Below are 144,179 nucleotides of genomic sequence, written 5' to 3'. Positions count from 1 at the left end.
TGATTTTCCCACAGTCGGCCATCAAAAATATGCTGGACCTAATTGACAGACTAGATCAATCGGTAAGACTGTCCAAGTGCGACGAATTCAGTGGATTATATTTCTTGTTTTTTGTGGATCGTTGTCAATTGTCACACTGATATGAGAGGTACAATAAAGTAAATTCAAAATAAGACGTTTTAGCTATCATATTTATCACATTCCGAAATGTGTCTTTCTAAACTGACGAATCAAAACGTGAGACGCGTGCCTGCTCACAGCAACTACATGCAATGGTCCCAGACACCGTTCTATTCCGAATGGACAACAACGTGATATTTGTGATATTGCGCATTTAAAATTGTGATGGGCATTGACACAAAGAAGGACATGAGGTTGAGCACCGTCTTCCTCAAGAGGATAACTATCTATTCCGAATCAAGACGAGTCCTCGGAACTTCTCTGGACTCCTCACAGAAACTTTTCAAATTTACGAGAAAAAAAAGCAAGAAAATATAAATAAATTCTAATATATTCAAAATTAATTAATGAATTAATAAAAACAAGTACACAACCCTTTAAATAGGGATACTAAGCCATGGGAGAGAAATCAGAATCAATCAAACTATGTCTAAAACTCTTAGAATTCGCAACTTACTATAAATAGTAAACTTACTGTTTATAGACAATCGTGATGTCTACTAGTGTGTAAGGTTTTAGGCCAAAAATAGTAAGTGTCATATATGGCTTCAACGAGCTGTTCTTCTAATTTTTCTAAGCACTTTTCACACTCACTATTTATAGTAAAAACGGAATTAAAATAGGAAAATGACCATTGATCTGTTAGTATTTCATAAACCTGGCTTGCGCAACCGGCGTAGCAACGTTGGTTGGCTAAAATAGCTCGTTCTACCCTAAAATTATATATTTTACGTCCGATAATTCATTTCAAATTGTGAGATACGCCTGATTTAAGGTCCACGGTCCAGATCACTTTTGTCATCGACCGGGCCTTTTCTGATCCATCTTAGCCATGTAACTGTCCCCAACCCTCTCTACATCAGGCATCAATTGTACATGTGGCATACACGTAAGGAAATCTGGACCTTCCGAATTTTTGAGGGCCCGATGATGGAGGAAGAATCGTATCTCAAAGATCACAAAGGTCTAACTATCCATTGTAGCACTTACAATACAGTGGTCAGACAGTTAATGCTGTTGTACCACAAAAATCCGGCGGTCAGGATGGTCTAGATGTCATATGCGCATGTATGGTGGATGAGTGGCCAACTTATTATAAATGGTGGTGAGTGGCTGAATCCTGATAAGTGGAGCCATGTTTAAATAATCCAGACGATTGATGTTTTGGCCCCACCATCAATGGATTGATGCCATGAAAATCTCCTCGATAGGATTGTTATAGCCATGGAGATTGTAGGCTACAGTCCACATTCAACTGAAAATATGACCATGATTAGTAGACAGGATCTTTCGATCTGTGAGAATTCTGGGACAGACAAAATACGGTAGGATGCAACATACCAATGGTCTGGATTACTGAAAGATGGACCCCACTTACCAAAGCTGAAAGCCCAGGTAGACTGCACAAAGCCCAATGAAGGAGCGGGATTGTAATTAGTGATGTGGAGCGAATGGCCACAGGAAATCATTCCCAGAGATTTGGAAATACAGTGAGACAGGAGAAGAACTTTGATACTATGGGAGTGTGTGATTGATGATATGCAGGCGCTTGGAAACTACTCAGACGGTGCATACGTGGCACAAAAATAAGTGAAATTAAACCGTTGTGCATACGTGGCACAAAAATACGGAGTGAAATATGATTGTTGTTGAAATCTTTTTAAGGTAAACCAAAATGTTCTCTAGATTCTCTACTTGCCACTGGTAAAAATTTCTTACTTGTTGCAAAATGATTGCGCCACATCATCACTTGCTGAATTTGGGACCAATCACATTACAACAAGTAGAACATATCTGCCTGTGACAAGCTGAAGGTCTGGATTCAATGTTTATATGCCATCCAATTCACTCCTGATATCATTCTAATAACGGTGAACTGAAAATACAGAATTATTAGTATCATCCAAAGCTTTGATAACCCCGCAAATGTTTGAAGAATAGCCATCCAATCACTCCCGTTTCCTCTTAGCGGTCCACTTGAATTTTTAATCCACTTAACATGAGCTGACAAAATAGACGGAGGACAGGATTTCTCACAAACATCAGGTGGCCCACTTAGCTTCCGACCGCAGTAAGTTTCTGCGATCGGTGTCGAAGATAATCTCCAATCCCGTTCATCCAAGCCTCCTGCACAGACGTGGTTTGGCTTGTGACGCTGCCACTAGGCCTTCTATAGGGCACACCATGATGTATATCTACACCATCTATCCATTTTTTTCGAATAATTTTAGGGCATCATCAGAAAAATAATGAGTAAGATCTTAATCTCAGGTTGACCACATCACGGGAAAATATTAGTGATTAAGTCTCCACAATTAAAAATACCATTAGAGCTAGTGTAATGTTTATTTGACATCCAACTTTTGATTAAGTCATACAATTATGGATGAAGGGAAAAACAAATATCAGTTTGATCGGAAACTTTAGTGGGTGTAAGAAAGTTTTAATGGTTGGCGTAACACTACTTGAGATTTAGATTCACTTCATTTTTGTACTCGTATCGTAAAAAAATTCTGGAAAAATGGATGGATGGGGGGGTGGATGAAACACATATATCATGGTGAGACCCACGGAGCACCGACCACTAGCCATTGGCTAGTGGCAGGGTCGCCACCCAATCACCATCCCTCGCGCACCGCGTTAAATGGACGATTGCTTGTGCCAGGCGACAGAAATGTCGGGCCCACAGAAATGCTAGTGGGACGCGACTCCAAAAATCAAACAGATACAAAGCTTACGTGTGATACACGACAGGAAACAACGTCGGTTGAACGCCTACCATAGAAAACTAAATAGGGGACACCAAAATTTTGAATCAGATGATATTCTTGCCTACGGTTTATCTCAATGTTAATAACATTATCAAGGGTTTGGATGGCATATAAGCATCATGGTGGGCTCCTGAAAGCTTTTAATGGTTGACATTTCCATTCTCACTATTTCCTTTCATGTGGCCAATATGAGTTTTGAATCCTCCTGGGGTTTTGTAATCTTTATAATTGTAATATTTAGAACTAAATGGACGGAGTGGATTTCTCATGGGCATCTCAAAGGGCCCCACATAGTTTCCGACAAAAGGAACTTCAGGCAATCCGCGTCCTACGCCGCCTGCTGCCAGAGTATCGCATACCTCCCCACGAGACTGGACGAGGCTTCGAGTCAAGCGTCCTACGCTGCCTGCTGGACGCGAGTTTCCTGTGCAAGGATGCTGTGTGGGGCCCACCTCCATGTTTGTAGGAAATCTACTCTGTCCATCCGTTTTGAGAGATCATTTTAGGAAAAATTAGAAAAATTAAGCGGATCCAAAATTCAAGTAGGCCACACGAGAGAGAAAATTAGGGAAAGAAATACCTACCGTTGAAACCTTCTTGGGCTCTATCTTGATGTTTATATGCCATCCAAACCGTTTATAAGGTCATTACCCATGGGATGAAGTGTAAATATAAGAAATATTATCCTGAAATAGAGATTTTATGGCCACAAGAATGTTTCAACGGTTCTTACTGAATCTCCACTCTTTCCTCTCGTGTGGCCCAATTAAGTTTGGATCCACTTTTATTTTGGTAGAATAACCTAAAATGATATTGCAAAACGGATTAACAGGATAGATTTCCCACAAACATGGAGGTGGGCCCCACGCAGCATCCTTGCGAAGAAACTTCCTACGAAAGGCTTTCCCAGGAAATCAGCGTCCTTGCCTGCTGACGTGCTGCGTTACTATCGCATACCACCCCGAGGAAACGGACGGGACGCGGGCCCGCGGCTTCGAGTCAAGCGTCCTACGCTGCCTGCTGGCTGCTGCCTGAGTATTGTATAACTCCCCGTGAAACGGGACGCGCGATCCACCGATCTCCGACTGTTGGGCCCACTTTCAATGCATATGGCTTACATCCACGCTGTACATCCGTTTTAATAGATCATTTTAGAAGATGATACCAAAAATGAACCAGATCCAGCTCTTAGTTGTACCACACCAGAGGAAACAGTGGTTATTGACCATTAAAAACTTCTTATGGCCCCAAAAGTTTTGTATCAGGCTGATATTTATGTGGTTCCTTCCTTGTGACCTAATTGATAGCTTGAATGGAAAATAAACGTTCAGTTAGCCACCATGAAGTTTTTAATGGTGGGTATTCAGTCTCCATTGTTTCCTCTTTCGTAGTCCAACTTAGATTTGGATCTGCTTCGTTTTTTGCATCACGTCCTAAATTGATCTTCCAAGACGGATGCACGGCGTGGATGTAAGGAACATACATCACAGTGGACCCCACGGTCTGGATCCTCCGACCTCCGCTGTCCCATGAGATAAGCTGCATGTGAAACATCAGATCGAATCGTGCCAGCGGAACTGGAATCCTCCATCAAGTTCTGTCTTCGATTCTATGTTCTATAGATAAAAATTAGCCAGATCTGCCACTCGCTTGGGTCACAACAATAGGATCGGTGGGGATATGATGCCAACCATAGGAATGTGTGTAGGTCACCATGGCGTATCTTTCATCAAACCTATTAATAAGTTGGTCCTCACGCCAGGATGAAGTGAAGATGAAAAAAGTCCGCTGATACAATACTCAGGTGGGCCACACCTCGTGAAGATAGAAGTTGTAAGAGTTATTTTACGTTGTCCAGGTAGTTCCGCTCCGTGGAAGTTGTCAATCAGGATGATCCTTTGTATCTACGGTTATAATAAGGTTTCCCGCCTGATGAACGGAGAGGATTGACCGGTCCATAGAGCTTGAGTGATTTAAGCAGCTCCGTGAATCAGGTGTATAGACGATTCCGGTCCCCCTTCAAGCTACGGACTATTTCGGCCGGAAACGGATTGGCTACTCCCCCTGAGACCAGCCCCGTGGCTGATGGTCAGTGTTCTGTGGGCCCTACCATGATGTATGTGTTTCATCCATTCCGTTCATCCACTTTTACAGATCATTTTAGGGCATTAAACCAAAAAAGAGAGGGACATAAATCTCAAGTGGACCACACCACATGAAAACAATAGTGATTGAATATCCACCATTAAAATCCTCCTAAGGCCCACTGTACTTTTTATTTGACATCCCATCTGTTGATTAGGTCATACAGGCCTAGATGAACGGAAAAAACAAAAATCAGCTTGATCCAAAACTTTTATAACCCCCAAAAATGTTTTAAATGTTCGATGCTCATTCAACACGGTTTCCTGTAATATTGTCCATTTGAGACTGGGATATACCTAATTTTTGGTCTCATGCTGTAAAAGTAGATGGACGGCATGGATGAAACACATACATCATGTTGGGGCCCACAGAGCACCGATCACCAGCCATTGGCTGGTGGCAGGGGAGTAGCCAATCTGTTTCCATTTCGGCTGGGGCCCACAATTCAATTAAGGGCGCGGTTTAGGTGTTACCAGGTAACAGCTTAGTGGGTGGAATCGGATTGCGTACTGAGTTACTCAGTACGCTCTTATCGTACTGAGTAAACTCAGTTGGGCCCACCGCGAATGCGTGTGGTTTATCCACGCCGTCCATTCGTTTTTCCAGATCATTTTATGGGTTCAACCAAAATTGATACATATACAAAGCTCAAATGGACCATACCACTGGAAAAAATGGAAATATTGATTTCAACCGTTGAAAACTTTCTAAGGCCCCCAGTGATGTTTATTTCTCATCTAACCTGTTCATAAGATAAGAAAGACATGAATGAAGGGAAAACATAAATATCAGCTTGATCTAAAAGTTCTGTTGTCCCCATGAAATTTTCAACGGTAGATGTTCAATTCACACTGTTTCCGGTGGTGTGGTCCATTTGAGGTTTGTATATTCCATTTTTTTGATAAAGCCCTAAAATTATGTGTTAAAAGAGAGGGACGGAGTGGATATAATGTATGAATGACACTGGGGCCCACGGAGTTTACTCAGTACGCTTACCGTACTGAGTTACTCAGTACACAATCCGCTTCCTTAGTGGGTGTTACCCTTACCGTAAGGCCCATCCTGATGATATATTGTATATCCACTCCGTCCATCCGTTTTTCTGCCTATTTTAGGACATGGTCCCAAACATTAAGAATATCTAAATCTCAAGTGGACCACACTACAAGAAACAGTGAAAATTGAACGCTCACCGTTAAAAATTTACTAAGACCAACTGTAAGCAAATATTTAATGTTTATTTGCCATCCAACCCGTTGATAAGGTCAAACAAAACTGGATGAAGGAAAAAAAGGCTTGATCCGAAACTTTTTTTTAGCCTGCAAAAAACTTTTAATGATTATTGGCTACTTTTTTCATTGGTGTGGTCCACCAGATAATTGGAACTTATTAGTTTTTATAATAAAGTCCTTAAATGAGATTCAAAAACGGATGGACGGCGTGGATATAAAACATATTAATCAAGTCAGGCCCCACATGGTCAGATAATACCCACTAAGCTGTTACCTGGGTGACACCGTAACAGCTAATTCGCATCCACCAAAGTGGTGGGATCCCTAAATACTGATGTATTTGCCTTAAATCCACACCATCCAACCATTTTGAAAGTTTTATAGCCGTGTTATCAAAAATGAAGTTGACTCAAATCTTAGGTAGACCACACCGCAGGAAACAGACTTGATTGAATCCTCACCATTAAAAACTTCATGGATTGCACAAGAATGTTTATTTGCCATCCAACCTGTTGATAAGGTACAAAAACTTAGATGAAGAGACCAAAAAAATATCATATTGATCCAAAGCCTTTGTGGCCCACAAGAAGTTTTTAATGATCAATCACCACTGTTTCCTATACTATGGCTCATCTGAAGTTTGGAACTGCTCCAATTTTTGGATCATGCCCTAAAATGAGCTTTCAATACGTATGGACGGCGTGGATGTAGTCATATACATTACAGTGGGCCCCACAGTAAGGGTATCACCCACCGTGGTGGATCTGCGGTCCCAGTTACTTCGCTCCCCCTTCATTTCCGCCATTCCCTGTCCTATTTAAATAATGTATCCAAAATATCACGAGATATTAGCTTCTCATCGCGTATAGAGATCCCTTTGCCTCACGTAAGCGGGAGTATTACAAGGGCGAAATGGGGTTTGCACGCAAGTCAGTGAGATGCGGCCACTCATCCACTGATAACGGCGACAGGCGTGTCAATCCAGGCCGTCTGAATCGTAGTGCCCATAGTGTATAGAACATAGAGTAGAAGCGATCTTTAGGTCGACCAGGTGGACGGTTTCGATTTCAGACCACCACGCGTGTAATTAGAAAATGTGGTCTACATAATAACAGAAGGGTTTATTAGCAAAGTAGACTTTAAGGCATCGATCGCTAGCGGCGGTGGCTAACATGGAGTGTGTGTACTGACTTGGGTGTATACTGTTGGGAACAAAAGATATAAGTCCGTAGATTCGGACTTAATGCCTCGGCCGCCTAAGAATGTGCCAAACCCGAGGCATGATTCGCAAAACCGAGACAAAGGTTGAGTCGGTTCCGACGACAAAGGTTGAGTCGGTTCGGACGACTCATCCGCACTCCGGGCATGCGTCGGGCGGACCACCTTACCAGATCGGCCATCGCAAGATCAAGCCTCATCCCGGATATCTTGGGATAAGATCTCCAACCCCGAAGCTCACGGGATCGGATGAAGGCTCCAGATGGGCACGACCCAATCTCCGGGATACTAGGAGAAGATCCCGCGCACAATATCAGGAAGAGAATCCTCGTGCGATTAAATGCCCCAGCAGCTATAAAAGAGGGACCCCGATCACCCTGAAAGCCAGGGTCTCCTTTGTCCCCTTTTTGTGCAGGTACACGAAGGTCCAAGAGGAGGAACCGGACATTTGCATCAACAGCTTGGCGCCGTCTGTGGGAACGTACAAAAAGCCATCTCGTATCTCAATACTGATTTCAATGGTGATGACTAGAAGGACGGTCCCAGAAGAAGATTTGAATGAGAATGCGATTACAGGGCCAGCGGGTCCAATCGCGGTTCCCGCAGCCCAGAACCCACCTAACAACCGCCGACGAGGGGCGACCGGAACAAGCAACAATCAGCGGGGTCGCGACGATGGACGGTTGGACAAGGAGGTTCAAGAAATCCGCTCCGATATGAATATGATGAAGCAGATGCTGGAACGAATGTATCAGCAGCAAATGCAGCCACTCCCGCATCCTCAAGGGGAGACAGCGCACGTACCGACGGCGGCGGTTGATCCTCAACCTTCCGCGCCGCAGTCTTTCCGGCCGAGCCAACCCCAAGGCGGATCAGAACCATCTCCAGCGCAGTCAGCCAACGCTTCCCTCCCCCCGACTGATCTTCGGCACGAGATAGAGCGAAGAAGGCGCAATCGCCCATCCATGGAAGGCACGGCAGAGAGCAGTGAACCTTGGAAAGCCGATATTCAAAAATTTAAAAGAGAAGTGCGGGAAGAAATGGCGAAAGAGATGGCGGACATGAAGCATGGCCGGAATATGTATTCGACCAGATCCGAAGCAAAGCGTCCCCCTTTGTGGACTCGGTACTGAAGGCCCGGTTGCCCGAGAGGTTTCGATTACCTCAAATCACTCCTTTCACCGGCAAGACCGACCCGACCGAGCATATTGAATGCTTCAGAACCTATATGGAGCTCCACGATGCCTCGGATGCGGTAATGTGTCGGGCCTTTTCTCTTACATTGACCGATGTAGCTCGACTGTGGTTCAAACAGTTGAAACCAAAGTCCGTCAGTTCATTCGCTGAGCTGAGCGACGCCTTCCTCACCAACTTCATCGGCGGAAAGAAGAAATTGAAGCCCCCTGCACATCTGAACAACGTAGTTCAAAAGCAGGGAGAGCTACTGAAAGATTATATCAAGCGTTTTAATTTCGAATCCCTCAAGGTTCGAAAACATTCAGAAGAAACGGCTCTCAATGCGCTCATGCAAGGAGTTAGAGATAAGCCATTCCTGGCCTCTCTAGACAAAACTCCGCCCGACACTCTGGCAGAATTTATGGCACGGTCGGATAAGTATGCGAATGCCGAGGAAGCGCGAATCCTGCGTGAAACTAAAACTTTGGCAAAAGAGTCGGCCAAAAAGGAAGCCGACTCGGCCGGAGGAAGGAAGCGCAAGGATGATCAGGCGCGTGATGAGCGAAGGTCAGGCAAACGGCCGGATCGAAAATTTTCCACATATACTCCCCTAAACAAGACTCGGGAAGAAGTATTGATGGAAATAAAAAACGAAGGCTTTGTTAACTGGCCCAGTAAGCTCAGGAGTAATCCTAATCGGCGGGACAAGGATAAATACTGCCATTATCACCGTGATCACGGACATAACACAAGTGATTGCCGTCACCTAAAAGAAGAGATCGAACGACTCATAAAAGACGGCCGGCTCAGAGAACATATGGTTAAAGCTGGGGCAGCCGACCGAGAGCCAGCCTATGGAAGAAATCCGGACGATTATCGGCGGTCCACAAGGTGGGGGCGACTCAAACAATGCACGAAGGAATCATGCAAGAAAACTTACTCAGCCTCAGTCCGAGCTCATGATCATAAATCGGCCACCAAAGGAGAAGAAAAGAGAAAGATATTGCATCTCTTTCACAGAGAAAGATGCCCGAGGCATCTATCACCCCCACGATGACGCATTGATTGTCACCCTGGCTATCGCTAACCGAAAGGTGTTTCGGATACTCGTCGATACGGGGTCATCTGCAGACGTGTTATTTACCCAGGCGTTCGACAAAATGGGGATCGAACGGTCCACACTACGCCCAGTTCGGACCCCGTTGATCGGTTTTTCCGAAGGACCTCCCTGAAGGGATTGTCTCGTTGCCGCTCACCGCTGGTAGTCCATGTCAGACGACGATGATGGTTGACTTCTTGGTCGTCGATCAACCCTCGGTATACAACCAATACTCGGCCGACCTTCATTGAGTCTCCTCCGGCCGTGGTATCCACATACCATCTTTCATTGAAATTCCCGACCGAGTCGTGAGTCGGAATTGTCAAAGGAGACCAAGCAGGATGCGAGGCGATGTTACATGATAGCCGTAAAGGAGCCGCCGACAAAAGTCCGACCAACATATTAACGATCGAATCATTAGACCCTGAGCGAGAATTATGAACGAGGACAACCGGTCGAGGATCTTGTCTCGGTCCCCTTGGTCGAGACAGATGGATCCAAGACGGCACGAATTGGCTCGTCTCTGCAGTCCCCTTTGAAAGAAAAACTGACAGCCCTGCTCCGTAGGTACGCCGACGTCTTTGCCTGGAGTCATGAAGATATGCCCGGGATCGACCCCTCTGTGGTAACTCACCGACTCAACATCGATCCGTCGTATCGACCGATCCGACAGAAGCGGCGACCGCTCGGCCCTGAACGATACGCTATCATTGAGGAAGAAGTCGACAAACTCCTCCAGGCTAATTTCATAGAAGAAGTATACTATCCAGAGTGGGTCGCGAATGTCGTGCTCGTAAAGAAATCCAACGGGAAGTGGCGGGTCTGTATTGACTATACTGACTTAAATAAAGCCTGCCCAAAGGATAGCTTTCCGCTTCCAAAGATAGACCAGCTAGTAGATAGCACCGCCGGACATGAGCTCCTTAGCTTCATGGATGCTTATTCAGGATATAATCAAATTGCAATGCATAAGACAGATAAATCAAAAACTACCTTTGTCACCGACAAAGGCCTTTATTGTTACCGAGTGATGCCATTTGGTCTGAAGAATGCCGGCGCAACCTATCAAAGATTAGTTAATAAAATCTTTGCTCGGCTTATAGGCCGAACCATGGAAGTATATATTGATGACATGCTCGTCAAAAGTATACACGCGGCAGATCATGTGAATGATTTGGAAGAAATGTTTCTCACCCTACGAAAGTTTCGGATGAAGCTGAATCCGAATAAATGCGCTTTTGGGGTGCGCTCTGAAAAGTTCCTCGGTTTCTTGGTTAGTCAGCGAGGAATAGAGGCAAACCCTGAGAAGATAAAGGCTCTGATTGATATGGAATCCCCTAAAACCATAAAGGACATACAAAGGTTGACTCGACGAGTCGCAGCACTTAATCGGTTCCTGTCCAGAGCCACGGATAAATGTCTCCCTTTCTTCAGACAGTTGAAAGGAAGACAAACAATGGACTGGACGGAAGAATGTGAAGCGGCATTTCAACAATTAAAATCATGTCTCGGTTCTGCACCTCTCTTATCAAAGCCCGAATCGGGGGAGTCTCTGCTCCTTTACCTAGCGGTGTCCGAGGCAGCGGTTAGCTCGGCCTTGATACGAAGTCCGAAGGAAAGCAACTGCCGGTTTACTACGTCAGCAAAGCATTACTGCCGGCAGAAACAAGATACCCAAGCCTGGAAAAAATGGCCTTGGCTTTAATTACTTCCTCTCGCCGACTCAGGCCATACTTTCATGCCCATACCATCATCGTAATGACCGATCTTCCGCTTCGCCAGGTATTGCAGAAACCAGAAGCTTCCGGCCGACTCACGAAATGGGCCATCGAATTGAGTGAATTTGACATTCAATACAGACCGAAGGCAGCAATCAAAGGGCAAGCAGTAGCCGATTTTATCGCCGAAGGAACACCACCATCCAAGCTCCAGGTCAACGATATGCCAAAGGATGTTGCGGTTCCAACAACAACCGCTCCCCCGACCCTTACCTGCCCTATTCCCTGGAAACTGTTTGTCGACGGTTCTTCCAACTCGAAGGCAAGTGGGGCTGGGGTTGTGCTGGAAACCCCCGATCATACCTATATACAGTATGCCTTACGACTTGGATTCCAAGCGTCGAACAATACGGCGGAATATGAAGCGTTGTTACTCGGCCTCCGTCTCGCCGCTAGCTTGGAGGTCACGCACCTCAGTGTTTTCAGCGACTCTCAGTTGGTTGTTAATCAAGTTACCGGTGTATACCAGACACGGAAAGACCAGTTAAGGGCATACATGCAGAAAGCGAAAGAACTTATCAACGGATTTCAACTCTGTCGTGTCACTCGGATCCCTCGTACGGAAAATAGCAAAGCCGATTTGTTAGCAAAGCTCGCCTCAGCCGATGAAGATGAAATACCCAGGTCCGTCCCTGTCGAATACGTCGATAAGCCGAGTATAGATGAACCAATTAGCGAGGCCGTCAATACAATCAACTCGGAACCATCCTGGATCGATCCAATCCGCCAATACCTTGACGAAGGAAAGTTGCCTGAGGATCGCGCCGAGGCTCGACGAATTAAGATCCGAGCCTCCCGTTACACCATACTCAACGGAACCCTCTATAAGAAAGGTTACTACGCCCCGTTGCTGCGGTGCCTCGAACCCTGCGAGGCAAACTATGTATTACGGGAAATCCATGAAGGAATCTGCGGAAACCACTCTGGAGGGCGATCTCTCGCCCATAAGGTCCTACGACAGGGATATTACTGGCCCACTATCCAACACGACGCTCGCATGGTCCAAAAATGCGACAAATGTCAACGATTCGCGGCAATTCCGAGGCAAGCCCCCGAGGCACTGACGCCGATGACTGGTCCCTTGCCCTTCGCACAGTGGGGTGTCGACATCATAGGCCCGCTCCCTATGGAAAAAGGTCAGACCAAGTTTGCTGTGGTAGCAGTGGACTATTTCACGAAGTGGGCCGAGGCAGAGCCATTAGCTAAAATAACCGAGCAGAAGATCACCGAGTTTGTGTGGAAAAATATCATCTGCCGATTCGGAGTGCCCCGTACCATTGTCACAGATAATGGAAGGCAATTTGATAATAGGAGCTTTCGCGAGATGTACGACAACCTCGGAATCAGAAACGTTTATTCTTCACCTCATCACCCTCAAACCAACGGACAAGTTGAGGCGGTTAACAAGATTATCAAGCAACATCTTCGGACCAAGCTTGGCCGAGCCAAAGGAGCATAGGCCGAAGAGCTCCCGAAAATTCTTTGGGCTTACCGAACTACAGCTCGAACGGCCACAGGAGAGACTCCGTTTTCACTGGCTTATGGCTCGGAAGCCGTCACCCCCGTTGAAGTCGGATTACCTTCGGCTCGAATCACCTCATTCAATGCAGAAGAGAATGAAGAACTCCTTGCACTCGGACTCGACCTTTTGGACGAACAAAGGGAAATGGCGCGGCTGCGCACGGAGGCGCGGCAACGACAAGTGGCTCGGTTCTACAATACCCGAGTTAAGATTAGAAGGTTTCGAATGAGAGATATGGTTCTCCGAAAATTTTTTCCCAACTCCAAGGAATTTGGGTCGGGTACGCTGGGACCCAATTGGGAAGGACCCTATATCGTCTCGGGCACCATCCGACCAGGAACGTATCGGCTAGAGGACCTAAACGGACAACCATTGCCTCACCCTTGGAACGCTGAACACCTCAAGGTCTACTATCCTTAGCTCGGTACTCAATGTTTAAAGACTCTGAACTAAGAAAGATTAAAGCCAAGTCAGATGAATAAAGCTAAGCATTTTTTTCTTCATTCATCAAAACACATACAAATACAATGTGTGAATACATCAAAGTGAATAGAAAGAAAAAATCAAAGGGCCCTGGTAACTGTCCTCATGCACCGGCCTCGTCCCCAGCAGCAGTGTCTTCAGCAGCGGCGTCCGGGTTCTCGAATTCCGAGGCTGCTCCACCCTCGATTTCTGAAAGGTCAAGGTCAGGAAAAGATTTCTTTATATCCTTGACGCATTCCAGATATCCGCTTTGGAACAAGCGGTCCCTCTCGTCCTCGAACTCCGCCGACTCAAGGAAAGCTTGGACGGCTTGGTCCTTGGCTTTCTCAGCCTCCCGAGTCTTCTCGTCGGCCTGCCGAATATGCTCTGCCGCTTCAAGCTTAGCCCGAGCTAATTCATCTGCGCACGAAGCATGAACTGCGAGAACTCGCCGGTTCTCTTCTTCAGCTTCGGAGAGAAGAGCCAGTACCCGAGCAACCTCTGCTTGCGCATCCTCCAAGGCTCTTCTGGAGGAAGCCGCCTCTGCTTTCGCATCTTCGGCAGCCTTCCGGGCAAGGGACGCCGACCTGGATTTCGGCCTCCTCGCGTCGCCCTTCGGCTTCCGACAGAAGAGTCTGCAGCCGATGAGTCGAGGATAGCTCCTTGCCGGCCTTAATCAAGCAGGGAGCGAGTTCAAGAAGCACCCTTGCTGCATGGCTGACGGTTTGCGATGACGGGGCGTTGTAGAGCCTCACGAACTCTCTTTCGCCCCCGTGGGCTAGGGCCCAGGGAACCATCCCCGATATCACTTGCTGCAGGACAGACGGCCCTTCCTGGTTCGTCTCCTCCCCTCTGGAGGATGCGGTCCTCGTCTCACCTTCCCCTCTGGAAGACGCGGCCCTGGTCTCTTCCTCCCGTCTCGGAACGTCCGTCTCAACGTTTGCCGAGTCGGGTGCCGCCTGAGGTTCCGAGGCAGCAACCGCCGTTTCTTCAGCCCTTTCTTCTGGGTCGGGAATTACGACGACGGGAGGGGCAGAAGAACTCGCCGGCTCTTTCTCCTTCCGCACCGCCCTTTGCCTCTTAGGCGGCCGAGGCTCCGACAGAAGAGCTGACCGCGGAGGAGCCTTCAACTTCGTGACTGCCCTAAGGGGAGGACGAGCTCCAGTCATTTCTGAGGGAGCCGGCTCGGGAACAATCCTGAGGTTAGGACGGGCTTCGGGCAGATCTATAAAAAAAAAAAAACGAAGTAAGTCAGGGGAAATTCGGAAAATTCAGAAGATACATTTTCAGTTACCTGTGACTTCCGAATCTAGACCTGCAAGATGAAGGCGCTCCGGCTGTAAAAGCTCCTTCCAAGATCTAGCTGCCGGGTCCAACGTCCTCAACTCTTTGATCCGAGCCGAGGCACTGGAGCCGAGCTTCGGCCGCTTCTTCGGGATATCTGCTAGACACAAGTCCTTCAGACTCAGAATATTACAAAAAATGAAAAGGGGCGAGAGAGAGAAAACCCAAGTCACCTGCCCTCTGGAATGTCCGAGGAACACGAGCCTCGCAGGGCCCGGACTCATCCATCTCCCAGCGACCACATGCCCAAAACCAACGCTCTCTCCAATGTTTGTTGGAAGTGGGAGGGTCAGTGATCAGGGAACCGCCTCCGCCTCGCCAAGCAGCGAAGACGTAGAAGCCAGGGTAGTTCGGATTCACCCGCACTTGGTACAGGTGGAGAAATTCGTCGACTGTAAGCGGTGGCTGTTCCATCTCGGCCCACAACACCGCACACCCGAATAAGTTCCTCCACCCATTCGGGACTATCTGCCCCGGGGCAATCCGAATGCGAGACAGTACTCCCCGGACGATGGCCTGAAGGGGCAGACGCAAGCCGCATTGCATTGACACTTGGTAAATGGCGACCGCCCCAGCAGGAGGGTGATCCGGCAAGTCATTTGGACGGGGGAGATAGGTGATGACCGACTCGGGGATGTGATACCCGATTCGGATTCTGTCTAAGTCCGCCTCAGTTAAAACTGAGGGAACCGGACCACTTAAATCTTCCCCCTCTCCTTCAGACTCGGCATGCGCCGATTCATCGACAGGAACTGGATCGGAGGTTCCCTCGGCAATCAACATTTCATCTTCTTCCTCCTCATCTTCCTCCATGCCCCTCGGGAAGTTAGGCCTTCCCGGGCGGGTTAATAAAGACGACCCACCACGAGAAGGAACAACAGAAGCAGGGCGCTCCGCCGGAACTTCAGTGACTCTCTCAGATAGAAAAGCAGCGTTGGCATCCACTCCGTCAGTAAGGAAGGCGATTCCGCAACATTCCAAAAACGTTGCGCTTCGCCTTCGTCTCCGGAAGCTCCCCCCTGGGGACTTCGAGAACCCCTATCCGCCATTATTATCTAATAAAGAGGAAGGAGAAACTCACCGGAGGGAGAAAGAAAAACGGAAATGGCGGAAGGAAGCGCTGACGGTTAAGAGAGAGGAAAGGAAGAAGATGAAAGACTGAGAAGGCTCTAAAGGGAATGGAAAGTAGGAATGGCAATAGAAGTTCAAAATGCGGGACCCCCACCAATTTATAAGATTGCCATACGGCGGGAGTAATTAATGAGGAAATGATTCGACGCCTGCATCGATTCCCCCACTCGACACGTGGCGCTCGTCGACTGACGACAATAATGCCCTTGCTACGTGTCCAACCCTCATTGGCGGGATAAGCGATTTGACGGCTGACGGCGCATGCGATGTCAGGAACCGAACCGCCTCCCGTCAAAGGCGACATGGAACGCATTAAATGACCACCTACTGTCTCGGACTGGGTTGTGAACCGACTCAAAACTCGCTACTCCTAAGTGTCATATGAAACACACGGAGTAGGGGGGCTTACTGTTGGGAACAAAAGATATAAGTCCGTAGATTCGGACTTAATGCCTCGGCCGCCTAAGAATGTGCCAAACCCGAGGCATGATTCGCAAAACCGAGACAAAGGTTGAGTCGGTTCCGACGACAAAGGTTGAGTCGGTTCGGACGACTCATCCGCACTCCGGGCATGCGTCGGGCGGACCACCTTACCAGATCGGCCATCGCAAGATCAAGCCTCATCCCGGATATCTTGGGATAAGATCTCCAACCCCGAAGCTCACGGGATCGGATGAAGGCTCCAGATGGGCACGACCCAATCTCCGGGATACTAGGAGAAGATCCCGCGCACAATATCAGGAAGAGAATCCTCGTGCGATTAAATGCCCCAGCAGCTATAAAAGAGGGACCCCGATCACCCTGAAAGCCATCGATCGCTAGCGGCGGTGGCTAACATGGAGTGTGTGTACTGACTTGGGTGTATACTAACAAGCTAACCCAAAAAAAAAAAAAAAAAAGTAGACTTTAAGGTCTAATTTAATTAGACAATTGAACAGACTTTTTTTTAAAATAAATTTAGAGATCTAGCTTTCGAAAAAAGTACACCCACATCCATAGCTCAATTAGCTAACTGAGTGGAGATGCTTGTTTCAACACTTGAAGTCTTGGTATCGATCCCCAACGGGGTGGCTAACATGGAGTGTGTGTACACACATGGGTGTGTACTGACAAGCTAACCCAAAAAAGGAAAAAAAAAAAGCTTTTGAAAAAAGTTACAGACGAAAATGACTTTGCTTTTTCCTACGGTTCTTCTTTTTCTTCTTTATATATATATATATATATATATATCAGAAAAAGATATTGATAATTAGCTTCAATATTTTCTCCTCCTTTTTCCTCTTTAGAAAATTTTTTTAAAAAAAGAATGAAAATAAAAATATCAAATAGATAAAAAACAACTTATATTCTCTTCTCGTGCTTCTTCATTTTTTTTTCTCTCTGTTTTTTTTTTTTTTTTGAAAAAAAAAAAAGTAAAGTGACTAGTAAATAGGAAAAAAAAATCTTAATCTTCTTAAATAAAATAAAATGAAACGAAAATAAAAATATCAAATAAATAAATCACCGTATTTTCTTCTTTTCCTTATTTCTTCTTTTTTCTAAGAAAATGATAAATTAATTAAAAAATTAACTAATAAATAGAAAAAAGCATGCTTAATCTTCTTAAATAAAATTTAAAAAGAGAATAGAAATAAAATTTTCGAATAAAAAACTTTCCTTCTTCTTTACATTATTTTTCTTTTTCTTTCTTTTTCCAGGTCAGAATACATGGGAACCTCAAGAATCAAACCAATGTGATCTTCAGATGGACCGTACATATCAATGGTGATACGACGGTTTTTTCTTTTATTATTTGGTAACTTAGCTTATTCAAATCAGATCAATGTAATGAATAGTTCAAATTAGTTGTAAGTTCATTGCAGTGATATGTTCAGTATATTTTGTGGTAAGACACAAGTCTTTGCGCAATTGTTTTTTATTTTTATTTTTTTGAATTGGCATGGACGATTGTGTTGAGTTGATGTGTGGGATTATATCCACACAGGTCATTTGATTTTCGAGGTCATTATATGTTGGGACCCTAATATTAGATTGATCCAATTATTAGATGTGCCACATATCGATAAGATGGGCATTCTAGATAAATCATGTATTATGTACCATGTTGGACGTGTGAGATCCAATATATACAGCCTATCCGATGTTTGGGATCAAACTACATTGGGATCTTGAATATCATATCAATATGACCGTCTAGTGGGCTGCAATGATCAGATGTCAATTATTATCAGATCATAAAGTTTTGAATAATGTGGACCATGGAGGTTTCGGATCAAGTTGATCAATGGACTTATTTCGTAATTGATCGTGAGAGGATCAATGGTTGGTTTGGATCTAACCAACATGAACAATTAAGAAAAAAATGAAAAAAATCTCAACTCTAAAAATGAAATTAAGAAAAAAAAATTCCAAATTCTCAACTCAGTTCATTAAAATCGAATCAAGTCAAGAGACTTTCGATTCGAGTAGATTCAATCGGCATATCATCGTTTCAATCGACAGTGTGATCGATCCAATCGACGGACAATTAAATAGATCCATTCAATTCTGAAACTGAAAATTTGGATTCATAAACCTATTATAATTATATATTTGAATAAATTATGCATGTCCAAACCATTTAAATGTCATTGGATGGTGGTCAACCACTATGATTTGATCTAGTAGATCCTACATTAAGTTGTGGTGATCATAAACCATGTGTTAAGGGTTGGATTCGAAGTAACCCAATTGGACAACGTGGAATCCTTCATATGGACCCTAATTTGAAAAGTACTGATCAATCAAAAGTGGACTCCACCCTATGAATTAAGATAACCAATGAAATGATTTTATTTATATGTTGTATTAATGATTCCTGATTTGTTCTAATTCGGTTAATATAATTGAATTTATCTCACCGAGTTATAGGTGAGTGATCCCGACATGTTTCATCTCCAATAAAGTTAAAATAACTTTGATGTATCTGTTATATTCGATTTAATGTTTGTTTGTTTAATTCATTTTATTGGAAACTACCTAATTTAATGTTTGTTGATTTCAACTATCATGTTGTTGATTTCAACAATTTACATGTAATTTACATTGCCTCTGTTGTTGATGTCTTAAATCTGTAAGCAACAGGGTTCGTCGATGTCATTGACAGGCCACTTGATGCCATCAAGTAGTGGTTGATGCTATTGACAAATGCTCAATGCCATTAGAAAATTTTGAAAAATGCATGTTGGTTGCTTGAACATTTTTCGTGTTTCTACTCGATGTCATCGAAGATGTTTGATGTCATCGATAGATCCTCGATGCTTTCAAAGTCCCATCAAGCACGCATGTAAAATTGCGTAAGTGCAGAATTTGTTTCTTATTCCGATTATAATACTATATGATACTATATATATTGGGTGTAATCGGGATTTGGGAAGGAGTAGATGAGTTTTAGTTTTTAATTCATTCCTAAGAGTTTCAAGGGCATAGCTGGGGGTTGTGAGGTAGATTCGAGACTTGTTCAAATCGGTAACTCCCTATCTCTTATAATTTCTATTTTTATAGTGCATACTCATCACTTTGTGCCATGGTTTTTTCCCTAAAGGGTTTTTTCATATAAATTTTGAATTGTTTGTGTTTAGACTTAGTTGTACAATTAGTAGTACTTTGCTTGATTCGTCTCTGTGTGCTTCTGCGGTTTCTCAACAGCCCCTATTTTGGAATATCGTGTGTGTGTGTGTGTGTGATGAATTTGTTTACCATTGTGTAATTGCAATCGAACATTAATTTCTTACATACACACTACGTGCCGAGTTTATCCTAAAAGAACTCTCTAGATGCAAGTCATGCCCATGCCTACCAAATTATTGGAAGCATATTCAAGCAGCAGATGCAGGCCTTGCCCATGCCTGCCAAAGCGGCGGATGCGGACTGACGGTTATCTAACTCAAGCAATTATCCCAGTTGATGGATTCATACATTTTATCCGTTTATACGACATTGATGTCTTCATTCATTTCATGCATTTACATGACTTTATAGTTATTAGTGATAGACTGAGTGAAAGATACCTCGTTTCAACACTGAGGTCTTGGTATCGATTCCCTAGTAAGGGTGGCTAACAGTGAAGTGTGAGCTAACAGTGGGGTGTACTAACGAGCTAACCAAAAAAAAATGACTTCATAGTTATTTTATACATCTCATATTTATTGTACTATTTTAATTTTAATATGAATGAAGTATGTTAAGAATTCTCACTAGGCCTAATCTACTTACCCTTTATTAATGAAAAATTATAATGTGTAACTGAGGCCTAACCTTTGGCATAAGGACAGAATAATGTGGTCAACCTAACGAACGATCCACGAGACACACGGCTCTATCTAACAGAAAAAGAAATCTCTACATTGGATTGATTATCCAATTTTATTTTATTTTTTAGTATTTAGGACAAGTGTGTCATTTTTTAGGAATGGTTTTAATTTTAGGTGTTGTCTGCATTTATTGTTGATACAAAAATTCGGTCCACCCTCTTTAAACCTTCGAGTATCTGCACAGGAAGAAGACAAAGGAGACCCTTGCTAGAGAAGGGGACCCTCTGATGCCAAAGTCAGGCTAGAAATTTGGGTCTTATAGTATTGAGGAATTTTGAGAGAAAGTTTTTGCGTACCTTTCACCCTTGGAGTCTCTCCTATAAGAGAGAGAGGATCCCGCCGTACGGGGATTCTTTCCCAATATTTTGGAGATTTGTTGTGATCTTGGATCTTCTCGAGATTATAAGATCCTGTGATCGTCAAGATCTAGCGCTATCTTCCGGAGATTCTGAGCAAGATCTCTGATTTTTAGGAAGATCTTTCGGATCCGTAGCTCGGCTCTAGGTCGGGTCAACCTCTGTTTGACATCTGGCCAACCTCTAGCCGATCTATAGCCGACCTCTATTTGACCTCTGGCCAACTTATGGGTTAGGTTGATATCTAGCCGACCTCTAGCCGATCTATGGCTCGTAGTCTCATTCTTTGAGTGTTCTTGCATTTGCATGACCCTTCTTAAAGGTTAGCCTGCTTTTGGACATACAAGCCTTATCAGGCTCGGGTTTCACCGGGTCCGCGTTGGTTTAGTAGAGTTGGTTCATTCCATAAGCTGACTTATCCACTTGTCCATTTTTTCCCACAACATTTATGATTGGATTTCTATTGGACATGAAATTACAATTATTTAATTTTACTTAAATAAGACTTCAAATAGGTGAGTCCTATAATACTTTATTGCTATTGAAAATGAATGGAAGTTAATTATAAGATAATGTACGTGAATAATAATGGAAGTAACTTGGGATCTATACTTATAATTCCTGATTAATGCCTCTCCATGGACTTATTAGATAAATTAAGTACACCTTCTGTACAAGTCATGACATGCAACTCGTTTGGATGAAAGGTTGCTATCTAAATTTTGAATTGACAAAACATACAAGGACATTTACGTTCAAAAAGAGCTTTTAAGTTTTACATGTCTAAACAATTTTTTTAATTTAATTAAGGCAGACTTCAAGTCTACTTACTTTGTTGAAAAACCCTACCGTGATTCATATTTTGTAAGGACGCTGTGGAACAAAAAGCTGTGTAGCCCCCCGTCAGGTGTTCGACATCTGTTAGTCCATTTGCGCAGGTTGATGTTAGGATGTCTGCGGGTCCAAAACTCAAGCGAGCCAAACCATGGGTAACGCCGGGGGTGGCTGAAACTCCTTTTTGGCCCACTTAAGTTTTGGATCGGTCTGATTTTTTATTTTTCCCCTCATCGTGGTTGGCCTCAAATTGTCAACTGGTTGGAGGGCATATAAACATCATGGTAGCCCAGGAATGGCAACTGTGGGCTTCCCATCACCGTCGTTGATCAACCTGACTTTTGGGAAAACGTCCGGAAATGAGCTAACCAAAATGATGGACGGAGTGGATGTCACACCATCATACCACGGTGGGCCTCGCAGAGCTTTTCCTTTTTTCGCATGGAGATAACTCCAGGAGGTCCAGCACTTCCGCTAGAAGAAATAAAGAAACGCCAAGATCTAACCGATATTTTATTCGCTCTCGATATTTTGTGGCTGCGGCCATCAGTCGACACGTAGGCCGACACCTGTACTAACTCCCACACGGACGCTTCACCACCTTTGATGTTGACTTCATCCGTGTCGCCTATCCATCCATCCATTTGCCCAACTTCCACGCGTTCGAACTTCAACGACCAGCTGATTGCCACGTAGCACACCCAAAGCCAAAAGCCCAAAGGAAAAGGAGATGGGAATGTTTGACTCAGGACAGATGGCTTGATATGGGTGGCCATTTCTACAGCAGCTTTGTCCGACGCAACCTCTCTCATTGGCTCCGACCCTTTTTCTTTTATTTTTTTTTAATATATTTCTTTCGTAATAATCTTCTACTGTAAATACTAAGTACGCACGCCCCCCATCTCCAAGCGCAAAGCTAATGGCGCCACACATGCCAAACTGCGGAGCGTGTTTCGTATCCATGACGTTCATCAAAAGTTCTCTTCAATGCATGGGTCTTGTCCTAAACTTCAGGCCAGATCGCTCATTAAGTGAGCGACACATGCACGGTTGAATGTAGATCCTTGTTTACAACTTTTCTAATCATTTACTTCTTCATTCATGTGTGGCCCACCTGATAGGTTATGAGCCTAGTGACCACGTTATCGACTTCGTGAATCCTACGTAAGCTCCATGCTGGCACGTGTATGGCTTTTCCTTGGCGCTTGGACACAGCGCGTCTGAGATAGCATTCTTCTTGTCCTTTCCCCGTTTGTCGCCATTAGCGAGCAATAACCGTGCACGTTCGTCCCTCCAAACAGGCGGCTACCTGAAGGTATCCTAATTCAATAAGCGTGTGGAGTCCAGCACATTCACCCTTGCCAATATGGTATACGTGTGAGAAAGCTGAGCTTTACATCAGATGGGCTGCCCTTTTTAGTTCTTCTCTGAAAATAAGTCCATTTCACAGCTCAGGTGGGACACATCATACAAACAAATTTACGGCTTGGCCCACCTGAAGAATGAAACTTCCTGATATTTGAAGCAAATGGAAACCTTAGATCTTTCACATATGTTCCATAATAGCATGTGTACATGCGTGTGTGGAATTAGCAAACCTCCTTTCATATATACAAAAAGCTGGAACATCGGGTCATGCGGAGTGAGAGAATACATACGAATCCTGCTGGGATCTTTAAAGTTTAAACACGTGTACGGTGATCAGAAGAGGTCAAGTTATGGACAGTTCAGAGGGCAGAAAAGAGCACGGCCGATTTGGAGGATCCTAACCATTCAAGGAGACAATCAGAACGAGAACCAACAGTCCACATTCGCAGGAAAATGCTAAAATGTTAAATAGACTTATTACACCCACATCCATAGCTCAAGTGGTAGAATGAGTGAAAGATACCTCCTCTCAACTATGAGGTCTTGGCATCGATTCCCTAGTGGGGGTGGCTAACAGTAAAGTGTGATCTCATGGGTGTACTAACAAGCTAACAAAAAAAAAAAAAATGCTAAATATATTGAATGGTTATGATCATCCAAAAAGGTAATTTTTAAGACGGTAGTGTATTATCGAAGCAGGACCTAGCTTGAGACGGACGAACATTCAGGGGCTCTGTGGGGCCGACCGTGATGTATATATTTTATCCACACCGTCCATCCATTTTGACATATTTTATAGTATGAGCCAAAAAAAAAGAGGCTACAGAAGTTTTAGATCAAGCTGATATTTATGTTGTTCCTTCATCTAGGTCTATGTAACCTTATGAATAGGTTGGATAGCAAATAAACATCACGATGGTCCCTAGTAAGTTTTCAACTGTAGGAGTTCAATCCCCACACTGCTTCTTGTGATGTTGTCCACTTGAGCCTTAGATCTGCTTCCTTTTCGGGCTCAGGACCTAAAATGATCCGTCAAAATAGATGGACGGCGTAGATAAAATATATACATCAGGGTGGACCCCACATAGCCCCTGACATGGTGGGGGTTGTACCCAATCCACGTGCAATTCCAATCACCATAAGCACGGAAGACAATTTCAGGTGCTCCCACAATGTATCTGCATTTTTCCCCCAACAGAGATATATGTACATATGCCACAGGAAAAGCGGCAAACGATATCTAATTCCATTGGCTTGGTTCGGCCATCCATCTAATCAGGACTCTACCACAACAAGCATTATATATAATCTACACAAGCAAAACCATCTTAAAGAGCCGAGGAAAGAAGCTGAGCTGAGTGCTGAGTTGCCAGTCATGAAAATGGAGAGGATGGACTACTCTCCATCAGCAGCAAAATCTGAAGGTCCTTCTATTGGGAGGAAGAAGAAGATGAAGAACGGCAAGAGGAGATTCAGCAACGAGCAGATCAAGTCCTTGGAATCCATGTTCGAGGAGGAAACCAAGCTTGAACCTCAGAGGAAGCTGCAGCTTGCGAGAGAGCTCGGACTGCAGCCGCGCCAGGTTGCTATATGGTTCCAGAACAGAAGAGCCCGGTGGAAATCAAAGCAGCTCGAGCGAGAGTACGGCATACTGAAGGCCAGTTACGATGCTCTGGCTTTGAGTTTCGAGTCTCTGAAGAAAGAGAAACAGTGCCTTCTGAAGCAGGTATGCTGTTGTTTCTAGATGTTCCTCTTGCTCGACTGCACCAACTGAGCTTAAATAACAAGCTTGATCTGTATTTGATGAACCCCAATGGCCATTTTGTCTGGACCACTGTTATGCCATTTCAAAGTGTAGTCATTTGCGATTCTCTTTTTCTAGTGAAAGATAAAAAAAAATACGAAGGATTTCTCGCACAAATTGCGAGTAGAACAACTTCAGACCTTAACGTAAAGCCTCACTGCCCAAAATTGGCAGACGCCCAAACACGCCCTTGCCCCACTTTCATATGCACAGAATGCCTTCATAATTTTAGGAGAAAAAAAAAATTTACTAAAATTTTCTTCTATTGCTGTAGCTGCAGAAGCTGGGTGATCTGCTGGAAAAGCATCCGAGAGAGACAAGGTGGCATGAGTTGGGTTTGACTGGAAACGGCAATGATGCCGACTCCGATGGCGGAGAACCTAAGTGTAGCGAGTATGAGGAGAAGCCCCACCCGTTAGTGGAGGAGAGATCGGATCTTAGAGTGATTGTGTATTCAGATGGTGAGAATAGCAAGAACTTGAAGGGACCTGAGACAGAAGAACCACGCCTTCTGGACATGGCGGAACCTGCCGATGGCTCCTTAATGATGCCCGAGTGGTGTGATTTTGATTCGGGGTGTTTTTCAGATCAATCCTGCAGCAGTTTGGATTGGTGGGAACTTTGGCCTTAACTGTATAAAACCCGCGATTGGGTTTGGTTTGGTCTAATTAGGACACTTTGATGAGCTGTATAAATGGGAGGGAGCAACGTTAGAAGTGAGGGAAGCAGAACCTCTTTTGATATGTTCAAATGCGCCAAGCATTCCGAATGCCCGTGAATGAAATGCACAGAATCGGCTATCCTTTCTCCTAATGCAACTGCATTTGGAAAAGGTAAATAAATAAGTCTAAAATCCATAATCCAGAGCATGCAGCATCAACAGCTTCGTTGCAGAACCTTCTAGTAAGGTGCCGCTCACACTCCTGCTCTCACTTCCTGGGTTGTGAGAATGCTTGTTACATTTGTTCTGTCGATGCAAAGCAGCTTCTTATAACAGGATGAGGAAAGGAGCTGGAATGCAAAAAGAAAATGGAGAAACTGGAGATTCCAAGTAAAGAGGCAGAAAATGGAGTTGGGAAAAATGGCAAAGGAGAAAAGGAAGGGAGCATATGCATGAACCTAATCGATCTTGCATGCAACAAACCCAACTTCACAAAGACGTTCGAGAAAGTAAAACCATCTTGCCTGATAATTTAGGATTCGCTTCTGCTGTTTTCTCGACTGTAATGGTTGTAAAAAGACATGAATAAATTCAGGAGACAACATTAGATAATGCATGCAGTACTTTTAGGTGGTATAACTGCAATTGAAATTCTATGCGCATGGAAATAGATATAGGATGCCCAGATTACTGGCAAGAAAGCAAGACTTGTTTGTAATCAAAGGCCTGAAATTACTCATGACCAGCTCGAAAGAAGGTAACAAAACTCATTATCATGGACCTGCAGTTCATCAAGCCATATTTGCAAGAAAGTCATATCAATCCTACACAAACTGCAAGCAGGCCAAGCCTTGCATAAAAAATGTCTTCACCCCATTTTTCTGCTGCTTGTCTTCCAATTTCTCCTCACTGTTCTTTGTTGAATCCATGAACTCTTAAGCCAGAACTCAAGCTGGATCCTTGCTCTTGCTCGGGTGGTAGACCCTCAGGAGTTTCAACACCCGGTCAAGTGTTCGAGTATCCATAGGTGGTGAAATCCCACCAAGGCATGAGTGTGTGGGGGTGTGCGTGCGTGTGTAAAGAGAGAGAGAGAGAGAGAGAGAGAGGCAGAACTCAAGCTGTCATCCTCCACTCATTTCCACCATGATCAAAACCAAGATCGATCTGCACCCTTAAAAAGGTTTCTGGTCCCTGAAGAGCTATAGCCAATTGAAAATTCAGTTACAACAGGTTCTCTATAACACATTATCTGGTGGTCCGTTTGGGAAGAACGGAATGGAAGATGTTTTAGGGACTCTTCCAATTCTGCTCAGGTTGTTTGTTTCGTCCAGGGCCAGGCGCAGCTTATTCGAATGGGCCTCCAATGATGACAAACTGAAAGATTGCAATCTACGTTTTCTCGAGATTTAGTTGTTTCCCCTTTCTTTCTTTTGTTTTTTTCTTGTTCGGTGACTTCTCTGTGTTTCGCTTCTTTTTTAGTTCTTAATGAAATTGCGATATCTTTCAAAAAAAAAAACACATTATCTCAAGCACTTCTACTAAGCTACCTGCAGGTAATGCTATCCTAGTTTAACCAACTTTCATAGGTCACCTTGCCTACTTTCCGACAGCCATTCCAGCAGTTGAATTCTCTTGGGTACCTTACACAAACAGCCAGTGGCTAGAGAACAGAATCTTCCAACTTAGTAATTATCTCTTAGTTAAGATCTCAAGAATCCACAAATGCCTACACGAATTAATATTCTAAAACTAGAGTGCAACTACCAACAATGTTCTTCAATTTGTCAATGTGCAATCATGAGGCTTTCCAGCCCCATATGCAACATCTCCACCACTTTTCTGCTGCTTGTCTTCCGATTTCTCCTCACTGTTCTTTGTTGAATCCATTAACTCTTAAGCCAGAACTCAAGCTGGATCCTTACTCTTGCTTGGGTGGTAGACTCTCAGGAGTTTCAACACCCGGTCAAGGGTTCGAGTATCCATAGGTGGTGAAATCCCACCACAGCATGAGTGTGTGGGGGGGTGTGTGCATGTGTAAAAAAAAAAAAAAAAAAAGAGGCAGAATTCAAGCTGTCATCCTCCACTCATTTCCACCATGATCAAAACCAAGATCCATCTGCACCCTTCAAAAGGTTTCTGGTCCCTGAAGAGCTACAGCCAATTGAAAATTCAGTTACAACAGGTTCTCTATAACACTTTTTTTTTAAAGGCAACAAACGAAAATGCATTAAATGAAAAGAAGATACAAAAGAAGAGAGAGAAAAAAAGATAGCAAAAACAAACCAAAGACCTAAGGACCGACTGCTGAGGTAGCTGAAGAACCTAAGGGCCCAAAAAGCTAAAATCCACTACTTTCATAAGATTAACATTAGCAGCCCATTCAATTAACAAACGCTTAGCCCTAGACCCAACACAGAAGAAGAAGAAGAGTTGTTGAAGCATCTGTTGTTCCTTTCTTCCCACACGGCCCACCAGATGGCAAGAATGGCCATTCGCCAAAGAGAGGACTTCAACTTCCCTAACTTAAGACCATTCCAAGCAACTAACAGCTCTGCGGCTGTGAGAGGAGAACACCAGCTGACTGAAAAAGCATGGCAGAAATCTTCAATAATGGATGATATAAACTGACAGTGAACCAACAGGTGATTTACCAACTCCACCTGGCACATACAATTTATACAAATATTGGTGATCAGCATTCCTCTCTTGGCCAAGTTATCGATGGTTAGAATTCTATTGCGCCCCACCAACCACCCGAAACAAATAACTTTAGGTGGAACTTGAACCTTCCAAATACACGACGTGGCGACATATTGATCCTGGTTTGGAGGATAAATCTTCCTATATAAAGATTTAACAGAGAAAGCACCAGATTTCTCGAGGGGCCAAGTAATGCTATCGGACATGTCAGGATAGATGGCAGAGTGCTGGACATACTCCAGGAGAGTCACATACTCAATAGCTTCATTTTCAGAAAGATTACGAATGCATCTGATATCCCAGACCGAGATTCCTGACAAGACAGAGCAGCAGCTATTTATGAAAACACCCTTGTCAGGGGAGATTCGGTATATCAGGGGAAAGAGAATTCTGAGAGGGGAATCCCCGAGCCAGATATCCTTCCAAAAACGAATGGAGGAACCATTGCCCAGCACATAGGAAACAGAATTAATGACTGAAGGACTGATCTTGAGGATGTCACGCCAGATGTGAGAAGCCTTAAAGTACAAGGACTTCCTCCGCCACCAACAGCCCTGAGAAGCACCATATTTCCCTGTGATTATCGTGGCCCATAGTGCATCCTTAGCAGTTGCAAATCTCCAAACCCATTTCCCCAAGAGAGCCGAATTCATGAGATGGAGATTCTTGACATTAGCCCCCCCTCCCTAAAAACTTTGCACACCTCTTTCCAATCCAGCAAGTGAAATTTATGCTGGTTTTCCTTCCTAAACCAAAGGAAGTCTCTTCTAATTTTCTCCATACGCTTGAGGACCGAGCCGGGACATCTGAACAGCGTCATGAAATATAGGGGGAGGCTGGACAGGGCAGATTTGATCAACGTCAGGCGGCCGCCCTAGGAAAGATACCTGCATTTCCATGAGGCCAGAAATTTGTGAAATTTAGAAATAACCCTTTTCCCACATCTGCATCGGCGGGGCACCCACAGAAAGCGGAAGACCAACAAAAACAGTTGGGAACGAGTCAACCCGGCAACCCAAAGAATCGACGAACTTTTGAATCAAGGGAAGAGGGGTATTAATCCGAAGAAGCTTCGACTTTTTCATATTAATCCGAAGACCCGAAACTGCTTCAAAGCAATGAAGAGTAGTTAAAAAGCTGTCGATTTTTTCTTGTGACGCCTCAGAGAATATGAGGGTGCCATCTGCAAACTGAATGTGGGTGAGCGGGTCAGACAGACCTAGCATCCGAATGCCACGCAGAATATTATTCTGTTGTCCTGTCTTCAGCATAAGAGACAGAGCTTCGGCAACGATAAGGAACAAGAAGGGGGAGAGGGGGTCACCCTGTCTGATACCGCGGGAGCTTTTAAAAAAGCCTTTGGTGGACCCATTCAGAATAATCGAGAAGTGGGCAGAACCAACACAGGCAGCAATCCATTGCTTCCATTTAAACCCGAATCCCATCCGGCCTAAAATATAGAGAAGGAACTCCCAATCAATATGATCATAGGCCTTAGCTAAATCCAGTTTACAAAAAATTCCTTGAGATTTTGACCTGTGGTACGAGTGGAGAACCTCGTTGGCAATAAGGGCACCATCCGTGATTTGTCTACCTTGGATGAAAGCCGATTGGTTAGGCGAGATAAGATTATCAATGACCCTGGATAGCCGCATCGAGAGCACTTTAGAGAGGATTTTGTAGGGGCCACCGATCAGATTGATTGGTCTGTATTCAGAGAAAGACGCAGCACCCGAAACCTTGGGGATTAGGGAGATAAAAGTGGCGCCCAAACCCTTTGATAATCTGCCTCGTAGATAAAATTCATGAAAGAACCGAAGAATGTCATGACGGATAGTATCCCAAAATTGCTGATAAAATGAAAGCGGAAACCTATCCAGCCCCGGAGATTTGTCACCACCCAGCGCATCTATGGCTACCTTGATCTCTTCTTCCGACAAAGGCGATTCGAGAATGGAATCTTCTCCTTCTTTCAATCTGTTGAAATCGAGATAGTCCAGCCGAGGGCAAGTCCAACTGTCTGACGATAGGAGGGCTGAAAAGTGTGATATGGCAAGCTCCTCGATCTCCTTCCTATCCTCGATTCTTTTCCCGTTCTTAGAAATACTGAAGATGGTCTTCACCCTTGTGTGCATATTTGCCATGAAGTGGAAATACTTTGTATTTTTATCCCCCTCCGCAATCCATTTCTCACGAGATTTAATCCTCCAGGAAGTTTCTTCTTCTAGGGCTTTGTTCGACAGGATCTGGATGATGTCAATGTGTTTGGATAAAAATTGTTTGGGCCACGGGATTCCTTCGAAGTCAGAGTCCAATTTCTGAAGTTTGGCAAGGAGCATATCAGTTTCAAATTCCCGTTTAGTAGCTTCCTCCTGTCGCCATTGCTTGATCTTATATTTGAGGAGGCGAAGTTTACCAAGAAGAATATGACCCGTAAAACCATCCACTTGAAAAGAGGCCCACCAGTCAGTAACCTTCTGCCGAAAGCCCTTGATCTGCAGCCAAGCGGAGTTGAACTTGAAAGGCTTCGGACCCCAGTTTTGAGCGTCCATACTGAGGAGAATGGGGCAATGGTCAGACGTAGTGCGGGGAAGGGCCAATTGATAGGAGACCGGAAAGATATCGAGCCAGTCCGGGGAGACAATAAATCTATCCAGTCTCGATTGGATAGGAGCAGCACGACCATTGATCCAGGTAAATCTGGCTCCCATCAACAGCAGATCAATCAACTGCTCAGTCTGAATCCATTCGAAGAATCGATGCATTGTAGAGGATGGTCTTCTTCTGGAGTAGTCCTCCGCAAAGCGAGTGATGCTGAAATCTCCCACAACACAAACCGAACCTGGAAATATCCGCCTAGCCTGAGATAACTCATCCCCGAAAAGAGACCTAAGAGAGTTACAGTTAGGTCCATAAATAATGGAAAGGAGACATTGAATATTAAAAGACTTATCTTGTAAAACAATGGAGAGCGAGAAGACCCCCCCTATTGGACGAGATAAGAGTCCACTTGGACGATTTCCAAGCCACTAGAATGCCGCCTGAACTCCCCACCGCATCCAACGATAGCCATTTAGCGTCGAGAGGTTTCCACAAGGATTGCAGCAACTTGTCCGAGAATGAGTGGACTTTTCTACTTAGGGAGGCTTTGATAAGACTTCTTTTATGCTTGGACCCCACCCCTCTGACATTCCAAGAAATAATCTTCATGGAGTCGCAATGCTTCCCCGGATACCCTGTCCTCCTGGTTTGAACATCGACGCGGAAATGAATCCTGGACTAGCTTCCAGACGTTGAAGCTCCCGGGAGGAAGACCGTTTAACTAGCTGCTTACCTGGCGTTCTACTCATAGGGATTGGTCTACCTCTATTTTCAATGCATTGAAACAGGGTAATGTAGTCCTCCAACCTGTCTCCAAAAGGCAGACCGAGGGACCGCCCTACCTTACCCATGGCTTCTCTGATCCAACGATTCTTCTGAATCTTAGCTAACAATTCAAGCCGAGAAGATTCCGAACGGGGAGGAAGGGTCTGAGAGTTTGCTATCATCTGAAGAGGTTTGGTCATAAGAATGTCAGCCGGCTGATTTTCTTGAAAGAGGATCAGCGGACCAATGTCGAGAGCATCGATCGGAGTGTTGATGGAGGATTGCGATAGATAATCCGAAAGATTGTAGTCAGAGTTGGCCTGATCTGAAGAGACCACCTGAGAATCCGATTCCAACGATTAAAGAGAAGAGAACATAGCTGATGGGACGATAGGAGATAGTGGAGGGCTTTGATGATTCTGAACCGGACCCAACCCGGATCCGCTTACCCGATCGCACAGAGAGAGCGGAGATGACGTTGCCAACTGTCTAGACAAGTGACCAACGGCCGAGCGAGAGGGACCCTCCCCATCTACACGAATCGCCACACATCCTAAGTGACGTGTCGAAGACGGGATGGCAAGTAGAGCCCTAGAACAAGACATCAAAGTCTTCTGACGAGAGCCAGTTGGTGACCGGTTAATAGGAGGATTAGTCGAGATATCCCCCGGATAAAGAGCAGCATCTGTAGTTGACTGACTGATCGAGTCAGCAGGAAGGCCACGCGTCATAGTCTCCGAAGTCGTCATCAAGGCACGCGAGATACGATGGGGAGAGCGATTTGCAGAGGGTGGCGGAGATGGCAAAGACTCACCACGTGGCATGCTCAGGCTAGAACTTCGTCTGCTTCGTCTGCTGGACTTGTCAGAGAAGTGATTCGGTACTCTTCTGAAGTTTAGACCTTGTACTCCCATCTTCCTTGTTCGGCTGGTTCGACAATGGCGACGAGGTTGGCTCTTCCCTAACTCGCCAGAGGTCGCCCCACTGCGAACACTGAGATTCCGGACCTTCCATCACAACTGGAAATTCCAGAGTACGATCTTCTATTACCACCTTCACCAACGCAGGGGGAGCTATACCTTTCGGTCAACAAACCCGAACTCTGAGGACCCTAACCTCTTCTTTGAGCTTAGTCTTCTCGTCCAATTAGAGAAAGGATACGAAGAAATTAGCAACAACTATAAAAAATAACTCGTCATACCATAATTCCAGAGGGATTCCCCAAACCGGATACCATATATTTTCCTTTCCAAAAATCGAAAATTCCTCCCATCTCATAACTCTGGCAACTGGTCCTCCCGAATGGAGGTGACCCGCCATTAACAGCATATCAAGATTGACTCTTGGACAAACCTGAACCCATAACTCTTGATAGCCAAGAGGTTTCATCTTATAATTACTAGGACGAAAGCCCGTGGTTTCAAAAATCCAATCCCTCACTTGAGATAGGGAGGCGCCTTCTTTACAAATGATTGCCAGAGAATCTTTTATGTTATCTTGAGCCTTCCGAAACTGGTCCATGTTAACCGAGATAGGCCTACCCATCCTATCCAAGGGGGGAGCACGAGAAGGGGACGGGTATGGGGGGGGGGGGATCCGAGGGGGCAGGTAGACAGTAAGGGTTGTCCTGAGGATGATGATGAAGCAGGACCTCCTTGAAGGAGGTGGCGGTCGACATGGGGAGGGTTGCAGGCAAAGGAGGAAGATGGGGGGGGGGGGGGGGGAGGGGAGGTTGCGGGATGAGGGGGAGGGTTGGGTTTGTAAATCTGAGGGTTCGAGGAGGAAGAGATAGGAATGGGACCAAATCTAGCCCTCTGAACTAGAAGCGGGCAACCTGCATATTTTACGCTATGTAACATATCAACCGCACGGGCAAGCTCCTCTTCGGAAGACATTCGGACAAGAGCTAAACCTCTATATTTGCCGGTCTGATGATCTCTGGGCATAACTACGTCCATGACAGCACCAGCCCACCCGAAGACTCTTTCAATATTGAGAGGGAACCAACCCGATGGATATCCTTTCACGAACAGAGTAGGATAAGCCCGTCGGTTCCTTGCCGTTGCTGCAACTGACCCCTTTTTCCGATGAGTGACCTCCTCTCATTCCTTCTCCCGCTCATCCTCGCGCAAGAGGAGAGGAGGAGCATCCACATTTTTAGGATGGTGGGTCCTCGACTCCAACGCAGCACCCTGAGATTTCCTGGGTTCATCCGAAACTGAATCTCCCCACCGTTTACTCAAAAGACCCTTCCGCATCATCTTGAAGGACTACTGTAGACAAGCAGCCAGTGTCGTCGTCGCCATCCTCGTTTAGTGTGATTTACAACAAAAACATGGAACAAATCATCTCCTGTAGTTAATGGTATCCTAGTTTAACTAACTTTCATAGGTCACCTTGCCTACTTTCCGACAGCCATTCCAGCAGATGAATTCTCTTGGGTACCTTACACAAACAGTCAGTGGCTAGAGAATCTTCCAACTTAGTAATTATCTCTTAGATGAGATCTCAAGAATCCACAAATGCCTACACGAATGAATATTCTAAAACTAGAGTGCAACTAACAACAATGTTCTTCAATTTGTCAATGTGCAATCATGAGGCTTTCCAGCCCCATATGCAACATCTCCACAAAATCCACACAGCAGATGTGCCAACCTTTTTCTTTTCCTCATCAATGGCAGAACTTTTTTATTAAAAAGATTGATCAGGTTGGCTCAAATATCAACCTAAACATGTGCTTTGCAATAAGTGGGCCCCAGCACGCAGCTGACCTGGTAAAAATCAGGACGACCCAACCATTGGACAGGTCACTAGCATCATCGGATTTGGACCCTTCTGCAGGTTCTAGCAAATGTCCATTGCACTTGATGTGGATGCTTCTGCAAGTTCGACATACCCTTTTGCAAGCCTGATAGTTCTAGCAAATCCATTCTCCTCTTTTTATTAAAAACCATCAGGTTTGCTCTTGTGCCAGTCTAAATGTGCCAACCAAAAAGGGATCAGTCCTCGTGACCCTTCTACAAGTCTGCAACTTACCCCTTCTGCAAGTTCTAGCAATCTCCTCCCTTCTTCTATGAGTTTCTTCTGTGAGTTCAGCAAATGTGGACCCTTTAGCAACAAAAGACCGAGACACTCCTCCTCTTCCTCCTCTTCTTCTCATCCTTCTTCTCCTCCTGCTCCTAGTTAGGTAAGCTAGGTTGGAACCCGAGACCTCAATGATGAAGCCAAGACTGCCTAGTATATAAGCTCAGCCTGAAACCCTAGGGTTTCTTGTTTGTCATCTTCGAGTAAACAGCATTTGTATCAGCCTCATCAATTTGAGTGACAATATACAAGAGGAACTACGGGGTCCTGCTCATCAGTAGGCATAACTTTATTGACACACGATTAGTGGCCTAAAGGGTTGCGATCTTCTGATGGAATATGGAGAATTAATGCAGCACCCCATCCACAATGAGCCTATCAGATCCAGGTTCCAATATCCACAGGTATGTAATCCTGCAAGTACACAAAAATACATTTGATGATGAGCAGGACCATGCTATTTTTCATCGTACGGTGCCAAATTAGTCCTGATTCGAGAGAGTAAAACACTTCCAGAGAGGTGGTAATATACATTGAGATCTATTAAAGATACATGTTTGGTAACCTCCAGAGGCTTCTAAGAAGCTTCAGTAATTTTATTATAACCATCAAATGAAGAATTCAAGCTTAATTATATTTCTACAAACAAGCCATAAGAGCATGCCTAAAAGATAATTCATTTTTTTTTTAAGGGTAATAGTACCAGGGGCCTAAAACATGAATTCTACATAGATCCAACTAAATATAACATGAAAACCTAAGCTCGTGAGCATTATCAGTAACTCGAACTTTTAATGCTCAGTCTTGACTTTTACATCTCCATTGGGTAAAATACTCTGTGCTTGTGCTAGACGCTTTGATTCCTGCACAATTTAACACGAAATGAGATCAAGGTGATAGGAAATGCTCCTAAGAAAGATAAATACACGTATCAAGAACAGAATGTATTTCACTCAAAGAATTAGAAGCATAACACCTCAGGTTCTGAGATTCAACTAATAACTTGAATAAAGAGAATGAGTTTGAGAAGTCATAACTGCCCAACCAGTACTTTAGTGCTGGGTACTCAATGTGGGTAAACTACTAGCTATGACATCTGAATTGTGATATTAACTCATCTACAGTTTTGAACCATGAGAAACAGTGCTTGCATATTCCAAGGATGATTTAGAGCCTACAAAAGGATTCTCTACCATGTTCATTAAAATGATTGTTGTGATATCTTGAGATGGATTTCACAGATTGTCTATTCTGAACTTGTCACTGTACCTTTTAGGGCATGTTCAGATTCATAGAATTTTTTTTGAGGAAAGGTGTTTCCCATCTCTAGTCAACAGTGGGAAAGGAAAAGTCATTTCTTTTTTAAGGGACGTCTGGCAACACTAAGTTGGGTGTATTTGAGTGCATTAGGAATTCAAAAGTCGTTTGGCAGCGTGGATTCAAAGGTAAACGGAAGCATGGATTCAAAGGTAAATGGAATTAGAGGTAATAGAAATACATAGTTTTGCTGTGTTTAGAAATTACACCTTTTGCTGTGATGCGGAGTGCAATGCCTTTTTGGCTCCTTTTAAAAGGCAAAAGAGTTGCATGTGTAACAAAGGTGTCAGTAGACCACTACACATAGGACACTGATGATACCCAAAACAATCTAACTATCGGTCGCACCACCAAAATCGCATCAATAGAATGATCCTAACAGTCAAACATTGGCCACGTACATGGACGGTTAAAAAATGTTGGCGAGTCACTCATTTGCCATCATTATGCCTGTGGCCCACCCAAGGCTCGGAATTTCATCATTTTTAGCTAAAGTATATATTTCAATGGGCTTATTACAGTCCCTCTGTTGAATATCGCATAGTACACTAATTTTGGATGTTAAAGTTGATTTAGTATTCAAATTCAAATTCCTGTAAATATACTATAGAATTTCAATGCATTCATATTTCTGGATTCCAATGCATCAAGTTGGCAAACACAACTGAGGAATCGAAATCAAGTGTAATTGTGATTTGGATTCCAATGCATTCCAAATACAAGCTCCAAAATGAGCCCTTATTGTTTCTCAACAAGATTTTCTTCAAAAAAATTTACTCCATTTTCGAATCTATTGTTTGGAAGAGAGAGAGAGAGAGAGAGAGAGAGAGAGAGAGTAATTTTTCACGAAAATTTTACTCAAAGGCTGAAGGTGACACAATTGTGCATTGAAGATGGATTGTGGCACGTGCCACAAGCTTCTCTTCTTTCTTCCCTATTTTCTGTTAAATCCTTCCCCTTCACAGGTTTTCACATGGTATCAAAGCTGGGAGTGATTTGAGCCCCAAATCTCCTATTTTCAAATCCATAATTTTTATATCAAGATTGGAGGCCCCCCCTAGTGTGATGATCAGACCTTAAGGAAAGAGTGTTCCTTGTCGTCTTCGTGTAGAAAACATGTTTTCTGTGTTTTTCAGAAAGTAAATAGAATCTCGCAAAATGGAGCTTAGGAACCTCAACTTGAAGATGAAGGCTTGCTGATTTTTCTGATAAGGTGATGCTTTGTTTTCCTTTCGTTACTTTGTGTTGGAAGCAGTTTTTTAGCAGTTTCGTCCATCCGTTACATCGTGAAAGATGTATGAATGATGTCGAAGTGGGTTCTAGTTATAGATGAGTTTCTATGTGATATTGTTGTGAGGTATAGTTGTGCATGAATCTGATTATAAATCAATGTTTTTCCATATAAGTTGAAGTAAATCAGTTCCAAGGTGGCTATAAAGCAGAAAGGTATAATCAATGGTCCCTCATCGCTGGGAGAAGTGCCTGAACCTTCGTTTAATGCATCCATACCATCCGTGAAATTGGATGGGAAGAATTATCTTCACTGGACTAAATCTGTTTTTCTCTTAGCCCGAGAAAAAGATCAATTCCTCACGGAATCTAAACTGGAGGAATTTGATCCTGGATGTAGACAGTGGATATGTAATAATGCTCATACTAGATCTTGCTTACGGAATAACATTGAACTCAAGGTGAGTTCTAATTTAGTATTCTTGAACACTGCAAAAGATGTTTGGGGATACCGTGAAAAAGATGTACTCCTCTGAGCAAAATCTCCCTCGGGTCTATCAATTGTACAAGGATATTTTCTCATTGCAAAGGGGATAAGTTCCTTGGTGAGTATTTTGCCAAACTAATTGGCATGTGGGAAGAGCTCTCAATATATCATCCTATTACTTCAAATGTACTCTTATGAACAGTGTTCCTAATCCCCTTACCGCGGACACAATCACATGGAGAACGGATGAGTCCTCCCGGCATCACGTATGGTCTTACACAGCTCCACCCAAAATTTTAGCATTTGCTTGGCTAGTTGCAAACAAGAGGATTCTAACTGTCGACAACCTAAGGAAAAGAGGGATGGTTCTGCCCAACATTTGCTTATGCTGCATGAAGGATGCGGAGTCGATCGACTACCTTCTAATCCACTGCCCTTTCATCTCTTTCATATGGACAGTGTTCGCCAGAAGGTTCAACATCCAATGGTGCATCTTAGGGTCAGCTGATCTACTGCTCAAAGCTTGGCACGGCATCAGGATAGGGAAGACAAAAACGCAGATTTGGAGAATGGTCATCCTAGCTATCTGGTGGTCAGTTTGGCTTGAAAGAAATGATAGATGTTTTCGCAACTCCTCCTCCGTGGAGAAAGTTTCCTTTAAAGCTCTTAATCTGGTGATTGAATGGGCCACGTACGACGCCTCCTTAATGGAAGTGGATTTTGCTTTCTTGTTGCTTAATGGTTAACGCTATCTCAGCATAGCCTTTTCCTTTGGTTTCCATTTTTTTCATTTTTCTCCTCCCGTAGTTTGCTTCTTTTTTAATGCAATATCGTTAATTCTCCCAAAAAAAAAAAGTTACTCTTATGAAGAAATGGTTGAAGGATATGAAAGCGGTGACACTTTTGTCTGTTTTGCTAAAAGAATATCAATCAACTAAAGATTAGATTTTGAGTCGTATATGAATCCCTTCAGTTGCAGAAGTCTATGTTAGGCTTCAGAGAATCTCTCTTGCAAATGACTCTGACAGTGCTCATGTTAATGCGTCTAATAAAGTTGCATTGGCCACTTTATCTGATTTCCCTGGTATGCGTGGGGATCATGGTGGTCGAACAAGTTGTGGTGGATATCGTAGTGGCAAAGGCGGTAGGTAGCGAGGGAAAGTAGAGATGGTCATGGTGGTAAAGGAAACCACATGCACTCATTTGTGGTCTTACATATCACATTATGGATTTTTGTTGGGATCTCCATGAAAAGGCTCCAAGAGCTCTAATCAAGCTCTTATAATGGACGATGTTTCTGCTGATGGTAGACCCACCACTTTTACTTCATTGAATGTTGATGATGATCATATTGGTATCACACTATCACAGGAAGAATATACGCGGTTCCTCTCTTCTAGTAACTCTATGTCCAACAATGTTCCTTCTACTTCTACAACCATTTTGGCACAGTCAAGTAAAGTGAGCCTCTTGTTATCTCATCCCTCTCCATAGACATCAATTTTGGGACATCAAATCATATCTCCGATAATCACAACTCCAATTCTTCTTTTGATTGTGTCTTGTCAAATATGTCTATTACTTTAGTTAATGGCACCCCATGCACTATTGTTGGACTTAATATTGCTCGGCCTAATGCGTCTGTATTCATATCTTTTTTATTGTACACCCTCAAATTTCATTTTAGTCTTTTACCCACAAGTAATTTAACAAAATCTCTAAATTGTTCTATCTCCTTCTTTCCCTCTTACTATGTTTTGCAGGAGCTCAAGACGGGCAAGACGATTGGAGTCATGAGAGGAATTGTCTATATTATTTGGAGAGGGAATCTATAAGTGTCGCAATGTTTCATGGGAGTCCAATAATTATGTGGTATCGTCGTTTGGATCATCCATCTCTCTAGAAACTGCATACTCTCGTTCCATCCCTTCTGAAGATATCGAATTTAGAGTGTGAATCGTTCCATCTCTTCTGAAGATGTCGAATATAGAGTGTGAAACGTAACAACTAAGTGAACATCATAAAACTCATTTTCCATCTAGGGTTGATACAAGGAGTGAGGTTCCATTTAAATTAATTCATTGTAATGTGTGGGGACCAACTCGAGTCCCTAGTTTTTTAGGTTTTTAAGTACTTTGTTCTCTTTATTGATGATTTTCTACGATGACATAGTTATATTTCTTGAAACATGGGACAATAGTCTTTCATATATTTCAGAATTTTCATAATGAAAAAAAAAAAAAACCTTAATTTGGTGTAAATTTGTGTATGTTTAGATCTTATAATGCTTTGAAATTTTCATAATGAAACAAAAACTTAGTTTTGTGTAAATTTGTGTATATTTTGATCTTATAATGCTTTGAAATTTTCAGACCCTATTTCTCAGGATTTTCAAACCTATGTACAAAGTTAGGGTGTCCTATCCATTGTGGCCTCTTATGCTTATATACCTCAACAAAATGGCGTGGCTAAGCACAAGAACATATATCTGATTGAGGTTACTCACGCTTTGTTATTAGAAATTAATGTTCCACAATCTTATTGAGGTGATGGAGTTCTTACTACATGTCATTTGATAAACAAGCTGTCATCGTCGATTTTAAAAGTCAAAATAATGCTCTTATTGTTTTTCCTAATCAACCAGTATTTTTTGTTCCTCCCAAGTGTTTGGTTGTACTTGTTTTGTTCATCCGATAGCTGCAAATTATGATTGACCCCTCTCTGGATGTAAAGAATACATTTCTGCGTGGAGAATTACACAAAGAGGTTTATATGGAGCAACTGCCTCCTTATGTTGCTCTGGGTGAATCCTCTAAAGTAAATTAAATAAGTCTATATATGAATTGAAGTAGTCGTCACGAGACTAGTTTGAGAAGTTCAATGGTATGGTGATAGCGTATGGGTTAAGAAGGAGTAACATAGATCACTTCATTTTCTCAGAGCAAACTACATTTGGCTATATTATACTTGTTATGCATATGGATGACATTAGAATGGTAGGTGATGACTTAGACGGCACTGAGAAGCTGAAGTCGTATGTTCAGTATCAACTTCAAATCAAAGATCTCGATCTTCTTCGATATTTTCTACGCATTGAAGTGGCAAGATCCAAAATTGGAATAAATCTATGTCAAAAAAATATGCTTGTAACTTATTGGAAGAAACAAGTATGCTAGGTGTCAAGCCTATAGATACGTCAATGGATCATTATCTTAAACTTGAGCCTAAAGAATAAGAGTTATTGGCAAATCCTAGCATGTACAGAAGACTTGTTGGTAAGCTCTATCTATTTGACTATTACAAAACCATACATTGGTTTTTTCTGTCAGCATGGTTCGTTTTTGCAAAGTCCAAGAACCTCACATGTAGCTGCAATTATGAAAATTCTCATGTACTTAAAGGATACACCTAGGAATGATATCCTAAATAGATCTCACGGTCATCTCTAGATAGTCAGTTATTCCGAAGCAAATTATGCAGGGTCGAGATATGACAAATGGTTGACTACAAGTTACTATACCTTGGTGGCAACGTGGTTATCTGGAAAAGTAAGAAGCAGAATGTGGTTGTCAGGTCAAGTGTTGTGGTAGAATATAGATCAATGGCACATACAACTTGTGAACTTGTTTGGCTTAAATTCCTCCTTGAAAAATTGGGATTCATTGTTCAAGGTCCAATGCCTTTACATTGTGACAATCAAGCTACCATACATATTGCCAACAATCAAGTATTCCATGAAAGAGCAAAAGCATATAGAGGCTAATTGCCACATTCATTCAAGAAAAGGTCTCTCAGAAGGAAATCTACACTCCATATATCTCATCCTATGAACATGTTGCAGATTTATTCACCAAAGCTCTTCAGAAGTCTCAATTAAAAAAAAACTTATATCCAAGCTAGGCATCTATGATATTTATGCTCCTCCAACTTAGTGTTAAAAGTGTTGAATGTCATACAACTAGCCTATTTGGGCTTTTGGGGCTTTATTGTACATGTTGGATAGGATTAGACCCATATAAATAGTCTTTTTTTTTCTTTGAAAGATAACTTATATTAAAAACAAGAAAAAAACAAAAGAAGGGGCCTGCTGAGGCGGCAGACCCTTAAGACAGAAAGAAAAAAGAGAGATCTGCATTGGTCCCTTCCTTATAGGACACCCATTCAGCAATAAGGCATTTGACAAAGGAAGAAACTATGTGGGAAGGCTTTGAAACATTCTGAAAGCATCTGTTGTTCCGTTCTAACCAGATAGCCCACCAAATCGCCAAAATAACTAACCGCCAGATCCTGGTTTTGTAGTTGCCTAGTCTGACCCCATGCCAAGCTTTAAGGAGCGTATCCACGTCCTTAGGGAAACACCAACTAACTTTAAAACAGGAGAGAAAAGCAGACCAAACAGCATAGGCGAAGGAACAGTGGATCAACAGGTGATTCACCGATTCTTCAGCAAACATGCAGCATAAGCAGATGTTCGGCAGGATCGTTCCTTTTCTTCTAAGGTTATCTAGAGTGAGAATTCTATTTTTCCCTACCAGCCAACCGAAAACCTGCATTTTAGGAGGGGCAGCATATTTCCAAATGAAATGGGGATGATGATGGGGACCAGTGCCATTGTTGACTGATAAGATCTTGAAGAAAGACCTCACAGTGAAGACGGAAGATTTATCAGCTTTCCACGTGATGCTGTCATTACGGGCTTGATTAGGGGAAGCGGTTTGGATGAGCTGCATCATTCTCACGTAATGTTCTATTTCCCAATCTTGGAGATTCCTTCTGCATTGAATATTTGAAATGATCTTGTCAGCTACCAGAGAATAATTATCAGCTATGAAACTATTCTTCTTGCTCGCCAACCGATAAATGGAAGGGAATATGAGCTTTAGAGGCCTGTCCCCTAACCAATCGTCGTGCCAAAACCAAATACTATCTCCCCTGCCAACGTCAAACCCAATCATACTGGTAACCTCCTCTTTCAACCGACTGATATCTCCCCTTATAAACAGTCTTTACTTACATAAGCAAGGAGAGCATTAATATAATTTTGAAATATTGTTTAGCACAGCCCTAATAAAACTAGAAAGGGAGAGGGGGGGGAGCTTGCAAAATGCAATTGTCCCCCCTCTTTTTCTCTCCCTTCTTTTCTTTCCTCCCTATTTTCAAATCCTTCCCCCTCACACATTTTCGCAGGTAGCATTTGTTGCAAATCGCACATTGAGGTGTGTGGCATATTGGCGCATGTGTGGTACCTTAAGATGGATGGTGGCACATGTGGTGCACTTAAATATGGACAGTTGCATATGTGGGACACTTAAAAGATGAGCAGCAGCACATGTGATTACCACGTGGGGCACTTCGTAAACAGATTGGTCATGTCCTCTCATTTCCTTTAATTTCTTGGAGATGACTTTTAGGGTATTTTTCAGGAAATTAGATGGAAAGGAATGGCATTTCCAGGAAATTTACTGAAACAAATAACAGAAAAAATCCCCTCCCTGCGAAAAGCCCCATATGTTGAAGTATGGGGTACTCATGCTCCTCAGGTTGGTGCATTTACTGGATGGCTGCCTGTTGCAAACAAAATCATCACTACTTTAAAAAAGCATTCCATGACAACTAGGTCCATCACTAGTCTAGAGTGAATTCCTCTCCGTCACCCCAGTATAAACCAAGAAAATGCTCTTCCAAATGGTAACCATCTTCCACAACATGGTAGGGTTCCAATTGCCCTATTACCATATCAACATCATATCAGCTCATCTTAAGATGGGAGACAAATATCTCAACCTCAATAAAGGTCTGCAGCTTCTCTCTGGTTGGGGATCCCAACTGCCACCTATATCGCCCGTCCTTGAGAGGACAACAATGAGTTTTGTTCATCTACTTCATAAGGTTCCATGAGCCCCAAATTCCGAAGAATGTGAATTTGGTAGAACAGGGCACAGTGCCGATGGAGATTGGTTACTAACCACCCACATACTTCCTAAAACACATGCTTGCTCAGAAAATAAACCCTCATGTGCATGTTAAAGCAACCATCTACACAGAAGCGCACTCTTGGGGAACTATGTACAAAAATGTGTGTGTGTGTGTAGAGAGAGAGAGAGAGAGAGAGAGAGAGAGAGAGAGAGAGTTTCCACTAGGAACCGGTTCTCATGAGAAATCATTTCACATTGTGTGTATATGTGTATATGGGCCATATGGGCCCCTCCTCTGGCTTCAATGAAGGGTTGGACCAAAAACCACGCTGTTGTGCAACTCAGGTGGCTCCAGTGAAAATCAAAGGTGGGCATCCCCTCCTACTTTGCTACGGCCTACCCAAGGTATTAAAAAAACAGTCGCATAACAGTCATAACAGCTGTTAGGCCCGTTACATAAAGGTAACATTGGGAACCATTACACATTACGGGGCCGTAAAGGCCGTTACGGTAAAAAATGGCCCGTAATAGCCATTACAGCCCTGTAAGCCGTTATGGTCGATACAGGTAAAAAAATGGTCGAAATGTCCGTTACAGGGGGGTGTAATGGCTGTTATGGCCTGTATCGTAGCAGTAATTACAGTGGGCGTTACAGCCACCATTACCATTATTGAATACCTTGGGTCCACCCGATTTACAGATCAGGCTGATTTCAGGGCCATATGGGTTTCATAAGGTGACTCATCTAGTGGACAGATTGGATTTTGTGCACACATCACGTGGGATGTATACATATAAAAAGAGGGATAAGTCAGTGCACTAGTCACTAGCTTGCACCAATATCAGTGAAGCTTGAATCAGAGTGCTCTGCACCATCATATCAGAAGTAAGAACCATGGAAGTTCCCTGTTACTTACAGCAGCAGAAGTTGCACGTATCTCCCTATAAGCTTCCACTTCATCAGGAAATGCTTGCTCAAGTTCCTCCAAAAGGTGCTTCCGTAAACTCTGAAACCACAAAAAGGGTAGAAATTGTTGTAATGATAATTTCAATTAACCATGTGACATCTACATTGACAAAAAAAAAATACATGAAAACAAAAGCTCTGTCCAGAGACAGATTGAATCAGTTTTCAGACTGTTCATCACAAATGTCAAGGGTATCCAGTAGGATTGTTTTTTGTGACCTAAAATAGTAGATAGTTCTATTACTTCAAGTATTATTCAGGAGCATTTCATTGCATCAACCAGGCATATTTCGGAAAGGTTGTAAAACAAATCATTTATCAGCAAACCAAGCCCCTGAGGCATGAAACACCCCTGCCCACATGATGAACCTAAAGATCAATGGCAGCCACATTCCTCCCCTAGAGAGGCCATCTTCATCAATGATCATATGATTAGACGGTTCATAATGGGAAAGGGGTGCAAGACTATATTCATTGATTCCTAGGAAAAAGGTGCTAGTTATGGATAGTTCAAGTCCTTGAAAATGTTGTGTGAAAGGCATGTTTAGAAGGCTTTTATGGGATTTCAAAATTCCCACGTTTGAGGAGCTTACATCAGACCTTTTTAAAAAAAAAAGGACCTTACATCAGTGTTGGGAAAAGCACATCAAGGATCCATAATAAGTTTTCTTCCAAAGCTTTCTTTCGAGCAATAATCCAGATGAAACTTGAGAAGTGTACATGCACAGAAATATGGCGATGCTGTGCTTCACCTGGACCCAAGGTAAAATATTTTTGCTGGACAACAGGATCAAAAAAAAATCTCGACTCCAGATCACCTCCAGAACTGAATTTTCGATTTCGCTGACATTTCCTGAATTTGAAGAATTTGGGTATGATTTGTTGGATTTGTTTTACCATTTGAGGTTGTTACAAACTAATAATATGGCTAAAGCTTTGTAGAAACAGTTTTTGCTATTTAGTATCTTATCATATTGACTTCTAATCGATCTAAATGATGGAAATTGGTAACTAAGATTCATAGGGATTCTAGGGTGCCTTTTAGGGCCTATAAAAATGGATGTTCTAGGACTAGGAGGTAGATCGCACTGCATTTCTGAAAATTTGTGGAGTTTTACTTGTAAGCATGAAAAGTTTCAGTTCTAATAACTTGTTTTTCCCTCTATTCAAATACTCTTTTGTGGTGTTGAGTTCTTCATCCATTCTAGAAATTCAGGTATGAAAACCTAATAGATTCGGACACCGGATTGCATCAGCCTTCAATCCTAAAAGGAGCTTGATGGAAAGGATGCAACTGGTTCTGAGGGCCTACGATTACTTGAAGTTCATTCTTGATGTTTGCTAGGAGTGCCTCCCAGCTGCTCTTTTCTAGTCCTTCAGTGCAACCTTCCTTCTATCCACACTTATGCATGCAGGCACCGCATGTAGGTATATAAAACTTTTTTTCCATTGCTGATAAAAAAGAAAAAGATTGACTGAAGAGAAGTGAGCGTCACTCAATCCTGCCACCCCTCAAACTTCCGTCCTAGTAAGACCATTTCACAAGATTGTGACAGGACTCACCCGTAGTGAGCTCCACGCTTGGTGTTTCCCACTGTGTCATTTCCTTTATCAAAGGTACAATTACTACTACCAGAAAAGTTTACACCAGCTCACCATCAATGCTTAAAATGACTCTTGTTACGAGTCTGATTAAATAAGCTTTCCCTCAAATTCCTAAGATGAAATAACAAGCCAACATAGAATTACCAAAATACCATCATAAGGCTGCATTGTATCGCCCTAAAAGCCAAGTGTTTTGAATATTTTCACAGAATGCATGCTTATTCATTATGTCAGGCATTTGGAGCGGTGTTGAAATAGAAAACTGCATTAGAGAGGATACCATATTTTCAACACCTTCGCGCAAATTAGTATCGGCAATTAGCACTGACACAGAATTGTTGAGGAGAAATAGAGAAGAAAAAAGTATAAAACCTAATACGGTTTTTTATTTCTATCGCGCCCCAAACTCATAATGGGATGAATCACCATCTGTTCTACCACAGTAGTCAAATTGCTTGAGATCTGGGTATGTCCAAACACACCCTGAATCCTCTAAATTTCAAATGCAAGGATCAAGAATGAAAATTCAAACTCAGAAAGCAATGCAACTAATCGCAGGAATCTGAAAGTGAACATATAACTGCGCACACTCCAAGCAAGTTTTACTGCTACCAAAATAAAATATCATCCCAGAACCTTTTCTTCACTCACAAAAAATTCATGTAATCCATTTCATGAGCAGGACATGTGATTTCTTTATAGGCTGAAGTACATAGGAATTCATGTTGGATTCAAACTAATTTTAATATGCTTAAACACCTCACTAGCTAACTGACCTCATTGCATTCAAACTCTACTTAAATCTCTACCTAATTGAAGACTTCAAATAAATTCGGTAGGTTCTATGCACGCTGCATATGCGACTGCAACAGGCAGTGCAGTTGGTATCTTTCAAATGGATATCCACATGCAGGGTGTATTTTTAGGAAATTAACTGATATCGAAGAGCTCGATGTCACCAATGCAATCAAGTGGGGCCCACTTTGGTCCCCTTGGATACGCTTGTCTGACGTGTGGCTCAGTTGCATCAGTAAGTGAAAAGAGACCCACCTTGAAAGCATCGGTTTTGCCCTTGGTGATCTGATTTCTGGAAATGCAGCTATTGATGACATCCCGCGTGAATTCATCTGGATTCTTCCCATCATCAATCAAGCTGAAAAATCCAAAAAGAAAGCAAGAAAAAAAAAAAACCACAGAGATTGAAATAAGCAAGAGAAGAACAAACTCAGCACCGAAAGCCACAACACAATACAAAACTCACTTGACGACCTCCATGGGAACCTGGATATTACAATTCTCTGCCAATCTCTGCATCGCATCGAGCTCCGACACCACGGCGTTCCTGCAGCATCGAAACCCTAGAATTAGAAAACCCTAGAAATTCTCAAAAGGAAGAGAAGACGAGAGATTGGGAGTCGGTGGGGATTAAATAGTAAGGAAGTGAGGAAGAAGAGAAGGGGAGAGCGGGAAATGGGGAAGGGCAATGTGGTAAATACAGGCGCTGAAGGAGGGGAAGTTGGGAAGAGGCGTTGAAGGAGGAGACGGTGAGGTAGAGCTGGTGGAGAAGACCGAGGGTCTTTTGTATAGAGTTGAGGACATTGTTGAGGTTCTGTTTCGGTTCGTCCGCGTCGGATCCGGAAACGGTACCACCGTTTCCAGCGATCGGTGGTGTTGCAGAGGACGAGTTCTGAGAGGAATCCATCTTCCTCACTTGGAAATTCACAATCAGTTTGGGACTGGATTCCGTTGGGAGTTATGATTAGGGAGCGACGCAAGAGTTCGTTGTGCATTAATCGCGTCTGAGAATATGCTAAGATACGTCACCTTTCAAGGCACACATGTAGGGTTGGACGGGTAATCTGAACCTTCCATCTTTTGTTTTTTTATTTTCAGTTGCTATATTTCAAAAAATTTAACTGAAAGTATAATTACAACTATCTATTGAGGTTTTGATATAGACCCTTCAAAAATTAACTTTCGATGTTTCACCTTCAACTTATAAAATATTTGTGAGGATCTTTCTGGCATGGTTATTGGATCGTGGCCCATCTAACATTGAAACCACAAGGGTAAAGTTTCAGATCACCTGACCATCAATGGACAAGCCTTTCTAACTTTCTCTTTTTTCTCATGATATAATTAAATTAAAACTAAGATAACATCACTGGACAGTTTGGCCGAGTGGTCTAAGGCGCCAGATTTAGGCTCTGGTCCGAAAGGGCGTGGGTTCAAATCCCACAGCTGTCAATTAATTTATTTATTTTTTTCCTTTTTCTTTTATTTTCTTTTCCAATCTACACCATCAAAATTATGATTTTTGTTTCAAGTGATCATTTGATGACCCACGCTTTGACTGCTGAATTTGGAGAACCGATTGCTTTCTCTTCGTCGGATGGTGAGGCATTAAATAGTTAAGGACTGTTTGATTGGTGAGTAAAAAATATCTATTAAATATGCAATGATGATTTCAATGACCGCTATTAAAATATGATTTTCATGATTTCTAATGATAGAAGGGGTCTTATTTAATAGGAATGCAACTTGGGTCCGGGTCAATCTTAACTTGATTAGCTCAACTTGAGTTTGGGTGGTGTGGTATTCAAGTAGAAAAGTTTGTTTTGAGTTCGGGTGGAAACGTCAGGTTGAAATTTGAGGAGGGTGAGGTTATAAGTTGGATCCTCTTGAGGTCAGGCCGAGTTGGTGGTAGGGTTGGTGTTGGCCTTCAACTTATCTCCATCCACCTAACTTTTACTATTATTTTCATTGTTAAAAATATCCTCAATATTATCAAAATATCCATGATATTATCTCTCTCTAGCTTAGTAATATTGGTAAATACTTATAGTGCTGCCCATAACACTGATCGTGTAGAAATTGTAGATATCAGCAATATATCCATATCATCACCTTTTTAAACAGTGTAAATTCCATATCTTATGTTGCTAATGTATCAATATCACAAATAATTTTTATTGTGTAAATTCAAGGTATCCCTTATATCGCCAGTTAACCGGTACGTAATATTTCAATAATATCATTAATAAATCAATATTGCTAAAAAAAAAAAATTTATTATGAGAGCATGGTTATATGCGGTGTTTAATTTGTCGATGATAGTATCATAATATTATTGTTATCGCATCATAAATGATATCGAGATCAAGATCTTTCGTTTCCTTTTTTAATTGTTGATAATTTCTAGACAAAATATTGTATATTGTCAATATTCTAAGATAGTGATAGATGATTGGATAGAAAGTTGGATGGATGGTTAGATGAATGAGATGGTTGGGCTGATTTTTTACGACAACACATGCTTTTAAACTTTATAAATGAAAATTTATAATGTATGCATTTTATATATAATTTTTTATTCCTAAATATACAAATATGTGTATTTTAGTATCTTTTGAAGTTTCATTAAAAAATTCTATCATTTTCCTTATGTTTTTTTGCAATATTGATATTATCAATGGCATCGATATTATTTCTATAACTCTAACTAGCGAACTTTACAATGATATTGAAAGTTCAAACATTACTTATTTATATGACAATATTCATTTTAGTGAGATAATATTCTCTTAAATATCTTGCACGTGAAAAGGATCATGTTTATTATGAGAAGTTGATTATTTTATTAATATTTGCTCACATACATCCTGAGGTATTATAATAAAATATATTAGAATTTTAGCCATCGGTATATAATACCTATTTTGGTAAGATAATACTCTCCTTAGTATCTTGTGTTAGAGGATTTGATTGTAAAAAGAATAATGATTACATGTAGAATTTACTATTTTTGTGTGGTTTGCTCAAATATACACTGACGTATTGTATAATATGGTGCATCCGGATTTTATCCATTGGTATTGGCTCTTTTCAACAACCTGGGCTATTTATGTGATAAGGACGTACGCTCTTGGATGAGGAATGCCTGATTATTATTTTTTTCAAAGTGAATGAATGCTTTAACCCTTGTGACTACACAAAAATTATTGCAACAACCTTTTAGAGCAAAGGAGCCACATTGCAAAGGGTTGAAAAAACAAAAAAAAATCATATTCGAAGATTTTACTAGCTGTCTATCTGTCATAACAAAAATGTAAGACTACTCACAAACAGTTTGGATCATTAGAAGATAACCCATGTTCAATTGCTAAATTCCCGTCTATTGTATTGCAATTGTCGGGAAGCAAGTAAGTAAACCCTTATCATCTTTGTTAACTAAATATTGTATAACATCTCATATATGAAAATTACTTCATTTTCTTTCTTTTACCCATTTTCAATCGCTAAATTTTCATCTATTGTATTGCAATTGTCTGGAAGCAAATGAGTAAAACATTATCATCTTTGTTAACTAAATATTGTATAACATCTCATATATGAAAATTACTTCATTTTCTTTCTTTTTCCTATTTTCAATCGCTAAATTCTCATCTATTGTATTGCAATTGTCCGAAAGCAAATGAGTAAAACATTATCATCTTTGTTAACTAAATATTATATAACATCTCATTATATGAAAATTACTTAATTTTCTTTCTTTTTCCTACCTATCAAACAGGCCCTCGTGATTGTCCCCCATCCTTCATATATAGAAATTGCAGACCATTGGAAACCGCTGTGATAATCACACTACTACGACAATAACATTATGATTTCGCCTTTCCATGTCCCGCTTAGAATATTTTCCTTTCAAGCACCCATTTGTAGGAGAATAAGTTTCTCATTGGATTTTGATGGTCGCCACTTTCCCAACTGTTCATTTGGTGGCTATTCATGTTACCCATTTAACTAGGATCAGCCATTTTCTTTTTTTGTGTCCATTTGAAGGTTATGAGCTAATGCATATCCTCCATTAAAATGATGGACCAAACTATTGATAGTGGCATTTAACCACTAACCATGAGATTTTACTCAAGGGGCCATGAACTCCACTTGGTTGTCTGGCCTTTGTCCAGGGTACGTAGTGGACCCCATCTAATCTCTTGCGTCCAAAATTGGGTGGTGGATATCAGACAGTATCTGGACTGATTAGGGGTGGTGGACCTGATTTGGCATCTGGTTTTCAGACTGACGGTTGACAGCATCCACTAAGTCAGAGGTCCTGTCCATCACCTTTTGGCAGCCAGTATCTGGACTTCTGTCATTTTGTAGGGCACTAATTGGGATGGCTGGGCCATCTAATCTCTATATATTTTGAACCATTTTCCATCCACTTGGATGTGCTATGTTGGGGTTCCATTGAGGTCAATGATTCAGATTCTTTAGGCAGAAGTCCCAACCGATTGGGAAGGATTATTACATATTTTGTTTTGTGGGGTCCATCTTGTTAGTGTCTTTCCCATTGCAATGGCCCAAACACACAAAATATGAAATCCTTTGGAAAACTTGGAATCTAATTTTCAAAACCCAGTTATTAAAGGAAACCTCATGTTAAAGAAAAGCAAATATATGTGATAAAAGAGAGTTTGCATACTACTGAGTTTTTATAATTGAAAAAGTTCATAGGCAAGAGAGATTTATAGCCCTCTCCATCTGTCAAACAACCACTTCATCTAAAAGCTCGGGCTGTTAGAGAATAGTTTATCAATGTATGTTGAGGGACTTTAACACTACTACGCGCACAAGACTTTCTGTTCTAATACTATGTCAAACAACCATTTTCTCTTAAAAGTTCAAGCAGTTAGAGAATAGTGTGTCAATGAACATCGAGGGACTTTAACACCTTTCGAGTTTTTTTAAAAAATCTACTGAGAGATAATTTAAAAGAAGGTAAGCCAATGATGTCTACAAACGAGATTTGTGGAGTGTAAATTAAGGTTGTTCATCATTAAGTCCAACTGTTAAAAGGAGTGTTGTGCATCATTAGATTAATATGATTCAAAGTATGTGGGAAGTAGATATTTCTACTTCTAGATGTGATTTTCTAGTTAATATCATTGTATGTATATATAAGTTTCACCCTTGTAGCTGTGGAATCATATATTGATTCAATGTAACAAAAATTAAAACATTCATAATGATAATCACCATATGAATGATTTAGGTCACCAGTGGGATCCATCTATAGGGGTAGTCTACCTATTAATATCTTGGGTGGACCTTCAAGCTAGCAAATAGGAGCACTTTTTTTCTTTTTTTCTTTTTTTTTTTAAATGTTGGAGAAAGTGATCTAAGTACATTTTTTAAGTATTTGTTAAATATGACACATTATATGGGTTAAAATGCAATTATCACACTGACCAGAGGAGCCACTCTTCCCCTAATTTATCCTTATTTTTGTAGCCCTTCTTAACAAAATTGAGTCTTTAGAATCAAGAGAAATCTATGGTGGTCCCCACCAAATAGATTGGTTAAATTATTAATTGGACCTATTTTCTGTAAATAATCTTGACCATCTATATCAAAAGGCTAATGATCAGATTGTTATTATAGTAAGATTGGTGTGATATATGCATGGTATCCTATGAAATTTGCAAGGGACGCAATGGACAGTCCAAATCAATCGAGTCGATTGTCTAAGGGCCTGTTTGGACGGACGGATTGGATGGTTGTAAGTGGGACGGGATCACGCGATCCCATCGAGTAATCCCGCGCGCGCGTTTGGGATGACGGATATAGCTGAACCATCATCACTCATGGGTTAAAGAGGGTTTTAATGGGGAGAGACTGGGATGAGAACTGCATCCCATCCCAGACCTCGATCCCATCCCTGCAATCCAAGGAGGGAATTGAGGCGATTCTCATATCCCGTCGTTCAGGTCCCGCAGTCGGCGCCATCCGTACCTGATGAAGGCATAGTTCGTTCGGTCCCGTCATCTACAGGCGCTGCAAAATCTCCAAGTATGTGCGGATGCTCGCCTATATAGAGCTAGGCCACATCTCCTTCTTGCGGGTGTGTCTATGTATTGAAGTAGGTAAGGGGTTCGTTGTATATTCAGAGTGATTGACTAGTCCAAGTATGTGCGTCCTTCTGTGTTGATTTAATGATTTTTGCCGAATCTTTGGGATCTCCTTATACTTGTAGATCTCCCTGTGACACAATCGATACCCCCGTGCTGGCTCCCTGGAGATTCATGGGACTTTGCCGGCACGGGGATTTGAGTGTTAGGGTAGCTTATTGGGGGTATCGAAACAGGGGTTATCGTATTCATACCCCTTTTTATTGAAGATTCATCAATGATGGCAACCATCAGGTTGATCATAACTACATGTAGAGCTTGGCAACTGATTTGCCATGTTGGGATCTTTTTCTTACCATCGGATTAAAAAAGTGTTGTAGATTCGATGGTTAAAATAGGATGGCAAAAGTGTCATCTCTCCTAAAGGTCGTTTTGAAGCCAACACACCTCAAGTGAGAAGTGGCTATAGCAGTAGTGACTGTAGCAGCTTATGGTGCGTATTAGGTGCGTAGTGACTATTAATGGATCCAACTTATTATGTGCGTGGTGACTGTAGCAGCTCATGGTGCACTCATCAAAGCACATGAGCCTTTGTGGTTCATTGGCTGGGTTTGTTTTGTGGTATTGAAGTTCTTCTTACTTTTCGTTTATGGGTTTTGGCCTCATCATAATCCCAAAATCAGTGGCATATTATGATGGGAATTTGGAAATGGACATTTTCTATTATTCTGTTTTTTTTTAGAACTAAATTTCTTTTCTTTTGGATCCATGTGTGGGTGGGATTTGATGAAGCATTTTGTTACTACTGTCGATTTTTATTTTCTTTCCGCATGAGATTATTAGTAATTCTGTTTTCGGTTGTATTATTGAAACTAAGATAATTGCCAACTTCCAACATTTTTCCTCCATCCATTCGACCACTTTCCTTTTGGTGGGTTCTTTGCGGGCCATCCGAAAAACACCCCTTATTTTGTCTATTCATTTTGTTGATGATCATGGTGACAAGGGACTTTTAATTGAACGTCCTAATTTGCATCAAGAAATGTGATTGATTTAAATTAAAAAATATTTAGAATTTATTGGAGATGTATCAACAAGGACTAAGGACCCCCAACATGGTGAAGATTATTTTGTAAGATCTTTGGTTACTAGAAGCACTGTTAATAGGAGGATGAATGCTCTACTTACAGATGTTATGACAATGAGCAACAGGTAACAGTTGGTAAATGAGAAGATTGAAAATTAGTAAATAACTCACAGCTAGTAAAAGAGAATGAAAACTGGTTCTGTTGGTATTAGAAATTTGTCCAAGCTCATTGTCTTAAGCACCTCTCGCCCAATGGGCTTCTTGGGTCTCCTTATTTTCCAACAAAGAGACTCAAAATGGCTAGAACTGTTGCTCCTGCTGCTTGTTTGTTTGGGGTTTAGGGTTATGTTCCTGGGCATTCTCAAGAACATGAAGATTGCTAGTGCAACCACATAGGAAGTAGGAAATAATAGATGTATTGTCACGATCTGCTGGACAAGGAATTTGAGGATGGACATCTTATAGTTTTCAACTACAGACCATAGCAAGTGCTACTTAGGTCCATGATCTAATATACAAGCACTGATATCATCGTTATAGGGTTATAATGCCTTCTGTGCAAAATTATGAGATGAAGCAAGATTTTTGTTTTATAACCTTTAGGTAGTTTGCTACCATTTTTTGTGGTAGATTGTTGAGTATGCCTTAAAAACAAGCCTTATATGTGAGAATTTTTCTAATGATTATTTGTATTATAGTTGTTGGAAATGTGTTTGTGTGTGTGTGTGTGTGTGTGTAAAATATATATTTTTTGTAATGGTTATTTGTATTACTAACCAACTATAAGCCCTATAGATGTATGGTTCTGTTGCTTTCTGCTCCATCTAATTCATATATGGTTATATCCAGCAGTTAAAAAACTGAGGTTAGCTCTAACTATCATATTCTACGTTAGTAGGGAATATAGGTGCATGTTGTTACAAATAAGATGTTATGCAGGTAACAAGGTCCGAATGATCAAAATGTCATATTCTCTCTTTTTTATATTTTGATTTTTGTAGCTATGTTGATTCCCCATAGACAATCTCCACCAGAATTCTGATCTTCTATATATTTGCAAGTCCTTTCCAGGTATATTCTGAATATGTCAATTTCTTAGAGGAACCACGTGAAGCACAATTATGTATGGAAGTTGGAATATCTAGTTCCTTGTTGGAAGAAATCCTCTCTATGAAACATTTAAGATGTGAGTTTCCATAATTGTGCCACATAATCTAATGTGGTAACAACATCCTACCACAGGTAGATGTTGAGATCACAAGACATTATGGTTAGTCCCAGCTGGGGTGTACATCGAGTCGAACCGAGTCGAGTTGGCCTCAGCTTGACTCGGCTCGGGCACTGGCTGACCTCAGCTCAAACTCAGCTCGGCTCGGTCCTCGAGCCTGACTGGCCAGCTTGGATCGGTTAGGTCAGCAGCTCGGGCCGAGTTCGAGCCAAGATCGAGTTGAGTTCGCCATTGAGGCATTTTCACAAACACCTGAACTGCAACTTCAAAATCCCACTATTTTACAAACATAGGCAATGGTTTTATAGGTATTTTATCAAACACCTTCTAAGCAACATAAAAACCAAGAAAAACAAAGAGAAAAGGGGTATTTGTTTCATGTACATACCTTCCTATCTCCAGTCCATGTTGCAGCATACCTTTAACTACTTATATACCCAGCTATGGTGAGAACAAAGGGGTGTTTTTACCCACTGGCCATTTGCATTCCTTCATATGTTGACCTTGCCATCAACATGCCATAAACCTAACATGCAAATGATATTAAGAATTAAAGGATTCCAGACTCAAAATTAGAAAGTAGTTGCCACATGAGTGTTACATATAAGGCATCAAACACAGCTGGAGTGGATGAACATTACATTGTGATAATAAGCATGATCGTAACAGCCACCAAGTTCAATATCTCCTCTGTGAATGTTGCTCTCTGGCATAGTTTTTACTACAGACTGAGAAGCAAAAGATTAATTTTCAGTAGATTAGAAACTTTTAAGGTGACAAGACCAAAAAATCACAAGTAGCAGTTACATAAGCATTACCTTGAAAACTATAGGCTCGTTCATATCATTCCATATCCCATCAACACCATTTGTTGAGTCATTTTATCAAACAGTTGGTGAGCAACATCAATGGCAAAGTAACCGAGTCATCGAACTGGTTCGATCTGAGTTTGATTCTAGCTGGATTCGATCCAAATCGAGTCGAGCTGCGGCCTGCTCGAACTCGGCTCAAACTCATTTTTGAGCTCAAAAAATCAGCTCAACTCAACTCGAACTCAACTTCGAACTGAGTTGAATCGAGCTTTTTCAAGTCGGGTCGAGTGAGCTAACCGAGCTAGCTCGGTTCGTGTACACCCCTACCAGCTGTTGCGATGTTCTATGTCTAGCCTAATCAAATACTAGTAATGATTCTTCATTTTAATTGTTTTTAATAACAATGTTGAATCAAATGCCACTAGTTACCCTTTGTCTTTTTTCTTGTACTAATCGAGCTCTTTTCCGTTGGAAAGCAAAGGTTCCTCCACATTCTAATCGTTAGAGATATTCCACATGCACACGCACCGTTCACCATACCTGATGAGATGTCTATTAAGGTCAAATACACACGCATGTGCACATGCGCACACACCATTCTCCATACCTGAAGAAGTATACCACATCGAATGTTTACGATCCAGAAAACTTCTATTTTGTTTGACAGATATAAGCTCTAGTGTTGTTGAGGGCAAATCTGTCGGCATCTTTTGTCTCTTGGGTTCATGGACCCAGTCCCATTACTTACATCATTTGTAAAGATTACAATCTATTTTTATTTTTATTTTTATAAGTTAGTATATGAAACTGTAAGAAGTATGCATTCAAAGAAACATTGCATGTTCGTTTTAGAAAAGAAGTATTTTTTTTTTCGTAAATTTATGATCACATTATTGCAATACTTTTCTGTGCATGCAATACACGTTGTTCATAATATTATAACGTGTTTCTATAGAATATATGATGTTCTTTGCTTCTCTCTGTGTCAAACAGTCAATGCATGTTCCATGTTTACATTTACCATATACGCAATTATATGCTTTGTAATATATCTTCTATATGTTATGTGTAATGAGTCTAGCTTTCATTTTATTTGAACCTGGCCAGATAGAGTTATTTCTCTACCACATCTCCCTTGCCCATCCCTACCTAGCTCTTTTTAGATCATACTCTTAAATAACCAATCGATGTAGGTTGACGGCATGACAAAACATAAAATCACAGTGGGGGTGGTACCCAATCTGCCCCCAAGCATCTCTCCCAACTTCTCAAGTTGTTTTCTTGTTCGCATGAAATGCACCGTGCAATATTCTAACCCTTGCAAGTGGGGTTAGCAGTGGGTGAAGCCCTAGTCGGCGGGAATTGACCAGTTGGCTAGAGTAGATTATTTGCATTTGGCTTTTATTTATATGAATAATAAAAGTATAATATAACAGAAGAATACTTTATTGAATGCACTGCATGTGCTAGTTGGGCATAGATACTCCTTGATAAGCATAAAACCAACTTTAAAGTCTTTTACTTCCACTTGTATACATAGGTGATATATAGATGATGGAAGACCAAGATGAGGAAGAGATGGCTGAGTCTATCATTGTTCTTGCAATGGTAGCATGCGTTGCAGCTGTTGGGGAATATTGTCGACACTATATGTTGAGAGAGCCAGCTCATCAAGGGGATAATGTACGGGCCAGATTTATCAATTCTATTATTCGCATAAGTGACAAGGACTATATTACTCAACTCAGGATGAAGCAGGATGCATATTTTCATCTATGTCAAGTAGTGCGTCAGCGGACGACCTTATGCGATACGCGAAATGTTAGTTTGGAGGAACAACTAGTCGTGTTCTTAGATACACTCGGGCATAATGTACGTAATCGCGTCATAAGACACAGGTTCTGTTGTTTAGGTGAAACTATAAGCCGTCACTTTCACCGAGTTTTGAACGCAATAGTTTTCCTATACCCTGAATATGTTAAGCATGCCGACGCAGAAACCCCGAGTGAGATTCAATCAAATCCACATTGGGACACATACTTCAAGGTACCATTATCGACCAAGGGTTCCTTCATGAAGTTAAAAGTTAAATTTTGTATCATTCATACTAATCTTATGGGCTTGAAAACTCCCCCCATATAGGATTGTGCTGGTGCAATTGACGGGACACATATTCCTGCACATATACAAGCAGCACAACACGCAAGCTTCCACAACTGAAAAGGTATATTGTCTCAGAATATACTTGCTGCTTATTCGTTTGATATATCAATATTATACGTGTTAGCCGGATGAGAAGGTTCAGCGTTGGATGCAAGGGTCTTACATAACGCCCTGACGCGAAATGATGATCCTCTAATTGTGCCACCTGATAATGAATCTTCACCATTATTCGCTCATCATTTGCTGCGTAAAATCGTGTTGCTGAAAGACTGAAAGAATAAATCCTACAATTATGTAGGAAAATACTTCGTTGTCGACGCAGGTTACGCTTATTCACCGGGCTTTATGACCCCTTATCGTGGAGTTCGATACCATCTGTAAGAATATCGTACCGGGAGAGAGCCCATGAATATGAAGGAATTATTTAACTTTACACACGCGGAATTACGAAATGTAATTGAGCGACGTTTCAGTGTGATGAAGGACATATTTTTAATTTTGAAGATAGTTGTGCAATAACCTTTTAATATACAAGTCAAAATTGTTGTTGCTTGTTATGTGCTTCATAATTTCACACGAAAAGAAGATGGATCGGACAAAGATTTGTTTGATGTTGATATACTTGTGGGTGACGTCGAGACTAATCCTACCGTAAATGTGGTATCAACAACTGATGAAAGGCAATGACTAGTCCAAGTTACTCAACGAGAGAAAGATGAATAGATCAGAACTTATGACCAGATTGTAGAACACATGTGGGTAGATGCCCAAAACAACAGTAGGATACGATAGGCCTACTCAATTGCTTAAGTACTTTGACTCTTAATATAGACATAATGGATATTCCGTTTTTTGTATAAGTTCTACATGTTACTATTTGGTATTTTCGGGTTTGATAATTTACTATGAAATATTAGTTAACCTTTATTTCATTCTCATTCACATATTTGTTGATTGAATGAGACACAACTCGCCTACATTTTCTTTTGTAATTGCCTTCCCATGTATACATAGGTGAGATGTCGGACATTTGGAGAGGTTTTACACAGACTCCGATGCAGTCACCGGTGAGAACCCCGGTCCTACTGACGCACTGTTCTCCACGTGAGAAGTCCGTCAGATCCCTTACAGAGCCTTCCTCTCACGCCGCCAAAATCAAATGGACCAGAACCATGGATCAAATATTGTTTGACACAAGATTGACAAAATTGCATTAGGCCACTGACGAGGTGTATTAACGATTAGACGTACTCAAATCCTTATCAACTAGCAAAATGTTCAGAACATATTGAGGTACCACAAGAGAGTGTACAACGATGTAAGAGACATGGTGGCTGCGAGCGGCTTTGATTAAGACACTGAGCACATAGTCATCACGGCACCAGATGAAGTTTGGGAGGAGTATCTGAAGGTAAGGATCCCTCAAACTATTGTTTAATAACATTGAAGGTCAAATAATACACCTTCGAGATTTTCCTTTTAACGACAACATGTCTAATCTCCCTTCATTGTTTCTAGTCTCATTCCAGAACTAAAAGGTTACATGGCAAGCAAATCGAACGAATGTATGATTTAGCGGTGATTGTAAGTTCTGACCAGGATACGGGACGCTACGCTCAAGGAAGTAGGAACCTAGCCACGTCTTCGTCGCGTGTTTATAGAGATTTGAACGAAGCATGGACAAAACTATATGATGATGCTAATGCTACTGTGGACCTCTCTGAAGAAAATTTCGAGGAATCAGCTAGAAATTATGGTCATTCAACTGAAAGTCAATCAAGAGAAAATAGACCATTCCAAAACACTCCCACCCATGGAACTGATTCCAACAGTACTCGTGGTGGAAGTACGACAACAAAACGGATGCGACCTACTCGTCCTTGTGACATCTTAGGCATGTCTCTCATGACTATAGCAGAGGCAATGTGTAACTTTGGACTTTATGAGTGAGGTCAATCGAACAAGTAAGGTCTTAGACATCCTTGAAGAGGTTTAGGGGCTGACCAACTCTAAGTTCATTGAGATTGGTCAACTCCTGAGTAAGGATACCAAGCTTGCATCCTTTTTTGTTAGTATAAGACTGGAGCACCGTGTTGATTGGCTGAAAAAACTCTCTCTGATTTGAAGGGTAATGATGGTGGTGCTTCTAGTTGATGGAAGGATTAATCACCCCTGGTTAGGAGTCTCGAACACGAGACCTCCCGCTCTGATACTAATTTATTGCTAGACAATTAATCACTTGCTCGAAAAGCTCAAACTATTAGAGTATGGCGAATTAATCCCTTTATCTCATAGCCCAGGCCCCACATCTCATGGGTTAGGAACTCGGCCGAACCCCCTTCGTGGACCCCAAATCACATGGGCCGCCCACCCCAAGTGTGTCCTCGCATCCTACGGGTTACCCCACTCGAGCCCGGTGTGAAATGCGCATTAATCACCCCCGGTGAGAAGTCTCAAATACGAGATCTCTCTCGTGGGCCCCAAATCACATGAGTCACCCACCCCGAGTGTGCCCCTACATCCCACAGGCGACCCCACTCGAGCCTGATGTGAAAATGCCCCTGCATTATCAAGCTTGATGGAGATGGACTGCCCAGTCTGTTCATATTTCGTATTACGTATTACTTATCCACAATCTCACAAATAATTCAGTACATCACATGCCAAACGTGGGTTGCCCGAATTCCACGGGAGTCTTTCATCTACAATGCAATCCAAACAGGGTCACCCGATATTATGTGGGATGTTAGGTGGAATGTCCATCCATTCCAAATGCCTTTGCTAAATTTACTGGTTTACACCAATCCCAGACAAGTTTCTAACAGGTAGCAAAAAATGCTAGCTTCTAATCCCATCTCTTCAATTCCCATGAGATTTGACGGGCCAAACACGCCCTAAGGGGTCGTTTGGCACCGTAAATTGGAGGGGATTCCCCTGGTCGTTTGGCACCATAAAGTAAACGAGGGTTTCAAATCCAAGGGGTTTCCAATCCCCTCTTTGAGGGGGTTTGCAATCCATCGTGAGAGCTCGGATTACACCTGAAATCATTTCAATAGTTGTAGGTGTAACATGTGTGTTACTACACAATATCATTCTACCGGGCACATGGCCCACTAATGATGATTAGCACCGTCCAAACATTGTCCATGTAAATTAACTATTAAAAATCGTTGGTTAGTCACTCAGACATGATCTTGTTCTTGTGGCCCTTCCGAGACTTGGAATTTCATCATTTCCGAGCAAAGCATATATTTCAGCGGGCTTATCACAATCATTGTATCAAAAATTACATATCTCACTCATCAGAGATAATTTAGTAATTAAATTCAAATCCCTGTAAATATAATGTCAAATAAGTACTTTTGGATTCAAGTTGATTCACATTAACGGTGCCAAACAGGTGCACACTAGCTGAGTTACACGCATGCCACGTGCACACTAGCTGAGTGCACGCGCATAAACCATCACACTCTGTCAGCGTACCAAACCACTCCCTTCTCAAAAACGAGCAAAGTGGGTGTTACCCGGTAACATGGGGCCCACATTGATGATTTGTTGTATATCCACGCTGTCCATCCGTTTATAAAGAACATTTTAGGAAGTTTTTCCAAAAATTAAGCATATCCAAATCTCAGGTGGACCACACCACGGGAAACAGTGGTGATTGAGTGCCTCACCATTAAAAATTCCAAAGGGCTCATCGTAAGGTTTTTGTAATTTTTTTTCCCATCCAACCTGTTGATAATGTCAATAAGACCTGTATGAATATAAAATATAAATATCAGATTGATTAAAAAAACTGTAGCCCACAAATTTTTTAATGGTTAGTCACCATGTTTCTAGTGGTGTGGTCTATCTTAAATTTTTATCTTCTTAAATTTTTGTATATAGTACTAAAATAATATTAAAAAACATAAGAACGGCGTGGATATATACAAAATACTTAAATGTGGGCCCCACATGGTTAGAGTAGCACCCACTACGGTGTTACCCGCGTAACAGCTAATCCGCACTCTTCCATCAAACCGGGGAAATCTTAGCAAGAGCCAGGACATCCTAACCCGGGCGGATAAAAAGGGGAGAGGAAGCTCCTTCCACTCGCGCGAAAGGGCGTATGGCCATCTTAACCTCAACTCCTGCCGCTTATTTTAGCAGCTGCAGGGCTTCAAATGAGCTTCCATCTCTTCAACAACCAACGGCTATCAAATCCCTCCAGATTCCTCGCCTCGGACCTCTGTTTTGGCCATGGGAAAAGGTTCTGTCTCTCTCTGTACATGTCGCATACATACGTATATGTATGTACGTTCCACACTGCTCTGTTCACTTGCTATGGAAGAGTTCTCGTTTTAGTTTGAAATGTTTGTATTTGTAGTTCTCACTTTGGAGGATTATAGGTGCTTTGTACCGTACACGTGTCATGTACCTCAAATCTGAACCATCCATGTAGTGGTGGACCCATCTTTAGATGGAGTATAAGTGTAAAGAACAGAGATTACGCTTGAATTCTGATACTAATTTGACTAGTCATGGCACATCCAATGGATGGTAAGAACGAAGTAGGAAAACTGTCCAAATTCAAACAAACAGGTGTCCATCGATCAGTGGTTTGGATTGTCTAATCAAATCTAATTTTCGGGATATGCTCAAATTGAAAGTCATTCAATTGCAATTTGGAGACCGGACCCTCAATATGAATGCTGAAGAAGAAAACTACAGTTTGGTCATTTCCACTATCTGACCAATAATTGCAATTCAATTTGATAGTGTGTTCAAACACACTGCAAATAAGGATATACACATCTTCACTCTTGTGGAGTTGTCTGAGACTGGGCTGCTTAGCTTACGGTTTTAATATAGAAAATATTTTTGGAATTTTGTCTTTGTTTTTCTAGGTCATTTTGATGTTTCTCACCTTTTGGCAGGTTAAGATCGGTGCATTATCGGTTTCTCCTATGGGATTTGGAACATGGGCTTGGGGTAACCAGCTACTTTGGGGATATGAAGAAGCAATGGACAGCGGTCTGCAAGAGACATTTAATTTGGCTGTAAACAATGGGATCAACCTTTTCGATACAGCAGATTCCTATGGAACTGGCCGATTAAATGGACAAAGTGAAAGGCTTCTTGGGAAATTCATCCGCGAGTTTCAAGGTCAGTGAAGTTATTGTTATGTATTCATATGATTATGTGCGCCCATGCATTTTATATTTTAGTATGTGTTATTCTTGTTTTACTAAATGGGCATTGCGTGAATAAATTGGATTGTGCATAAGCTTATGCATGAAGTAGGTACTGTCAAACATTGGCCAAGACAAAGCACAGAGTGCAAAACGCATGCAATCCTCATGTGCCAAGGCAGCACACGTTCAAGATCTGCGCCAATTCATCACGCTATCCCTACAGTGAATTTACCCTATCCCAGAATCAGGCCAGCTTGGCTATCAGATGGATCTGAACGTGGACCATTGGCTATCTTTTTGTTAACCGCCCATTTTATAGGAGTCACTCACCTGATGACTGGACCAGTCTCTCTCTCCCCTTTTTTTTAATTTTTTTTTTTTTTAATTTAGTCTTTAACACATTCATGTGTTACCTTCCTGATGAACAACCAGGATTTCATGCTACATATCCCAATTTGGTAGGTTTGGGGAGCTTCTGTTTGACCATTCCAAATGCACCTCTGCAAATAACATTCCTGTTTTAGTGCTGTACTTTGCAGTTTGTGAATATGTCAAGTTCTTGGGATATTTTTATTTTTATTTTTCCCAAATTAATTGAAATTGAATTCAAAACTTGTTAGGAACTCTTATACCTGCTTTTGCTTCCATACCCTCTTCTCAAACACACTTCTAGTTAATTTGGTTCAACTGACATCATTTTAAGTGAATTATATCATGCGATTCCTATACTATTTTTCATTTACTTACATGCACAATTGGATTTATTGTCTAGGACCAAAGAAAGTCCGAGAGAACATTGTTATTGCCACAAAGTTTGCTGCATATCCATGGCGCTTGATGCCCGGGCAGTTTGTGAAAGCTTGCAAGTATGCGTTCCTGACATTGCCACTGCTTTCACATAAACAAATGTTTGGATGCTTCTTTTATGATATTTCCATGTACATATGCTGAAAACAACTAAATAATTAAACATCCCCTCTGATCTGCTACCCATGAGAGGCTGGAGATGCTTCATTATATAGAAATTAAAGAGACAGAGAGTACTAGGTTTTACAGCTGTTACAACAACCACTTTAGTTGCAGATAATCTCTCTATGTGATCTCGTGATTATCAGATAGATGCCCTGTAAACTCCAATACTGTGTTGGATTGTGGTTTGAATTCTTTATCCATAGTTATCGTAACATGCCCCCTCAAGCTAGGTGGCACTTCTATGATGTTAAGATTGTTCTTGAGAAGATTAAACCTGGCAGATGTCAGTTGCTTGGGGAAGATGTTCACAATTTGATCAAGGGATGAAACAATTTGAACATTAATATCCTAACAAACTCATTTTTAACGAATGAAGTGATAATCAACCTCTGCATGTTTCGTTCTAGCATGATAGAGGCAAGGAAATAGCTCCAATATTGTTGCAGTAGATAGATGCTGGAGTTTTAAGATGAATGCTTGTCTTTTAGAAGCATATGAATCCATGAGGTCCACTGCAGTGTGTGCCAGAGAGCATATGTAGACTCTTTTTTGGACCTAGTAACTGTGTGCGTGTGCGTGTGTATCATAAGAAATAGATCCCATAGCTATTAGCAGCCTTTCAATCATCAGGGTTGCCAGCCAAATCAGGGGGCTGATTGAGTCTGGAGAGTTGCGTCGGGGGGTTGACTTGGGGGATATGATCCAACGGTTAGAAGATTGAGTTGGTTATCACACTTTGGATGACAATGGAGTTGAGGTGTTCAGGTGTGGGGCGAGTTTTCTTTTTTCTTTTTTCTTTTTTTGGTGTTTTCAAGGTAGATGAGGCCTGAGGGGATACCATGGGCTAGGTTTGGGAGGACGATGGATGGGATGGACTCATTGGTATGATGGATGAAAAACTTTCTAGAGAGGTAGTCACAGGCATATTGCTTGCTCTGATACCATGAAAAGTTGAAAACACTTAAATAATTAGACAACCTCTTTGATCTTCTACCCATCAGAGGTTGGGTAAATTCATCGTTTTACAAATCACGTTGGTTGGAGATAATCTCTCTATGTAATCTTGCGATTATTAGGTAGAGGCCTTGTAAAGTCCAACATTGCTTTGGACTGTGGTTTGAATTGTATACTAACATATGCATCAGTATATGCATTCATTTTCATGTTTGTAATTTTTTATATATGTCAATTTCTATCAAACAAGACAGCAAGATATCTACCAACATTCTATGCTTCATTAGTTCATGCATGTTCTCTTCATCATCAATCTACGACAACAATACTTATCAAAATTGAAATAGTACCTGGCATGCACCATACGGCTACTGGCATATTTTCTGAGAATTGATGGAAATTTGCATTGCAGGTCATCTCTAGATCGAATGCAAATTGAGCAAATTGGAATAGGGCAACTGCATTGGTCAACTGCAAACTATGCTCCATTGCAGGAGTTGGCTCTTTGGGATGGTCTAGTGGCAATGTATGAGAAGGTTACTATATGTATTTCAAGTCATCTATGGACAAAAGCAAGCCTTGTTTGTTGATTACCTTTTCAGCTACTGAAACTCTTGCCGACGTATAATGCAGGGTTTGGTCCAGGCTGTTGGTGTGAGCAACTATGGGCCAAAGCAGCTTCTTAAGATTCATGATTACCTCAAAGCCCGAGGTGTTCCCCTGTGCTCTGCTCAGGTATGTCGTGGAACCATTATCTTTAAAGTAGTCCTGTGTTTTTTTTTTTTTTTTTTAAATAAAAATTATTGGGTTCTTTTTTGTGAGCGTATATGGGAAATTATCGTTCGTGATGCATTGGGATGTTGGGGACATGAATAGTGTCCTGATGCACCTAATCCATACAACTGGATCCCGACGATTGATCGGATGGGCCACTGTGGATGGGGGATGGCCCAAAAGTCTCTCATATAGGAAAATTCTAACATTCCAACCTTCAGCCTTGTTTCTGGACCATTGCTATATATATATATATATATCCCCTTAACCATCCATCTGCTTTTTTTCCCCCTAACATTCAGATATTTGTTAAAAAGAACCCAAAAACAAAGAAAACGAAGCAGAGAACCAAAATAACAAAACAGCTGCTACATTAGGGGCAAGGAATCCCCAACAACAATTGCAGTCAAAGAGCTTTCCTTTCTAGCAAGGTAGGATACCATCTATCCACTGATCAAAAGGGTAGGATCTTCCAGCCTTGGAGTTTTTTAAGCATTCCTCATCCACATTAGGGACCACCAGATCAGCATTCTGGATCACTGGACCATGGGTTCCCACTTGTATGAACTGGCGTATGTGGACAACATTCACCCCTGATTCGTCATGATGAACTGATTACTCCTCTTAGCCTATAAGCTCAGAGCGTTTATCTTAGATGCTAGAAATGGAAACTCCAGGTGCAGTTTTCTTTGTTGAGTATGGGTAATGATCAAATGGAGCTGAAGGCCATATGTGATTCTCTTGGTATCTGCTTGATTTCGTATAGTCCTCTTGGGTTAGGAATGCTTACTGGGAAGTATACAGCTTCAAGACTTCCACGTGGCCCACGGTATCTTCTAGCTTCTATGTTATCATGCCAAGTACTATCTTCCATAGTTTAAAAACTCGAAAACTTGACTCGACTCAATGTTCATTCGGGTCAACTCAACTTGATTCAATATTCATTTGGGTCGACTTGACTCGAAGACTCAACCGGACTTGACTCAATAGGTAATAATTAAAAAGCTGTGGGGATGACAGGAAGTTTTTTTTAAATTTTGTATAGGATTATAAATTAAGAAAACCAGCAAGCAGTTGGTGCATAGCCTGGTGATTGAGTGCTTGGCTTCTTTATAAGAGGTTGTGAGTCTGAATCCTCTGTGTGTGTGTGTGTGTGACAAGTAAACTTGAGTTAGAGCGAGTGACTCAGCCTGACAAGGCGAGTGACTTGGCCCAAGTTAGAGAGAGTCATTTTGATAAGTCAACTTGATGAGTCTCGCTGTGACTCAGCTGAGTCACTTTCAGATTTGAGTTTCATGGGGGCTCAGGTTGAAATCTCACCCAGTTGAGTTGACTCAGCCGAGTTTCCAGTTGAGTCTGGGAGTTTTTGAACTATGCTAGCTTTGATGAAAAAGGAGTCAATGAAGAAACTGCAAGATGTTACAATATCATGTTTAATGTTTTTTTTTTTCTTTTTCTTCAGGTCTCTACTATTTAGCCAAATTTTGCCAGGCTTGGAGCCTCTACTGAATTCACTGAGAGAAATTGCAGAAAGGAGGGGGAAAACTATACCTCAAGTAATGTTTTCCTTCACTTGCTCATGCCAATTATCTTCATGACGTATCTAAGAATGAGGGCCTATTTGGAACTCTCTGGTTTTGGCGGCATCTGGAATGTGCCTTGCCCAAAGGCAGGAAAATTCCTGCCTAATGCAGTTCTCTGCTTTGCCACCTGCCCAGATGCATAGCAGATTGATTCAACTGAAAGGTGGAGCCAGAACCAATTTGTAGGGACATCTAAATGGGTCCTAAACTATCAATGCCTGCACATTGCAAGTGGTTTTTCATTATCTACTATATTTCATCCCATTGGTTCAGTTGTTTTGTGGAGCTGTTTGCGATTTTGGAAATTTATTTGATTTTTATATGGGCCTGTTTGGTAGATGCCTAAAAACAAGCTTATCTCATTTTTAGTTACTCACAATGATGTATTAGAGATTATGGTTATTGGTCAAGATTATCTTTAATCCTTACCAAAAAAGAATATGATCTCTAATACATAATTGCAATTAAGGGAGAAGGACCAAAAGCCCCTTCCATAAGTTTTTGGTAGCAACTACCACCTCCTTTTATTTTCATTCGAGCAAAACCCTTTACAAAATAAAGGGTCCTCATCACCAGCCTGAAATGATTTTGCCTCTCGACTTTCTTTCTTCTTCTTCTTCCTTTTATTTTCCTTATTATTATTTTTGTCTATTTCCAATTACACCCTCCTAAAGAAACATGGATAAAAATGAGTTGGGAGAGATTAGAAATGAATCTCACACTTGCGAACTTGGTACACGTATGACATCTAAGCCATCTATTAGTGTGGCAGTGCACATGCATTGCATCCGGACCATGTATTTGGTGCACATGTACCGACTATCTGATTGGTGGAGTATTTGTTGGCCAATTAAGAATCGAAACAACCAACAATCATATTTCGATAAACAATTGTCCTCAAATCAAGGGATAGGATTTTGAGACTTTGAGTTAGCGACGATATGTCACATATTTTAGTCGGTTTAATGTGAGTGAATATACACCTCTTTAGCCGTTTCTAAGTCCTGTGTATCAAGTGACATACCCTTGTTTAAATACCACTATTGCAACGAAGAGCTTGCATGAGTCTGCTCAGTCATGTGTGCCTAACTATTCGTTGACATGGATGGACGACTTATGTGGATGAGATCCACTGTCCATCAGTTGTGCCACTTCATGTTAGGCCTTGATCCCAAGCATTACATTGATCCCAAACTCAGGTGGGCCTCAGTAGTGGGAAACTGTCTAAAACCTGCCTAAAACCTCCAAATCCACATGGTGTAGTGTGGTCTACCCAAGTCTCAGAATAGAATGAATTTTTTTAGAGTACCTTCCAATTGGTGAGAGGTCATATTAATGGATTGGATGACATAAATAAGCAATTGCGGGTTGCATACACAACTAACTGTGGGCATCCCATCCCAACTCTTCCTTATGATGTGGCCCACCTAAGTTTTGAACTGACCCAATTTTCCACTTCCAAGGTGAACATGAGGCATCGCACTTGATGGGTGGCATGGATCTAATGCAAGTTCTCTGTACATGATGCTTGGCTAGTTGTATTCATGCCCCATTACTCCATTAGTCACACCAGCGTGGTTAAAAAACAGGAAATGCTTGCAGGACTGTCACATGGAGACAGGGTGTTACTTTTGTTGACGTGGACGGAACTACTTGTTGCAGATGAGATCCACCCCGTCCATCAGGTGCACCACCCTGTGTTTGGACCGGGGCCTAAATATCAGGCCTATTCAACACTCAACTTGGCTGCAACATAGGGAACAATTGAGATGGGAAGTATCACCATTAAAATCGTTCAAATTGTGTGGGATCCACCATCTTGTGTATATGACATCCAATCCACTCATTTGATGCGCCACACTAGGATGAATGAATTCCCGAAAATCATGAAATTCTGGGCCACACCACGTGGATTTAAAGTTTTAGGGATGATTCTACACTTCCTATGGTGTGGTCCACCTAAATATTTGATTTGACTGGCGTTTAGGATCCATGGAGAAAAAGTGACCGTGCACCGGATGGATGGAGTGGATCTGATGCACGTTTGCCTCACGTAGCAATCAGTTAGCACAAGTCGGGCCTTGGTGTGCCTACACAAGTCAGGCCAACTCAGTCCTTAAAAAACAGTGTATGACTTGAAATAGATATAATAGTCACAAGTCCCTAGAGTAGCTGGTTTTTTCGATGTAAGGGGTGCTAAGGATGGTTTCCCAAAAACAAGCGTCTTGCTGGAATGAAAATAAACCTAGGGAGCACTTACCACTGAAAGCGATAGGGTTTTTGGTTCTCTTTACGATTAATTAAGATGAGATGAACTCATTTTTAGGCATCTACCGAACATGCCATAAAGAGAGAAGGAACAAAAGCAACACATTTAGGTAATACGATATTTCCATTTTGTATACCAAATTTAGTAGAGCAACCCATATTTGTGTAAATTACTTGCCACGTCCTTGTGACAGAAAACTGGGATTCTTCAATGCCTGCAAGCACCTCTACATACAATGACATATTCCATCCTAACTCATGCAACCTGGCACATGACATCCAAGCTGTACATCTGGTGGGCTGCACCATCTGACTGAGCAACCTGAGTACCTGACTCAAATGTCAGGCTTATCCACTAATCAGGGTGGCAACATGTGCAAATTGAATGTGGACGGTTGCCAATCTTTCTTAAATTGTCCACCATATTTGTAGGGAATGGCAAGTGTTGCGTTTTCGATGGTACAGCGAAATGCCAGCCATTTCATTCAGACAATGTTAAAAACAGCCCAGCAGACAATTGATATACAATTGCATGACATGCCTATTTTCATGAAAATACACGATGAGATTCTGATCTTAATTTCAGTATAACATGAAGGAGATAATTTCTGTCTGCATGCCCTAGTTAAGATGCTTCTGTCACTGCCTCCCCTTCCAGGTTGCCATTAACTGGTGTATCTGCAAGGGTACTGTACCAATACCTGGCGTGAAGACAGTAAAACAAGCAAAAGAGAATCTGGGTGCTCTTGGTTGGCGCCTCAGTTCAGATGAGATTTTTCAGTTAGAATCTGCGGCACATGATTCTCCAGGGAAGATGATCCAGAACATCTTTCAGACCAGATAAGTATTCTGTGAACTGCTCCCAAATTCTCCTTGTAACTCGTCTGTAATTTATCCAAGTATTTATTTATTTATTTGACAAACAAAGATTAAAGAGTGTCCAATTAATTCGGAAATCAATATCCACGCCCGTCCTAATCAATATGCATCCACCCACTTTCCATTTTGGGAATTGAAATTGTACAGAAGTGTACTGTGCAGTTCCCAAAAATATCAATTGGGTGTGTTCAAATCAATCCAGGTAAGCTCCCATTAATCAATACTGTATCATGACTACTTCCTCATCCTAATTGAAACCTGCAGTGTGTCCAGAGTAGGGCCCGTTTGGACAGGAACGATAGTATGGACTGTTGGATGATGATATTGTGGGCCTGTTTGGGAAAACCTAAGAGTCGAAGTTATTATATTTAGAATCTATTGTCTGATTATAAAGAGATAACTTATAATCTATTTAATCCTTATTGAAACCTGAACTGAATGTCCTTGGGGCCCATTTGGACAGGAATGAAGGTATGAACTGTTTGGATGATGATATTATGGGTCCGTTTGGGCAAAACCTAAGAATCAAACTTATTATAATTAGAATCCATTATCTGATTGTAGAAGGTGCCTATAATCTATTCAATTATAAACAGATTAAAGGCTGTTTGGACAGCGATCAAGGATGGTAAATTATAGGCTATTTGGATGAGGAAGGAGTCAAGAACTGGAATTTATTATATCTAGAAGGAAACTCTGACACTCTGGCAGAGTGCGATGGATGGTATGCAGGCACGGAGAACTCATGCGCTGCACAAAATTCATTCAACTTGAACTGGCTAAATTACAAAAAATTATGCTCCTCCGATCATATCACTTGGATTGGTGAATACTTATTGGATGGTTGAAATAAACATTATCCAACAGCCCTATTTCAGCAAATAAGTGTCCACAAATTGGAGGTTAGATTTATTCAACCAATCTGTATTCGGGATTTTGACTTATTTGCAGTGGGTCTCACGTGTACAATTTCCAAGTGCCTATGTGTTGATGCTGAAATTTGGTCGATCCTGCCTCGCCTCCTGATAGCCGGCGTACTCCTGATTTAATGGAGAATAAGAGAAGACATTGGGGGCGTTGGTTTAGGCCGATGACCCTCCGAAGACTCATAATAGACGTAGTACAATCAGTGTATTTGTATGTACCTTTACTCATGGCAGGAGGTGTATTTATAGGCTTTTTAGGTAGTTTGCATACCTGAGTTGATTTGAAAGGCCCATATTGGAGTCGGACTCTAACTTCATGAATATCTCCGACTTTACCTCGATCGGCATGATCCTTGGTAAGGATCTCGGAGGGTAATCCTATTTTTATATATTGTAAGGATATTTCTATTCCGATTTAGTGGTCGATATCTGAGATCGAAGTCGAGGTCGGTACCTGAAGTCAGTGTCATCTTTTGAGGTTGGTGAACAAAACTGACTCCAAAGTCATTGGTCGGCACAAAAGGTTGAGGTGATTTTTTGGCCCTTAATCAATCCATAGCCATTGAGTCTGCCTGCTAACATGTCTCGTACATTTGTTTTAGTCTCATTTTACCTATAACATTGTATCAAGCATCATATGTTAGCATAGCAATGAAGAGTCTTACATCGAAGGATATCTGTTTGGACTGTATAAAACATAACGGGTGAGCACCATTTTTGGAATTTGCATAAAACTTGAAAAATGAAATTTTGCAATCCAGTGGCTGTGGGCCCTTGCAAATAGATTCAAATTTCAGCTGTAATTGGTTGTCCATTGAACAGTGAGGCTTTTAAAATTTCCATCAATTGTTTGGATCGGGATACATTTTGGGCCCACGGTTGGATTTCCAACTATAGTTCGATTCAGTTCACATTTTGAGCCCAGTGATTTGGACGGTTTGATTTAAGTTACTTGTTCAATTTCGCAGTTGTGTATCAAACCATCACACTGGCAAGCCTACTAGAGTTCTTCTCTTGGAGCTTTGCCAAGCCACATGGGGCGTGCAAGGCAGGTATGTACGCGCCACAAATGCGCTGGCATGGCATGTCGTTAGAAGATGCAATTCATTCATCAGAGGGTTGCACTATATAGATGCTCTCGCCCAGCATGAGGCAGTCCACTTGTTATGTGGGCTACAGCTGACTAAGCAAATGAACCTCTGAAAACATCAGGTCAAAAATTTCTGACCCTTATTACTGTTTCTAACACAATTTATTTCAGGACAAGAACATCTACAAAGTCAGGCCTGCCTACAGCTTGGATATTGCATCTTTTGCAACCCTGGCACATTTGATGGCACGACCTGCTGTCATCTTTTGAAAGATCCAAACCGTCTGAATGATGGGCCTCACCTTGGATGAAGGATGGCCAAAGATAAAACTTGTTAGATGGGAATATTTCTGTCGTTTAATTGTTCAACTCTTCTTCTTTGAATGCTGAAGGTCTCTCTAAAACTTCAATAATTGAATAAGAGAGTTTGTGTCCTCATCTGTGGCTAATATAGGTCATTGAAAAGGACCCTCGGGATTTATGCTGGCGGATGAACAATCTGGTTACCAACACAGATGAATTGCACTGTCCTGCTTGTTAGCATCAGTATTCTGTCGGAGACGGATTGGCTACTCCCCCTGAAACCAGCCCCGTGGCTGGTGGTCGGTGCTCTGTGGGCCGCACCATGATGTATGTGTTTCATCCATTCCGTTCATCCATTTTTACAGATCATTTGAGGGCTTGATACAAAAAATGATAGGGATACAAATCTTATGTGGACCACACCACAGGAAAAAAAAATAATGATTGGATATCCACCATTAAAATCCTCCAAAGGCCCGTTGTACTGTTTATTTGACATCCAATCTGTTGATTAGGTCATAAAGACCCTGATGAAGGGAAAAAATAAATATCAGATTGATCCAAAACTTATACGGCCCCCAAAACGTTTTTAATGGTCAATGTTCATTCAACACTGTTTCCTGTAATGTGGTCCACTTGAGATTGAGATATACCTCATTTTTTTTTTGTACCATAAAATGATCTATAAAAATAGATGGACGGAATGGATGAAACACATACATCATGGTGAGGCCCACAGAGCACCGACCGGGGGAGTAGCCAATCCGTTTCCTATTCTGTCATGTTGGCCCCATGGTTTTGCGATCCAAACAATTGATTTGATGGGTCCCACTATCGATGGGGTATGGCCAAGAAATCTTGACTCTTAAGCCTTCAACATGGCATCCTACAAATGGATGGGTAAGCTCAAAGCGATGGCTTCCGTTCATTGGAAAGGCTGACAACTATCCAAGGGTTAGGATGTAGATATCTATGCAATTTCCGGAGCATCATCCATCTACTTCAAGGCCAATCAGATCAATAGTTCCGATCATCTAGACATGGACCCCGTATATTCGGAATCCTGTGCATCTTTAAACACTGCGTGTATGTGGATGAGCAGGGCTGCAAAATCCCTCCTAAGAGAAAAAGCTGAGTCCTGGCTGAAATGATGGAACCTTCGGAAAAAAGTATAGTTATTTGATACTCTGGCAGCGTGGGACTCAATTCCCAGGCACGCGGACATTGTACACGTGGCACATATTAACTAAGATAAAACCTACTGAATTATGAAATACATTGCTACTAAGTCACAGTTCCAAAATAAGATTACTCTAATAATCCTAAAGGATCTTTATTGGATATTTTTCACTTTCAACCATTCATAGATGGCCAACAATCGGATAGTCAGATAATCCAGTAAGCATAATTTTATACATTAAGACTGGCTGTAGGCCTATGTAATTTCTAAGTAATTTCTAGCTGTATGTTTCTCATCCATCGACTCCAATTCCCTAGTGACTCACTAGGCATTGGTGCTGGAAAAGCTATGTGGGCCACTAGGATGTATGTGTTTTATCTATGCTGTCCATTCCTTTTTCTTTTAGGTTATTAACTCTTTCAAATCTTAAGAAATAAGAAACAATGGTGATTGAAAGCCCACCGTTACAAACTTCTTAGGGGCCAGAGAAGTTTTTGTGTTTTCCCTTTGTGGAGGTCTATATGACCTAACCAATGGTGTGCTTTAGAAAGTTTTTAATGGTGGGCATTCAATCACTACTGTTACATTTGGTATGGTCCACCTAAGAAGTGGATCTGCCTCATTTTTAGGCTCATGCCTTAAAATGACATGCAAAATGAATGGTCAGGATGTATAAAAGCCGTAGATCATGGTGGGCCGTTGAGCTTTTCCAGCAGCTGTAATTACCGAATCCTAGTCCCATCCATCACACCATACTCTGCCATCGTATCAATTTTTTCTTTTTTTTTCCACCATGGAAAGGTTGTACTATTGCTTCCACCAATGGGAGCGTCTCTTTCTACAGTCCAATAGGACTCTATCAGTGGAGCCTCATAGAGCGAATGATAGGACCTGGCTTCGGCTAAGGAATGTACGTGTGTTTCACGCGTGAAATACGGCTCTTCTTAGCAAAACATGAACGCGGATTGGGTGCTTCCTCATACTGTCCCGATCTCTGAGGGCCCACCATGGTGTATAGGTTTTATCCACGCCGTCCATTCATTTTTTCATATCATTTTAGGATACAAGCCCAAAAATGAAGCAGATATAAGGGTCAAGTGGACTACACCACAGGAAGCAGTAGTGATAATGATGTCCAAAGTTCAAATCTCAAGGCAATGTTTATTTGCCACCTTACATGTACATAAGGTCACATGGAACTGGACGAAGGGAAAGCACAAATATCAGCTTGAACTTCTGTGGTCAATTCCCACTATTTTGTCCACTTGAATCTTGGATCTACGTCATATCTAGGCTTATACCCTTAAATGACATGGTAAAAATGAATGGACCGTGTGGATAAAGTCCATACATCAAAATGGCCCATCCAAGCCCCTGCCTGTGTTGAGCTCGCCACCGGCGGGGTAGTACACAATCCGTGCAAAACATATGCCCACGTGGCACACAAGTTGAAGGACCCGCCTTCAGCAAGTAGGCCCCACCGTCAACATGCCTACGGGCCACAACTCTGGCCTTTCCACTCATCATTAGGTGAGCCACGCGGGTATGTTGAATGTGGCTCATTGGTATTTTCTAACTGCTCATTAGTCTCGTACTAGTGGACCCCACCTGCCGAGTGTGCCGTCCCTACTCTCGGGCCGGGGCATGTTCATGGAGGGGCCCACCTGATTAATAGCCTATATTCTCGCAAGCAAGTGGACGATGTGGCACGAGTACCGAGACGAAACTTCACTATCTAACCGCAGTGTTTTGTCCGGGCTTTAATTCTTCATGGATGTTTTCTACGGTTCTCGTAGGTTGTTGAACCCGTGGACCGAATTTTCTTTGTCCAATTCCGTCTTACCAACCGGTAGAGAGCATGGTCAAAGACTTCGGACTCCGATCCACTCGTTCAGGCCTGAGCCGAGTTGGACTCGCTCAATCAGGGCTGAATCGCCTCGACCTGCCTGACTCATGGGGGGAAGGAGCTTGTCCGTGGTATCAAACTTGATCCAGTACCACTGGATCTGCTGCTACTGAATCTATGTCAACCCAGACGAGTGCAACAGACTCATTCGAGTCTTAAAACCATGGGAGTGAGAGAGCGAGAGGGCAAGGGAGAGGATTGTACGTAGAGAGAAAAAGAGGGTGATGGCTATCAGAGAGAACATGCCAGAGAAGAAAGAGGTAGGGTGTAGGCTACGTGTAGAGAGGAAGACTTGGGTAGCCAAATGAGTAGCCCGCACCCTCTTGCCTTTTCTTTCTCGATCTCTCACTCCCATGGTTTTAACACTCAACTGAGTCTGCTGCAACTCGTCCGAGTCAACTCGGAGTTGGTAGTACCGCTCTTAAGCTACGAAAACCCGAGGATATCGTTGAAAAGCTGCTCGAGGGTGAGATGATATGCAAGGGACGCGTTCCGGTGGTCCCGGTACCACCATAAGCTACGCGGTAAGAGAAAAATGGGACCCACATGATGGGTGCATGAAATCCAACCCGTCCATTCTATGAATCATCTTATATTACTTCCGTGGACTTAAATTCAGGCTGGTCTATCAACTATGTAGGCCACAATACAGGGATCAAGTAGTGAGGGAATGTTCACCCTTGATTTTTGTGAAGGGCCCACACACACACACACTGATGAAGAGTCAGTCCAACAACTCTGATGAAGAGTTAGTCCAAAAATCATATTGTTCTGAAATTTCAGGGGGACCAGGACGGGGACAGGGGGAAGCACCGAGGTGTGGATCCATGATTTTGTGACCCATCGTGATACATATGTTTTATATCCAAGGTGTCCATCCATTTTATCAACTCATTTTAGGGCAGGAATTCAAATAAAGTACATCCAAATCTAAGGTAGACCACACCGTGACAAACAGTTTAATCCTGATTGAAAACAGGTTGTTTAAAATGCCTTAGGAAAATAAAAGTTTTGAATCTACCACACCGTATTTGTTTTTGGTCATAATATGTCTGTTAAATTGGTAAGTCACTACTGTTTCTTATGGTGTGGTCCTTATAAGATTTCAATGACTTTCAATTTTGACTCTGAACTGCAAATCAGAAGCAGATTCTCCTGCCTTCTCGCAGATAACCGCAAGCAGGCGGGCAAGCAAGTACTTTCTCTCTCTCTCTCTCTCTCTCTCTCTCTCTCTGTTTTATTATCTGCATGTGAATGTGGTGCTTCTTCTTGGTCTAGGTTTTCTTCTTGGTTAAAACATAATGTTCCGCTTACTATCAATCATCCATCTACATATAAATGTGGTGCTCCATGCAGACAGATTATACGTAAGTATGTATGTATATACAAGTAAATGAACTGTTTGTCCATTCCATTCTACTTTTCTATACAGACTTTTGATTTTTATTTTTGGACTAGCCTTGAGATTTAGGTTTTGGATACTGTTATTTGTTTCTAATCGCTCTTTGCTGTAGAACTAACTAATTTGACTGCAACATGCTGTAATATGATTAACTGAACAGTTTGGTAGTAAAAGTGAATTGAATACGAAGAAATAGTATCCACTTTTAAAATATGCTTTGTGGGAACAAATGGAAGGTGCGGAGGCTATTTTGGATGTTTGGGAGTAATGTTATGTAGAATAAGGTGCTTCGGTTATATGTACTTCACTTAAAGCCTTTGAATTTTGGACTTCAGAAGAATTTTGAAAATTTCCTTTGAATTTTCAAAGTTTTTTCTTTCTATTTTAGGAATTGAGTTTTCCTTGATAACTAAAACTTCGAAATTTTAAGGTAGTTTTTTTTTCCTGGACTCCTGAGAAGCATTCAGATCAAAAATAGCAAGAAATTTCTCTCTTTTCTAATGATGTTTGTAAGATTTTTTAATGGATTGCTTGGAAAATTCTCTCCTTTTGAGTTTTTCAAGGTTTACTTTCAATTTATGGATCGGATTTTTTACATAGTATTGGAAATTTCAAAACCATTGACCGGAATTCAAAGAAATCTTTCAAGTTTATACCAATGCAATGTAACACATACATTGCACTCTGCTATAGCTACACTGTTACATATCCTTACATTATAAATTTCATGGACCGTGAGCTATTATATTCTTTATCCATGCTGTTAGAATGATCCATTGAAGCCAGTCCTGCTACTGCTACACTGTTTCACTGTCACCCACAAAGCACCGACCAACAGCTGTTGGCTTGAAGTAGGGGAATAGACAATTCTGCTGAAAATCTTGGGATGTCTTCACTCATCCAAATGGGTGGATGTAATGGAAGCAATGGATTCATGCAATTCTACGAAAGTACCAAATGGGATGGACGTCTTGATCCTGGGATATGCTAGACGTCTCACCGGATATGCCTGACGTGACGTTCCTAACATGAGCTCGGCTGGTGTCCCTGGATTAGTCTATCCCATGGATTTGACATCAATCCACTGATAGGGCCATGATTACCTTAATTTTGATCTCATCACTCCTAATCCGGTTGGATTCGCCCGGCCAAACAGGCCATTAAGATATGGGATCATGATCTTATCTGAGCTGGAAAATGGATGGACGGTCTGTTAAAACACACATCACGGAGCTTTTTTTCTAGCAGCAGACGCATGCATCCGAGTCCTCACAAGAGCGCCTCCCAAAGCACGCACGGACAAGCCACTTTTACTTGCAAGTTACTTCTACTATCGTCAGCTAGTTTCCTGCGCATTTAATTTGAAATGCATGTACGGAAAAAGTCAGGTCGCGTTCTGTTGAGTAGGTGATATCTAACCAACCAGCTAATAGGCCGGACGTGCCAGTATGGGCCAATGGTAATAAATTGCAGTTATTGGCTGTTTAAAACCAATCCATCAATAGAGTTATTTGGGACCGTTGATATAAAGTTTTTTAACGGTCCAAAATTCGAAGACAGATCAGATAACTGTGAAATCTTCACGCCTTCAGCTCTATTGCTCATCCAAAAGATGGTCCCCCAAACGAATAGCCAGGATCGGACTGATGCCGGTACAATTTACAAGATGGTACTGAACTCACACACGGGTTCTATTATACTGTTCTAAAAGCAAAAGCTGAGGGTACTCGCACGCTCCGTACCTATCAATTTGTCAATTGTGGGATAGATCCACGTCGTTCATCAGGAACATCTACCGAATCCCGAAAAATAGGATGTTTTAATTTTGTAATTATCGGGTGGATGACGTGTGTACTGTGAGTGGACAGTTAGAAAGGATTGTCCACCAATACCATTTTGACTTTCCAGGTTGGCCGACATTGTGACTCAAGCAGTACAAAAATTTCGCCCATGGTAAATAGACAGTCAGGCCGTTATGAATGGGTTGGATCCCTACCGCACTAGCCACATCTGCACGTGGAGAGAGAGCAAGAGACTCTCGCGTGCAGACTTAGGGTCGTTTGGCACCGTGGATTGGAGGGCGTTTCCAATCTCCTAATTGGTTGGCAGCGTAAAGTAGGGGTTTCAAATACAGAGGTTTCCAATTTTCTCTCAGAGAACGGTGAGAGGGATTACACGTAGAGTTATTTCAATAGTTGTAAGTATAACATGTGTGTTACTATACAGTTAAAATCATTTCAATAGTTATAGATGTGCCATGTGTGTTACTATACACTATTATTCTATTAGGCACATGATGTACTAATGATGATCAGCACAGTCTAACTATGTCCATATAAATCAATGATTAAAAGTTGTTAATTAACTACTCAAACATGATCTTGTGCTTTGTGGTCTATTTGGAACTTTGAATTTAAATATTTTTAGGCAAAACATATATTTCAGCAGGCTTATCACAACCATTGCATCAAAAATTATATATCTTACTAATTAGAGATATTAAAGTTGATTTAATAATTAAATTCAAATCTCTGTAAATATATTATGGATAAGTACTCTTGGATTAAAGTTATTTACTCTAGGGTGCTAAACACACTGGGATGACTGTGAATCCAGGGAGTTTCTAATCCCGAGGGTTCAGAATCCAGGGGGTTACAAATCCACGCTCCCACACAGGCGCTTACCAACGTCGTTGTGCGCCAAGAAATAACACATCGATATGCGATGCAAAGCTTTGAGCAGCATACCTGTGTTGTCAAGTCTGACAAGTGTGGCCCATGCTTCGGTAATTCAAACCACACGTATGTTGCGTCTAACCGTGGACGAAACACGCCAGAAACATCTCCTCGACAGAACAATCCATAACCCTTGGACTTATGGTCTATTAATACGAAGACAACGGCCCAATATTAAGGGATAAAATATTCCAATCTGGGATTTTTTTGAGTAGGTCCAGTATCCACAGTAGGCTGCAACGTAACAACGGTCTAGATTACCGAACCATTGCCCCAACGTGTCAGAATCGAAACCCACTGTACTGTATAACGACGCGCGCGCGTATCATGCAATATGTTTCGCACACGACCCAAGCAATATGATAGGTGGCGCTCGCCTCGTTCCACAGTATACATTAGTTTTCAACTCTGAGAAGTAGAAGCCATTTTTTAGTAATCCAGACCATTGATTCATCGTGTCCGATATCATATAAAGTAATATTTTTAAAATAAAAAAAATAATAACCTTTAGATTTGTTTCCTTTATATAAACGGTTTAAGAGATACTAAGAACAGTCCAAATTCAACTAAAAAATAAATAATATTTTTATCTCGGATAGTGCATGAACGTTTTGGAATTCCCGATCGACTTGAGAAATCGATACACCAACAGTCTAGATTACGTAAATATTATTCATATTTGTCAGGACCTACAATGCGTGTACACTGTCAAAAGATCCGGGCCAATGTATACCGTACAACTCCTGCAGTATACAGTATACTCACCAAACCCCATTTGAAAGATGCGACACCCGCTTCTCTGTCTCCCCCCCCTCCCCCCCCCCGCTGTGTGTGTGTGTGTGTGTGTGTGTCTGAGGACTTGCAACAAATGCCTGAAGAGCATTATCCCACCTCTCCAAAGGCATGAACGACCTCTCCAGTGCCCTCAGCCAAACCAACGCCCGTCGCTGCTGCAATCCCATTCCAACCCCTGTCTTCTGCATTCTGACCCCTCTTTTCTTCGTCTCCCTCGCCCTTTCCATCTTCATCTTCGTCGCCGTCGGCAATGCCGTTCTCCTCATCTCCCTCCTCCTCATCTCTTCTCTCATTTCCGCCTTCCTCTTCTGGAACGTATGCATCTGGAAGAGAGATGGCGGGATTCTTCTCTTCCTCGATCATCTCCCTGACGCCGACCTCCGCACTGCCAAGGACGGGCAGCTTGTCAAGATCACGGGGGTAATTCCGTCATTTCCTTCACTCCTTCGGAGTTCTTTTCTACGATTTCCTTTCTTATGAATCGGTTTTTTTTTTTTTTTTAATTTAATTTAATTTTATTGACTGTTGACAGTTTTGTGAAATTTCCTGGCCTAAGCTGTTGAGGGCCGGGCCCTGGTGAGCTCGGGTCCTACCCCTTTATGTTTTGAGCCAAAATTAGGGCTGGGCCCAGGATGTGGGCTCGACTTTCTGGCCTTATTCCAAACCCATCCCTTCTACGTATTGGGTACTGAATTCATTCATGGGGTTTAACCAGTGGGCCCTACTTGTGGTTGGGCAGAGTGATTCAGGCCTACTTATGCTTTTTATAGGGCCCAACAATGATGTAGGCCCATGGCCCACCATAGGGCCCAACATGTGCTGATTTTTGGACTGTCTATTTATAAATTTGGGGGCTGAAATCAAGGATTGCAGTTTAGTATTTTTGGAAGATACGAGGAGGATGTGATTTAAGATATGAGACTGATTCAGAGATGTAATGAGGATTATTTTCTATATTTTCTTTTACTATTATAAGGCTTTTACTATCTTAGGTAGATTTATATTGATTTGAAATCAATCTCATAGTAGGGGAATTCTCATTTGAGATTCACCTAGGTGGAGGAAGTAGGTATTCTAAAATTTTCTAAGTGTGAGTTTTCTCAAGTTTTGTAAGAAGTTTGATACATTTAAGTATTTCTCCCTCTTCACTCAAATATTTGTGTGGATGTACAACATTTCTTTGTGATTCAAGATCTCATTGACTCAATAATCGGTTTGTACCATTTTGGTATCAAAGCAGGTTATTTTTGGGGATCTTTGACTCTACACATCTCCTAATGGCATTGAAAGGGGTGGAGGAAGTAGGGATTTCAAAATTTTCCAAGTAGGAGTTTTCTTAAGTTTTGTTAGAAGAAGTTTGATATCAATAAAGTATTCCTCCCTCTCCAGTCAAATATTCATGTGGATGTACAACATTTCATTGTGATTCAAGATCTTCTTGACTCAGTAACTGGGTTGAATCATTTTGGTATGAGAGCGGGTCATCTTTGGGGATTTTTTACTCTTTGTCATCTCTTAATGGCATCAAAAGGGGTGACATAGGAAGAGTTTAGCTTAATTGATCCATGCACTAACGGACTGAGTAGATCAACTAATGCACACAATAGACAATCTCATTAATTAAGTGGGAGAACTCCGGCAGGGTGGGAGTCCAGAGACTGAAGTTGGAATGGACTAAAGCGACAGATCGAAACTTCAACAACATAAAAAACAAGATGCAGAGGCTCCAGTTCTTGCAGTTATGGACTTTAATAAAGTCTTTGAAGTGGAAAATGATGCTTCCAATGTTGACATTGGCGCGATGTTGAGTCAAGAAGGAAAGCTGATTGCTTTGTTCAAGAAGAAGTTTAATGATGCAGGGAAGTACTACTCCACATATGATCTTGAGTTCTATGTAATGGTCCACGCACTACGATGTTGGAGACATTACCTGATTCATCGGGAATTCATTTTATATTCGAACCATGAGGCTTTTAGATATCTCAACTCCTAAAAGAAGCTGAGTGCTTGTCCTGTGAAGTGGATGGTTTTCCTACATGAATATACTTTCCTTTTGTATTAGAAAGCTGGAAATAGGAACAAAGCAACGGATGCTTTGATTGGGAGGGTGGTTCTACTAGGAACTTTCCCCATGGATATTGTCAGATTTGAGGCGTTAAAATAATAATATAAAGAGGACCCAATTTCTGGCAAAGTACTCAACATGTATGTGGATGACCGAGATCCAAAGTGTGAATTCATCTCACACTGGATTTCTATGCAAGGGTTCTCACCTATGCATTTCTGAAGGATCATTGCAAAAGAAGACCCTATCTGAGCTGCAAGGAGGACTGGATTAACACTTTGGGGGTGATAAAACATTGGACATGGTAGAGGGAAAATACCATTGGCTCTATATGTGCCGTGACATTAAGCAATTCGTAACACAACGTCGTTGATGTCAAGTCTCCAAAGGTCATGTGTAGAATACCTGCCTTTATACACCACTTCTTGTTCTAGTCACACCATGAGTTGATATTTCTGTGGACTTCTACTGGGTCTTCCTAAGACTTAAAGGAGAGTAGATATGATTTTTGTGTGGTGTACCGTTTTTCAAAGATGCCCCACTTTATTCAATGCAAAAGGATGATGGACGTTACGCATATCGCTAGCATATTTTTCATAGAAATTGTGTGACTTCATGAGGTATTGAAACAATAGCTTCGGACTGTGATTCAAAGTTTGTGAGCCACTTTTGGTGCACTTTATGGAAGTGGTTGGGGACTAAGCTTCAATTCTCTAGCGCATATCATCCTCAAATAGATGACCAAACTGAGGTAATCAACATGAGCCTCTTTTGTTTTTTTGTTCGTTCGTTTGTTCGTTTGTTTGTTTGTTTTTTTTTTTTTTTTTGTTTTTTGTTTTTTTTTTTAAACACAGACGCACAGACACACACAGACTCACACACACCACATGGGCACTCGAACCCATGACCTTAGTGTTGAAACACACTCTATCTGTAAATTTTTTGGAGAACTCTGTAGAAAAGGCTGACCTGACTTAAGTCTTCAACCATATGTGATTTGTAGTTATAATCAAAGTTACATAGTAATAGATAGAGTATACAATCCAAAAAATCTGGAAAAGATTATGATAAGGAAGCCTTTACGGTTATAAGAGAAGACGATAAGAAGCTTGGAAAAGTCTATGCATGAGACTCAATGCAGCCTCTTGAGGAGTATTGTAAATGATAACATATCTCGGTGGGACTTGCTCTACCCTAAGCCAAGTTTGCTTACGATAGCTCAATAAATCCTACCACTGGAAAATCTCCATATGAAATTGTAAATGGGAGAAGCCCACGTCATGTACTTGACTTAGTACCATTATCGGTACAAGATCAAGTGAGTGAAGATGCTGACGCTTTCACTAAGCACATCCAATAATTGCAAGCTCTGATGAAAAAGAAGATTGAAGAAAGCACCATTTAGTACTGAAGAGTTGCAAATGAACATCAGTGAGAAAAGATATAATAATGAAGGCGACTTAGTTATGGTTTATCTTTGCAATGAAAGGTTTTCGTGGGAGCTAAAGATATGCTCAAATTTAAAAAGATTGGTCCATACTAAGTCAAGAGGAAGTTGGGTGACAATGCCTATGAGATTGGATTGCCAGATGACTTAGATATCTCGCCAACTTTTAATTTGGTAGATTTGTTCAAGTACTAGGGTAGGGCATTTGACATGCGAGATGGAGCCATTACCAATATGGATAAACAACTTCCAAAGAAAAAGAAGGAAGAAGTTGAATAAGTGTTCAAACCTCTATTATTTGAATGAAGTGTCCAATTTGTTGGAGTTGAGTTCTTTCCAACCTTGGGAGAATGATGGAAGCCCACCTAGGGCCAACAATGATGTAGGCCCACCTAGGGCCAACAATGATGTAGGCCTACATGGCTACATCTCACATAGCGCCCAATAGCGCCCAACATGTGTGGATTTTTGGACAGTTTATTTATAGATTTGGGCGCCTAAATTAAGGATTGCAATTTATTATTTCTGAAAGATATGGAGGCTGATTTAAAGATGTAATTGGAGATATGAGGGGGATGTAATTGAAGATATGTGCTTGATTTAGAGATATAATTAGTATTATTTTCCATATTTGCTTTTATTATTACTATGCTTTTACCATCTTAGGTAGATTAGATTGGTTTGAAGTCAACTATGATTGATTGATTTGAAATCAATCTGTTAGTTGGAAGAATTCACTTATTGCTTGTTTGTCCCAATGCTGATGTTAACAAGTGTGGTGTTTTGGTGCAAAACAATGGTGGGAAAAGATTTGGGCACAAAAACTGTGAGGCCTATTGTGATTTATATATGTCATATCCATGTCATCCATCCATTTTGCCAACTCGTTTAGGGCATGAGCCAAGAAATGAGGTAGATCCAAAGCTCATATGAACTACACCACAACAAGTAGTGGATATTGAATGCCTACTGTTGTTAACTTCTTGGGGGCCACGTAAGTTTGGATCGAATTATTTTTCATCTTTTCCCTTTATCCATGTCTATATGAACTTATGAACGGGTTGGATGACAAATAAACATCAATTTGTGCCGTAGGAAGGCATTAACTTTCAAAGGTTAAGGTCCATTGGGATAACTATTTCATGAGGTGTGGGCCACTTGAGCTTTGGATTTGCCTCATTTTTGGAATCATGCCCTCAAATGAGCTTATGGAACGGCTGGACGTCATGGATATGACATATTCATCACGGTGAGCCCCACAGTTTTTACATGTGTAGAAACACATGGAATTTACATGAGATTTATACGGTTTTCAAGACAACAAATCCTCCAACCAAACAATGTTGATAAGTAATAATAGCCCATTTGTAGGCATTTACTGTGTAAGTCGAAAAATCAAATGGACCCTTAGAGTTTGGGAGGGAGTGGGGATGAAATTTTCTAACTGTGAGTTTTGTAAGAACAAGTTTGATATCAATAAAGTATTCCGCCTTCTCTACTCCAATATTCTTGTGGGTGTGCTCTTGTCCATTTCTTTGCGATATGTGAAGATCTCATTGACTTGATGACTGGGTTGCACTACAAAGTCCAATGAGGAGATGTAATTCCATGCTATAAATTCACTCCATGCATGATCTATTCCCTGCTAGACGAGCTGATATCGGCCGTAGGATGGACTACGTGAAGTAAATGAGTGATATATTGCCTTATAAAAGCATGTGATAATATAAGAAATTGAAACAACTTGCTACACAAGATTAAGGATCTCAGTTAGCTACTACGACATGGAAATATGAGGAATGGGAAGGTTGGGAACTATGTACATGGTAGAAGAAGAATTGCATGATCCTTGTCTTAAGGATATGGTGTTTGTGCTCAGGCCTTGGGTCTGCACAACTTGGGCCTATGGTTTGATGATCTGGAGTCTGATGATTATGTGGGTGGGATTTTCTTTTGGCTGAATGGTTATCTGCACCAATTGTCATCCATGAAATCTCATGGTATCACTTGTTACAAATCTCGTTCTCATCACTTTATATGCGAGGAATATCTCGATTTATTTAAAAAAATTATTTTCTTAGGATATGTTCTGGAATTCTCGCTAAAAAAAGGAAACAAGTAGTGGTAAAAATAATGAAATGGACATAAAAAATTTGAATATGTGATATTATTGTGATAGTATCAGGTAATCATTTGGATATTTGTTGGGAGACGTAGAGCTCTCCCCTCCATTTGAATCACTTGGAAATACAACACACGATAGCATGTTACTCAAACCACACAACTACAACAAGAAATCCGAGGAAGAAAATGAAGAGAAAAGAGCATAGGAAGGAAACATTGATGTTACATGGAAACCCCCCTCGATGAAAATGCGAACTATATATTCTAGACTTGCCCTCAAACACATGTAGAGACATATATGTCAAGACTATTCGAGCCATTGCTCCATGGGTCATTTTCTCCATGATTGAAAATACATCTTTGGCCAAATAAAGTAGCCACACACATGAGGATGGACCATCATACATACTCAATAATCTCCTCCTCCAAACTCACGAGGGATCCCTCATCTTGCCCAGGGTCAACCCAACAAATTCAGTTCTCATCTGTCATCAAGCCTCACTAGGACTTCGTAAAGCTCCAATTCGTCCTTTGGCATCAAATCTGACATCTTCCTATTTGTGTGATTTTTCTTCAGCTCTAGTAACCTATGACTCTAACACCCCTTATCCAATGTTACCATAGGTCAACGCGCTTCGTCTTTGAGTGATATGCTTGATTTTTGGCTAAATGTATTATACTTTGACTGTCACAATGGACCAAAGACTCTTCATGTTTAATGTCCAAACCGTTGATGATATTATTCATCAACAACTTTTCCTTAAGGGCCTGTTTGGATTGACGGTCGAGATTGGTTTGTATTGTATTAAATGTTGAAATAGGCCATTTACTATGTTTGATACGGAGTTGAAATCCAGGGTCTACCATCCTTGGGAATACGTCAAGGAATCAAGACTCGTAGATGGCGGTGCAGTATTGTCAGAGGGGAGTGCATCGATCAGTGCAACACACTCATGATGCAGTATTGGGTAAGAGGAGTATGGAACGGAAGCTGCGTTTGTGGTCGACTATTGCATGCTACTCTCTCACCTCTCCCCATCATCTGCATCCTACTGCATGTGGTCATTCACCTCCTCCGAATCTCTTTCGCCCATTTGCGATTCTTATCACAGGCAAAACTCGTTTCGGAGAGTCGGAAGGGGATGATCTGAGATTTTCTTTCCCCGTAGGGAGATCTGAAACTAGATCGTTCAGAAATTGATGTCCTCCCTCCCGAATCCGTATTGGTTCGCTTCTCTTTTGAAAAAAATGACCCAAATCAGGAGTTAGGTTGCACCAGCCTCTCCGAACTCCGGTAGCCCCTATTCCAGTAGGGTGTATATGGTCTGCGGGCAGCATGAATTGGCTAACAGGGCCTAAAGGGCCTAATTCATTCACGATCCAATGAGTGTAAGATAGATGGACAACATAGATGGGTCACAGACATCATTGTGGGACCCACATAACACTGACCATCAACCCATCGAAGCTGGGCAGTGGGAACAGCCAATGCGTTTCAGCCTTAAAATGATCTCAATATAAAAGGTATATACATTACGTAGCCCATATACGTCGTATCCAAACATTGACTACTTGGACGCATTTGTATACTTGCCCAACAAGCAATTTGATCCAAACACTCGCCTGTTCTCTGCGAATGTGGATGCATATTGATTTTTGTCGGACGTATACTTCAACAATAGATGGACACAATGCAACACGCTAGTATACGTAAATCCGAACAGGCCCTAAATGCCTTTGGAGCTGCAATGTATTCAGCCTGAGTATTAGGGAGCGAAATACATGTTTGCAACTAGACTGCCATGAAATTGCTTGCCTACATGTGAAAATGTAGTTTGAGGTGTGGTTCCTCAAGTCCACATCTCCTAAATTTGGAGCTGCAATGTATTTCACGTGAGTAGTATAGGGAGAGACACATGTTTGCAACTACACTGCCATGAAACTGCTCCCGCTACGCATAAAAACGTGGACTGAGGTGTGCTGCCTAGAGTTTTTGCATCTCCTCCCAAAATTGTGTATGTGAATCCTTCAATTTCTGGTTCATCATTGCCAAAACATAAACATATTTTGAAAGTAAGTTTGAGATGCCTGATAATCAACTTCACTGCAGCCCAACATTCGTTGCCTGGATTGGTAAGAAACCTGTTCACAACATCAACTGCATGTGTCATGTTTGGCCTAGTACAAACCACTACATACATCACACTTCACACAACTGATGTATAAGGAGTTTTCTCCATTTCCATTTTATCTGTCTCACTTGAAGGCTTTGACTAGAAATCAGCTTGAAATGTACAAGTGGTTGTCCAACTAGCTTTGCTCTCTTCATGTTAAACTGATCCAAAAACTTCTTAATATACGTCTCTTGCGACATTATAGCTTTCTAGCTCTTCTACCTTCAAGATTTGCATTCCCATAATTTTCTTGGTTGGTCCAAAGTCTTTCATAGCAAAAAGATTTGTTTATATCCTTTTCCATGCTTGAAAACACAACTGTCTAGCCAAATTAACTGGGCTTTGCAGATGAGGGTGGACCATCATACACACTCAAATATATCATCTATATTATTAGTTCTTTGGAGAGATTTTGAAAATATCGGGTTGGGTTAAGTACTTTTCTACTCTTTATTACTGGGAGAATATTGCTGTGTTTTTCAAAATATCAGAGGTATGTGTCACCATGTTCAGGAGTCACTAGGAAGCCATGCTGAGTTTATACTAATAAGTTGTGACAAGGCTAGATATAATTTATGGGATGTGTTGAATATCATGTATGCAACATATTATGGCATTATTTGTTCTGAGAAAACTAGAAATGCATAAGGTTGTCTGATTTTTTCTGTTTCATAAACTTACAACATTATTCAACATTGTATTGCATAATAATTTTGATGGAAAAACATTTAATTGTATTGTTACACTGCAATATCATCAAGCAGCCAAGTTTGTGGCACAAAACCAGTCCTTCAACTCAATTTGTCAGTTGACCTTGTCAAGTAGAACAATGCACCATGGATTTTGACCTGTTCATTTTTCTACAGCTTATAATAATACAAGGCTCCAGTCTCAGTTTCCTGGTGAAGTACGCAAACATTTGGTTACAGATTAGAATCCTGTTAAATATCTATATTATAAATCGAACTTATAACTGTTTAAATCCCTTGTGACGTTAAATACCTTTGGTGTTCAGGATAGCACTGAGGCAGAACCCTTATTACGAAAGCCCCCCACCCCAAATCACAACTTAGATTAGGAGTGGGAAGGTTCCCCTACCTTCCTGTTCTTATCTCACCTGTGATTTGTTCGCTGCAAGTCTGTCCACCTTGTAAAACTGGGAACACCCAAACATATAAATATTTTTATTTTATTGCTTTTAAATCTGCTATTTTCTTAACAATTAAGTTTTTCGACTTCTGTAATTTCATTCATCTGCTTCTTCATACTGATCTAAGTTTATGAAGCAGTTACTATGTGCACTTTTGCTAATGCCGTGCTTGTCCATTTTGTTCTGATGATTTCAGTTGGCTTCTTGTGGGACTATTTCTCTGGAATCATCCTATGAGAAGGTTCCCAGATGCGTTTATATATCAACACTGGTATATGAATACATAGGATTCAGATCAGAACTGGCAAATATTAACCAAAGATACTTCCAGTGGAGTTTAACATATTCAGAGGTAAGAAATTCTTTTCAAGGAAATTATTTCACTTCTTCCATTCATGCTGTAGAGTATGGTGTTTTGAAAGAAGTTGGGTACACCATTGGGCAGAAGTTAAGATAATTGGCATTTTTTGGATCCAAAGGATATTCCGTCCGGCTTTATTCTCAAGATATGAACTGGAAGACATGATTCACGAGGTGCCTCGTTTTCAAATAATTTTTTATCGAGGAGCCCTGTTCCACTTAATTAATATAATCCATTTAATGAATATAATTCATGCAATATATCTCTGTTAGTGCACATGTGCACACATTTATGCAGACTCTTCCGTAGATCATTGTCTCAATAATTCTCCAAAATTGTGACTGGTGCGAATATTTTACCTGTTCTGCTCAAAATCGATACACCATCTAACCATCATGTATTAGTTTTGTATGCAACACATTTGCAGAAGAATATTGCATATTTTCTGAAAACAAGTGTAAGGGCCTGTTTGTTAACACTAAAAAGACCCACGGAATGCAGAATTCAGAAAGCGCTCCGCGTTAAGTGTTGTTTGTAGATGTTGAACCCAGAAAGCGCTCCGCAATTTGCCTTGAATTTTTTCGGCAAAGGAGGCTTGGCTTAATGGTGAATCCAGAATGTGCTCTGCGAACTCTTTAAAAAAAAAAAATCCAAAATTGCCCTGTGCCAAAGATTTTCTCCCTTTGCGTAATACACAACCCAACTTTTAACGTGTGGCACTTCTCTAGGCCCACCGTGATTTATGTGTTAGATCTACACCGTCCATCAACTTTCCAAGATCATTCCAGAGCATGATCCTAAAAACTGAGGCACATCTAAAGCTCAAGTCAACCACACCATAGGAAGCAATGGAATGGAATGACTACCGTTAAAACCTTCCTAGGGTCCACTTTGAAGTTTATTTGCCATCTAACCTCTTCATAAGGTCACACAAACCTGGATGAAGAGAAAACACAAAAATAAGCTTGATCAGAGCCTTCTGTGGCCCCAAGAAGTTTTCAATGGTAGGCATCCAATTCTCACTGTTTCCTGTAGTGTTGCCCACTTGAGCCATAGATCTGCCTGGCTTTTGGTCTTATTACCTAAAATGATATGGAAAAATGGATGACCGGTGTGGATAAAACATATACATCACGGTAGACCCCACAAAGCCCTAGACAGGACCACCTGTCTCTAGCTAGATCCTGGTGGGGGTAGTACCCAATCCCCGCTCAGATTTGCAGGGGAAGTGGATTGTGTGGTGTGCCGCAAGCCAATGACTAGCAGTTTGTGTTGACGTCACCAAGTTTTGTGGGCCCTACTATGATGTATGTGTTATATCCACACCGTTCATCTATTTGGTGAGATCAGTGTAGAGCATGAGCCCAAAAAATGAGTCATATTAAAAGCTTAAGTGGACCATGCCACAAAAAGTAGTGGGGAAAATGATTCCCATCGCTGAAACATTCATAGGGCCCACCATGATGTTTATTTGCCATCCAAACTGTTCATAAGGTCATATAGACCTGGACGAAGGGAAAAACCAAATATCATATGGGTCCACTTGAGCTTTGGATTTGCCTCATTTTTGGGGTCAAGCCTTAAAACGTTCTCACCAAATGGACGGACAGTTTGGATATAACACATACATCATGGTGGGGCCCACTAAACTTGTTGATGTCAACACACTACAGAGGTCAGCTAATTGGCTCCCCATGCAGATTGCCTACTGATGCTGCCAGTAGGTAGGTGGCTATTGGACAGGACCACACCATGATGTATGTGTTTTATCCATGTTGTCCTTCTATTTTTCCATATCATTTTGTGGCATGAGCCCAAAATTGAGACAGATCCAAATCTCAAGTGGACCACACCACAAGAAAACAGTGATGATTGAACACTCATCATGAAAAACTTTCTAGGGCCTACTGTAATGTTTATTTACCATCCAACGTGTTCGTTAGGTCACAAAGACCTGGATGAAGGGAAAACACAAATAGCAATTTCATCCAAAACTTTTGAGGTCCCTAAGAAGCTTTTAATGGTGGGCGTTCAATCACCACTCCGCATGAGATTTGGACCTTCCTCATTTTTGGGATCATTCCCTAAAACAATATGGAAAAATGGATGGATGGCGTGGATAAAACACATACTTTATGATGGGGGCCACACAGCACCATCCAATAGCTAGGGGCTACTAACATCGTCAGTACGCAATCCAGATCCACTAAGGTGGGTGGGACCCCTGATTGTGGGGCCCACCGTGATGTATGTGACTACTCCATGCTGTCCATTTGTATTGAAAGCTCATTCTTAGGCATGATCCAAAAAATGAAGCAGACCCAAATCTCAGATGGACCGTAGTACAGGAAACAGTGGTAAATGACCATTAAAAATTTCTTGTGGGCCACAAAAGCTTTGGATTAAGATGATATTTGTGTGGTCTCTTCATCTAGGTCTTTTTGACCTTATCAATAGGTTGGATGGCAAATAAACATTCTGGTGGAATCCATGAAGTTTTTAATGGTAGGGATTCAATCACAACTGCTTCCTGTGGAGACGGGCAGATGTGTCAAATTAACATATTTCAGACATTTCGGACATAAGTTAACAAACATGTTGTTCTAGATTCAATACTTAGTTTTTCGACTTCAGATTCAGATTTTAGATTCAAATTTCAGATTCAGGCTTCAGACTTCAGATTTAACAAACAAGCCCTAATTCTATATAGAGACTGCTTTTCTGTATAAAAGAAGTTTTAATGTTACTGATTCATAGCTAAGAGAATTGGCGATTCTTTATTATAACTTAATCTGGCGCACAGATGCTTCCTTATAGATGGTGATGGAGGAAAAGCTTTATTGTGGGCTTTCCCATTGGAAACTAGGGCATGATTCTCCGGGAGAAAGCTAGCATGGAGAACCATCTTGATCATTACAACTTTATATTCCATCTCCAGGGTTTCCTTGCAGAACTGTTATTGGGGCATTCAAATAAATTAGTAAGAGTTCTTTTATGGGTTTATTATATGTGAGGATCAAGGAATGTTATGAAATGTTGGGAGGGAGCATTTTTTTGGAAGCCTCTATTTAGAACAAACTTGTGGGATCATGAAATGACAATCATTGAAGAACTTTTGCAAGCCCTTGATGGAGTTTTTCTTGCCAGTGCTGAAGTAAATCAATGGATTTGGGCTGCCTTGCTGAATGTCATTTTTGCTTCTAAAGCTTTCATTAAGGCTTTATGTCTAATTAATTCACCTCCTCCTCGCAGTGCCAAAAACGTGGGGTTATTCTGCATACACCCAGAGTTGAGTTGGACAACTGAGGCTAACAGAATTCTTACTCTTGATAACCTTTAGAAAACAAGAAATATGGCTCTTCTGAACATCTACTTCCTCCTTTGGAAATATGAAGAGACAACCAACCTTCATTTTCTCCATTGCGAGACAATCAACCTGTTTGAGATTTGTTGGGTTCATCTTAGGGTCAATCACAGATATATTTGAAGGGTAATGGGACGGCCCTTTCAAGGCCCTTGGTAGAACCTATCGATGATGCTCCCCCATGCAATCTTTGGAGCATTCGAAAAGAACAAAATAAAAGAACTTTTTATAATATGATGAGGCCTTTCGTTGGTGTTAAGGAGAAAGTTAAATTTGTTTTGATGAATGCCTGTCAAGTAATGGAAGAATTTAAGGGAGTATCTTTTTATGATTTGGATAAAAGATGGAGTGAGGTGTAATCATTTCGGGAAGATGGTGAAAAATATTGCACTGCAGATACCACCTCCTTTGATTGGTGGGAACTCATTGTGGATGGGTGCTCTTTGGCAAACCTGAGGCGATACTGTGTAGGGAGTGTTGTTAGGGACAATCCAAGGCAGGACCAAAATTGCTTTCTGGTCCTTATAGGATTGGAATTCCAATCTGGCAGAATTATTAGGGACAAAAAGACTAGGCCGCATGGATAAAGTCACTCTTGGCTCCTTCGACCAGCTTGTTATTGAAGGGGGTTCCAAAAGCACAGTATCATGGTCTGCTGGATCCATTCTGGTTCCTTGAAATGTTGTTTTTGGTGTAAACGAAATTATTAGGCTTATCGTGCCCCCTTTTTTAAAATTTCCTTTAGCTTAGTTCCTCGAGAGGCCAACTCCATTGCCAGTGTACTGGCTAAAGGTGTAGCGAGAAATCCTCACTAAATGGTGACTCTTATCATTAACCAAAGAAGGTATAGTGAGGCAATCCTTTTATGTTGGTGATGCTGATCTGGTACCTTAAAGGATAGTCTTTTCCTATTAAAAATTGTTGTTACCTGTAAAAAAATAAAAATAAAAATAATGAGTTGGTTATACATGTTGCTTGGATCCTTCTCCCAGTAATTTGGAGCCAGATTTTAGAAGGCGGATAGGCAAAAACTTTATGATTGGCTGTCCACCACACATCAACCTTTCTCTTTTACCCGATCTCTTGGAAACTGGCCATTGCAGAGGCTCCCGTATCCATTGGGTTGATGTTGAGACTAACTGAGAACCCCGATGTGTTTGTTCATGATGTCTCTGAAGCTCCCTAGAATTCTGACTACAATGCATGCCTTGGTCAAACACAAATGCTAAACAGAAGAGGGTGTGCTTGTGTTACTTGTCTAATAGGTCATTTGAATGGAGGATATTGTAATAAATGGCTACTCCAGGGATTTCATACCTATTTAGCAAATAGATGCTTGTTGTATACTGGTGTCAGTATGGCTCTTGGATGCTCCCCTGTTTGCTTTTCGTTGAGTAAGTGCCTGTGAAACTAAACTTTTGGCAGGAAGCTCCATATAATTGGGAGGTTATAAGATGTTTGTGGGGATATTTCTGTCAAATATAAACAATATGAATGTTTGTGACACTTGCATCCCAAACAAACGAGCATTGGTGCCAGAAATTTTGGTGGCAACTCATGCTAGCAGAGTTGGTAAGGTCTCCAGTTGAAAGGCAGACCTGGGTTCAAAACCCACCATCACCCTCATTTCATTCTTCAAAAAAAAAAAAAAAAAAAAAAAAGAAGAAAAGAAAGAAAAAAGAAAGAAAAAAGAAAAGAAGAAGAAGAAGAAGAAGAAGAAGAAAGAAAGAAAAGAAGTAATTCCACCAAATGGCAGCGGCTGGGCATGTGTTGTATGACCATACCCTGGTAACATCGTAGTGATGTTTGCTACCTGATTCCTAGCATTGGAAGGCTGATCCTTGCACGTTGTGGGAACATTGGAGTAGGATGATGATGGAAAGCGAATCTGCAAAGACAATTTAAGATTTGTTCATTTTGCACTGTCCAGGCTTTCCCATTTCACCCACAAGCTTTATGAGTTTGTGATGTTTGGGGTTTCTGCAACTCATATTGAATGGGTTGACCATTAAGTGTGACTCTGAAAAGCTTGATTCTTCACTGATCTTAAATTAGCAAGGCTTTGTCTTGGTTAACAATTTAATCGTTTACATATAGTAATGAAGAAAATTTTAACAGATCTCTTGTTGCAAAGGGATTGATGAGAATTACTGTAAAATATTGCAGCAAGTTAGAATCTAGAACAAGGTTACTAATGTTTGGATCAAAGTGTGATTGAGGGACCTCGTATGTAAACATTGTGCGTCAATTTAAAAAGAGATTGCACATGTATGTAATGAAGAGGAATTATAGGATCCAGATCATCATCAAACATACATTTTGACAAGCAGGATTCCACACATTTGGATTTCATGGTTCAACCATCCAAACCGTTATTTGATGTGCTCCAATGTGGATGGGGATGCATAAAAAATCTTCCACGTTGGAAGATTGTAACTCATTGATCGGTGGCCTATAGATAGATAGTTGAGAATAAAATCCAGCAATGGTAAGCATTTTTAATGGGAAATGGATAAAAGTTCAACAGTTTGAGAGCTTCCAATGAAGGATATTCTTGGTATCTGTTGTGGGGCCCATCAGATCAACAGTCTGGAATACCCCCAACTGTGGCCCCACATGTACAGAATCCTGCTTGTCAGAAAATTTTGCATTTGCTGATGCAAAGGGTCCTAAAATTCCCCCATGATAAAAGAGGTTAACCTCCTGTTTGCCGTTTCAACATTTTATGCATGCTCACTATTATCAAGCTTTTAATTAGCAGATGAATTGCGGCTCTCTTTGACAGAGGTTTGCCACCGACTTCTACATAACAGATACAAAGTCTGGTATCAGAGCTATGGTTAAAGCTGGCTATGATTCTAAAGTAACTCCTCTAATTCATGAGACCCGACTTGTTAGCACGACAAGGAGAAACAGAGCATTGTCTTCTTACCTGAGGAAGTGGTTAGGAGAGAGGAACCTCTCGGCCGAAGCCCGTCTATTGCGCCTGGAGGAAGGGTAAAAGCTGATTATTTTTATTAAAGCTTTCTGTTTTCTCGCCGCTTTTAATAATTTCTCAAGAGATTAAAATGTCATTGTTTGCATGAACTTTGACAGGTATGTTAAGGAGGGAAGCTCTTTGACTGTGATGGGAGTGTTGCAGAGAAACAACGATGATGTTATGATTGTTCAGCTGCCGGAACCCATCTCGACAGGTTGTCTGTGGAGAAGATTTCTCCTTCCTGGCGACATTAATGGGCTGATCCTTAGGGTCTCTGACAGCACTGCTTCTCTTGCTACACCATGTTCTCTCCAAGATCCTGGACGTTGATTGGTGAGAAGATGCTTGCTCCACCTCTGTGAATTTGGCATCCATTACTGATTTTGGTTTTCAAAATGATGGAACTGGGTGTTTCAGAATTTTCATCTTTTTGTTATATAATATGTATTTTTGATAAAATTAGGCTTAATTATATGCAATTAAAAGGAATAGATGAAATGAGCATGATGTGTATTTGGTGTTAATTGTCCAACCAGCACTAAATGTCAGTGGTGGAGCCCAATGGATGAACGGTCTGGATCTTGTTCATATATGCCACTTGTATGCTTAAATGATTGGAAGACATGGAAGTGGTATTGAATCACATTCCATCATCAAAAGTAGTCAGGCAGGCTGCTGAGGTAGTCAGCCCTTTCTCTGCCATGGCCCGAAAATCAGGCTGGTCCAGTCATTAGGTGGGCCACGTGTATGAAGTAGGTTGCAAAATAGAAAGGGTACTGGTCCACATTTAATGCATAGGTCTGGCACGTTTGGCATGCTGATTTTCCGTGGGATAATATGCGGACCCAATTGATGATCGTCCATTCTCACAAACACTAGCAATGGTGGCATATATCGGGTGGTTTGTATAAAGACGTATTGTCATTGCATGGCCTCTCCACCCAATCTGGCAACAAGGTACACTCGTGGCAGATCTGAACTTTCCATCAGGTAGATTTCACTGTCCATTTTTGCCCTGCCTTAAATATCAGGCCATTTCACACCTCAGGTGGGCTACCATCTACAAAATCTTCTAGCAGTCTATTTGCTTTCTCCGGTATGTCCCATCTGAGGTGGGAAATGACCTGATTTTTGTTTTTGGGTAGATACCAACAGTCATTCCACGTGATGGAAAGCTCAGATCCCGGACGCCTGTGTTGGCATGTCCTGTGGCTCGGGGGATTGCATAGTGACCCTGCCACCACAGATTTTCCCTAGTGACCTGATATGGTAGGATTTGATTGAGGCATGTGTGACTTTCAGAAATGGCTTTAGGTACTCACCTAACAACGTAGATTTGTGTTGGCCCATCCTTGATGGCAGCACATATCCAATCAAATCAAATCCTGCCACGTTGTTGGCGCAATCTGCGTCCTTCTTAACTTCACCCAAAAGGATTCCATTACTTGTTGGGCATGCATGAAAACCGGTGGGCATAGGCGTGGCCCACATAATTGTCAAGTAGGCATCTTCACTTTCCAATTTGGAACGAGAATTCAGATTATAGTTGGCCTTTTTCTTCAAAAATTTCATAAAAAATTTCAATCCTTGGAACTTTGTGGTGCATGATGAGGGAATCACTAACCACACCCACTCTCCCAACTCTGATACAGATGGGTCCATGGTTCGGTAATTCAGACGATTGGCCTATAGATTGGCATCTTGGACGGTGCACGCCCAGCAGAGATTCTTTCATGCTGGAACAAATTCGATGACCCATACATAGCCCAAGAACGAGAACTTTGTTCCTCTTGTTGAGGAAAATATAAGTGTTACCTTCAGTGCAGGGCACAGCAGACAAACGGTCAGGATTTCCCAACTATGGCCCCACTAACCAAAATTTACATTTGTACAAATTCTCAGCTGCACTAGTTTTTCGGCTCTGCTGGGTCGGACCTGTTTTACATCGCCAGTGATGACTCATCCAAGCTGGCCTGAGCCAGACCCAGTCCATCAAGGATATCTCAGCCATTTTGGCTTGGCTATCCACGCAAGAGTTCTTCTTTCCAGTTGCTGCTAGAGTAAATGTAAACTGGTATACACATGGATAGGATGATCCTAGCCATACGATTGGTGGACCTCAATACAACGCTACAAAGCAAAATTGGTAAATGGTTAAGATACATGGAGAGATTGATAAATCCTGACCTGTTTTTCTTTCTTTCTTTTTAATTTTTATCTTATACTCATATGGCTCTAAAATGTTTCCAAAAAGCGCCCATTGATTTCTGCATATCCTAGTAATATATGAGAGACCCGTACGAGATTCATTTAGCTCATTCCAGACCGTATGAATAGCTTAAAAGAAAGGTTATTGTGATCTGAATTCCAGAAGAAAATTGGGCACCTTGATTGCAAGATCAACCGGAACTTTGGGTCATGTTCCAATCATAGAACGACCGGATCCTGATAAGAGATGATAATAAGCCAAGGGCTCTCTATTGAAATATTGGGTATCTACTCTATCAAAGAAGGGAATGCTGTCACAAAAGCAAGCCTTGTTGGGATTCAAAAGGGGGGCGGTGAAAAAACAAATCTAAATACACCTTTAGTGGAACCAAATTGAATTCTAAGATGGGATTGCGCAAAAACAACAGAGGATATTTACTAAGGCCCTGTTTTGATCACCACTTGAAATATGACCGGATTGCATTTGAGATAACAGTAACCACGCATTAGTGACTTGGGTAAGGATAAATTCCGGGTTATCAAGAAATTTTTAATCCTTAAAAAATCTCTCTAATACACAATTACTGTTAATGAAAATGAGACCCCCACGTGGCAACAAAACAGGGCCTACGGATGATTAAAATACAATAGATGATAACTCCTAGGTTTGTAGAATAGAGCTGTGTTTTGCAGTGAGAAACGGAGATCCCCATGGAAGAGTGCAGTGGGAAAAAGGGAAGAGAGAGCTTGTGATTATGGCGAGAAACAAAATAGCAGCAAGTAAGATCACAATAGAAGGTATTTAGTGGTACATTCCCCACGTTCAAGGATCATATAATCCTCAACAACTGCATATCGCGAAGTTATTAGGCAAGCCTACTAAGATTCAATACTTTTCCATTTAGCCGGTCATGGTGATTCAGTAACACTCCCACAATAAACAACCCTAATGCATGCCTCTTGCATCTGAGAAACATGTGCAGGATCCTCACAAACAAAACCCACAGTTGGGATACCCTGTTAGATACAATGGTTAAACAAACAGGTTGGTGAAGTTATCAAGTGAGGCACCTCAATTTGAAATTGAATTACTGGCCTAATATCAGGACGCCATTGGCCATCCTTTTATCTGTCCATTTGTTTTGTACATATGGCCCACCAAATCAGCTGACTAGCCCAAACCTCATACCAGCATAACAGCACATTTTGCATTGACACACTCAGATCTGACAAACATGTGCCTCAAGTGAGAGGGTCAAGCTTATGATGTATGCCACAATATACTATTTTAAACACACACCACACTCATAAAATATGGTTGTAAGTAGAAAAATAACTGCATGACGGTCAATAAGTGTACCATGAAAAGATTGAAATGAACAAAACAGTAAACTAAGTCTCAAAATAAAAAAAGTGTTGACAGCCAATTATGGAAATCTAGTCTCAATTTTCTATCCAATAGGAAGAAATCAACCACACAAGGCAAATATCATGACCTACCACTGCACTTCCTACCCTCCACCTATGGATTTACTTGATCTTCTTCTTCGGCCTCAACTGAAATCCAACCAAAACCCAACAGAAGAAATAAATGGATAATTAATGTGCACGAATTATGTCAAGTGATACGTGATTGATTGAGAAAGCATCAAAACTATACCTGATTGCTATGGCCGCACTTCTTTTTCCTGCAGTTCACAGCTCGAGGATGCAGGCGGGCATAACACCTGTAAAGCAAACACATTAATTGAGGTGAAGGTGAGATAAAATGAAGACAATGAAAAGTAAGAATGGAAATAAAAGCAGTGAAAAGTTGGATAAGAATGGAAATAAAAGCAATGTAAAGTTGGAAAAGTAGTTCAAAATTGTTTGATGTTATCCTAATTCATTGATGTGGCTTTCTACACATCTTTTTTTTCTTCACTTAAACAAGAAAGCCTCTCTGCATGCCACCATCTGCCACGAGAAAAAATACATGTGGCTAGAAACAATGGCAATTGTCTCATAAAAAAGTGACGCAATGCTCAATTCTTATCGCAAAGCCAATCCTAATCGAGCGAGTTTTCAAAGTTACATGCTTCATCTAGACATTCTTGTAAGACAATATTTAGCAATGTTTGGAGTTCTCCTAAGAGATCCAAAGATTCATGAGTTTATGTACTTGGTTTGTCAAAGAACATACACAAGTTTGTTTTTCTTTCCTTTTAATTTTTAATTTTTTAAATTTATTATTTATTTATTTATTTTAATTTCATGAGCGAGAATGCAAGAAATCACCCATAAAAGCAATCAACCACCCGTACATGTAAAGACTAAAGTACAAACAATGGAGTTGCAAATGGCTCAGTATCGATATATTTACTTGTTATTATGCCCATGGAGCACACTCCATGGCTCGAAGTTAGGCTCATCACTAATTATCCTAACTAAAGGATAAAAAAAAGGACCCAAAAGTTGGCGACCATTTATTTTTAAATTAGAAATTTGAATCTTGTCATAATCCCAGCTTTTTTGTTTTCCTTTTTTAACTTGAATTTTGGTCACCAGATGGCTATTCACATCACATTTGCAGCATGTCACTATGGAGGCCCCCGTTAAAGTAAGTTGTGTAATAAGACATTCATGTTCCTCATAAATCACAAACCCAATCAATCAGTCTAGATCCAGACAAATTATAACAGGCATTAATGGTATGTTTCTTAGGATGTGTTTGGGTGCCCATGAGAAATGAGTTTGAGCTACGATTGTGGGCGACTCAAGTGTCCAGATGGGTGTAAGAAGCATACCAACAGCTGGATTTGAGCTAAGATTGTGGGTGACTCCAGTGTCCAAATGGGCGTAAAAATTTCCGTGGAATGAGTTTTCCATTGTGCTGAATTTGATGAATGGATTGAATATTCTAAGACATGGCACATGATCGTGTGTGGAAGGCAGTCAATCACTGCCCTGCTAAACTCATTTCAAAAAGAAGTGATGGCAGCTTTGCCCGAAAAAAATGCAGGCATCTCGCAGATGTGATGAGAAATGAAAAATGGCTGGCATCCAAACACACCCTTGGTGTATTGTTGCAATAAATTACTTCATCGAAGACAATGATTAAACCAAAAAATAAAAATGACGTGCAAATAATCTGCTAGCTATAAGCTTACCAATGACAACATGTATACCTTAAAGATTAGAATTTGAAAAGTGTCCTTTTAAATCTGTTTTATACAAGTAGGGACCATGCTCATGCAATCGAGAGCATGAACAAGAAGCATGACAACATGGATGGAGTACGACCCAAAATTTACAGATTTGATAATAGTTGTGACTGTTATTTGAGATGACCATTCCATTAATTTCCTAATCATTTATTCGTAAGCTACTGATCCAAATTGTTCCACCTGGGAGATTTTATAGTAATCACGTAGCTATCACATGTTCCTTCATACCAACGGTCAAGGCAAGCTAACCATGGGCCTCAAATCTAAACATGCAAATGTTATCTATTTTACTACTACAAGCATCAAATCATTCTACTAATCTCGTTGTTATTTCTACACGAACAAACACATAAAATTCATTCATCACTCGCATATAGAAACAAATATCTAGTCATGTGTGCTTCAAACCTTCAAATTTTCTAAAAAAAAAAGTATATAAATAAATAATGGAAATGAATTACATACTTCCGGCAGATCATTTTATCTTGATTGTACTTTCGGGCCAACGCCATCAAAGACGGTTCGATAATCCCGCCACGGAGCCTCAGCACAAGATGCAGCGTCGATTCTACAAAACATATCCAACCCATCCCAAATCAACGGTGATAAGAGAACATCCGAGCATAAGATCCGATGATATGCACACATACCTTTCTGGATATTGTAGTCCGCGAGTGTACGGCCGTCTTCGAGCTGCTTTCCTGCGAAGATCAGACGCTGCTGATCCGGTGGAATTCCTAAGAACAATAAAATCCCTCTATATCAGATCTAACCTATGTAAAGAAGATAAAATGAAGGAAAATACAGTGGATAAATGAAAATTAGGGTTAGGATTAGGGTTTTTCTACCTTCCTTGTCCTGGATCTTGGCCTTGACATTGTCGATGGTGTCGCTGGATTCAACCTCTAGGGTTATGGTCTTCCCCGTTAGGGTTTTCACGAAGATCTGCATCTTCTTCTTCGCTTCCTACCCTTTCTCCACTGCTCTGCTCTTACAAAAGAAGAGGCATTTTATACTCGGTTAGCTGAAGGTAGGGTTTCTTACGGGGGGAGCGAGTTAAGTGCGGCCCTTACCGTGAGGCCCACCTTGATATATGTATTCTATATCCACGCCGTCCATCTGTTTTTCCATGTCATTTTAAGGGCATAAGTTAAAAAATGAAGAACTAAATCACAAGTGGACCATACTATATGAAACAGTGGTGATTGGACGACCTACCATTAAAAACTTCCTCGGGTCCACTGTAAGGTTTCAATAATGTTTGTTTTCCATCCAACCGGTTGGCAAGGTCACATAAACCTCGATGAAGGAATAAAACAAATATCAGCTTGCTCCGAAACTTTTGTAGCTCATAATGGTCAATCACCACTGTTTCTTATGGTGTGGTCCATCTGAGAATTGAACCTGTTTCAATTTTGAAATGGTGTAATAAAATGATCTGTCAAAACAGATGGAAGGCGTGGATATATAATATATATACACATAAATGTGGGCCCAACGGAAAGGGCCTTTCCTAATCCCCTCTAAGGGAGTTACTTTCACAAACCTAGAGACACGTGTAAGGATCTTCCATGAGATCCATTCCGTCCATTAGGTCTTATGACCCATTTTAACCATTGAGCTTAAAATTCATGATCTTATAAAACTTAAGTAGGCTACACCACAAGAAAAAGTTAGGATGAAATACTCACCTTCGCTTTTATGTAAGGACCCACCGCCATTCCATTTACATGATGTGCTTCATATAGATGAAAGAATTATAAAAAATTACAGTATTCTAAAACTCAAGTGGGCCATGTGATGTGAATTTAGAAGTTCTAGGTGGCCAACTTGAACGTTTAAGTCATCCTGAATTTTCAGGTTAAGGCCCGTACGGTACAAAATTCAACACCGAAGGCATAAGGTAGTACTTTACGTGTTGAATGGCGTGGATTCCATGAACATTAAGTCATTTGGCCCATGTTAGTGGAAGTAACGTGAGGTACACGAGGGTTTTCATTTCTCTCTGCATTAGTCGTGGGTAGGGCTGATAAAATTAAAATTTTGAGTAGGCCTGGCCTACCAGGCCCAGCCCAAGCTGTTCAAAATCCAGCATTACTTCAAATAAACTGGCAATCTTGAAATAAGATTAATTGGGCAATCTTAATCTTTACCTCACTGATAATTTTTTCAATTTTTTAAAACAGGTTTACTGGAACTTTTTCTTCCTAAACTTTCAATCGATGTTTGATGTTTACCAATTTGAGAGTAATTCATGACAAATCTAATCAGGAGAACATAACTTGGACAGTTTAATTTGATTCACTTGTATGCAACATAAGTCATCTCTAAGTTATTCCTTAGTCCTTGTATATCATCCATTGCCCCAATGGTATTGAAGTTTTCCTCTTTAGGAAGACATTTCCGCAACGAAATTGTTGTGGTGACTTGTGCATTAAGGAACTAAAGCACTGAGTTGCAGCACGGATTTTATGTGAATTAGAATTCAAATCACAATTATTATGAAATTTATGTGAATTGAAATACTAAGCTGCCAATTGGAATACTAAGCTGTATTTAGCATTATAGATATGGATTTCATTTGAATCTAAAAGATGTGTTTGACACTTTCTACTGCGTTTGACTAATTCTCACTAATGACATACTCTGAGATTGATGTGAAATTCACCTTGTCATCATGTGTGTGACTTTATTTTAGCCGTAGAGCTCAAAAGTCAGCTTGGGCAATGATTAGCGTGGATCATTACGATTTGAGACTATATACATGACATCGATCTCCCAATTGTTTCCCTTTATATGGCCCATCTGACTCACGAAATAGGCTGATTTTTGAGCTCTACAATTAATTTGAGGTGACAAAGTTAGTAACTAGGTTGGATTTTAAGTAAACATCATGGTGGGGCCTACAAAATTTTCAAATCAACTAGAGACATTTCCTTGCAGGGTGATGACAACTCATTTAGGCCTTAAAAATTTATTGAAATGGTTCGCTATGATGTTTATGTAAAATCTACTTCAATTACTAGGTGCATCACTCAATTTTAGGCATAGGACCCAAATATCAGCATAGCCAGTGATTTAGGTGGACCAAATGATTGGAAACAATGTACTGAATGTACCTCTTTTATATGTTTCACTTTGTATGGCCTACCTAAATCATGGACTAGGCTGATTTATGGAAGCTAGGATTAAAATGAGGTGATGGACCTTGCAGTCAGGGGTGGATTTTACTTAAACATTAAGGTGGGGGATATATCAATTCTTGAAGTCAAGTGGAACCATTTCATGCAAAGTCAAATTCCTACCCTTAAAAATGTTGTGCGACTTGACCACCAGGATGTTTATATAAAATCTACCTTGATCACCAGGTGTGTCACTTAGTTTTAGCCATAGGATTAAAAAATCAGCCCATTCTGTGATTCAAGTGGGCTGTATGAAGGGAAGCAACAACCCTCATCCTCCAAACTATTTCATTTCATGTGGGCCATATCAATTGATTTTTTTTTTTTTTATCCTTACGCCTACGTTCTATCTTTGCATCTAATAGTTGGAGTGGATTTCATATACCGAAAAAAAAAATAAAAAAATAAAATCAAAGATGGGTGTCCCTCTTCCACTTTTTCGTTCGGGCCCACCTAAATCACAGACTGTGTCGATTTTTGTGCTCTACGATTATATTGAGGTGACGCACTTAATGATTGGGGTAGATTTCACATGAGCATCACCGTGGGGCTCACCAATTTTTAAAGCAAGGTCACATTTTATTTCCTGTGCTTTCATCTAATGAGTAATAAGGCAACTTGAAAACACACCTCTACTCAAGGATTTCAAAAGGAGGTGAAGTGGTCGTAAATGGGATAACTCTCCATACATACATTTTGTCTTTACCACTCATTACTACCCTTTACCAATGTTTCCATGGTGCCAAACGACACTAGTCAGGCATAGTAATTAGGTGGGGCCACCTTTACCATGCTTCTCTAAGTAATTAGGATGATTTATTCATCATGTGAGCCACATCTGTGTGAAGAAAATTGACATCGATGAGAGAAAAATCAACCGTCTATATTCAACATACATGTGTGGCCCACCAAATGAGTGGACCAATGTGAATTTTTTGACAATGCATTTCCACATAGATCTATACATGACCCCGATCTTTCAATGTTTGGAAAATTGGACCCTGTATCTTATTCAGCTCTTCAGTCTTTCCTCCCTCAAATGCTTAGATTTGAGCCGGGCTGAATTTGGGCTGGCCCAATAGGCCCAAGCGTTTGATCAGGCTTGAAATTCAGGCCCGATAATTAGCCAGGCAGGGTAGGCATCTGAGTAAAACCGAATAAGTGGTCCTGGCCTTGGTGGATGAGTATTCCGTTCATGAGTCAGCCTTTCGCTGACATACATCTATCCTGACCATCCTAACCGTAGGTGCAATTGTGGTTGGAGCATATATCTAAAATCACATCGATCAATCAATCCCAACCATAAAATCAATAGTTACCAAATAGATGATTAAAAGTAAAATAGTGACCGTTACAAATTTAAAGGAAAAAACTGAAATGATTAATATTATCTAATGGATTGACATGCATTTGAAGAGTCATGGGCTCACCATCTTCTTTTTTTACATGGTCACATGGCTCTTAGTTAGCGAAAGTTATCCTGGCCCATGTAATCACACGAGTTATTATTATTATTTAGTTCTGTTTCTTATATGTTTTTGTCTCGATGAAATTCAATGGAGAACTTTTATGAATTTTTCAACATAGAGATGTATACCGGCTTCATCATGTATTCTCAATTACCAAATGAAGGGCCAGCATAGATGGCCCAGTTGAGCAGGATCTGGATCATTTATAGAGTTATTGAGTCCCTAGCATTGAGGCTTTTTACGCTTGGATGTAAAATGGGCTTTGGGTTGACCCAAAGAGACCTCGACTGGGTGGCTAGGCTTTCGGTTGTGATGCATCAATTAAGCCCATGATCTGACGACAGTAGCTGAAGTGGGCCTCATTGACTTGCTTGTTTGTTTCATTTTTTTTTTTTTCTCCTTATATACCAAAATACAATGGCAAATTTCAATGTGGACGGAGGCCAATGGAATCACTTAATGGGCTTCAAAATCAGTTTCCACCCACCGAGCCCATTGCTTAGCCTAAGGGGGCAAAAGTAGTTTTAGGAGTGGAATATACTCATGGAAAGGGGTTATCTATTCATTCATGGTGTCCATACACTACACAGAACAGTCGATGATCTGGATCTTTCATAAACGAGCTCTGTCCCTCCGGTAATGATAGAAATCACAACACGTGGACTCTAAAACCCCCATCATTTTCGTAGGGATATAAAGGTACATTAAGCTTGAGTGAGTATGTAACAGCTGTTATATTTTGTTTTAAAATAATATTAAAATTTGAATTTTTAAAAGCTTGAGCTGATAGAAGATGACGTATTGATGTATATTAAGGGACTTTAACACATTGTCTATGATCATAATAATGAAATTTGCTAAGTGGTCCATTACTGTGAGGGCTCACCTTAATGAATGATCTGGATTGTGGAATGTTGTATTATGTCTGATGGCCAGTGCGCCATATCAGAACTGCCATTACCATTACGGTGCCGGGCACTTGTTTCTTGTCAAGATCAAGAGGTGGGACTTTGCCCATTGGGATGCGCTCGGACCAAAAAAAAGAACCATGGCTAATGGGCTGGGCCATTTCAATCCCTAAATCGAGAGTTAGCTTGTGCTCGGGTTGCTACAAATGGATCACTTTCTGGAACTTGATTGGCCTCGGGCTTGGCAAGTTTGTGATTGCCGAGTCTATTTAGTCTCGTCCCAGGTTGAAATTGACCTTTGGCCTAGTTGGGTAAAAGCCCAGTTTTTTCAGAGTCATGGTTAAAAACTTCAGGAATTCGGATTGACTCATTTAGCCCTGAGTTGAGTTTTGAACTCACCCAACTCAAGGTTAGATCGGCTTGACTCGCCTGAGGGGGACTCTTGTTGTCGGGTTCTACAGAGCCAAGTAAACTCTTAAAGCCATTCTCAACGTGCAATGGCACTCTTAATGCAGCATGGACGGTCAAATCATCCATCTGAACCATCCACTAGATTGGAACAACTTTCAACTAGCCACTCTGAGAACTTTGCATCTATTAGAGATGGATGGTTTGGATCATATATGTGCAGTAACCATTCTAGTATAGTCTGCTTTGTGATATGACTCCAAGGAATTGTTTTGATCAGATGGCCAAACCTATATAATTACATAAAGAGAGGCCTATGTTCAGAAGGCTAATAATATATGAGATTCCCTCATCTTTTGAGGTTTTCCTTTTCGATTTGGTTTTGTCACCCTCCTTTGAGAAGATTACACTTGTATTTGAAAGAGGCAATGGAACAGACCCTCTAGCAAGTCGAACTATCGCATGGGGTTGGGCAAGGCCTGACTGGGTCTAATGATAGAAAGGCCCAACTCAAGAGATAGGACCCGGTTCCTAGCTTAGATAGGCTATGAGACGAGTAATTCAATCCATAGCCCATTTGGACGCACTCTCTTTTATAGAATCTGTAGAGAGAGAGTTTGAAACCCATCACAACTCTCTCTCTCACGCTCCACATTGTAGCATTCTAGTACAACTCAAATTGCTGTCTGCGTAAGACAGCTATAGCATTCCAGCCCTAGTACGCAAAGCTGCGCAGATAGACTGCGCAGTGCATCACCTGAAGTAGGGCCCACCGGTCTACTCAATCATCCAGTTCAACTGAATGACAATCCAGACCGTTGATCAGTAAGGCCTACTAAATAGAGTTCTTACATTCTCCCACTTGGGCCTCATTGAGCAACGTCAATGATAGTCATATATATATATATATAATAATTTTGTAAGCAAGTTTTAATATTTTAAGAAAATATCTAAATGGTTAACCAATGAAAACAGTTGGACAATATGTGTAATGCTATTCAATCTGGTCCATTAAGACTGTCAGTATCGAAACGAGGTAGTCGTCACAACATTTAATTTAGGTGAAGTGAGACTAAGCGCGATCACAAGTACTTTCAATCTTAACGACATAGATCACGAACTAGGAAATGTGGTATAAGGATTACACACTTTAGTGTGATGATATGTGCCTATCCTTAAGAGGTCCTGAAGCTTTTACATGTCTCCAACGAGACACGACTGTAGTTCTACTTACTCAAAATTTGCGCATATATATAGAGAAGCAGAAATAAATCTTTATATCAAAATCATCCAAACAAATTGTATAAAACGAGATCTCTAAGTGTCTGTGAAAATCAAAATACGCTCAACTCCCACTAACTGAAAACATCTGTGGGATCAATGACTCCCATGGATGTTACATGCTCCTGAAATGGCGTGATAGGGAGCCCTTTAGTGAGCGGATCTGCAATCATCTGCTTAGTGCCGATGAATTCCACGGACACTTGATGATTCTGAACCCTTTCCTTTACAACAAGATACTTGATGTCGATATGCCTCGACCTTGACGAATGCTTGTTGTTACTAGAGAAGGAAATAACAGCCGAATTATCACAAAATATTCTCAATGGTTTCGGGATATGCTTCAGTACCCGCAAACCTAAAAATAAACTCTGTAACCATAGTGCCTGATTAGATGCCTCATGGCAGGCAATAAATTCAGCTTCCATAGTGGATGAAGCTGTGGTAGACTGTTTCACGCTTTTCCACGACACAGCTCCTCCCACCATCATGAAGATGTATCCTGAAGTAGACTTCTTAGTGTCAACGCAGCCTGCGAAGTCTGCGTCTGAATATTTGATCAACTCCAACTGATCAGATCTTCTATATGTGAGTCTGAAGTCTTTCGTTCTCTAAAGATACCATAATACTTTCTTTGCAGCTATCCAATGTTGCATTCCTGAATTAGATAGATATCTTTCTAACATTCCAGTGACAAAGGCAATGTCCGGTCGCGTACAGACTTGAGCATACATGATGCTCCCTACTACTGATGCGTACGAAAATTCTTTCATTCGATTCTTTTCTAAATCATTCTTTGGACACTGAAATAAACCAAATTTGTCGCCCTTCACAATGGGCGACTTTCCTGAAGCACAATTTTGTATGCCATACCTTTCGAGTACCTTAGTAATATAGGCCCTCTGTGACAGGCTGAGCAGTCCAAGTGTTCTGTCACAGCGAATCTTAATGCCGATGACATAAGAAGCTTCACCAAGGTCTTTCATTTCAAACCTTTGAGATAAGAATTTCTTGGTGTCGCTCAACATCCTGGTATCGTTGCTAATTAACAGAATGTCATCAACATACAAAATCATCGTAATGAACTTACTCCCATTGGTTTTAATGTAGATGCATTCATCTACAGTGTTTTCTATAAAGCCATATGAGGAAATTACTTCATGAAACTTAAGGTACCATTGTCGTGATGCCTGTTTTAACCCATAGATGGACTTCTTAAGTTTGCAAACCAAATGTTTTGAGCCAGTAGCTACAAAACCTTCGAGTTGCAACATGTACACATTTTCATTCAGATCCCCATTGAAAAATGCTGTCTTTTCATCCATCTGATGTAACTCTAAATCCATATGAGCTACAAGAGCCATTATGATTTTGAATGAGTATTTCTTTATACTGGTGAGAAAGTCTTCTTAACGTCAATGCCTTCACGTTGATTAAAACCCTTGGCAACAAGTCTGAGCTTTATATCGTTCGACATTACCTTTAGAGTCTCGTTTGGTTTTAAATATCCATTTACAACCAATTGGCCTTATTCCAGTGGGTAACTCTAAAAGATCCTATACTTTATTGTCTGCATGGATTTCAACTCATCTTTCATGGTATTAAACCAACGAGAAGGATCGGGTACTTTGTTTGACTTATGTAAAGGATTCAGGATCCTTTTCCACCCTATGTCAAAGTCGTGTTCTGTAAGTATATGATGTAATTGTCTTGATTTACAGGACCTCTCTCTCTTTGAGATCTTCTTCTTCGTTCAACTTGTTGGGTTTGATCTTGATTTTCCTCATCGGTGGTTTGTATATGAGGTTCTATGTGGTGCTTTGCAGTCTGCAAAATCGATTGCATCATTAATGTCCCCGTGATTTGGATTGACTATGACAGGAGTCACAGTCCTTTGTTTCTCAAATACAAAATTTCTTATGTTCGTGTTCTCACTGTTTTCAGTGTCCTCAATAAATCTAGCATTCCCAGTCTCAACATCCTGGTGTAATGGGAAGGATAGTAGAATCGATAGCCTTTTGATCTTTATTGGATATCCAATGAAGAAACAACTTATAGTTCTAGGATCAAGCTTCTTTTTCATGTGGGTTATAAATTTTGGCCTCGTGAGAACAATCCCAAACATGTAGATATCGGAGACTTGATTTTCTCCCATTCCACAACTCAAAAAGAGTTTTACTTACTGCTTTTGTTGGGAACCCTGTTTAATATATGAATTGCGGTTTTGATCGCATCACCCCACGGAGATTCTGATGAATTGATGACCATACTTCGCACCATATCCATAAGGGTGCGATTACGTCTCTCAGCAACTCCATTCTGCTCTGGAGTACCAGGCATAGTGTATTGAGTAACAATGTCACAATTCTGCAGGTATTTAGCGAATGGCCCTGGATTGCATCCTGATTCGTCATATCTGCCATAGTATTCACCACCACGGTCAGATCTGACAACTTTAATTCTCTTATCGAGTTGATTTTCAACCTCGGCCTTATAGATTTTAAAAGCATCCAGGGCATCTGATTTCTCACTGATAAGGTATAGGTACCCAAAGCGAGAGTAGTCATCTATAAAGGTAATGAAATATTTGTGGCCACTCCATGAGGCTGTAGGGAATGGTCCACAGATATCTGTATGTATAACCTCTAATAGATCTACACTCCTGGTTGCACCTTTCTTTCTTGTTCTAGTCTGTTTTCCTTTTATGCAATCAATGCATACTTTATAGTCAGAGAAGTCTAGAGAATGTAAAATTTCTTCTCGCACAAGCCTGTTTAATCTCTCACGAGATATATGGCATAGCCGCCTGTGCCACAACATGGAGGAATTCTCATAGTCTAGTCTTCGCTTGGATCCCACTACATTTCCATGCAAGGTATTAATATTATAGACGTGAGAGGCAATCAAGTCTAACTGGTATAAGTTGTTTACTAAAGAGCCGGTTCCAACTTTAATCGAATTAAAGTAAATACTAAAACTTTTATTTCCAAAGTGGAACGAATATCCCAACTTGTCCAAACAGGAAATTGAAACTAAATTGCGCCTTATAGACGGCACACAGAATGTATTTACTAAATTCAAAAAATGACCAGACTTCAACTTAAGCCTATAGACTCTTATTGCCTCCACGTCAACTTTGACCCCATTGCCTACGTATACTGAGCGCTCCGCATCAGTTGGTGGCCTGGCCTGTAGTAATTCCTGCATAGAAGTGCATATGTGAATAGTAGTTCTTAAATCTATCCACCAGGAATCCGCTGACACATCGGTCAGATTAGATTCAAAACAAACAAGAACAGAATGATTACCTTTCTTTATGAGCCAATCCTTAAAACCTTCACAGTCTTTCTTTAGATGACACCCCTTTTTGCAAAAGAAGCACTGTTTGCCTTTAACCCTTTTGCAGTTCGATCCATTTCCAGATTGATTCTCATGGTTTCCAGATGGAGGACCAGAGAATCCTTTATTAGAACCTTATTTCCTTTTCCTTTTACCTTTATTCCCTTGCCCATGCCCTTGTCCTGAAGTCACCATATTAACATTTTGAACTTTTACCATCTGCCTGATCCTGTCTTCTTCTTGGACGCACTGAGTGATGAGTTCATCTAATGTCCACATGTCCTTCAGAGTGTTATAGTTTACCAGGAACGTGCCGAATTGGGGAGGTAGGTTGTTCATGATCAAATGAACCAGTTGATCATCAGTGAGTACAAGCCCTAGAGCACGGATCTTAGAAACAACTTCGATCTGCTCTACAATGTATTCACGGATGTTGCCTTTTCCATCGTAGGACGAGCGAGTCAATTTATTCAGAAGAATGCCCACTTCAGATTTATCAGATTTCTTGAATCGTTTTCCCATTTCAGTCAGGAAAACTTTAGCCTTATCTGTTTTAGGCATGACACCCTTCATCGATTCAGAAATTGAATACTTAATGACTTTCAGGCATGTATCATTTGATCTAAACCATGCAACCCATCGATTATATTCAGCTTCAGTGGCATTATCAGATGGCTTTGGCGGTTCTGGTGTTATCAGGGCAAGATCTAATTGAAGACAGCCCAGTACAACTTCAATGGCGTTCTTCCATTGAGCGTAATTAGATCCATTAAGGGCGGGGACTTGATTCTGATTGGTTGGAATTGAGACTGAAATAAAGGAGATACATATATACTCACATTATTTCATAGTTTCACAAATCAATTTCGTGATTATAAACAAAGAATATCAGGCAAATTAAATCAATTCAGTTGTTAAGGGAGGCACTAACTGAATCATCTAGGATGAAGATGGGCCCGACCATCACATCCTGGTGAGAATCTGTTACATCATCATCATTCCTCCTGTGGGTGGTAATAATGACATGCTAGTAATCCTCCTGAATATGAAGCTAAGTGATGTCAGTCATGTAAAACTGAGACACTCAACACTTGTGGGTGAGATGAGTCTTTCAGCTTTACATCACCAGCACCATTTACTTCACCCGTTCACGTGTTTGCCAAACGGTAATCGTCTGTATTTTCGTTACCGTACGCATGAAAATGTGAACGCAACTGTATGCAATCCTCCTTATCCCAATGTTATAAGTCTGTATTTGTAAAATTTTCATCGATTGAGGTCACTATGGTGGCTAACACAACCGAATCCAACATTGCAAATATAAACTTAGGATTTCAATTATAATCCTGCCTCTCAATGGATTATATCTTAATTAGTCTAATACAGCCCACAAGATAGTCGGTATTGATCATTGAAAAATATAGGAATCTTAAAGTGAAACATGCGTATAGGTTTCACATGACATGTTCTAATGGTCTATATCAACTTCCAAGGATAGGTAATAGGCTATAACTGGGCCGAATCAAGACTCCGTATGATAAATGAACATCACAAGTCTAACTCATGACATTCACATGATAGGTGGAATTATTTAATTGGATGGGTAGACCGATGCATAGGTGTCCATATGACAGACAACTCAGGTCATATAATACAAATCTATATCCTGAAATTTTGTATATGTATGGACATCTAGTGAATGAGTTAGAATTGAGAATGTTTAATATCACACACTATACAATCACCTAGCCTTAATAGGGCTCAAATATAACTGGAGTGTGTCCACAAATTCGGACTAAAATCTGATGGTTCTTAAAATTAGGCCCAGTCAAGGACTCATGCCATAAGGTGATCTACTCTGGCCCAAAGAACAGCCCCATAACAAATCTGGACATCCAGTTCTGGCCCAAAGAAGAGGCCCATAACAAATCCATTCGCGGGTCCAGAGAATGGACCCGAAGTCCAAATAAATCGGGTCCGCGGACCCGAATGTTAATAAGGTCATAAACGACCCATCTGAGACGCATTTCGTCTCACTCCGCAAGCAGCAGAGGAGAGAGATCGTCTCTGTCTCCCTGTTGACGATGGAAGAGAAGGCCGACCGTCTTCAACCATGGCTGTCGCACTCTCGACTACGATATCAGGACGTCGACAATGGCTGTCGTCCCTGGAATCACACCGATCTAGCTGAAAACCAAGGCTCAAGGGCAGATGTGATGGCGGAAGTCCTGATGGGGTCGTCAACTGCCATGAGATAATAATGGAGGAAAATTCCATCTCCTGACGAAGGTGGACTGGAGAAATTGAGTCACAACCTTCATGATGGCCTGCTCATGTATGATTTCAGCCCTAGATGCCAGATCAATCATTGATCTAGCAGAGGCGAATCGAGATCGAAAGGATCGACTGTGGGATAATCGGAAAAGGTGCGTATACCCTGATGATGTTCTTGTTTGGGTGTTAAAACCCTACTTCCGATTCTGATATTCGAAATCCCTTTTCTAATTTTGAGGTTTCTAAAATCCCTAATTGAAACTGGATTTAGGGTTGTAGGTCTGAAATCCCTAATTTGGATTTGGGGATTTCAAAAAATCCCTAATTAATGTCTGGATTTGGGGATTTGAATTCGAAGCCCCTAATTCAGATGGTTAGGATGTAAATCCCTAATCGGATTCGAAATTCGAAATCCCAATCTATTTGATTTGGGAATTCGAAATCTGATCTGGAATTTGAATCCCTAGAGGATGAATCTGAATAGATAATCTGATCATCCATGCCTTTTGCATAGTGATTGTGGGACATAATCTATATGCAGAATGGGCCCACGGATCTAGCTGTGCATGGGACATGGTGATCAAGAGGTCGGATAGCTTACCTAGCTGAGACGCCGCCATGGAAGCCGGATAAGAATACCAGAATTCCTATAGAGCTTAGGGTCTTCCTCTCCTTCACACCCTTTCTGCAAATCAGTAGATGGGACTCGAATTTTGCTGTAGTGTAGGATTGGGGACCCAGCTCTCTTTTATAGAATCTGTAGAGAAAGAGAGTTTGAAACCCATCACAACTCTTTCTCTCACGCTCCACATTGTAGCATCCTAGTACAACTCAAATTGCTGTCTGTGTAAGACAGTTATAGCATTCCAGCCCTAGTACGCAAAGCTGCACAGATAGACTGCGCAGCGCATCACCTGAAGTGGGGGCTAATAATATATGAGATTCCCTCATCTTTTGAGGTTTTCCTTTTCGATTTGGTTTTGTCACCCTCCTTTGAGAAGATTACACTTGTATTTGAAAGAGGCAATGGAACAGACCCTCTAGCAAGTCGAACTATCGCATGGGGTTGGGCAAGGCCTGACTGGGTCTAATGATAGAAAGGCCCAACTCAAGAGATAGGACCCGGTTCCTAGCTTAGATAGGCTATGAGACGAGTAATTCAATCCATAGCCCATTTGGACGCACTTCCTGGGAAGCATATTTTTGAGAAGGGTTCTATGCTTCTTCGGTCGATTGGTTTTTGCCAAGTAGGCATTTTAGTGCCTATTTTATCGAGCAGAAAATGAAACTGGGTTTGCAAAGTGCGTCAAAACTCTCAGCATGGCTGGCTATTAGGTTTAAAACAGTGCTTAGGCCTCAAACGCCCCCATGGAGGGTGCGTCACCCACCAGTGAAATCAACTTCGGCTACTGATGTAGAAGGTGGCATAGATATACTCTTAGCATGGTTGGACCGAAAAGAAGTGGAAGTAGACTATCAAATCAGAGGTTAGTGCATGGCATAATTAGGCCCCAAGCACATCCGGTTTGAAGAATTTTAATTTGGAAATGGAAAAATTACTATTTGAAGTATGAACCATAAATCAATCATAACTTTTGATCCACATAATGATATGGGCCGCACGACCTATCAACCTTTACCATAGCGAGCCATGTCGGGTCAAGCGACTCACCATCCATTTTGCGATAAAATGTGCATATCTAGTTTAAAAATAAGATTTTAGAAAAAAAATAATATTTTTAGTAATTTTGATTTTTGTTATATTTCGTTATTTTTAGAGTTTTAGATTTTTATCTTTTTTAGAAATTACGTATAATTATGCTATGTAGAGATGTGCATAGAACCAGTAGAACTGGTAAACTGCACCGGAACCGACCAGACTACACAGTTTGGTCTGTTTCTAGAGTGCACCGGTTTCGATTTCGATTCCGAAAATCAAAGAACCGATTAGTTCAGTTCGGTTCTCGGTTTGGGATTCTATAGAACCGAATCAAACTTTGGAATCGAACCTGGAATCAGATCCCTTGGTCAATGAATATTTATTTTTTTAAATATTAAAAAACTAGACCATTCATCAAATGGATCACAACACGAATAGACATTGGCAGCAAAATCATTTTGGGAAACACGAAAGGGTCATAAAAACAAACCATGACAAGATTACTCTTTATGAAAATTTTCAGTAGAGGAGCTTAGGCTAGATTATAAAAAAATAAATCATGCAATTGGGCTATTTTATAAAAAGCCCAAAACCGTAGAACTGAACTGGAACCGAACTAGTTTTTTACGGTCCTGTTCCAATTCGGTTCTAGGGTGCAAACAGTCCGATTCTAATTCTAGTTTTCCTGGAACTGTTGGTAATAGTTTGGTTCCAGTTTCACCCCATAACCGGACTAAATCGAACTGTGTGCACCCCTAATGCTAGGATTCTTTTATTAAGTTCTATTTGGGCAAATTAAGCTTTAGTTGAATTTTACTAATTTAGGTAACTTGGGTTAGAATTTTGCTATTTTAGGTAATTTTGAATTAAGATTTTATTTTATTTATTAGTGATGTAATTGAGAGTTGATACAAGCTAGACATTCAATAAAATATTTGAGTTTTTTCTTTTATTATTTCTTGTGGATTCAAGGTTTTGATTACTTGAGAAAGACAATGATCTTTCTCATTATCTTTCATGCTCTTCCCTGCGTCAGTTACTATCAGAGCCAGACCTTTCCTTAATTTGATGGCATCTATCAATGATGCTGGTAACGATCCCATGTACGGTGCTCCAGGGTACAATCCTATAACACCAGTAACACTTGAAGCTTTCCAACGGAAGAATTTGAGAGCCATGCAAGGATTGCAAGCAACAATCGACCATTTGATGAAAGTCGTAGGACAGAGCCATGTTCGTAATAATGAGCAATATGAGATTGAAAATGGAGCTTGTGGTAATCATGTTCGTGGTGCAACATTGATGATGAATCTCATGCCACCACCCATAATGGTGAATTGCAGGCCACCACTTTGATCGTGAAGAAGTTGTTATATACACCAAAGGAGGAGATAAATTTACAACGTTATAATATCTTTCGAATGAGGTGCACTGTGAATCAAAGGGTTTGTGATCTGATCATAGATGGTGGGAGCAGTAATAACATCGTGTTAAAGATTATGGTGAAAAAGCTGCAATTGAAGACTAAAAATGCACCCCTCTCCATATACGATTGAATTGATTAAGGGGGTTAGTGTAACAAAGGTAACTAAACGATGTTGTATACCATTTTTCATTGATAAAATATTATAAGGACGAAATAATGTGTGGTGTGGTTAATATGGAAGCTTGTCACATACTATTTAATCAACCATGGCAGCACGATGCTGATGTCAGCCAGGTCGGGATAATATTTTTATTTTTGTTAGAGATAGTAGAAAGATTATCCTCGCTCTTATGAGAACGAAGAACCAACTTAAGACTTTTAAAGTGGAGGAGCGGTCTTTCATAATCATACTAGATTTTGTTAAAAAATCTGAGGAGAGGTGAGAGATCAATGTATTAGTTGAAAAAGAAAAAAAAGTGAAACTAATGAACACCTAAATAAGTTGAAACTAGTGTTATAAGAGTCTAAGGGGGTTACGCCTGATGAACTTCCCTATAAATTACCCTATATGTGAGATATTGCTTTGCTTATGTAGAGTTCACCTTCAACAACATGAAGAATTGATCAACCAGCAAGTCCTCATTTGATGTTGTGTATGTTTGTGTTCCTAAACATATATTCGACTTGATCCCTTTACCTAAGGTACTAGGTAATGAGTGTTGTAGTAAAAAATATGGTGGATCAGATTGTGACAGTGCATGTCAATGTCTAAAAGAAGTTACAAAAATCTAATGCCAAGTATAAGGAAGAAAACGATAAACATTGGTATCAGAATGTATTTAAAGTGGGTGATAACATACTAGTTCACTTGTGCAAGGAGAGATTTCCAACCAAGGATAGAGATTTTATAGACTTTCAGTGGGACAAATCAGTATGAGTTTTATGAGCTGAGTTCGTTGAATAACTCGATGAGGAGTTCTTTCCAAGTGGATGGATCTGATGTAGGACGCAACACAAATACACTCATAACATGGATAGACCAAAAGAAGGCCAAACGAAAGATGAAGTATATAGTTAGATCTGAACCTAGGCCTACATAGGGGATGTCCTAATTGGGGCACCCTAGGCGCGTTCTGTTCGAAGAAATCCAACCCGGATATGGAAAAATTGCCGTTTAAAGTGTGAACTATAAATCGACCATAAATTTTGATTCGTGTATTGTTACGGGATGCATGACCTATCAATATTTACTGTAACGGGCTATTCGGGGTCAAGCGCGTTTGTCCATTTCGCGAGAAAACATACGCTTCTAGTTCAAAAATGAAAATTTTGAAAAAAATAATAATTTATTTTTAATAATTTTGATTTTTGTTATATTTTTTTAGAGTTTTAAATTTCCATATTTTTTAGAAATTACTTGTAATTATGTTAGGATTCTTTCAGTAAAGTTATTTGGGCAAATTAGGCTTTAGATAAATTTTATTATTTTGGGTAACTTGGGTTAGAATTTTGCTATTTTGGGTAATTTCGAATATATATATATATATATATATATATATATATATATATTTGTGTGTGTTTATATATATATATATATATATATATATATATATATATATTAATATTAGTGGTGTAATCGAATGTTGATACACGTTATACATTATTCAATAAAACAATTAAGTTTTTTTTTCTTATTATTTTTTATGGATTCAAAAAACTACCTCATGAATTCAATAGTTTGACTACACTAGAAAGATGAATATATTTCTCATTAGTTCCATCCCAATATTCATAGGGTTCTAGATTTAACCTTAACTAAGCCCAGACGTCATAATGGGCTCCAGCAAACCAATTGGATGTTGGATGAGCTCACTTCCCACTTTCCTGTATCCACATTGAAATGCTGTTTTTTATTATTATTACAGAGAACCACACTGGACAAAGGCAACCACCACGCGGGTCATTTTCCCACCATTGCATAGAACACATGTCTAAGATCTTCACCATTTATCCGGAAGTGTGCAACATGAACATGTCCCAGATAAAAATAATAATAATATTAATCCCTTGATCAGGCAAATCAAACTTGTACGAGAAAAGTGGTCCATTAAAAAAAAAATGTTCAACCACCCAAATTCAGTATACACATGTGGCTCACATGATTACTGCACTAATTTTTATTTCTGGCATTGCCACACATATAGTGCACTACCTAATGACTAGTCCTGATCAATCACGTAGTTCTGTAATCCATACATGGTGCCTCGTGACGGGCGTACTATGTCTCAAAAGGAAAAGGATGATTTAATGATTTGTGGCCTAAAAGTAGACAGCTAAGAAGAAAAATAAAATAATGGTCCACATTCAATTCAAAAAGATTCTAAATCCCATGCGGATATCTCCCAATTTGTCTAGAATAGATTTGACCGGACACATTTGGTGGTGATGGGCCATTCCACCGTCCTAACTGCGGTTTGTTCAACAAAACTTGATATGCCGTTTTCAACATTAGGTAATATTTCAATTCAGACAAGTGGGCCATGGTTTGGTAGTCAAGCACGTTGCTCTGTCGTATCCTGCAGTGGATTGTTGATGTTAGGATTTGTGGAGCCGGATTATTAAAGATGTACTGTTCATTTAATTGCCATGGTAGTTAGTAATTAATTTCAAGCAATGTTTTATGTAAATCTTAATTCGTTTTGGAATAATATATATTATTTCATGAGAAAGAGAGAGATAATTGTATTAAGAGTTGTTTTTTGATTTTTTGCTTTTGAGCATGGTTGATGGATGTGAATGCAAAGACATATAGAAAGAATCTACAGACATTTTTATGACACGGCTTTTATTTTTAATTTTTTATATATATTTCTTTGATTTTGCTGTGTGTATGCTTGAGAAGGAATCATTTTCTCAACAGATAATATCTCGAAATGTCCTCATTGGGATGATCTTAACCTTTTACTTTAAGGCCTACAAATAAATAGCCAAAAGAAATCGGGCGAAGGTCCTCATTCAGCTGAAAAAGATCTTAATGCAAGGCGTGGGAGTAAACAATCAATGGTTTGGATTACCTGTCCGACGGTCCAACTTGTTACATTTGAAAACTCATGTGTACTTAACGCATGATGAGGTCGATCACCATTTTCCTTAGGGGATATCTACTCCGAAGCCATGGAGCTCCTCACGGAGTTTCTTGTTGAGGGTCAAATATTTATTGTCTGGATTTACGAACATAGTACTGTTTAACGGTTCAATTTATTCGTGTTTGTTATGCAAGGTGTATTTACGAGCTTAGACTGAAACAAGGTGCTTAAAGCATGGATTTAATGCTCTGATGACACCAAAGGCAAGGGATAGACCCAGGGGACCAAGATTGATGGATTTACAAGCCAGAGATCCGAGAAAATTATGAAATTGAAGCTCAAGCGGCCTGAAAGACATCTAGAATATAAGATCATAAGGTTTCTACCATCCATTTGGCTCAAAACTTCATACAAGGCCTGAAGATCATAAATTAACTGTATACGTCGAATTTTAAGCCTCAGATCCCTGTAGAAGTGGTCCAATGATTAGATCATCCCACCAAATCTTTGATTTGGGGCCCACTTGATACCTGGTATGCTTCAAGTTTGGTGTCAACCCTTAAAGGGGGTGAAAAAGCAGAAGAATGGAATGGATCTCTCATAAACATGAAGATGGGGCCCACTAATGTGAGTGCATGTGCACAGCACATGAGCACCCGACGTGCACCACGCCAAGAAGCTCGGTCAGCAGGCCATTGACCGAGCTCTCTTCCTCAACCGTCTGTGAAAGCCACAAACAGAGGCTGCGGTCCTTTCTTATGGGCCACCATCATAATTTAAAGGTCCGATCCGGACCATTCATCAGAGTCCCACAGGTCGACTAACCACGACCTAGGTGGAAACTTTCTAAGAAGCACCATGTATCGGATTTCGACCGTCGAAACGTAAGACGGACGACAGAGTAAAAAACCATGTAGGCCACAATCTAACCCAAAACTAGTCAATTCCAACTGATTTTTCGATTTGAATCTAATGGATGGTGTGGATGTTTTTAAAAAACCATGCTTATGGGCCCTACCAACGTCACAGCGCATGTTTGCGCGAGCTCTGTTTCGCAACCGAAACTAACGTTCCAGGTGGGCCATCACGGACGACTCTTCATGATGATCTGAACCGTTCATCTGAAAGGAAGCCAAAAACCGTCCATAGGGATGCCCTCTGGTCGCAAAAACGTACTTGTGTACGAAGATCAGATTCTCACGCAAGTGACGCACGTGGCATTGTGGCTGCGTAAGTTACCGCCTACTGCTGCGTAAAGAGCTCTTCTGCACCGACTCTCTGAACTAGCCGAACTCTCGACAAATATAAAAGAGAGAGGAGAAGAAAGAGAAAATTCATTTAGTAGCTGAGAGATTCAAGCCTGGACGTCTGCACAAGAGAGTTTAGAAATTTCTGTTTCTTTATTTACTGTTTTCTTCTTTTTTATGATTTTTGGAGTTAGCCTAATCATGTCTATGCTAGGCTAAACCTCTTAGCTAGGGCTAAGAGGTGAAGCTTGTTGCGTGATGGGGAGACTTTCTTGAGCCTTTTGTTTCGACTGAACTGATCTTGAATTTAGTTTAATTATTCGGAATGTTTTCAGTTTTTAATGGTCTGTTGTGACTGAAATTACAATGGGTCTGCGATAGCTTTGAGCATGTTCCTTTCCTTATTTTGATTAAAAGGTCAGGAAGTCTTGTTGTTCACCATTGTCTCCTGGCCATGGTTGGATGACAGAACCCTTCCTAACTTTCATATATCTTGTTGATTGGTTACCAATTAGTTTAATTCTGTTATTTACGTTGTCTCCTGGGCATGGTTTGGTGACAGAATCCATTTTAATTTTTATACCTTTCATCTCTTGAAAACTAGATCAAAGGAAGTTCAATTTTGATATTCATGGTTACACCCTCCAACTGGATGAAGATAAGACTCTAAGTCCAGTTGAGTTCTTGAATCAAACATAAAGATCTCCTTGATCTCTACAAGTGGATCCTCTAAATCCCTAGTTTCCTACCTCTGATTAAGTTCTAAATAAATATTTCACCATTATTTCCTCAATTTCATTCGATTTAGATTTCATCTTAGTCTAGTTCTAGTTCTATTTAATTTCAGATTACGTATAGGTTTCAGTCCTTGTAGATTCGACCTCGGTCTTACTGAGTTTATTACTACATCACAACCCTATACTTGGGGTGTGAACACTTCCTCGAATCCACGAGGGATAAAAGTAGAAATAATTTCTAACAAATTTGAATTAACTTGATTGATTCTAAAAAACAAATTTACAACTCTCTAAATAATGAGTCAAACCTAAGATGGAGTTTTATATTCAAACTCCAACTCAAACACCCTAAAAACGTGGCTTAATATAAATAGTTAACTTACTATTTGTAGGCGGTCTCCATTCCTATCAGACTTCATGGTTTTTAGCCAAAAATAGTAAGTGTCGAATTTGGCTTAACCACGTTATTCTCTTAACTTTTCTAAGCCCTTTTCATGTTGCGTAAGACTCTTACAATTCAAAGGATCAAAAGTTATACTCAAACTAAAATTTACTATTCATAGTAAAAACACAAATAAAAGGGACTTTTGACCGTGGATTTGATGGAATCTCGCAACCCAGCGTGGGCAACCCAACGTGATGGAGTTGGTTAGTTTAAGTAGCTTCTCTTACCCAAAATCATATATAATATGTCAAAAAACTCATACTGGTTTGCGAGATACAACTATTTTAAGGTACTGACAGTCCAGATCATTTCCACCTTCGATCAGGCCTTCTCTATTCCATCTTTGCCGCGAAAGTGGTTATGACCTGCTCTGCATCAGGATTGTATAAAGACTGGCCTTCTTTCATATAATTCTTCACTTTTTCTTCACGATCCCTAGTCACTTTTGTCTTGTATAATTCACATGTGTGAACAAGGCATAATGTGACCACATATGTGAGCGTGGCAAGGAGTTGCTGATGGGATTTCCTCCTCATGGCTCGATCAGTCCAGGGTGGTGCTCGACCGGTCGAGTGGCGCTCGACTCAAAGTCCAGTGACCAATTGTGTTTATTCTTTCGTGCTGCTCGACCAGTCGAGGAGTCTGCTCGATTGGTTGAGGGTACGCTAGACCGGTCGAGGACTCTGCTCGAGGTTATGCAGATTCATGTCCATATTTTGTGCGGACTGCGAAAATTTAAAGCGGTGTCGCAAGAGGTGCAGAAGCAAGTTACCTAAACTATAAATAGGGGTACCTAGGGCTGTTCTAGGTAATGCAAGAGAGGTTCCTAAAGCTTTGCAAGGGTTTGCTAAAGGGTTTAGGGCTATCAAAGGTGTGAGAGAGAGATAGAAAGAGAGAGAGGAAGCTTGTGGAAGGGAGGTTCTACTCGTAGAGGTGATTTGCTGTGCACTTGACATTTCAGCGTTTCTACGTCCTCGTAATCGGTGAAATCTCTCCATTTTTCTTTTTTCTCTTATTGTTTATCCACTCCTGCATGAGTGAAGAAGGTTTGTTCCAAGCGGTGTTTGCTTGTGATTGGTTGTAACATTTTACTTCATAGTGGATTGTTGATCTGGATAAGGTCCCGTAGTTTTTACCTCTTTGAGGGTTTTCTACGTAAAAATCTCTTGTGTTGTGTGGTTTATGCTTTGATTTATTTCATCGCTTTATTATTCTATAATTCTGGTATTTTTAGGAGGCTAGATCTTAAGGTTTTGTGCAACGACGCCCAACAAAGTGGTATCAGAGCGTTCAGGTTGGTTGAATGGAGTGGGATAAGTTCTGAATTATGAAAGGTGGCTCATTAAGGATAATCAGTCTCAATGGTTCTAACTGGACCATATGGAAGGCTAAGATGGAGGACTTTCTTTATTGCAAGGACTTGTATTCTCCAATTCAAGGCATATCAGCAAAAACAAAGGATATGACAGATGATGATTGAAAGAAATTGGACTGGAAGGCGGTGAAGTTTATTAGACAATGACTGGGCGATTCCGTATTCCACCATGTGTCTACGGAGACCTCAGCCACTAGCCTATGGCTGAAACTGTAAGGGCTGTATGAGAGGAAGACAGCCGACAATAAGATTTTTCTGATAAGATGACTTGTAAATCTCAAGTTCAAAGATGGTGGTTCTGTGATTGAGCACATGAATGAAGTCAGCAATATATTGAACCAGCTTTTCACTATGAAGATGGTCCTGGACGATGAATTACAGGCTTTACTATTGCTTAACTCATTGCCTGATAGTTGGGAGACATTGGTGGTGTCTCTAAATAACTCCGCGCCAGACGGAAAGGTACTCATGGAACAGGTAACTAGTTGTCTCTTCAATGAGGAGATAAGGAGGAAGTCTCAGGGGTCTACTCAGCAAGAGGCCCTTGTGACACAAGAACGGGGGAGAGGAAAGAACAGAAAGGGCGGGAAGGCCCGAGATAAATCAAGAGGTAAGTCGAGTACCAGGAAGGATGTTGAATGCTGGTATTGTGGCAAGAAGGGTCACTACAAGCATGAATGTCGTAATAAGAAGAACAACAAGAAAGGAAAATGAAAGGAGAAGGAAGATGAATCAGACTCCACTGCGGTCGCTTCAGATGGCGACGTTGTAGTTATTCTTTCAGCAGATCATGATGTTTGTCTCACGGCTACGAGTCAGGACACCGACTGGGTGATAGACTCGGGAGCCTCGTTTCATGCGACTCCACGCAGGGACTTCTTCACAAGCTACAAGTTAGGTGACTTTGGGACCGTGAAGATGGAAAATTCTGGCATATCAAAGATCGTAGGGGTCAGTGATATTTGTGTGAAGACCGATGTGGGCTGCACATTGGTTCTCAGGGATGTGAGGCACATTCCAGACCTTCGCCTCAACTTGATGTCGATGGGAAGACTGGATGATGATGGCTATGAAAGTTGGTTTGCTGGTGGGTGCTAGAAGCTTATCAAGGGTTCATTGATCGCAGTCAAAGGAAAGAAGTGTTGCACCCTTTATAAGGTAAGTGTCAGTGTGTGCAAGGGTGGATTGAACGCAGCGGAAGATTCAATTATTGACATGTAACACAGGCGTTTAGGCCACATGAGTGAAAAAGGGCTTCAAGTACTAGCGATGAAGCGGCTCCTTCCAGACGTGACAGGTATACCTCTCAAAACCTGTATTGATTATTTATCAGGGAAACAACATAGAGTTTCATTTGTTAAAATTTTTTTTCATGTTAATAAAGTGCATGCATTAGATTTGGTTTATCCTGATGTTTGTGGTCCTATAAGGACAAAAACCTTGGGTAGGGTACTGTATTTTGTCACTTTTATAGATGATGCATCTATGAGGGTTTGAGTTCATGCTTTGAAATTCAAGGACAAGGTCTTTGATGTGTTTAAATTATTTCATGCTATGGTCGAGAGAGAGAGACAGGTAGATCATGCATCCGCACTGACAATGGTGGTGAGTACATTGGTGACTTCCATGAGTATTGTAAGTCCCTGGGTATACGGCATAAATAGACGGTTCCCAAGACCCCCCAGCATAATGGTGTGGTTGAGCGAATGAATCGCATCATTGTAGAGAGAATCAGATGCATGTTATCCCATGCGAAGTTGCCCAAGAAGTTCTGGGGAGAAGCAATGCACACGGCAGTGTATTTGATAAACAGGTCTCCATCAGCCCCGTTGAATGGAGTACTTGAGAAGGTGTGGACTGGACACGATCCATCGTACAGTCATCTCAGGGTATTTGGATGCAGAGCATCCATTCACGTATTAAAAGACGAGAGTCCAAGCTCGATATGAAGATCAGGCAGTGTGTGTTCTTGGGGTATGGTGATGAAAAGTTCTGCTACAGATTGTGAGATCCGACTGAGAAGAAGCTCGTCAGAAGTAGAGACGTGGTATTCTTTGAAGATCAGTGTATAGAAGACATTGGTAAGCTAGAGAAGAACTAGCCTAGCTCAGGTGATTTAGAGGATATGGATCCAGTTATTCCTCTTGTGGTGCCTGATGACGGGAGAGTACAGAAAGGTGCAAAGGACGAGGGAGTTCCTATAGAAGATGGACCAGGGGAGCAACCTCCACTTGATCCACCTGTTGAGCCACAGGTGAAGAGGTCATTTAGGGACAGACAACTGTCCAAGAGGTACTCACCGCATGAGTACATTATGCTCACTGATGAGGGAGAGCCAGCAAATTATTTTGAGGCCCTAGCCGACGAGCATAAGGGGGAGTGGTTGAAAGCTATGTAAGAGGAAATGAGATCCTTATATAAGAACCACATCTTTGATATGGTGAAATGGATACTACGGTATCTATGAGGCTCATCCAGGTTGAACTTATGCTATGGTGATGGAAAACCTTCAAAGCATGTTAGACCTTAATTATTACCTGATTTTACGTACATGATAATGCTTAACGCCCTGCTTTAATCTTGTTTTTGGTGCAAGGTGTATTTACGAGCCTGGACCGAAAAGGATGTTAAAAGCATGGATTTAACGCTCAGGAATTACCAAGGCAATGGACGGGACTACAGGGGACTGAGATCGACAGATTTACACGCCAGAGATCCGAGAAAATCAGGAAACTGAAGCTCAAGTAGCCCAAAATTGGTCCAAAATGCAAGATCATGGGGTTCCCACCATCCGTTCGGCTCGAAACTTCATACATGGCCAAGGGACCACAAATTAACCGTACACGTCAAAATTCAGCCCTTGGATCAGTGTGTAAGTGACCCGATGGATAAGATCAGACAATAACCATTAAGAAAGCATCTTGGACATCCTTGGGAGATCAGGACCCAAACTGAACCGATGGAAAGAGCATGAAAAACGGTGGATACCCGTCAAATTTCACTTCTTTTGGATAGTACAATAGGGAGAAACGAACGATAGACGTTTCTAAAAAGGAGAGTGGAAAATTTGTAAATATAATGAACTCCATATCCATACACGTAATTGGCTTGCTTTAATGATGGGTAGTGACTCATCACATATGGATGGTGTGGCCCACCTAGTGTTTAGATCTACTTCGTACTTTGACTCATGGGCTTACACGTTACTAAGAAGAGGATGAACGGAGTAGATCCCTGAGAATGCCATCAGAAGTGGGCCCCATCCATCATCCTTTTTCATGATCTGGACCGTCCATGTGTCCTAGAGGGGGGGCTTGAACCTCTCCTAGGTGGAGGAATTATAGAAGATAGCGTGAATCAGATTTCAACCATTCAAACGGAGGACAGACGATAAAATAGAATATCAAGTGGGCCACGTCAGAAGAAATTCAAAACTAGCCATCTCTGACTGGTTTTTTCTTGCGAGTTAAATGGACAGACTGAATTTCCTTTCCGACTTCGATCATGGGCCCCACCAATCATTACAGTGCAAGAGACGCACGCAGGTCCCATATCCCATTTAAAAACGGAAGCTGACGCTGCTCTGTACGCAGACAAATTGCGTGAAGCTTTTTGCAGAAGACAGTGGGCCACCATCATGGCCACCTAATCGATCTACATCGTCCATCATGGAGCCCGGATGGAACCGTCTTGGACTGACCTGTTCAACTTATAAAACGAAGTGCAAGATGGTTGAAATCTTCAGCCGAACGAGGTCTGGATTGCTGCAATACAGACAACGCCCATTTGTGATGGCTGATCTGTATCTTCTTTCGAGATTTCATCTTGAAATGTTCGATGATCTAAACCGTTCGAAATAGAGCAAGTGAACAGTCGATCTTAACCAAGCAAACCGGAAGCAAAATGGCAAAACAGAGTTCCGGTTCTGTCGTGTTGAGCACGCTGTAACTAGCGTTCGTGTAACGTGTGGAAGCAGCGTTCGTGAAGCACGTTTTTGGCTTTCAATTTAGTGGGCCAGGGGTCAACAGAATGGTGATCAGAAACGTCCACAAGATGGAACCAATGAAGCCAGGAGATGGACAGATTTTCTTCTAAAATCTTACCCCGAAAGGTGTTCTGATTATGTTTGCTGGATGCGTAAATGTCTCTTTCCGCAGTTTCTAAAACAGAGTCTTTCCTCTTTCGCACCGCCTCTTGTGCGTAAGAGTCTAACTAATTTCAGCCACAACCGCCTGGCTTCCTATAAGAAAGAAAGAGAGAGAATGTGAAGGGGGATTCAATTTGCAGGGAACCACGGCTAGAAATCTTCTAACGTGAGAGGGGGAGAAAAGCTCAGTTTGGATGTGAAGCAAAGGAGAGAGTTTGTTTTGTTTTATTTTTTCTTCTTTTCTTCTCTTTTGAGATTTAGTTTAATCATACTTATGGTTAGCTAAACCTCTTAGCTAGGGCTAAGAGGTGAAGCTTGTAGCATGATTGAGGTGTTAGTTTTGCTTTGATTCATGGTTATTGAACTCTTATGGATTCTAGTTTAATTATTAAGGAATACTCTTAGTTTTTAATGGTTTATTGTGACTCAAATTACAGTAGATCTGCAATAACTTTGAGTATGTTCTTTTCATTATGAGATTGTGAACTAAGGAGGCCCTGTTGTTCGCCATCGTCTCATGGGCATGGTTGGGTGATGGAACCCTTCCTAACTTTCACAATTCTCTCATGATTGGCGTAGTGAGATTGGTAAATTCCGTTGTTTGCCATAGTCTCCGGGCATGGTTAGAAGGCGAATCACTTCTAAATCTTCACCAATCTTATCTTTGATGATTAGATCCATGAGAAGTTTAGAGATCGACAAATCTCTTCTTACCAACCGGATAAATAGGACTTCGATTCCAGTTGTGTCCTTGAATCGTGTAAGGTAACTTCCCAATTGCTACAAGTGGATCCTTGGCACCCTAGTTTCCTTCTTCTAAATTCCTTAAGTTTTAGAGTAATATTTCACTATTATTCCTAAAAAACCATTCGATTTAAATTTCATCTTAATCTAGTTCCCATTCTACTTAGTTTAGATAACGTACAGGTATCAGTCCATTGGGATTCGACCTCGGTCTCACCGAGTTTATTACTACATCACAACCCTATACTTGGGGAGTGAACAAGATGCCTGACGCTCGTCCCCTACTTCAGCCTCCTTCTAAACTTCACGTGCCCCCTCGGGAGGAGCTGGCGGCGCCGAAGAAGAAGAAGCAAAAGACCTCCTCCAAGAGCAAGGGGAGGGTCGGCCTCTCCTGTCCTGTCGTAATGGAGGTGGACGGCAATGGTACAAGAAGTTCGACTCGCTTATGTTAAAGCATGACTATGACAGAACGGAGTCGGACCACTGTGTGTTCACGCGCAAGTTCTCAGATGACGGATTTTTCCTGAGTTGGAAAGTGGGAGATTTGATGGGATTTCTTCCTCATGGCTTGACCGGTCAAGGGCACTGCTTGATCGGTCGAGGGTGGTGCTTGACTAGTCAAGTGGCGCTCGACTCAAAGTCCAGTGACCAATTGTGTTTATTCTTCCATGTTGCTCGACCGGTTGAGGACTCTGCTTGACTAGTCGAGGTTACGCAGATTCATGTCCAGATTTTGTGCGGACTGCGAAAATTTGAGGCGGTGTCGCAAGAGGTGCAGAAGCAAGTTGCCTAAACTATAAATAGAGGTACCTAGGGCTGTTCTAGGTAATGCAAGAGAGTTTTTTAAAGCTTTGCAAGGGTTTGCTAAAGAGTTTAGGGCTATCAAAGTTGAGAGAGAGAAAGAGAGAGATGAAGCTTGTGGAAGGGAGGTTATACTTGTAAAGGTGATCTACTGTGCACTCGACATCTCAGCGCTTTTACGTTCTCGTAATCGGTGAGATTTCTCTGTTTTTCTTTATTCTCTTATTGTTTATCCACTTCTGCGTGAGTGATTAAGGTTTGATCCAAGCGGTGTGTGCTCGTGATCAGTTGTAACATTCTACTTCATAGTGGATTGTTGATCTGAACGAGGTTCCGTGGTTTTTACCTCTTCGAGGGTTTTCCACGTAGAATTCTCGTGTTGTCCATTCTCGGATCCCGACACCCATTTACCAGGTTCCGATCCTGGGATACTACAAGGAGGGTTTCAAATCATTAATCCGATTCATAATGAGCATAACAAAAGCATAACCCACAAACAATAAGCACAAGAACACCACCACAAAATCCACTATGATCAAAAACTTTTTAGTACAATGCGAGAAAGGAAAATACAATGTAACAAAAGAAGCAAAACTCCAGAAGTCAGCTGCACGCTCCAACTACAATGAGACTATGGCTGCGTGGCGTCACCCGCACGCATCAATCGTGCATAAGCTTATGGAAAGCTTAGAGGGTGGTGTAAGTGTGTGCGAAATATAAACGTGCTCAAAATGCAAGGTCCGAGTGATGCGGAATCATGGTGATGAGCACATGAATGCAATCAGCCCGTACCAAGGTTATGCGGTGCAAGATATGAATGCTATCGGCCATAACACGGCCATGCGATGCGAGATGCAACTCAAGCATGCCAATCCTCATCACGTATCAGTCAGTTCTCATTCCGGATAATCACCGGGTTCAATACACTCCAAATGGCACTGTCGCTCTCCTACCGCACCCCAAGTGAGCGTAAGAAACCTCACTATCCGCCCGACCAATAGTCCGCCAATACCTATCCGGAGACGTCGATAGCGGACCCATTCGCTAGCTGGTCAACTCAACCTAGTATTGCCCCTACCCTCGGGCGAGTAAGGCCACACTCCTTTCCAACCGACCACGACACAGTGGGAGACGCGGCCTCCTGGTATTCGGCCCTCGTGCGCTCATATATCCACTCGGTCTCGACATTGGAGTCATCCTCTGGTACCATCGGGTTTAGGGATTTTCACCCAGGGACATCTATGGCGCCCGTATGCTGGAATCAAACATTTCCTGATCCAATCCACCACCCACGATGTGTCTCATGGAGGCTATGACCCCGGTGTCACTAGGGCATACAAGAACTACAATCACACAATGCAAGTGCATGAGTCACACTACCACATGCAATAGTCCTGCGTAACCCATGCGCTCATACAGGGCAACTCCGCCTATGAGCCCTTAAATAAACCGCCCGAAGGCATATGCTATGATCAATCACTCCTCATACCAGTCATACATATGATGCGTATGATGATAAATCATGGATCTATACTAAACATGCATATAGGGATGGGCTCTGCGTATCACAGAAATGGGCCTAGACGGCCTGCAGAGTATAAGTATGGACCTATCAGTGGCCTTAAGGAGTGTGACAATGCGGACATTTAACCAACATTATCCTTACAATGTGGACGTCAAACCAACATTGTTCCCAAGGCATAGCCCGCCATAAAGTACCATTACACAAACCATAGGAAATCACACATTGCAATGGACTAATATACATCTCATTGGGCCTCGACCCATAGTTCTCAGATACATCAAATGGGTCATCTCATATGGGCCTTATATAAATCAAGTGGGCCGCATTAGTGGGCCTTATGTACATTGCAATGGGCCATAACCCATGGGCCTTTAAATACGTTAAATGGGTCGAATCACATGGGCCTTATGTATATACCAAGGTGGGCCTCAATAATGGCCACAAATACACATCCAGGTGGGCCTCAACAACAGCCACAAGTACACATCAAGTGGGCCTCAACAACGGCCATATGGTTGAACAACTTGGATGCAACACATGCATTATGGTGGGGCCCATATAGGCCCACCATCATATATATATATATATATTATATAATAGTAATATATGTAAATATATACAATATTATATATAATAATAATATAATATTATATATATATATATATATACATATATATATATATATATATATATATATATATATATATATATATAGATATGTATGTATGTATATCCACACACACTCACACAAGTGCACACACACCCACATGCATACACACGTGCACACACACCCACATGCATACACACGTGCACACACGTGCACATTCACGTGCAGCAGGGAGGGGGGGGTCCCACCGTCCAGGACGGTGCGGACGAACACATACATCAAGTAGGCCCCACCGTCCGTCTGGACGGTGGGCATGTAACACATGCATCACATGGGCCTAGGGCCCACCATAATATTTATTTGAAATCCAACTTATTCATAAGGTCACACGGGCCAGGGAGAAGGGGAACAGCAAATTTCAGCTTGATCTGGAACTTCTGTGGACCCAGAAAGGGTTTCAATGGTAGAGTTCAATTCACACTGTTTCTTGTGATGTGGGCCGCCCGAGCGTTGGATTGGCCTGATTTTTAGAAGGGGGTCCACGTCAGATAGTGGCCCACCAAATGGGCGGTGTGGATACAAAATATACATCATGGTGGGGCCCACGGATGGAGCCGTGGGTCCCTGCCTCTTGGCCGCCCGCCCGTGTAAAACGCAGCAGCGTCTGCTGCTGTGTCAGTGGCAGCAGGCGCTGCCCTTATGTATTATTATTTTTTTTTTTGAAAAACTCATGATCTCGGGGTTTTTCGAGTGCGGGGCCCACATCAGGTGGATCCGTCCCAACTATCAATTGCTGGGTCTCAATACAAACCCAACGAGCCCAACATTGGGTATTTTTCGGAGTACAGAGACGGTAGGGTGATTTTTGACGGTAAGGAAGTTGTTTTCGTATGCTCTGGCCCACCAAAAAAATTGGATTAGTCTCATCCTTAGGCTCAACGCCTAAAATGATCCCCTGAAGGGGATGGACGGCGTGGATTAAGCACAAACATCAAGGTGGGACTTGCATGAGCGGTCCGCCCCAAAACCTAAAGAAATCTCTTTTTTTTTTGTTTCAGCCAACGTCCAGCGTCTCTGGACGTTGGACGATTTGGATAAACACTGCCTCATGGTGGGTCCCACGCGTGAGTGGCCCATGTTCATCAAGGTAGGTCCCACATGATCATGGCCTACATATATATAAATATTAATAAAATATTATAATATATCATTTACTCTAAATAGGGGAGAAATCTCTCATAAAATGAGGTGGGCCTCCCTATTTGATGGATGGAGTAGATTTAATATATTGGTGGGGCCCACTTCATTCTAAGGAAGAGAGAAAGAGAGGGAAAGAGAGAAAAATAGAGAGATACACGGTGAGATAGAGGAGGGACCCCGCCACTATGGGCCCTCCATTTCATACATGCATACATCAAACGGGTCCCACCACATGTGGCCCAAAAAAATAGGAGAAATGACGGTGGATCACCCACCTTATCTTCCTTCTCCTTGCTCCCTTGGACTCCTTAGCTCCTTACCTTCACTTTTAATGGAGGTTGATGAAAGATGAATGGTTGAGATTGGAGATGAGAGGGTGGGCCACACTTGAAGTTAAGAGAGAGAGTTGGATGAGTGAAATTTCTCATGGAATTTGAAAAAATTGCTAGAGAATGAGAGGGAGAGATAGAAATAATGGGTGGAGGGATGGGTGGAGTGATGAGAGGTATGGTTTAGTTTGAAATTGGTGGAGAAGAGAGATGGTTGTGGTTGAAAATGAGAAAAAGAGGAATGGTGAGGTGGAAAGATGGTAGACTTTTGAAAAAGGTGAAGATAGGTTGTTGTACTTGATGTATGGGATGCATTTATGGTTGATTAGTGGGACTAATTGTGTAGAGATTCCCTCGAAATTCGCAACGCGCGGTGTTTCTTCGGAATAAACGCTGATCGGCATCTTCTTACCTGGGTATCGGTTTGGTGCGCAAGTCACGGCGTTGGAACCGCGGCGACGATGCGATCACCAAGACATAAGTTTCGGATCAAGCCGACGTCGGTGCGCGGGACCTGGCTTAGGATCGTGCGCAAACACCGAATACGGTGCGAAGGTTGCCGGAATTTGACCGGAAGGACCGCGGAAGCTAATGGAATGGTACGGATTAGGACACGGGTCTTACAGATTGTTGATCTGAACGAGGTTCCGTGGTTTTTACCTCTTCGAGGGTTTTCCACGTAGAATTCTCGTGTTGTGTGGTTTATGCTTTGATTTATTTTATTGCTTTATTATCCCATAATTCTGGTGTTTTTGGGAGGCTAGATCTTAAGGTTTTGTGTAACGGCCCCCAACAATTGCAACATCCAATTCATCAATTAGGTAGGCCGACCATGTAGATATTTTAGTCCAAAGATAAAAGTGGTCAACTAACAGATTAGAAAATTTTGGCTGAGTTTTTCTCTTCTGTAACCTGATTTTTTAAGCTATGCCCACCTATTCCATGGTCTTACCTGATTCTTGACCAAGGGAATCATTATGCTCACACGTGTGTAGCATGTACAAGAGCCGCCGCATACAAGCGTGTGGGCATCGCTTGGATTTTGTATTTAAGCAACAAAGGTTTTTTAAGCTAGGTTTGATTTCCTGCCTCCCCCAAGGCACATGAGGCGGAATGCACCCCTGTTTAAGTGGACCCAATCAAGCCTACATGGATGTAAAATCAACATCAGGCGGAGCCCACCTATTACATACTCTGAACATAAAAAAAAGGCTGGTCCACTCATTGTGTCCATCATATACACGAGAAATGGGTGGTTGAAAAATAATGATCAACATTCTACATTCAACACCCACGTGGGGGAGCAATGGGGGACAAGGGAGGTGATGCTCACCATAGAAACGTCCAAATGGAAAGTGGGGTCCACCTTGTTTTTGATATCATCCAACCCGGTCATCAGGTGAGCCCCACCAGGATAAAGGGACCCACTGAAACTCAAGCCATTCAAGACTCAAGTGGGCCACAACAAGTGAATATATATGTTTTAATCATGATTGTGACTTCTCCCTATGGTGTCTCCCACTTGAGTTTTGGATCAGGATGATTCCGGGGTATGTACAGTGAAGATGAGGAGACACACCAGATGCACGGCTGGATTCCACACACACATCATGATGAGGCCCACCCAGCTCAATCTCACGATAATTACATTACCATACCTCAGCGATCATTCCCCTTGCCACTCTTCACGTGTGCCATCACTCATCCCTCCAATCTATCCTCACTCACACCATATTAGAATTCCTGTATTTTTTAAGTCATTAAAAAGACGAAAGACCCACATCGACCGTGTCACTGTAACGTTTTCCCTTGACCAGACCAAGCTGTCACCACCATTATCTACCTCACAATACTCCACTAATCTGATTTCACATAAAGAAAGAGAAGGAAAAACGACTTGCTAGTTTGAGTTCTTTCTACATTGACTTGGCTGTCAACAGAAACACACAAAATATCTCAATTGATTAAACAAATCTCATTTCATTAATCCATTCTCACGTATGTCACTGTCATGCCACACGAGATATATGACCACCGGACCATGTTTCAATTTGAATATTGTAAACTTAATTTTATGATTTCTATGGAATATTATTATAAGGATATCATTCTTAAGTGCTTGACACATAATTGGTACATCATAGGCAATGTTTCCAAGTTACATGACATGTGAACGACTAACATTTCTTAGTTAATTCTTCAAGGTTTGTGATTTTGATTTTGGATGGAAACATCTAAAGAAAAAGAAAATTGGGAAAGTTGCATACCTAGTTCTTTTCTTCAAAAAGAGCTGTTAGCGTGAGTGGTGTGCACGTGCACCGTAGTAGTGTGTGATCCTTCGGACCCTCTCAAACTATTTGATTATTATTTTATATAGATAAAAAAAAAAGAAGAAAGAAAGAGAGAAAAACCCTAGATTCCTGTTTTCCCACATTATCGAAATAGTACATGTAGTACCGTGTACTGAGTATGCTATAGCTTACTAAGTAAACTCTGTGGGACCCATCAAGAATTATGTCTTATACACCTTGTCCATGGGTTTTACCAAACTTACACCTTGTCCATGGGTTTTACCAAACTATCTTAGGGTATGAGCTCAAAACGGAAGCATGTACAAAGCTCAAGTAGACCACATCACCCGAGATGGTGTGAAATATTGAACACCTATCATTGAAATTTTAATGCGGACACAAATTAAGGTTTTGGATCAAGCTGATATTTGTGTTTTCCCTTCATCTATCCCTGGTGCTGTCAATGGGTTGGCCTGATGCTGGTCTCGGCCTGAATTTTGAACTATTTTGGGCTGGGCCTATTCAAAATTTTATTTTTGTAGGCCTAAGCCTGGTCCATCAACTCCCCTGTCCATGTCTGTGTGACATTATGAATAGGTTGGATGACAAACAAACATCACTGTGAGTCCTAGGAAGGTTTCACTGAGGGAGGTTTACTTGAGCTTTAAATATGCTTTAATTTTGGAATGTAACCCTAAAATGAGTTGAAAAAAAATAAAATGGATGGACGGCCTGGATAAGCCACATACATTCATGGTGGGTCCAACAGAGTTTACTCAGTATGAGAAAGCATATTAAGTTATGTAGTACGGAATCTGCTTCCCACGTTATATGGTATCAAATATAAGGTTTTCCAAACCCTAACCTTAGCCTAGCTAGAAACACTTACATCTTTCTTTCCTTTCCTTCTCCTGCAAACCCTCCACATCACCACCTCACCACCACTTACTCTAACAAGAACGTTAAGGAAGAAAAATGAAAGGCAACATAGAGAGGGGGATGGATCGAGCACATGGTTTTGAATAGTGGTTTCAAAGTGCGACTCTCCTGGAGAGCGCAATGCGTGTGGCTCGTCCCGTTTTGTTTTAGCGACGAGTTCGTTGGAGAGAGAGAGAGAGAGAGATTGTCCATGGGTAAATAGGAATGTTCCACATGATTTCATTGGAGAGAGAGAGAGAGAGAGAGAGAGAGAGAGAGAGAGAGAGAGAGAGAGAGAGAGAGAGAGATTGTCCATGGGTAAATAGGAATGTTCCACATGATTTCATTATTAGCTGGAAGAGATCCAAGACATTCTACCATAATCTTACGGTGGTGGTACTGGGCAGATGTGGCACCCATATGATGTATGCAGCACATCCAATTCATCCATCAAATGGGTGACCTAATGTTAGCCCCAAGTGTAAGAAATTAGCCTCATCCAACACTCAGGTGGGCCACAGAACAGGAAAAAAGATGGGAGGAAACATCCACCCTTGATTTGCACTAGGACCCACCTGAGTTACAAAACAGACTGATTTTGAGCCCTACTCTTCATACACACTTGATGAACGATCTAGGTTGCAGATATACTACACAATGTGCCCCCTATTCAAAATCAACACTACGCATCCACTCTCAACTTGTTCCCTGTGGTGTGGCCCACCTGAGTTTTGGATCAAGCTAAGTTTTCTCTGCCACGTACATCTTTAAGTCACACATCAGACGGATTAGTTGGATGTCATGAATACATCACGTGGGCCCCTCTTCTGTCCGGTACTACCAGGGAGTGTCTTATTAAGAATCTATAGCAAAATGATTTTAAGTTGGAAACAAATTACGCACATCGATTTTCTTGGTTATTGAGCCGACTCAATTAAGTCTTAGCAAATTGAGACCGAATGAGTTACGTTTACGTACTGACTCGGTATGAATTCGAGTCGACTCACCGAGTTTTGGAATTTTGACTGTAACTGGGTCATTTGGCTCATTTTGTCTAGCAGTATTATTTGGGGAAAATATTCATCTCATAGCCATTTTGGCCAAAGATATTATGGGACAGATGTGGATTGTTAGCAGATGTCTGTCTAACAAGATATTTCATGTTTAAAATCCCCAAAAAACTGACTCGACTGGATTTCCAGCCGGGTCAGGTCAACTCAAAGACACGACTCAGACTCAACTCAATGTTTAATAACTAAACTAGGAAGAGCATTTTGACTAACAATAGATATTTGAAAGAAGAGTAAACATGTTGTCACTCAGTGAGTGACATAGCTCAAGTAGTGTCGAGTTTTCTCAGCAAGTTCTTCAGTGACTCGGTGTGATTTCTGGTCGAGTTTAATTGGCCAGGTTTCTGTCTGAGACAACAATTTTTAGAACTATGATATATCTCCCTCCCTCTATTCCAACTTATACTTTATCTTAACTTTACATGGTTATAATTTCCAAGCTCCAATGAAGGAGGGTCGTTGTCAAGTGAGCAATTGCCATGAAAATCATAAAGTTGACTACAAATAGTTGGGGATAAGACTAAGGTTGCCAATGGGCTGGACTTGGGTCTGGCCTGATGCTTAAGGTCCATGGCCCAAACCTGGAATGGGCCTATAGCATGACAAGCCCAACCCCAAGCTAGGAAGAATATGGCTTGGCCATGTCTGACCAAGCTAAAAATTTGATAAAATCCTTATTTCCGACTTAAGTGTTCCTAATTAGGTGACACATCCACAGAAATAGGCACCTAGAGGGATGAAATCAACATGCAATGGTTGCTTAATAAGGGATTATAACCCAGATTTGTGGGACATATATAAGCCATGTAGGTATGGCGTTTTTATCCATGGCTCAATGATAGACGTATTGCATTTCAACATTGAGGTCATGAGTTCGAGTACCTGTATAGCGTGTGAAAAAAAAGTACCATATATGAAGTTTAGTCAAGCTAGGCTGGATTTCGCTAAAATGACTTGAGCCCAACCAATGCATGCCAGGCCCATACCTAGTCCAACACAGGATTGGGCAACCCCCACAAAACAAATTATCAATTTTATGCCAACCCATGCGAATCACATGGGCACCATTTTCCTGTAAGGCACAATCTTCATCTTACTTACTCGATCATATAAAACATATTTTATTATGTCCCGAATAAAATCTCGGATCATTCATGAATTGGTGTTAGCAGCCCTTCTTATTTTATTGATTTTGGCAGCTCGTATCTCGGATCATTCATGAATTGGTGTTAGCAGCCCTTCTTATTTTATTGATTTTAGCAGCTCCTGTGGGTGCCACCAGCATGGTAGGTAGCCATGAGATCCAATCCATCCATCAGGGGTCCACTAGTTTATGGAATAAATGTACTAAAGAAAACTTCGTTGAAATTTCCTAAGCTGTCCCTCTATTTCAAAAATCAAGACTAACCTGACTTTTGTGCCAGATCATTTTCAAGGTTGGACTCACTTGGGGTCCACTTGTGACATTGTACCTCTCTACTTTATTGGCACATGTGGTGGACTGATCATGGTACCCCTGTACATGCGTGTCGGCTTCGCAAACCTCTCATTTTAGAAACGAAAATGCATGATGGACAAAAATTCCAAGGGTATGTTGTACCATGTAATTAAATACTAGATATAATTCTATATATTTCGCGCATCAAATCATAGGACATATCTACACCATGTTGGACAGTTTTATAAGGTGGGCCACACACTTATATTTGTTCCTAAGCATTTATAAAGTTCAATCAAGCAAAAAGATGATTTTTTAAGGTATATATGCACACCCCATGTTGCTTTTTATTAAAAATATGATCTCATATCCAAGGAAATCTACTGAATTTATAGTTTCATCGTGGCCCACCAAAGAATGCATCTCTTTATGGCAAGGAAATGGGCCACTTGGCCCCCAAGATCACTGCGATTCCTTATCGCAACTTGATCATTACCATTGCGCGAGGGCCATGCATGTATCCAAAGTCACATATTCTCTCCATATACCGTTCAAAGATTCTGATTGAAAAGTCAAGAACATTTGGACCGTGGTCGGAATGAAGTTTCATATAGATGTGGACAACCTAGTTTATTGGGATTATTGTATGATGATTGGGATGCAGCTGGCTCTTAGACCTAAATTGCTCTCGCACAAGACAATTAATGGAACTTTCCAAGTGGAATGATCCACTTAAATCTAAATGTACAAACCACTTAGTGTTCGTCTCATGAATTAATGGGCCATAGCCTGTCATCATCATCTGATCCACTTAAATCTAAATGTACAAACCACTTAGTGTTCGTCTCATGAATTAATGGGCCATAGCCTGTCATCATCATCTAAGCCTTATCCTGACTAATTGGGCTGGCTACGCGACTATTATTCTACTATTCCGCTACATGGACTATGTCCTCAGTTAAGTTACAGATCATCAAGTCTTCTTTAACTATTTTCATCAATGTGATTTTAGGCCTTTCTCTTCTGGAAACGGATGGGCTACTCGCACCGGCCAATTTCTGATGGTCGGTGCTCTGTTGTCCCAACCATGATGTATGTGTTTCATCCATGCCGTCCACATATTTTTCTAAATCATTTTATGCCATGAAAACAAAAATGAGTTATATACCAATCTCAAGTGGACCACATTATAGGAAAAAGTGTTGAATGAACGTTGACAATTAAAAACCTTTTGGGGCCATAAAAGTTTTGGATCAATATGATCTTTATTTCTTCCCTTCATCTGGATCTGTATGACCTAATCAACAGATTGGATGTCAAATAGACATTACAGTGGGCCTCAGGAGGATTTTAATGGTGGATATCCAAACACTATTTTTTTCCTGTGGTGTGGTCCACTTGAGATTTTTATATCTCTAATTGTTGGATAAGTCATAAAATGATCTTTAAAAATAGATGAACGGAATGGATGAAACACATACATCATGGTGGGGCTCACATAGCACCGACTACCAGCCACCGGGCTGGTGGCAGGGGGAGTCGCCAATCCGTTTCCTTCTCTTGCTCCTTAAGAGCCCTCAGCTTGAACCAACTCACTCGTGACCGCGGAGTTCTTGATCACAGTCCATATGATTTAAAATATAGTTGTCAGAACCAAAATCGATCTTATATTCATCGATGATGATGATGATGAGTTAGGGAGCCACGATCCATTGATTGTACGGCTCAGATTGATGATACCCCAACTAGATAAACTTATTTCTTCTCGTGTTTGGCCGGGTAGGCACATTTTGAATGGTGGTCTTGATCCCCAGAGCTGGAATGGGCCCACGCTGTGGGACCCACATTGGCATATATATGGGCCATAAAAGGTGAGGAGCAAAAGTGGTAGTCGGCACCCATAAAGGCATCCTTGATCGAATGCTAGATAAAATATTTCAGGGTCGTGAATCCTTCTTGTGAAGGTTAGATTGGCAAGAATGATATGAAAATCTTTTGAGGGAAGATGCTTAGAAGCGGTTCTCTCCCACAAAGCCAAGAAGAAAAGGAGGCTTCTGATTGGAAGAGGAGATATGTATTTTTCTTTTTCTATGATTCATTGATGAATGACACTGTTGGGTAAACGTGTGCTCTAACTTCGAACAAAACAGGGAAACAGATGGGGTGTCTGCTCGTGTGCACACGTGGCAAGGTGGGAGATCCAAGTCGTTCATCATGCGGACCCACTTGTTTAAGCCCTGGGCCAAAAATCAGGCCAGTCTGCTCATATAATGGGTGAAATTCAACGTTGAATTTGGATCGTTGGTCTAATCTTTTCAACCGTCTGTTTCTTTTTTCTTTTTGCAGGTGTGGCCTGCCAGATTAATGAACCGCTGATGTTTGGCCCAGGGAATCTGAGCGGTTTGGATCTCGCGTGTGGGCACATCTTTGGCAAGTGCACTAGCATGGCTGAAATATAAAAGAATTAGTTATTTGTCGGGACTCGGGACCGGAGTCCATGGCTTTTCTCATTCAAAATATTCTGAATTCTGAAGAGAAAGTACGAGTATCTGTTGTTGCTGGTACAGGAACAGCACCAACGGCTTGGGGGCATCTCTTTTGTACGTGCGTGGAGATCTGACCACTCATTCTCAGATAACCAGGGACCACCATGGAAGACCATGACGTTGGCAGATATTCTTTCATGGGACTGCCATATTTGGTGTGTGACCAAATCTCACACTGACCCATGTGAAATCTGATACCACCAACTTGTGGTACCGAACCATCTTTCCCGCCAAGATGTCACTCGTGCAAGACATCAGCACCATAAAAATAGTAGACACCACCACCAAGATCACCTCAGACAAAACCCAGATTGTTTTGGTCGGCCATACCGTTGGTGACTTGTTATCCTACACAACTTCCAAGAGCAATCCACCTATTGTTTACACTTGGCCTGTAATAATACAAATAAGTGATAGAGAAACCACCAACACTAAAGTGGAAGAGAAATATATCCGTAGCAGGGAAAAAAACCTGTAAATGCCTATCCGTTAGTGACACATATCTTGCTAAAAGGCCAGACGCTTGGGTCATACGCATGGCCAAAACCCTAAAGACGGTCATCTCTCGCATGATACATGACTAATAAATACAGTGTACGCATGGTCATTAGCGTGTAGAGGAAGTTTCACCAACTTGCCATTGCTTAACTTTATGTAGCCAATGATCATGTGACATGGTCGATTCAAGACCTTAATGCAAAAGGAAATATCTTGGGAGAATATCTCTAAAGAACATCCGAGTTTTTTTAAGAAACAACAAGAAAAACGGAGTAAACAGCGAGAAACCATCAATAATTCACCCATCCTTAGAATCCATTTCTTTGCACTGACCGGGAGACTGCTGTATCCTTTGATTCTTGGGCCACAGCTCATTTCGTGGTTACCAACAAGATCAACGGTTCCTACGACTTTACTTGTGGGCCATTCACAGTCTAACATACAACGGTTGGTCAGAATGAGTTTATTTTTCATTAGGTCGGTGGTCCATGCGGTGGCCTATCATAGTTTGGGCTCTCTTCCCTTGCACATCAACCATTGGTTTCAGTTTCTTTCTAAACTACTCATTTCAGAGCATTGTCGGATGTGACTATTTCCTTTTTTTTTTTTTTTTTTATAAATTTTTTTTCTAATTTTTAATTTTCATTTTTTACCAATGCAGTCCCTTGATAGGTCACCGCCTCAAGACGGTGGGCACAACTTTCCATTAGCGAAGCCAAATAAGAATGTTCATATGAGTGCGGATGGTCTGTGTTGAACGCACAGGGAAACTCTTCTATGTCGCTTCTGATTGGTCCACGTCATTGCAATGACACCGGCTCACAAAACACACCTATTTCCTTAAAAGATATATGATTTGATGCAAAATCAGGTAGATTTGTTCATCAGTTA

The 144,179-nt window shown here is 41.2% G+C and overlaps 5 protein-coding genes, 1 long non-coding RNA gene and 1 other non-coding gene across 10 annotated transcripts; 4 read left to right on the top strand and 3 right to left on the bottom strand.

Moving 5' to 3' along the window:
- The first annotated feature begins 24,049 nt into the window (after nt 1-24,049).
- On the top strand, nt 24,050-26,045 carry LOC131233308 (homeobox-leucine zipper protein ATHB-12-like). 2 transcript variants are annotated; one of them, XM_058229968.1, is made up of 2 exons: nt 24,050-24,694; nt 25,053-26,045. In XM_058229968.1, exons 1-2 carry the CDS (start codon nt 24,065-24,067, stop codon nt 25,401-25,403), a joined length of 981 nt encoding a protein of 326 aa, XP_058085951.1. In that variant the 5' UTR covers nt 24,050-24,064; the 3' UTR covers nt 25,404-26,045. The 2 variants fall into 2 exon arrangements, with proteins under 2 accessions (XP_058085951.1, XP_058085950.1); XM_058229967.1 differs by having other exon boundaries at nt 25,047-26,045.
- Nucleotides 26,046-35,142: 9,097 nt separating this feature from the next.
- Nucleotides 35,143-47,894, bottom strand: LOC131232951 (mediator of RNA polymerase II transcription subunit 10b). Its single transcript, XM_058229494.1, has 5 exons — nt 47,604-47,894; nt 47,369-47,449; nt 47,158-47,260; nt 44,453-44,542; nt 35,143-35,449 (listed from the first exon to the last, which is right to left on the bottom strand). The coding sequence occupies exons 1-5, from the start codon at nt 47,807-47,809 to the stop codon at nt 35,378-35,380; spliced, it is 552 nt and encodes a 183-aa protein (XP_058085477.1). The 5' UTR covers nt 47,810-47,894; the 3' UTR covers nt 35,143-35,377.
- A 380-nt stretch (nt 47,895-48,274) lies between these two features.
- Nucleotides 48,275-48,354, top strand: TRNAL-UAG (transfer RNA leucine (anticodon UAG)). Its single transcript has one exon. It is a non-coding gene; the product is annotated as a tRNA-Leu (tRNA).
- A 13,981-nt stretch (nt 48,355-62,335) lies between these two features.
- LOC131233033 (pyridoxal reductase, chloroplastic) lies at nt 62,336-70,986 on the top strand. Of its 2 annotated transcripts, none has more exons than XM_058229599.1 (8): nt 62,336-62,566; nt 63,234-63,462; nt 64,264-64,357; nt 65,830-65,953; nt 66,051-66,152; nt 66,869-67,020; nt 67,654-67,747; nt 70,629-70,746. In XM_058229599.1, exons 1-8 carry the CDS (start codon nt 62,426-62,428, stop codon nt 70,665-70,667), a joined length of 975 nt encoding a protein of 324 aa, XP_058085582.1. In that variant the 5' UTR covers nt 62,336-62,425; the 3' UTR covers nt 70,668-70,746. The 2 variants fall into 2 exon arrangements, with proteins under 2 accessions (XP_058085582.1, XP_058085581.1); XM_058229598.1 differs by having other exon boundaries at nt 62,337-62,566; nt 70,701-70,986.
- Nucleotides 70,987-81,294: 10,308 nt separating this feature from the next.
- LOC131233258 (uncharacterized membrane protein At1g16860-like) lies at nt 81,295-97,382 on the top strand. The gene is made up of 4 exons (XM_058229903.1): nt 81,295-81,678; nt 90,415-90,570; nt 96,729-96,940; nt 97,040-97,382. Exons 1-4 carry the CDS (start codon nt 81,367-81,369, stop codon nt 97,251-97,253), a joined length of 894 nt encoding a protein of 297 aa, XP_058085886.1. The 5' UTR covers nt 81,295-81,366; the 3' UTR covers nt 97,254-97,382.
- LOC131233259 (uncharacterized) lies at nt 94,673-97,044 on the bottom strand. Of its 2 annotated transcripts, none has more exons than XR_009165152.1 (3): nt 96,876-97,044; nt 95,757-95,831; nt 94,673-95,415 (listed from the first exon to the last, which is right to left on the bottom strand). It is a non-coding gene; the product is annotated as an uncharacterized LOC131233259 (long non-coding RNA). The 2 variants fall into 2 exon arrangements; XR_009165153.1 differs by having other exon boundaries at nt 94,673-95,345.
- A 3,054-nt stretch (nt 97,383-100,436) lies between the features above and the next one.
- Nucleotides 100,437-103,350, bottom strand: LOC131233386 (ubiquitin-ribosomal protein eL40 fusion protein). Its single transcript, XM_058230076.1, has 5 exons — nt 103,186-103,350; nt 102,988-103,074; nt 102,803-102,905; nt 100,792-100,858; nt 100,437-100,688 (listed from the first exon to the last, which is right to left on the bottom strand). The coding sequence occupies exons 1-5, from the start codon at nt 103,286-103,288 to the stop codon at nt 100,662-100,664; spliced, it is 387 nt and encodes a 128-aa protein (XP_058086059.1). The 5' UTR covers nt 103,289-103,350; the 3' UTR covers nt 100,437-100,661.
- Nucleotides 103,351-144,179: the final 40,829 nt, after the last annotated feature.

This window comes from Magnolia sinica, chromosome 18, assembly GCF_029962835.1.
Source record: "Magnolia sinica isolate HGM2019 chromosome 18, MsV1, whole genome shotgun sequence".
Taxonomy (NCBI): domain Eukaryota; kingdom Viridiplantae; phylum Streptophyta; class Magnoliopsida; order Magnoliales; family Magnoliaceae; genus Magnolia; species Magnolia sinica.
The sequence above is the reverse complement of the archived record's forward strand: the minus strand, read 5'-3'. Positions and strand labels throughout refer to the sequence as shown.

Excerpts from the sequence above, each read along its gene's own strand:
- LOC131233308 (XM_058229967.1), top strand. The coding sequence starts at position 24,065 with ATGGTGGGGGTTGTACCCAATCCACGTGCAATTCCAATCACCATAAGC. Across the intron at positions 24,695-25,046 it reads AACAGTGCCTTCTGAAGCAG|CTGCAGAAGCTGGGTGATCT; the intron begins GTATGCTGTTGT and ends CTATTGCTGTAG.
- LOC131232951 (XM_058229494.1), bottom strand. The coding sequence starts at position 47,809 with ATGGATTCCTCTCAGAACTCGTCCTCTGCAACACCACCGATCGCTGGA. Across the intron at positions 47,261-47,368 it reads GTTCCCATGGAGGTCGTCAA|CTTGATTGATGATGGGAAGA; the intron begins GTGAGTTTTGTA and ends TGGATTTTTCAG. Across the intron at positions 35,450-44,452 it reads TACGTGCAACTTCTGCTGCT|GAATCAAAGCGTCTAGCACA; the intron begins GTAAGTAACAGG and ends TAAATTGTGCAG.
- LOC131233033 (XM_058229598.1), top strand. The coding sequence starts at position 62,426 with ATGGCCATCTTAACCTCAACTCCTGCCGCTTATTTTAGCAGCTGCAGG. Across the intron at positions 63,463-64,263 it reads ATTCATCCGCGAGTTTCAAG|GACCAAAGAAAGTCCGAGAG; the intron begins GTCAGTGAAGTT and ends TTTATTGTCTAG. Across the intron at positions 66,153-66,868 it reads TTCCCCTGTGCTCTGCTCAG|GTGCAGTTTTCTTTGTTGAG; the intron begins GTATGTCGTGGA and ends TGGAAACTCCAG.
- LOC131233258 (XM_058229903.1), top strand. The coding sequence starts at position 81,367 with ATGAACGACCTCTCCAGTGCCCTCAGCCAAACCAACGCCCGTCGCTGC. Across the intron at positions 81,679-90,414 it reads AGCTTGTCAAGATCACGGGG|TTGGCTTCTTGTGGGACTAT; the intron begins GTAATTCCGTCA and ends TGATGATTTCAG. Across the intron at positions 96,941-97,039 it reads CTATTGCGCCTGGAGGAAGG|GTATGTTAAGGAGGGAAGCT; the intron begins GTAAAAGCTGAT and ends GAACTTTGACAG.
- LOC131233386 (XM_058230076.1), bottom strand. The coding sequence starts at position 103,288 with ATGCAGATCTTCGTGAAAACCCTAACGGGGAAGACCATAACCCTAGAG. Across the intron at positions 102,906-102,987 it reads GGACTACAATATCCAGAAAG|AATCGACGCTGCATCTTGTG; the intron begins GTATGTGTGCAT and ends TATGTTTTGTAG. Across the intron at positions 100,859-102,802 it reads GATAAAATGATCTGCCGGAA|GTGTTATGCCCGCCTGCATC; the intron begins GTATGTAATTCA and ends TTTGCTTTACAG.